Here is a 144,179-nt window from a genome sequence, read left to right as displayed (position 1 = left end):
GTGTGTGAGTCTGTACTAAAACCACCTCAGTGTAAATCTGCTCAAAATGGATGACCCATCTGTCGGCGGGATTATCACACACTATTCTCAACAGATTGCGATACTAAAAAAAGGGGCTATTTCCAATCTACCAAACATTTGAGCTATTTGCCGGGACACTGACCAGATTTAGATCTTCCCAAGGCTGTTCCCGTATGTTATCTTTCATTGATTTTAAAGCCAAATTATACACTTTCCTACAAGCTTTTATCAATTCATGATACCTCTGTTTATTTTTTAATGCAGCAATGAGCGCTTTATGGGTTTTAGAGCAATCTGCATCAAACCATTTTTCCTCCTTTACGGCTCCTGATCTTCCTTGCCCCGTGAGATTTTTTGCAATCCGCTATGACAGCTTATCGAATGTTTCTCTTACCGCATCGGGCTCAGTGTGAGTATCAATGCACTTGTTAATGATTACGTTGTCCTCTGAATACGATTAGTTTAAAAAATCCTCCGGGATGATCTACGCCCACCTAACTTTACGAGACCGATCTGTTTGGTAAAATTCCCTATTTGCAAGGCTCTTTGGCTCCACTCCACGGCATCCCATCAGTTCCTTAGATTCAACACTAATTGGTTTATGATCACTGCTATCGGTCCACGATGAGCTCACTTTCATTATATTTAGAAGCAAAGTGGGGATGGGCTAAACAAGTTCCTTATAGTACAAGACACATCCTTGACCCGGGCGCGCCCACGCACATCCCACCCTGTGGGAGAAAGCAGCCAAAGGAAAGGTGTCAGGAGGGTGATGTCACCTATCCCCGCAAGGCCTGCTGGGGCTCCAAGTCCCACCCCAGCGAGAGACAATGTGCCAAGATGCCCAGGGCCTCGGATGGCCCGTAAATGCCCTTTCGGTGGCTGATGCCTGATGCAGGAGCTGAAGGTGTTGTTGGGGCTCAGAAGCACGTTGTGGAATCAAGGCAGTCACAATAGGGCGCATTTCCAAGGAATTTCCACCTCACAGCTTCATAGATGGGTATCTCTCTCCGATGGACCAAAGGGTGGTGTTTCCAGGGCTTGTGATTATAGTAGTATTTCCTGCAGCACTCCTGAGAATACCGCCAGGTTTCTCAGGCCAAAAAAAACAACAAGGAATAGGTTGTGAGGTGCAGGTGGTAAACTGGAGAGCAGGGAACAGAAGTAAATAGTCAAAAGAGCCAAACACGTGAGGCAGAGAGTGGCCAAAAGGTCACCTCCACCGGTTCCCCTCCAGCGTGATGCCAACAGTTCTCTCGTGTTGGCCCTCAGAGACTCCTCTGCCCCCGCCCCTCAGCCTTCAGTCCTCCCGACACAACTGAGGACTTTTGATAAACATGCAAGGCTGGGCGGCAGTGAGGGAGGTCACGTACAGCAGAGAAATGGTAGGGGGTAGCAGGGGCAGCCAAGGACAGCCGGGGGCAGGCCAGGGAAGAAGCCGGAATCCAGTCCTGCACTCTGTAACTCCTCCGTAACTCTGCCGCAGCGCCACAGATGCAGATAGGTCTATTCAGCCTAGTGCTGACTGACCCAGACTCCTGGAGCCACCCCAACCCCTGTCACTCTCAACCCAAACAGTCAATCCACAAATTACATCATTGTCACATAACCTTTTCAACTTACTCTTGAGTGCATTTCGCAGCAAAGCTGTGGCTGCGGCTGTGGAGGCAGCCACAGCTTTACTGCGAAATGCACTCAAGAGTAAGTTGAAAAGGTTATGTGACAATGATGTAATTTGTGGATTGACTGTTTGGGTTGAGAGTGACAGGGGTTGGGGTGGCTCCAGGAGTCTGGGTCAGTCAGCACTAGGCTGAATAGACCTATCTGCATTTGGAGTGGTGGGAGAAGTAGCACCTGGGCCTGAAAAGGGCTGTGCCTGCCTTCCACAGTGCTGGCTTCACCTCCTGTGGTGCGTCTGATTACCCTGGCATATATTGACAACGGAAAAAGTTGTACACTGGCAGAGTGCACCCACAATTGGTTTTAAATAGGCCCAGAACCCCTCACACATAGAGAACAAAGACTTTTGGAGTATATATATGAAAGATGCAACCCCTGAAAGTTAGACTACTTCGTGATCAAAAGGAATCCCTGCCAAAGAAGATCAGCTGTAGAGACTGATGAGAAGTACTGTCCTTGCTGTGTGTCTGGGGTTGGCCTGCAGTTTGCTGTTTATACTGAGGAGAGAAGTAAAGGACTTTGCTGTGTGCTGTGCCCCCTGCTTGAAGTAGGACTTTGCTGTGTGCTGTGTCCCTCTGAAGAAAAGTCTCCAAGGGTCTGAAAAGTGCATGGCATCCTGTTTCTGAAGTCCCAGGCACAATAGGACTTCTACCCCAGCTTCCCTGAACTTCCTTGCTGAGAGTTCCAATCTGCCAGGAGGGTCTGCAACTGTGTGTGAGGCATTTTTGCTGAAGGGAGCTGGAAGCGCGACGCAACGAGAGAAGTGTGACGCCGCCGCATCAGCCTCTGTCACATCATCGAGGTAGCGTGTCACCGCTGCCGCTGTTCGCATCACCAGAGAAGTGTGCAGTCGCACAGAGGGTGCCATCGCATCACTGGAGAAGTGTGTTGCAGGGCCGTTGCATCACTGAGGAAGTGCGTTGCTGCTGATAGTCACAGCAACACCGGAGTAGTGTGTCGCCAACACCGAGGGTGTCGTCGCATCACCGGAGAGGCATGTCTCAGGGCTTGTTGCGGTTCTGGAAACCACCGGGTTCGCTGCACAGCCGTCGGGCGTGCATGCATAGCCTCCAAGTTGTCACATCGCAGCAGATTGTCGCTACACATCGAGGCGCCATCTTGTTGCATGGGTACCGGAGCGCAGGAAGAATTGACTCATCGCCTACTCTGCGACTCCTTTTTTTGTCTTGCATTACGCATCCCTGATACTTTGTGAGTAAAGTGTCACATTACTTCACCTACAAGTTTATCCTTGCTACTACCTTTCAACATTCAACTGAGTTTTTGTATGTTGGATTTTTTTTGTTTTGGTCTTGTTGAGTTTAGATAAAGATATTTTATTTTACTAAACTGGTGCGGTTTCAATTTGTGGTGTTTTCACTTTGTTACTGTGAGTGTTGGTACATATACTTTGCACATTACCTTTGGGATAAGCCTGTCTGCTCGTGCAAGGCTACCAAGAGGGTGAGCAGGGGTTATCTAAAGTGTGTGTCCCCCTTACCCTGACTAAAAGCAAGGGTTCCTATTTGGACAAAGGTACCTACCTCTGCCAAATAGAGACCCTATTTCTAACAAAGTATATGCCATTTGGTTTGGCATCAGCCGCTGCTGTCTTCCAGAGAGTGATGCACACCATACCGGGGGCATGAAGAATGTCTTAGTATATCTAGACAATATCTTAGTGTGGGGCAAGAATAGGTCGAACAGCAAAACACACAAGATGATGGTCGGAATGTTGCACATTGGCAAAACATTCACCCCCAGTCACAGATCTGGGTTTAATCCATCGTTATTTTGCTCACCACGCCACCCCAGTTCAGACATGGCCATATGCAAATCAGACTTGACCCTGTGCCTCATGGGAACAGTCCAGCCTGAACAGCCAAGCCATGTCTTCCCTGATCCGGAATCAAGCATCCTAGGACTGGTTTCTGGCTATCAGCCGTCATCAGCCAGGATAGCTTGACTCCAGTGGCGTAGTGAGTGCGGGACCTACGTCTGTGCGTACCCTTCACACATAGTGCGAACAGCAAAACACACACGATGATGGACAGAATATTGCACATTGGTAAAACATTCACCCCCAGTCACAGATCGGGGTTTAATCCATCGTTATTTTACACACCACCCCACCCAGTTCAGACATGGCCATATGCAAATCAGTCTTGACCCTGTGCCTCATGGGAACAGTCCATCCCGTACATTGATCTGTGACTGAAGGTGAATGTTTTGCCAGTGTACACCAATCCGTCCATCACCTTGTGTGTTTTGAGATCTGTGACTGGGGCTGAATGTTTTGCCAATGTGCAACATTCCGTCCATCACCTTGTGTGTTTTGAGATATGTGACTGGGGGTGAATGTTTTGCCAATGTGCAACATTCCGTGCATAACCTTGTGTGTTTTGCAAGGATAGGTCTCAACATAACGAAATTCTAAGAGAAGATTTGACAAAATTGGAGAATGCGGGTGTTACAATTGGATTAGAGAAATGCAAATTTGGTCAAAAGGAGGTTGAATACTTGGGACGGTTTAACATTTAGTGGGGTTATGCTGAAACATACTTTGATGATAGCAATTGCGATGTCTCCTGCTCCTCATGATAAGGACCAACTGCGGTAATTTCTTGGGCTGGTAGAATATTACGCAATATTCGTACATCATTATGCAGTAAAGGTATACGTATTACGAAACATAATGAAGTAGGGTGCTACATATGTTTGGGCAGAAGAATGGCAAAATACTTTTGACGCTATAAAGAAAGAGATAGCCAGAGCTGTAACGCTTAAACCATTTTGCCCAGAACAAAAACTATTGTTGTTGCTAATGCTATTGGATATGGCTTAGGTGCTGTTTTAATGCAAAGAGATCATGGTAGGGAAAGAGCATTAAAAGGGGCAGAGAAATCTTACTCTGTTATAGACAAAGAAGCCCTGGCATGTAGGTGGGGGTACAATATTTCTGAATTTTTGCATGGGGCACTCAGTTTGTATTACAAACTTCTGTTTGATCACAAACCTTTGGTTGATGTATTTTCCACATTCGGTGCAGGTAGGGCCATGCCATGTATTGCAAGGTGGTTACACTCCTCACAAGAATACAAATTTTCTATGGAGTATGTTCTGGGAATTTGGAACATAAATGCAGGTTGCATGTCTAGGCTGTTCCTAGAAGACGTGAGGGAGGGAGAGAACTAGTATTATAAATGGAGGAGGAGAGGGGAAGTGACGGTCACGAGGGAGGGGTATGTGCTCAAGTGGACAAACACCCCTGGGTATCCAATTTGTTGGATATAGTGGCCTCACACACCCTTGCGAGTGTCATGCTTCATCATCGGCGTTGCTCCTCGTCGGGCAGGCGGTGCAATGCCCAACGGGCTCACCTCAAGGAGGGGCTCTTTATCGGAGATCTTTTATCCAACTGCCTTATGGTGAAGTGCGGGTGAGGGGCCAGTAATAAGTAGAATGTGCGGGTGAGAGTAAAAAGTAGCTCAGGGTACCGGTGACAATTTTATTCTGGTGGTCCCCTGCCACTAGTAAAATCAGGGATAGCCGGTATTGATGGGAACAAAAGTTTCCCAGAGTGAACCAAGGCTAAAGGTGCAAAAATTGTGGTCAACATGTTTCTTGCATCTAGTTTATTAACTGCGATTCTTCAGGACCTATATATAGCAGTACCCGGCGGATCTGGCATCGGGCATGAAGCCAATGTATTTGGGTTCTAGATGCCTGTGCCGTAGCCTTCAGCGCCTACCCTTCACGCCGGCGTGAAGGGTAGGCGCTGAAGGCTACGGCACAGGCATCTAGAACCCAAATACATTGGCTTCATGCCCGATGCCAGATCCGCCGGGTACTGTTGACACCCCTTAATCCTAACCCCTAGGTAGGAACAGTGTCAGACAGGTAGTACAACAGATGTGTCTTGTTTAAACTGATACTTTTGATTAGATCATGTTTTAGTAGATTGTAGGTTTCTTTATATATAGGTCCTGAAGAATCGCAGTTAATAAACTAGATGCGAGAAACATGTTGACCACAATTTTTGCACCTTTAGCGTTGGTTCACTCTGGGAAACTTTTGTTCCCATGAATACCGGCTATCCCTGATTTTACTAGTGGCAGGGGACCACCAGAATAAAATTGTCTCCGGTACCCTGAGCTACTTTTTACTCTCACCCGCACATTCTACTTATTACTGGCCCCTCACCTGCACTTCACCATAAGGCAGTTGGATAAAAGATCTCCGATAAAGAGCCCCTCCTTGAGGTGAGCCCGTTGGGCATTGCACCGCCTGCCCGACGAGGAGCAACGCCGATGATGAAGCATGACACTCGCAAGGGTGTGTGAGGCCACTATATCCAACAAATTGGATACCCAGGGGTGTTTGTCCACTTGAGCACATACCCCTCCCTCGTGACCGTCACTTCCCCTCTCCTCCTCCATTTATAATACTAGTTCTCTCCCTCCCTCACGTCTTCTAGGAACAGCCCAGTCACCTCCTTGTTGTCTCCACTTTTGGGGCTGAGACTGTGGCGGGACCTTCCATTCCTTCCCTTGTGAATGGTAATTTCAGCCCGACTGGATCGCAATTGGTCCCATCCTTTCCCCTACTTGTTGCTATACTGCCTGTCTAGGCTACCTCGTGAAGATGGACCGTGTGAAAAGATGATGAGGGGATGGTTGATGTGATATCAGATTTGTATCACGCATTAGAGGAAAAAGAATGGAAAGAAGGAGTTATAGCTGATCCAGTGCTAGTTAAGGTGATGGAAAAGGTAATCTAATTTGATGGAGGGAAGCAGGATGAGGATTTAGCTTCTTGCAAAAATCTGTTGTAAGAGTTATCAGTAATGAATGGCATTGTGAGAAGTTGTGACAAGTTATTAGTACCAGAGGCCCTACATCATAGATTGATTGTGATGATGCACAAAGGGCATGAGGGAATGTCAGCGATGTAGAGAAAGATAAGGATAGATTTCTGGTGGCCAGGAATGAACAGGCAGATAGAGAGATATGTGAGAGATTATGTTGAATGCACACGCAGTGACACATCACATTTCTTCCAAGAGACTACAATTAATATGGTAGAATGGCCTAAGAGAGCTTCGGAAAAGCTTGCCATGGAAATTTGTGGACCCTTTGAGTGTTTGGGATCGAATGTGAATTTGCCATTGTGTTGATGGACTATTACTCAAAATGGCTGGAAGTAGCTTTCATATAAGAGGTGAAAACCTCGAATGTCATTGTATTTTGATAGGATATTTTTTACAAGGATGGTTGTCCAGCAGAGATATTGACCAATAATGGTCCGCAGTTTGTATCAGAAGAATTTAATGCTTTTCTCAAGAGAATGGGATGTCAAACAAACCAGAACTCCTGTTTATCACCCGAATGGTAATGGTCTTATGGGGTGCTTTAACTGAGTGTTGGGGGGAAGGGTGCAATTAGCCATTTCTAGTTATATTTGTTGGAGAAAGCAGAAAAAGGAAATGTTGTGGTACTATAGGACAACTCCACATACTGTGACGGGTGGGACGCGTTTCTGCTTGTTGAAGGGATGAGTGCCTTATACTGTTACTGTTCCTGCATGGATGGGAAGACATGGAAGGATACAATTAAAAGAGAATATTTTGCATGGAAAAGTAGAATGTTATCAGTCACAGTACAAAGAAAGACATAATGATAAAATAATCAGGATGGACAAGAAATGTTCTGAAGGTATGTTGGTACAAGTCACAGTAAGCAAGGCGGTTAAGAAAGGGTTTTCCAAATTCTCTGAAACCAAGAGAGGAATGAAAGCAAAGGGTAATTCCTTATTGTTCTCAAATGGTAAATGGTGGAATGCCAGAAGAGCATTGAAGTGTTCCAAGATGGAGGAATGCGAACCGCTGAGAAGGAGGGTGAACCACAATAATGATTACCATGGTGGTGGTAACAGTAGAGTGAGTGAGAGGTTAAGATGTAAACCAGAGTGGCATAAAGATTATGTCTAATGTTTCAGTACATAAGTTTATTTGTCATATAGGCACTAATAAACATATGATTTATTCATGTAAGTTATTTTTTCCTTATTATAAAAAGGGTGAAGTGTTATATTTTACATTGTAATGACCAGGTTGTATCCTGGTAAGTAATAATCATGTGTGTCCCTGGAAACTGTTACCAGGTGCTGATGTAATTGATGAGATGCCTAGAAGATATAATATGGCTTTCCAGCATTGGTTGCAGATGAACTCATGGAGCTACCAGGGACTGCTTCTCATTACTAAATAAATTGGATTAAACCAAGATTTATTGTATCTGTGATTTTTTGTTATCACAAAATATACCATCACTGGTGCTATAAACAGTACAGCTCAACTTGAACAAAAGGTTGCAATCAATTGGTTAGCAGAAGGGCTAAGACTCGACAAACAAGCATTTGGAATGCAATAGGTCTTACATTAACAAGAGTTGGCAATGCAATAGTGTAAACTGTCAAAAATGTGAGAATTATTGCATTGCAAATATTTGTGTTTTTTTTTACTTGCGCCCATGCGGCTCTTTTACATTCATGAAGGGCGTATCCAACAGTAAAGTGAAACCGCAGATTGGGGGCTTTCACAAAAAAATCATCTGTTTGTCAAGTTGATAAACAGATTTTTTGGGGGGGTAAAAGCGCCCAAGCCACGCTTTCACTCTAATGTCGGCCGCGTACCTTTCTTTAGACATGGTCTGTGTAAAGAAAGGGACGCCACCTTTATGAACGTGTAAGCACCGCATGGGTGTCAGTGAACAAATTAAATAAATAAATAAGAACGGCCGCTAAATGCGGAACGCGGTGCTAAAATAAATAAGCAACCGCGGTCGCTAAATGCGTACTCCACTACTTAAATAAATAAATAAGCACAGCCGCTATAGTAAAAGTAGACTGCCATTAGTAAACATTCAAATAAAAGCGGGTAGCGAACTGCGAGGTAGTGGGTGGAATAGAGTAAGAGCATTAAATAAAATAGTGCTCACCAACTTATAAAGCAGACCATGTAACAACACCAGTAAAAGGTCTAGTCGTTATGGGAGGTAAATAATGCAGACAAGGCGGCACCAAGGAGGGACTAACAAGCCAAATACCGACTCGGAAGCCAGCGTTTAAGAAGGACAATGACACGAGCCAATTACAAATATGGGTGGAGAGTGGGCGGGGCGTATATTTCGTACTCCACTACTGCATGCGCTGCCCAGGCTCGACCTAAAAGAGGATCTCCCACATGCTGCAGCCTCTCTGAAATAAGGGTGCCATCAGACCTAATGCTGTAATTGCAAACACAACAGTGATGGACAGAATGTGGATCAATGTCACACATTCACCCCAGTCCAAAGATCTGGGCCCAAATCCATCGTTTTTCCACTCCACACCACCCTGGGTTAGACAATGGCGATATGCAAATCAGCGCTGACCCTGTGCCCCATAGGAACAGTCCAGTCCGAACTACAAAAGCCATGTCCTTCCCAGAACGGAAACAAGCATCCGAGGACCGGCCCGGTTTTGAGGTAACACCTCTCATCAGCCCGGCTAGCTTGATTCCAGTGGTGTGGAGTGCCTGGGACTCACGTCTGAGCATCCCCAGTACACTTAGAGCGGTAATTGCAAACACAACAGTGATGGACAGAATGTGGATCAATGTCACACATTCACCCCAGTCCAAAGATCTGGGCCCAAATCCATCGTTTTTCCACTCCACACCACCCTGGGTTAGACAATGGCGATATGCAAATCAGCGCTGACCCTGTGCCCCATGGGAACAGTCCAGTCCGAACTACAAAAGCCATGTCCTTCCCAGAACGGAAACAAGCATCCGAGGACCGGCCCGGTTTCGAGGTAACACCTCTCATCAGCCCGGCTAGCTTGATTCCAGTGGTGTGGAGTGCCTGGGACTCACGTCTGAGCATCCCCAGTACACTTAGAGCGGTAATTGCAAACACAACAGTGATGGACAGAATGTGGATCAATGTCACACATTCACCCCAGTCCAAAGATCTGGGCCCAAATCCATCGTTTTTCCACTCCACACCACCCTGGGTTAGACAATGGCGATATGCAAATCAGCGCTGACCCTGTGCCCCATGAGAACAGTCCAGTCCGAACTACAAAAGCCATGTCCTTCCCAGAACGGAAACAAGCATCCGAGGACCGGCCCGGTTTCGAGGTAACACCTCTCATCAGCCCGGCTAGCTTGATTCCAGTGGTGTGGAGTGCCTGGGACTCACGTCTGAGGATCCCCAGTACACTTAGAGCGGTAATTGCAAACACAACAGTAATGGACAGAATGTGGATCAATGTCACACATTCACCCCAGTCCAAAGATCTGGACCCAAATCCATCGTTTTTCCACTCCACACCACCCTGGGTTAGACAATGGCGATTTGCAAATCAGCGCTGACCCTGTGCCCCATGGGAACAGTCCAGTCCGAACTACAAAAGCCATGTCCTTCCCAGAATGGAAACAAGCATCCGAGGACCGGCCCGGTTTCGAGGTAACACCTCTCATCAGCCCGGCTAGCTTGTTCCAGTGGTGTGGAGTGCCTGGGACTCACGTCTGAGCATCCCCAGTACACTTAGAGCGGTAATTGCAAACACAACAGTGATGGACAGAATGTGGATCAATGTCACACATTCACCCCAGTCCAAAGATCTGGGCCCAAATCCATCGTTTTTCCACTCCACACCACCCTGGGTTAGACAATGGCGATTTGCAAATCAGCGCTGACCCTGTGCCCCATGGGAACAGTCCAGTCCGAACTACAAAAGCCATGTCCTTCCCAGAACGGAAACAAGCATCCGAGGACCGGCCCGGTTTCGAGGTAACACCTCTCATCAGCCCGGCTAGCTTGATTCCAGTGGTGTGGAGTGCCTGGGACTCACGTCTGAGCATCCCCAGTACACTTAGAGCGGTAATTGCAAACACAACAGTGATGGACAGAATGTGGATCAATGTCACACATTCACCCCAGTCCAAAGATCTGGGCCCAAATCCATCATTTTTCCACTCCACACCACCCTGGGTTAGACAATGGCGATATGCAAATCAGCGCTGACCCTGTGCCCCATGGGAACAGTCCAGTCCGAACTACAAAAGCCATGTCCTTCCCAGAACGGAAACAAGCATCCGAGGACCGGCCCGGTTTCGAGGTAACACCTCTCATCAGCCCGGCTAGCTTGATTCCAGTGGTGTGGAGTGCCTGGGACTCACGTCTGAGCATCCCCAGTACACTTAGAGCGGTAATTGCAAACACAACAGTGATGGACAGAATGTGGATCAATGTCACACATTCACCCCAGTCCAAAGATCTGGGCCCAAATCCATCGTTTTTCCACTCCACACCACCCTGGGTTAGACAATGGCGATATGCAAATCAGCGCTGACCCTGTGCCCCATGGGAACAGTCCAGTCCGAACTACAAAAGCCATGTCCTTCCCAGAACGGAAACAAGCATCCGAGGACCGGCCCGGTTTCGAGGTAACACCTCTCATCTGCCCGGCTAGCTTGATTCCAGTGGTGTGGAGTGCCTGGGACTCACGTCTGAGCATCCCCAGTACACTTAGAGCGGTAATTGCAAACACAACAGTGATGGACAGAATGTGGATCAATGTCACACATTCACCCCAGTCCAAAGATCTGGGCCCAAATCCATCGTTTTTCCACTCCACACCACCCTGGGTTAGACAATGGCGATATGCAAATCAGCGCTGACCCTGTGCCCCATGGGAACAGTCCAGTCCGAACTACAAAAGCCATGTCCTTCCCAGAACGGAAACAAGCATCCGAGGACCGGCCCGGTTTCGAGGTAACACCTCTCATCAGCCCGGCTAGCTTGATTCCAGTGGTGTGGAGTGCCTGGGACTCACGTCTGAGCATCCCCAGTACACTTAGAGCGGTAATTGCAAACACAACAGTGATGGACAGAATGTGGATCAATGTCACACATTCACCCCAGTCCAAAGATCTGGGCCCAAATCCATCGTTTTTCCACTCCACACCACCCTGGGTTAGACAATGGTGATATGCAAATCAGCGCTGACCCTGTGCCCCATGGGAACAGTCCAGTCCGAACTACAAAAGCCATGTCTTTCCCAGAACGGAAACAAGCATCCGAGGACCGGCCCAGTTTCGAGGTAACACCTCTCATCAGCCCGGCTAGCTTGATTCCAGTGGTGTGGAGTGCCTGGGACTCACGTCTGAGCATCCCCAGTACACTTAGAGCGGTAATTGCAAACACAACAGTGATGGACAGAATGTGGATCAATGTCACACATTCACCCCAGTCCAAAGATCTGGGCCCAAATCCATCGTTTTTCCACTCCACACCACCCTGGGTTAGACAATGGCGATATGCAAATCAGCGCTGACCCTGTGCCCCATGGGAACAGTCCAGTCCGAACTACAAAAGCCATGTCCTTCCCAGAACGGAAACAAGCATCCGAGGACCGGCCCGGTTTCGAGGTAACACCTCTCATCAGCCCGGCTAGCTTGATTCCAGTGGTGTGGAGTGCCTGGGACTCACGTCTGAGCATCCCCAGTACACTTAGAGCGGTAATTGCAAACACAACAGTGATGGACAGAATGTGGATCAATGTCACACATTCACCCCAGTCCAAAGATCTGGGCCCAAATCCATCGTTTTTCCACTCCACACCACCCTGGGTTAGACAATGGCGATATGCAAATCAGCGCTGACCCTGTGCCCCATGGGAACAGTCCAGTCCGAACTACAATCAGACCTAATGCTAGCATAAGAAAACGACCCTTCATACATCTTTTGTAAAATAAGAAAGTCAAAATAGTGGTGCAGTGGGTCATTCACACTTTTGTGCCACAGCACTTGCTACACTAATGGAAACGTGTCCTATTACTGCACTAATTAAATTGTTTACACTAGGTACAGTCTCATTACCCATTACTAAAAGGCATTCTTTGAAAGCATAGTTTAAATACTTCTGCCATAAAGGGTGCTGTAGAGCTGCTCAATGCTACCAGGTTTCTGAAACCAGTGCACCCATCTCTTACACTTTTTCATCTTACGCTCTGCTAAATGCTGTGTCCCACAACATGATGACCGCACCTCGGTGGCCCCCTCACCCACGCACGACATGGGAACACTTGCCACACAGCATCACAACATAGACAAGACACTTCCAACCACACACCACAGATGGTGTAGCGTGCTACCCATGATATTGGCAAGTGCTTCGGAACCCCACATGCGGGTAGTAAGCCCTATATGAAGATTGTGATACAATACACTTATATACAGTGCAAGACATGAGCACCACAAGGAAATAACCAGTCAGTAGGTTGGAGACAGTCGGCTGCTGTAGTCCAGGCACAGAGACGGCGATAGCCGCTACACACTTTCAGGCACAATAGTGATGAATAACACAAGCAAGCAGATGGATAAGCGCAGCAGGTAACTGGTGGTTTCTGTTGGCCCCCTCAAGCACTACTCCCTGGCGCCTCTTCTTGTGACCCCCGCCCTCCTCCCAAGGCCCATCAACTCTCACTACCAACTAGAAGCTATCAGGTCAACAGACCTACTGGGAGAACATGGCGGCTGCATGCTGAGCAGCCGCTGCACTTGAGATTTTTGTCCAGAACCTCCATGGTATGCTGAACTGAATAATGGAGTGCTATGATAGAATGTGAGGTAACCTACTCTGTTGGGGCTCCACGGAGGGGTTCTCTGAGTGTACACGGGTCTTTCTACTTCCCCTGCATACAGTATGGCGGGCCGGCAGGCATATGTGTAACGGCAGTGAGGCACGGTCAGAGGTCTGAGGTCTGAAAAAAGAAAGTAGAAAGGAGCCGGTTTGGGGCTTGGGCTCGGGTGCTGGAGCCGGAATCTTTTCCTTTTGGCAGAGCGGTGAGCGATGGCGGTGAGCGATGGCGGCGGCGGCCATGAGCGGCTGTGAGCGAGACTGAGGCAGTGCTCACCTGTGGGCTCGGGCGCTGGAGTCGTAGCCGGTAACATTTTCACCTTGGGGAAGAGTGGCAGAGCGGTGGTGCAATGGCCAGACCCCCCAGGATATAGCGGCATGGATTAGCAAATTTAGCGGCACAAAAAACGAAATTTAGCGGCACAAATATGGAAATTTAGCGGCAATTTTGCGGCATTTTTTTGGGCCATTTTTCCTACAACAAACACAGATATCTTTGTTTTTGAGTTATTTAGCAACATGAAGCTATGAGACTCTATTGCTGCTGCTTTCTGTCCCGAAGGGAGACAAGAGAAGGCACGAGCGTACAGGAGATGTGCACGTGTACGGACAGGAGATGTGCATATCATATGCATGTACATCTTCTGTCCCCGGAGGCTGGCAGCGCCTTCAAACTCTTTTATGCAACAAGACTTCATTTTACAACACAAAATGAACCCCTTCTTCTCAGGTGTAAAAAGTGATGTGTGCAGGTTACAAAAGCGTACGAAGTACAAATAGAGGTATAATACTGCAATAAATGAAGGACACTCAAACACAAGAACAAACGTTACATAGGCAATGGTGGCACTTGTGCAAGTATCAAAAGCAAACAACATGTAAGAGGTAGCAAACAGTGTGTTACAAAAGAAAAGTGACATGTGCATAGTACAGAAGAGTACCAAACACAGGTAAAAGGGTAATTTTGCAATAAATGGCAGACTCTCAAACCACAAGAACACACTGGGAAGGCACTTCCATAGTCATGGAGGATAGAAATGTACTATCTCTAGGGTTGTCCACTCTGGGTCCGGAGGATGAAACAAGGCTTGATCCTGCGTCCTCGCTAAATACGAATCTTGTTAATGCTGAGAGTGGCCGTAGGGTTAGGTGAAGATGGCTACCCCACCACGGCCTGTGGTGTGTAGCCCAGCATTTATTCTTACACATCCACCTGAGTGCTAGGCTGATGTTGGTTCTTTAAAAGACCAGCCAGGGTCCTCCCACCCCTAGTTGGCGTAGCCAGCCGAGCAAGCAGCACAATGATGCCTGCTTTGCGGGTGTTGGGTGTATAAGTGAGAGCAGTGTGCAGCACAGCCCGAGGGATGCTGATAAGCTGCCTGATAAGCTGTGCTGTTGCTTACATGTCTTCTGTTTTCGGAAGCTACTGCTTTGCTAGTTCTAGCATCAACCTGACACTGCCGGCCCCAGCACCCCACCTGCAGGGCCGCACAAGTGACAGATGCCGTGTCTGCATCACTCCCGCTTCAGGACACAACTCCCCAGGGTCGCGCCCTTTAAAGCAAGGACTCGCTGCTGACACACACTGGAAATACTGTTTGATATGGAAACAAAGAGGCATACCCAGGCACTGAGTCAGGGATCAAGGGAGCTGGAGCGAGGCAGAGCAGGGAGTAAGGGGCGTGGTTTCAAGGCTAACGGTTATTGGTTATAATTGGTGCGTGCATTTGCCACTATTATTTATGGCATGTGCAAAACAGTGGCAGGCTCAAAGAGCTTCAGCCACCCTCCCTCCCCCGGAGTGTTTGTCAGCCCGGGCTGAGACAGCCCCGGGCTGGCGGCCGTCTTGTCTTAAGGCAGCTGCAGGGGGGGGGGGAGGAAGTTCCTACAGCAATAGGCAGAGTGGAGGGGCAGGGGGCTCGAAGGGGTGAAAACCGAAACAATGCCTAGTTAACAAGTGAATGGTCTTTTAAAGACCTGTTAAGTACTCGGGTGGAACTGCCTTAAGACAAGACGGCCGCCAGCCCGGCGCTGTCTCAGCCCGGGCTGACAAACACTCCGGGGGAGGGAGGGGGGCTGAAGCCCTTTGAGCCTGCCACTGTGGGTAAAACATTCATGCCTTCAGTGTTTTAGGCGCATTTTCTAAATTTAGCGGGCAGTTTTGTAAAAATCGCTGCATTTTTACAAAACTGCCGATTTCGCGATTTTTTTGCAAATCGCGAAATCCTGGAGGGTCTGAATGGCGGCGGGCAATGGCGGTGGCGGCCGTGAGCAGCTGTGAGTGAGTCTGTGAGTAAGTCTGAGGTTGTGCTCCCCTGTGGCTGGATTTTGTGCTTGGGGTTCCTCGAGATAAGTACCGGTTCTCAGTCTGCATAGCAGCTGCAACTAGAAAAACAACATGGATACTTTGCATTAAACATTGGCATTGGCTGACATGATAAACTTTTCACTGCATGAGGCTTTTTCAATTTTTTTCTTGGTTTTCTTTGTTGACGTGAACATTTCATATTAATATGCATCCTTAGGAGTAGTTTAAACACAGATTAGTGGGAAAAGATTTTACTCCACCACAGTCACCCATACCAGAGGAAATTTCCCCTCCAGACTTAACCTGCCCGTCTCTATTTGACCACTCAACTGAAAAACTGGATTATTTTGATATACCAGGGATTTCTCAGTCTAGATTTGGCTTCCTTTCCTGGTACCCTGTTTATTTTTTGTTTTTGTTTTCTTTTTCAGCTAGACTCTTCTCACATAGATGTGCATTGGAAAGGACGAGGGAGTAAGGCTAGCTACCCCAGACTCCCTGGGGTGGACTCTGGGTTTTGTACCCCTGTCTCCTGCTTTGGCTCCATGTGCTGGGAGACTACGGCGCTGGCCCATGGGCTCCTCAGGGGAGGGAATAAAGGAGTAGCGGCAGTAGGCAACCTGGAGCGAGTCAGGGAGGCGAAGCCTCTGGAGCTACGAAATTCCAGTGAAAAGGAACTGGGGTTAGGAGAAACGCAGGTTCAGGTCAACCAGATTACCCGGCCCCAGGGCAGTACTTTCTTTCCTAATTCTGCCACAGTTTTCTTTACTCCCTCTCCCTTGAGCAATAGCAAGAGACACGGTAGGGATAGGAACCGCAGGTCTAAGCCCTTGAACAAAACAGCTGACCAGTTGCAAGGGAGTAAGTCAAGGGGGAGTACAGATCCTTGTTCAGATACTAATAACCTCACCAACAATCTTACCCCTGGGAATATTTTGAGTGGTAAGGTCTGTGAGGATCCAGGGTGTGGCAGTAGCAGTAGTGTGGAGGGTAGAGAAGGTCCTGGTTGGAAGGTGAAGGCCAAGACCCGAAAAAGTGGGAAGGTAGTTAAAAAGTGCATCTCCACCTTACTATCAGGGGAGGCTAAAAAGAAGTACCCCAAGCTTTCTAAAGCCAAGGCAAAAGGTCTCTTATTGGATTTTAAACCTAGGATTACCCCCTCCCCCAGGTACTACTTTAAGGTTTTACCAGAAGTATTGTCTCTTGGGGGAAGCGGGTGGCACAATAGGAGTGGTCGAATTTCCGTCAGAACTGGATTCAAGTAAGTTGGTAGGGGAACGTGCTATCGCAAAGTCTACAGTAGATATAGATATAGATAGTTCTGGCCCGGCGGCGAGGGGTGACGGGATGGAGGTAGTGAAAGAGGGGGGAGAGGAATCTGCAGGGGGAAAGGATTCCGCAGGTCAGATTTCACCTGAAGCTACCTCAGGAATCCTTCAAGATGTAAACAAGGGTCATAGCCCTGTTGCTACCGCTGTGGGAGAATGCACAGATGGAGGAATAATGACCAAAGCTTTATAGGTGTGTTTTCCGACTCCAGTTCTGCTTCCGGCCCGACTTCGGCCCTGGTTCAAGCTTCTGTTCTTGCTACGGAGGTACATCCAATCTCCTCCCTAGAACTTCTCACAGCCTCACTGGCGATGGACAGTTAGAAGGGCTTTGAGGTTTCAGCTACAAATCAAGAGGAGATAAGAAATGTTTGCAAGTCATTAGCTAAACAAGCATTTGCAATGCAATAGGTCTAGCATTAGGAAAGTTTGAGCTATTGGTATTGTAAATGACAAATTTTGTATTTATGTGTTGGTTTTGAAAATAGCTAAATTAATAGCTTTGTCAATTACAATTACAATAGTTTTAACTTATGCAAATGTGACACCTATATCATTTGTAATGCAATATGTGTTGTATTTACGTGACTTAGATGTATTGATATTACAAATAGCAATGGCTTTTATTTTTTTTAATAATTAATACTTCAGTAAAAGTTATTGTAATTTATAATGGCAATAGCTTAAACTTTTGTAAATAACTTTGCGAAGATTATGTTCAGTGTTTTTTATTGTGACGAAAATCCAAGAACAGAAGTGAAATATTAACATCTTTTTGTGACATTTGTAATCAAGCTTGAAACATTGAGAGAACATATTTGAACCAGTTGTTGTTGAATGGTTGCACAGATTTATGCTGTAGTGGCGCTGAGTGATGTTGTGGTGGCGATGAGTGATGCTGTGGCATTCAGTGATGCTGTGGTAGCGCATAGTGATGCTGTGGTAGCGCATAGTGATGTTTTGGTGCCCCTGAGTGATGTTGTGGTGCCCCTGAGTGATGTTGTGGTGCCCCTGAATGATGTTGTGGTGCCCCTGAGTGATGTTGTGGTGCCCCTGAGTGATGCGATAGAGGGAGTGCGATAGATAGATGGAGTGATGGCAATGGAGTGAGGGCGATGGAGTGATGGCGATGGAGATAGGGCGACGGAGTGAGGGCGATGGAGTGTGGGTGATGGAGTGAGAGCGATAGATGGAGTGAGGGCGAAAGATGGAGTGAGGGCAATAGATGGAGTGAGGGCGATAGATGAAGTGAGGGAGATAGATAGAGTGAGGGCGATAGATAGATAGATATATAGATAGAGAGAGAGACGGGTGTAGAGAGATGGGAGAGACTTGTGTAGAGAGACGGGAGAGACTGGTGTAGAGAGAGGGGTGTAGAGTGAGGGGTGTAGAGAGGGGCATGTAGGGAAAGGGGTGTAGAGGGAGGGGTGTAGAGAGAGGGGTGTAGAGAGAGGGGTGTAAGAGAAAGGGGTGTAGAGAGGGGGGTGTAGAGAGAGGGGGGTATAGAGAGAGGGGGGTGTAGAGAGACGGGGATGTAGAGAGAGGGGGATGTAGAGAGAGAAGGGTGTAGAGAGAGGGGTGTAGAGAGAGAGGGGTGTAGAGAGAGAGAGGGGTGTAGAGAGAGGGGGTGTAGAGAGAGGGGGTGTAGAGAGAGAGGGGTGTAGAGAGAGAGGGGTATAGAGAGAGAGAGATCTGTGTAGAGAGAGGGGGTGTAGAGAGTGGGGGTGTAGAGAGAGAGGGGTGTAGAGATAGAGATCTGTGTAGAGAGAGTGGGGTGTAGAGAGAGAGGGGTGTAGAGAGAGGGGTGTAGAGAGAGAGGTGTGGAGAGAGAGGGGGTGTAGAGAGAGGGGAGTAGAGAGAGGAGTGCAGAGAGAGGGGTGTAGAGAGAGGGGTGTAGAGAGAGGGGGTGTAGAGAGAGGGGGATGTAGAGAGAGGGGGTGTAGAGAGAGAGGGGTGTAGAGAGAGGGGTTTAGAGATAGGGGTGTAGAGAGAGAGAGGGGTGTAGAGAGAGGAGGTTGTAGAGAGAGGGGATGCAGAGAGAGGGGTGTAGAGAGAGAGGGGTGTAGAGAGAGAGGGGGTGTAGAGAGAGGGGATGTAGAGAGAGGGGGATGTAGAGGGAGAGGGGTGTAGAGAGAGAGGGGTGTAGAGAGAGAGGGGTGTAGAGAGAGAGAGGTGTGTAGAGAGAGGGGGTGTAGAGAGAGGGGGTGTAGAGAGAGAGGGGTGTAGAGAGAGGGGGGTGTAGAGAGAGAGATCTGTGTAGAGAGAGGGGGGTATAGAGAGAGGGGGTGTAGAGAGAGAGGGGTGTAGAGAGAGAGGGGTGTAGAGAGAGAGAGGTGTGTAGAGAGAGGGGGTGTAGAGAGAGGGGGTGTAGAGAGAGAGGGGTGTAGAGAGAGGGGTTGTAGAGAGAGAGATCTGTGTAGAGAGAGGGGGGTATAGAGAGAGGGGGTGTAGAGAGAGAGGGGTGTAGAGAGAGAAGGGTGTAGAGAGAGAGGGTGTAGAGAGAGAGGGGTGTAGAGAGAGAGGGGGTGTAGAGAGAGGGGAGTAGAGAGAGGAATGTAGAGAGAGGGGTGTAGAGAGAGGGGTGTAGAGAGAGGGGTGTAGAGAGCGAGGGGGTGTAAAGAGAGTGGGCTAGAGAGCAAGGGGGGTGTAGAGCGAGGGGGGTGTAGAGAGAGAAGGGGTGTAGAGAGAGAGGGGGTGTAGAGAGAGGGGTAGTAGGATTGATGCATGAAACACTGCAATAGAAAATAAGCCAGCCATGAATAGAAACAGGTGGACGTGCAATTGTAAAAGATCAGTTACCTTTATGTTCGCTGCTGACATCACGTGTGATGGTATAGTTTCAGCATGTGATTGTAACATCAACTCACCCTGCTATACTTACGCAGTCGGTACATGACATGGCATGGCATTCATTTTTAATTCGTAAGGGTAGAGGTTACAACTATAAAGCAGCCGGTAGGGTTGAGCCCATGTACACTATAACACTAAAATAAGGATGTTTCGTTTTGTGCAGATACATGTGCAATTTCAAACTGCAGCGAGTTTCACGCTAGCTGCTGACATCAAGTGTGGTCGTATATTTATGGCACTTAATTCTGACATCAGCTCACCCTGTGATTCTTATGCAGTTGGTACATGGCAAGCCATTAGTAGGGAATTGGTAAGGCCAGTGGTTACAGCTATGAAACAGACTGAAGTGCTAAGCCCATGTTCACTATAACATGAGCATTACTTATAAGAAGATTGTTTTGTTTTATGCAGGTGGACGTGCAATTGTAAAAAATCAGCAAGTAGCACGATCGCTGCTGACATTTGATGTGATAGTATATTTACCGCACTTAATCAAGACATCAACTCACCCTGCTATTGAGGTACTGGGTTTTTCAGAACCGGTACCGAACCGGTAACCCAGCGGTGTCAGGGTACACCCTAAGACCTCGGGTACTCTGCTGATTCAGACACAGAAACACAGAGTCTTCTAGGAGAAGTCAAAGATCGAATTTATTGGCTGCAACCAAGTAACAGGTATCCTAGAAGTACAACACGGTGTATATTCTCAGGAGACTGCTCAATCTTACAAAGCCAGCCTTCTCTTTTTATACAAAATATTACGCTTCAGGCAAACATTCTTAGGTTTACAGTTGACCATTCACATATTTTCACTACAAAGAAAAAGCAGAGTCATGATGACAAGCCCATATTTCAGTTCGTCCAGCCCACAACAAATTACCCGGCAAGGCCCAACATTTTCATCAGATATCGGTGGACCCCCAATAAAAACAGGCACCTCCTCCTTGTAAAGCAAGTCATAAAGTAGGAAACAGGGACAGGTGTGTGCAAGATTAGGCGTGGTTTGTGTGTGATGAAAGGTTTATGGCATGTTGTGCCTTGATGCTATCTCGTTCGGCCACTGGGAGAGGGACTGACGAACAGGTTTGGCCTTCGGCAGTGGAGTCAGCTTGCCCAGGTCAAAGAGAAGTCAAAGAAGGTGTACGTGTCCTTCAGGAACAGTGTTTGGCCTTAGTTCATTGGCCTATGTGAGGGCAACTCACAAAATGGCTGCCGTACACAAAATGGAACCCAAGGGTTCAGGACGAAAACTACGATTTCAAGGTGAAATCGTCACTTGAATATGACGAAAATGCTTGTACATGGTGTACTAGTCATTCTCGGTCTTTTGATACCAAAATCGTCATACTACGACAAAGTTTATTACACGAGTCCAGATTTTTCAGAACCACACTATCCTTAAGCAGTCGCTACATGGTGTGCCAGTTGTTGGGAATTCATAAAGGCAGAGGTTACAACTATAAAACAGCCTGAAGGGGGATTCCCTGGCTAATTTGGCTATACTCCCGGCAATATGTGTTGGCTTGAGCTTAGCCTTAGCTATTTGGGGCTCCCACTGCATATCTTCAGACAAGGTTACACCCAGATATTCAAAAACAGACACCCTTTCCAGGCATGAGCCATTCAATCGTGGGTTAGTGCGTGTTGTCTTTGGGGGGTTGACAATCATAAATTTAGTTTTTGTGGTGTTAATCGTCAGGCCCCTGGTGTTACAGAATAAGGCAAAGCTATCCAACAACCTCTGGATGCCCATCGGTGTTTTTGATAAAAGAAGTGTATCGTCAGCAAACATCAACGCTGCCACCTTTGAGTTTGCTTACTTTGGGGCATCGTTGTTTGGTAGCTCTGCCAGTAGTGGAATCAGTGCGTTGACAAAGAGGCAGAACAGGGTCGGTGTGAGCACACGGCCCTGTTTCACGCCTTTGTCAACGGGGAACCTGTTAGTCAACTCTCCTCCCCTTCCACACCTAACTTTGGCATAGTTGTTCTCATGCAATTTGATCAATAAATCAAGTAGGTATGGAGGTATCCCCAAATCCCTTAATACCTCCCACAGTTTGGATCTGGGAACAAGATCAAAGGCAGTTTTCAGGTCCACGAATATCAAATAGAGGCTGCCACCCTCCACTGATACTGTCTTCCAAGTGATTAACTGAAATCAACACACTTGGTCCAGAGTAGAGGTATTCTTCCTGAATCCTGATTGGTAGGGGCTGATGATGTCATTTTCTTCCAACCAACACTGGATTCGATCCAGTAACACCCGTGCAAACAGTTTTTGGGTGACATCGATCAAACTGATCGGTCTGTAGTTTGCTGGGTGGAGTGGAGAACCCTTTTTGAATATTGGAACAATTTCAGCCCCGGCCCAGCTGTCCGGGATGGGCACTCCGTTCATGATGGCATTCAACAAAACTAAGAGATAGGGGCCCCAGATTGAGGGTTCATCCCGGAACATGACGCCGGGAAGTTTGTCCAACCCCGGTGCTTTTCCAGCAGGGAGTCTTTCTATCGCAGAGATGACCTCTCGAATGGTGATCCTATTAAGACTAACATTTGTCTCTGTTCTCAACGCTCACCATTGGACTCCTGCACTTGCGTTGTTCAGGGAGTGCGTACCCCTAGGGTCCCTTTCAGAATCTTTTGCGTACAGGGTCGAAAAATGCGCAATCCATACTTCAGGGGGAAGATTAGGTTCACAAGCGGTGGTGCCCACCTTGGACTATGTCCTAATTAATGACCAGAAATTTTTCATATCTCTAGTCACAAGGGCTGAAGTGATATTTAGCCATTTATTTTCCTCCCAGGCTAATTTTGCGCCTAGGACAGCTTCCTTATAGTCAGCACGTCTACTTTTTACCAATGATTTTTCATCCCCTTTAATAGCCTCCAGCAATGCCGTTTTTGCTTTGCGACATTTGTCATCATACCAAGAGTAAAGTCGTTCATTAGTTCTCTTGGTTTGGCTGATCGGATTTAATATATTAGCTAGGGCAACGACAAGCTGATTATGAAGTGATACAGCCGAGTGTTGGTGGGGAGAATTGTTCCCATCAACATCAAGCGAGGATAATTCCTGAAGGGTGGGAATAATCATTCAATAAAGTTATGATAATTTCTCCGGGGACTGTTTCACTGCCCCCCATTTTATCCTCCTTCTGTTGTTAGACAGAGTAAGTCTTTCGTCTACTGGGGTCCCAATAGGGGTTGCTATGCCTGATTCTGGAATCCCAAAGGATAAGGACAGGGCGTTATGATCACTGTCCGTTCGTACAATGACCTCAAAGTCCTTCACCCGGTGCCAGGACCTGCACTCGACCAGAATATAATCTATAAGGGAGGCCTGGCCAGTTCTTTTAAATGTCCGCCTGCTCGGTCTATCTGAAGAAGTGCGCCCATTGCAAGCCCTCAACGAGTGGGTTAGTGTAATGGCTTTGATTTGTAGGACCAGTGGTGACCACGCTTTGGGGGGGTACGTTTGGGGGTCGGGAATGGCCCACTGTAAGTCCTCTTTGTTAGTTGTAGGTACTACTGTACTAATCAGTGGTTCAGAGTGGCAGTTTAAGTCTCCACCAACTATCAGGACCGAGCTCGTGGCACCCTTGGGATGAGGAGGTTAAGTTCCTCCAGAATTTTAGATTCCTGGGCGAATGATACAGGGCGGGAGTAGATATTGATAATAGCAAGCTTCAAATTAGAAGGAAAGGTAAGGATTACAGCTTGGATATCTGGAGAGTAGGTATTCAATAGGGTGGCGTTACAGCCCACATGAGATGCCACCTACAGTGATAATCCACCCGACGGCCTTCCTCTCCCCCCTGTACTGGCGGGGACATTAAAGATGGCAAAGCCCACCCGTGCAAAATCCTGTTTCGCCCATGTCTCCTGGAACAGGCAGACATCATATTGATCGACAAACACACCCCATTCGGGGGAAGATAATTTAGCCTTGATGCCTCCCAGGTTCCAGATTGACCCTTAGAAATGTCCTTGGTTACAATCTCCCTAATTGTTGTTGGTGACGACTTGCAAGCCCCCTCCCGCACTTCAGAGGTAGTGAGTGATGGCCTGCGCGCCTCGTAGGATGGTTGAAAGTTCCCAGTGGATTGTCAATCGACCTGGTCTAGGACGCTGAACCTGTTACTGGTTGGAAAAATAGCTGGTAATACAGAGTCATAGAATCCAGGCCCGTTTAGGGAACTTCCTACCTGTGCTAACGGATCTCGACCTGCCCAATTTTCCCATTGCCCTCTCCTTTCCTCACCAGGGTGTTCTAAGGAGGGTGGGGGATAGAAGTAGAGCAACGGGAGTGAGTGGATTCTAGACCCTGACCCCAATTGGAGTAAAATGACAAATATGCTCGACCACCCTTCTATCCCTGTAGTTGATCAGAATACAATCACCCTCGATATTCTTTTGTCTTCATTCCACCCAGTTGACTGTACGGGCATATAAAATTTCACTTTGAAACTGCGTGGGCAATGGCCTATTTGTGTTCAACCAATGTATACATTTGTTTTTAAGTTCAAAAAGGTCTCCTCCCTTTCTTGATCCAAGGGAGGGGCCCCAGCAAGCACAACAACATACGGAGACGATGCGGGTGTTAAGTCTAAGTTTTGTAGTTGCACTTTCTTGCTTCCCTGTTTCATTGAGCTCTTATGAATTTGAGTTACAGCTCTATCGTTGGATGCAATTACTGTCCCGGCCGCACGACCAGTAGCAGTCATACCAACCATGTTCACAGTGTCATTTACCACCACGTGTGGCATACAGGCTGATTCATTACTCGTCCTAGTCCCTGAGCCGCCGTCTGGGCACCAATGGTTGGGTAGACTTCTTGCGGTATAACGTTGAGAGATGGCAATTTATGAGCGTAGGGGTAACAGAGCTCAAAGAATGGGTACCAAAATGTGGGCCCCTACAGGATGTGGATTAACGATTCCAAGGGAGCAATGGAATCCGATCAGGGATAAGCAAGACAGGTGCCTGCTCACTTATGACCATTTCCCCCTTTTATTCCTTTTTTCTTACTCGCTTTTTAGATTTTTCTTTCTTTTCAATTAGTTTTTCTATGCCCAAATTACAAGATAATACTGTTATGAAACAAGGGGAGGTAGGAGGGTGGGACACATGGAAGTTTTTATTGTATTTAGCTTATGAACTGTATGTGGAAAGGAAGTAAGATATATATCTAATAAAAATCTTTAAAATAAAAAAAGGAAATAAAATTAAAAACCTTACAATATCACTAAAAGAACTAAAGGTTACAAGGATGTTATAGTTAGGTAATAGAATTTATAAAACCATAGAAATTCACTGAAAAAAAGCCAAAGGTTACAGGAATGTTACAGTTAGGAAATATATGTAAAAACCCTAGAAAATACACTGAGAAATATAAGGTTACAGGGACGTAATAGTTAGGCTCAGATTTTACTCGTATAAAACCAGTGAAATTGAGTAATTATTGTTACCCGAGCTAACTATAACTTATGCCCCGCAAGGCACTGCTTATGACCTCACATATAACATCACTCATGACATGGTCAGTGACATCAATGATCAATCAATCAATTAGGGAAGTGTTAGTGAGCTACTCACACATGAGGTTGGCAAAGCGCGGAGGGGGGGAGGGGGTCCGCAGATCTGTTTAGCTGAAGAGCCAGGTCTTGAGTGTCTTCCTGAAGGTGTTTAGGGAGAGGGCGCGTCTGATGTCTGGCGGTAGCTCGTTCCAGGTCTTGGCTGCTATGTGAGAGTAGGTTCTTCCGCCTGCTCTGGCTCTGTGGATGAGCAGGGTTTCGGCCAGTGCGAGGTTGGAGGATTCTTTTAGGTATGTGGAAGTTGATTCTTTTGTTGAGGTTTTGGGTCTGTTGTTGTGTAGGCATTTGTAGACATGAGTGAGGATTTCAAAATTGACTCTTTTCTCCACAGGGAGCTAGTGGTGTTAACTAATGTGTTCATGTCAGGGGATGCCGAGGACGAGTCTGGCGGCAGTGTTCTGTATTGTCTGGAGTTTGCGGAGTAGGGACTTGTTGATGCCAGCGTAGTGTGCACTTCCATAGTCCAGTCTGCTGGTGATGAGTGCGTGGGTGACTATCTTTCTTGACTGAGGGGGACCCACTTGAAGGTCTTGCGGAGGATGTAGAGGGTGTTGTAGCAGCTGGAGGCGACGGGGCTGATCTGTTGGTTCATGGTGAGTGATGAGTCGAGCACGATGTCAAAATTCTTAGTGTGGTCTAAGGGGGTAGGTGGGCTTCCGAGGGTGGTCGGCCACCACGTGCGGTCCCATGCAGAAGGGGTGGTACAAAGGACGAAGACTTTTGTCTTCTCGGCGTTGAGCTGCAGGCAGCTGTTGGTCATTCAGACTGCAACGTCTTGCATTCCTTTTTCTGGAAGTTGTGTTTGGCATTGATGGGGTCTTAGGTGAGGAAGGGGATGAGCTGAGTGTCGTCGGCATAGGATACGCTGTTGAGGCTGTGTTGTCCGACGATGGCCGAGTGGGGGGCCATGTAGATGTTGAAGATGGTGGGGCTCAGGGATGAATCCTGTGGGACTCTGCAGCCGATTTTCGTAAGGTCAGAGAGGAAGGCTGGGAGTCTGGTCCTTTGGCTGCTTCCAGTGAGGAATGAGCGGATCCAGTCCAGGGCCAGCGTCGTGTAGTCTTGCGACTAGTATACGGTGGGAGACTGATGACATCTCAAATGACATCACTGATGATATCATTCACAGAACCACTCACACACCCATTCACACCCCCATGCAACCTCTCAAAAAACACCCACTGACACAACCACTCACATGCGCATTCACAGACCCAGACAAGTACTTACATAACCACTCATTTATTCATAGTCACTCACAGACCCACTGACTCACTAATAGAGCCTGATCATATAACCAGTCACTTACCCATACACCTACTCACACAGCCATACACACTTACCTATACAGCTACTGACACACCCAGTAATTCACCTATACAGCCACTCAGAAACCCACTCCCTCACAACAGTGCCACTCACTCACCCATACAACCCTTCACACACCCACTCACACACCCACACAACCCATTACATAACCATTCAGACATCCATATGAATACTCTCACACCAACTCACTTAACCAAACATCCCCTCAACTGCCACTCACTTACCTATACACCCACGCACTCACTAAGCATGGGCGTAAAATCCGTTCCGCTCGCGGAATTTGCGAATTTTTAACAAATTTGCGTTCCGCGAATCGCGCAAATTTGTCAAAAAATTTGCAATTCGCAAACTTGCGGATTTTTTTGATTGGTCGCGAGACTTTTTGTCTGTGAGCACGCAAAAACGGACGCGAACACGCATTGCACAACGCGAGCATGCAACTAGCCCATGTACGACCGCATGGGTAACCTCGCGGTAGCCGCGCTGACAAAATCCTGCGAACACACAAAAAGCCCCGCGAACACGCAAAAAGCCCCACGAACACGCAAAAAAAAATTATTTGCAAATTTGCGGATTTCGCGACCGCCCATACTTAGCACTCACCCATAGTTGCTCATAAACCCACCCACTCACACAGCCACACCCTCACCCATATAGCCGGGTGACACATCCACTCACACACCCACACAGCTACTCACACAGCCACTCACTCATCCACACAGATACTCACACATCCACTAATATACCCATACAGCCACTCGCATCCATACTGCCACTCCCACACCCACAAAACCACTCATGCACTCAATAACACACCCATACAGCTACTCTCACAGACACTCACCCACACAGATACTCACACACCCCTTTATAAACCCATACAGCCACTCCCACCAATACTGCTGCTCACACAAAGCCACTAATGCACCCATACAACAACTCAGACACCCACTCACACACCCATACAACTACTCACACAACCACACAGCTAGTAAAAAAATCACTCACTCGCTCACCCATACAGCCACTCATCAATCAATCAGGATTCATAAAGCATGGCTAATCACCCGATAGTGTATCCAGGGGCTTTCAGGCCTGGAGGATTATTTGACCAAACAGGTCTTGAGGGCCATTTGGAATTCCGGAAGTGAAGTGACAGTCCTGAGGTGCATCGGGAGTCTGTTCCAGGTCTCTGCTGCGCTGTGGGAGAAGTAACATCTTCTACTTCTGCTTCAGTAGGTGCGGGGAGTATGGACAAGTGAACAGTACAGAGGCAGAGAGTAGGCTTCTCGATGGTCGGTGGAAGTTTAGGTGGTGGTTAATGTAGGTGGGTCCTTGATTATGTAGAGCCTTGTGTGCGTGGGTCAGCAGGTTAAATTGCCATCTCTTCTGTACAGAGAGCCAGTGGAGTTTCCTGAGGTGAGGTGTGATGTGTGTTGTTCGGGGAAGTCTGAGGATGAGCTTGGCTGCAACGTTATGTATCTTCAGAAGTCTCTAGAGGAGGTGTGCAGAGATTCCTATGTAGAGGGTATTGCCATTGTACAGCTGGCTGGTGATGTAGCCTTGTGTCAAGATTTGTATTATGGGTATGGGTAGCCACTTGTAGATCTTAAGCAGCATGAGCAGAGTGAGGTAGCAGGCGGAGGAGACAGTGTTGATCTGTGATTTCATTGTGAGCTTGGTGTCAATGATGGTTTTGAGAAATCTGTTGTGGTTGGAAGGAGTGGGTGCAGGTCCTGGATGGCAACCAGGAATCGTTCCATGTGTTGCTGCTGTTGCCAAAGATTATTACTACCATCTTGCCTATGTTCAGCTGCAGACAGTTGTTCTTCATTGCAGTCGGCGATGTTTGTCACATATCTTTGCTAGTTGGTTCTGTTGGTGGTCGGGTAGTCGGTGAGTTAGAGTATGAGTTTGGTGTCGTCTGCGTATGAAATTATGTTGAGACCATGGGATCTGACGATGTTGGCCTGTGGGATCATATATGCGTTGAAGAGTGTGGGGCTGAGGGATGTGCCCTGGGCGACACCCCAGGTGATCTCCTTGTGTTCAGAGATGAAATGTGGGAGGGGGATCCTCTGAGTTCTTCAGGAGAGGAAGGAGGTGTTCCATCTGAGCTTGTCCCCTTGGATGTCGATATGGCGGAGTCCTTCGATCAGAGTGTGGTGGGATACAGTGTTAAAGGCTGCCGAGAGATCGAGGAGGATCAAAGCTGCTGGTTCTGCACAGTCGAGGAGGGTTCAGATGTCATTGATGACTGCGATCAGTGCGGTTTCTATGCTGTGATTGCTGTGGAAGTCGGTTTCGGAGGCGTTGAGTAGGTGGTTATGCTGCAGGTGTGTTTTGAGTTGATTGTTGATGATCTTTTCCAAAATCTTTGCTGGGAATAGGAGCAGGGAGATTGGGCAGTAGTATTTGTGTTTGCTGGGGTAGGCAGAAGTTTTTTACAGTAATGGTCTGACTTCAGTGTGTTTCCAGGCTTTGGGAAATGGTGCAGTGGTGTTAGAGGTATTGAGTAGGGTGGTGAGTTTCTGGCAGATCCTCTGGTTTCCTAGGTTGAAGATGTGTTGCAGGCAAAAAAACACATGTTTCCCTGCATTGCATTTACCATTGAGAATGTACGCATCCGTAGCAGCTAAACACCCAGTGAGATTTTCACAAAATTTGCCAGGTTTATAGATTATGATGTGCGGAGGCTCCTCCTGTGGCCCCCAAAAGGTGCCATGTTGTGGATAGCATGACTGGGACACCTGAAAAAAAAATTATTGGTGATTTTGTGAAAAAGCCAATAGGTATGCTTTATATATGTTGATGTGCTGACCCCTTGATAAAGCCAATATGATTCGCCAGTTTATACTTTGTTATTTTGAGCCTTTGACTAAGCCTTAGCCCCTGCCCCCGGACTCTAATTGGCACGCTTCACGGCACTTTTTGGTTCTTTCAGTGATGAAAGGTGCCCGATACCCGCCCCTGTATCAGGAGGACCGGAGCAGTTGAGGTATTTTACCTCTCTTTGTGGCAATCTGAATTCCGCATTTAGCCCCTGCACATTGGACTTCCTGCATTGGGGGCTGTGACGGTACGAGGGGACCCGAGGAGAGGCTTGAGGATTTCGGGACAGTTTGGTGTGTAATCGTGTCCTGCTTCATTTGGGCTACACAGCAGTTACTTTGAACATTAACTCTCCCCCCATTTTTACCAACCCGAATTGCAGTCACTACAAGGCATCCTGGGAGTTGCAGTTCGGAGAACACGAACCATCTGCAACAGGTGAGCAGTATTGCACGGGGGAGGACGGACCCACGTCAGCTATTTCAGAGGCAGCAGGGAAGAACCTACCGTGATTACTATTCTGGTGTTGGGCGCTGAGGAAGGCGAAAGCCGAAATGCATTCGCCGCCACTGGAGCTGTACTGAGAAATTAAAGCCTTTCCGACCTGTTTACCACAGGGCTTTTGCTTCTTCTTTTGGAGGTGTGCCTTACTAAAAATTACACAGTTTATATTGCTACGTGACCTAGGGCCAGATGTAGGTAGCCAAATACCGGTCGGTAACGGCCGAATTCGGCCGTTACCGACCGGTATTTGGCTATTGAGATGTAGGGGCACGGAAACAGGGCAAATCGGTAATTTTACCGATTCGGTAAATATACCGGTCGGTAAATTTACCGACCGGTATATTTACCGATTCGGTAAAATTGATATGTAGGTGGGACTCTTATGAGTCCCACAAGGCCTACAAAATCGGTATTTTACCATCAAATACAATTTGATGGTAAAATACCGATTCAGGTGTGCAGGCACACCTGTGCCATATGACAGGCAGACCTGCCCTTAGGGCAGGTATGCCTGCCACATGGCCCCCGAACCTTTTTTGGGGGTGCTAGAGGGTGTCAAAGTGACACCCCCTGCACCCTTGTCAAAATCGGTATTTACCGAATCGGTAAATACCGACCGGTAATGCCCCATTCATTCCTATGGGCTTCAAAGCCCATAGGAATGAATGGAGCATTACCGGTCGGTATTTACCGATTCGGTAAATACAGATATTTACCGAATCGGTAAAAAACACATCTGGATGGACCTACATGTCCACCCTTCATATTTACCGATTCTTAATTACCGAATCGGTAAAATTCGGTAATTAAGAATCGGTAAATATTTTTTACCTACATCTGGCCCATAGTCAATTGTGCGTGCCCATGTGGAGTTGGGGGCAGGTCTGGCCGCTACCCAAGTGTGTAGAGTCATGAAGTAGTAAACCCAGCACAAAGTTTGGGACCGTATGTGGTTTGTTTGTATGGTTTGTAAATGCACACTTACTTGTGAGCTTGTGGCCATTCCTTGTTGACAGCTACCCACCGTGGACATTGTCAGAGATTTACTCAAGAAAAAGGCTGTAGTAACTCCTCAACCAGAATAGCAAGGATAATAGATCACAGGCTAAACTGGTGTAGGCAAATGCTTTTCCTAAGAGAATTTTTTTTTGCCTTTGATAAAAAAGGGAAAAAAAACATGCTAAAAGTTGAAATCGTATTTTCAATGACAAATTGTTCTGCACATGTACCTCGAAAAGTGAGGCACATATAATTAATTAAGTTATGTATTTATTTAGGCACGCCCCTGACGAAGGGACGCTCAGTCCCGAAATGCATTGGGCTTAATCCAACACATTGTTATCGTTGTGTAAAAAGTAACATTGTAAACACAATGAGTTTTGAATGTACTTTGAAATGTATTAATAAAAATGTATTGTTGGTTTGACACAAATAATACAATGATAAATAGATTACCGTAAAGACGTAGTGGTTAAAGATGAGTTAATTTTCGGTCAACCAGAATACATAGTTAGTATTTAGCCCTCAAATCAGTGCATGTTTGAGATCAGGACGCCTTACAGGGGCCTGACCACTTTCTAGTCTTAGCAAATGCCAGACAGGTGCAGTCAAGCGTAGCACGCAATATAATTTATAGTTTAGGTATACATTAAAGTTTAGGAGAAAAAGTAAGGAGTGCACATATCCATCCTTTCACAGAAACTGACTTAGCGATACTTTTAATGGCAGGGGGATTATACAGCTGAGGTAACGGGGCATATTAACAAGGAAAAGTGATAAATATCGCATTTCCCGCTATGCGCGATTCTGTATCAAGCCGCTATCGCTGGATTTAATCGCTGTGGAGATATGCCTTGATAATATTGCGATATCTCGGTGAGTAAATCCGGAGGGAACGCGGCGAACACAGAATTGTGCAAAGTGGGAATCGCGATATTTAACGCGTTTCCTTGTTAATATTCCCCTTGAAGAACTGGAACAGCGCTATTTTACCACCTTAATCAGTGGTAAATGGTTGTTGCCATAGACTGCCTTTGCCGAAAATATAGCAGCATTTGTAGACTTATATAGAGTAAACTGAATATAACACAAAAATGTACATAAACAAACAAAAAATGCCACATCACAACAAAATAATTAAAATGGAACGTAGCACAACAACCACAATATAACAAAACAGAATAACATTGATTTAATACAGCTAAAAAACAGAGCAGCACAAACCAACACCAATGTAAATGTGTGCCGCGATGCAGAATAGAACAGTACTACCTTTACATAATGCAGCCTCACACAACAAATGTGTACAAACATTCTTGTGACACAGTACCACCTCCAGAACCAAGGGGCATATCATCAAACCGTATACCACCGCTTTAGCGGCCTTTTTCAGCCGAAAAGCTGCGATTTTGTTAACAGTCAATCTTCAAGGGCACCTTGAGTAAGCAGCTCTTTAAACGCCAGTAATGAAATGCAAAGTAGGCGTTTCCTTACATTTCTTCGAGGGAATCAGTGCAGACACAGCAGCGCTATATTTACAATGCACGTGGAAACCCACGTTGAAGTAAAATAAACGGCGCTAACCGCGGTTATCGCGGATTTGCTATGCCTGCATTTTAACTGACTTAGACTTACTTATTATGGCAGGTGTATTGTGCGACTGAATTCTTAGGGGCATATCATCTAGAAAACGCAATAAATATCGCATTTCCCGCTTTCAGCGATTCTGTTTCACGCCGCTATTGCAGGAATAAATTGCCGTGGAGATATACCTTGGTAATAGCGCAATATCTCGGCGATTAAAACCAGCGTTCCGCGGCGTTAAACAGAATCGCGGAAAGCAGGAAATGCGATATGTATCGCATTTCCTAGATGATATGCCCCCAAGTTTTCATAATGCAGCCCTAAAACGTGTTTGGAGCAAGCACTGATTAAACTAACCACCAAGGGCATGAAATATCACTATGCAAAAATATTTTATGATCTGACTCCTTATCTACTGGCACAAAGTGCAGGAGGAATGACTGGCAGTTCTGAGGTTTACAATTACTCATGAATTACTTTTTATGCTATCACTTTACCAATGAAAACGGAGGTACCTGGTACCAACAACACTCACAAATTATTTTGCAATTATATTTGCGATGACATAGTTCATAACAAGTTTCTAGACCAGAGTCATCACGCTCTCACCCACTTGTATGCCCAATCAATAAATTCCTTCATTCACATCAGTCCTTCCTTGATAGACGCAGATGGTTGCTATCCTACGAAGCATACAGAACAAACAGTGACTGTTTAAGTCTATTTATTTGATACCAAATCCAACTGGGGCTGCATTACAGAAAGGTGGCATTGTCCCCATCTCCACCGAGCTCACATTCATATTGGGTTCAATGACACAATATTCTGGTGAACAACAGAGTTGATAAAAATATTGTGTTAAAAATCTGGTTTGCCACAATATAGAGTTCTTATAATGATAACCAATATCTTTCAAAAACATTTTAAAAAATACAGTTTTTGTAATATATACAATTTAATGCAGTAATTGTTAAATAGTATTATACATAGAGTCATGTAATATAAAGTAAATACAATCCGCAGTTTATTTAATATACATTTATATTTTATGCCGTAAATAATGACACCACTAAAGTACCACCTTAAAACATGTCCCACGTCTGCCATTTGAACCTGATTGCCGTTTTAAACTGCCATGGTTACTTGGCATTAAAACCCCCTTGGCAACACAAAATAGAGCCCCGGGGTCAAGAGTGAAAAAGGAGTGCGGGGAGATCCCTTTTAAAGGACGGTTTCCCTCATCCACCCGTAGGTGGCGTGTATCATCATTGGGTAAACTCTGCACACTGCAAACCTAGTCGCAGTGAGGGCTACAACCACCTCACTGAGAGGAAGGAGCTCAGGGATGTTTTATGATGTGGTCAAGAGGTATTCTAAAACCTTGGAGCATATTATCAAATGGGGCGATAGGGAATTATCGCCGCTTTAGCTGCCGCTTTAGCTGCCGTTTTCGGCAGCTAAGCAGCGATATTTCTATCGCCCTATTAGCAAGCTGTCGCTAACAGCAGTTAGCGACAGCTTGTAGGCGATAGCGAGCGGTTTGGGGCCCGCTTTGCATGTCAGCGATATTTATCGCTAATGACATGCAAAGTGAGCGCACCCAACCTGTTAGCGACTGAAAGCAGTCGCTAACATCGCTATCGCCTATTACTAACACAGGCGTAGCGATGGAAATATTCACGCTAAGCGTGAATATCTCCAAAAACTAACGCCTGCTCATAACAGTTCTTAGCCATTATATCCAATGGGAGGTGGATATAATGGCTAAGACCCTGTTAGCGACAATGCGTGAATATCGCTGTATTCTCTGCAATATTCACGCATTTTGCCGCTATCGCCGGGAATTTTATCGCTTTTGAGATAAACGTTGCTAATAGCACGTTATCTAAGCGATGAAATCCGGTGATGCGCGGCGATTAAAAATTGCCGCTATGCATACTTAGCAATAAATATTCACTATTTGTTGGTAATATGCCCCTTTCAGAGGCATATTCTTAAGGACTTATCGCCGAGTTATCGGCACTTTATCGCAGCCAAATTGGTGATAAATTTATCGCACCATTCGCAAGCTGGTGCTTACTGCCCATATCACCAGTATACCTGCCATAGCAGCCTCAAAAAATATCACCACAGATTACACTGCGAACTATCGCTAATGAGATGCAGAGTAGGCGTTCCCGTGCAAAAAACAGCAAACACACCACTTCGCAACATTGTCAACGACCAGCAAGATTGGTAATAAGTACACAATACAGGTGATAAGGCGTATTAGCAGCTGGAATTTAACACCTGCTCTGACCTGGTGTAAAGTCGGACAACAACCTGCACCATGAAAGGGTGCCCAACCCAGAGCCACACCTGAAGAACAACAGATGCCATGGAGCCAATGATCACGCAGCTCGACACACCCAAGTGGGCCACAACACCCACCCCCACCCCCCCCAGGTCCGCAACCCCCCTGGACCCTCCGACAAAGATATGTGACATCGACTTTACGAAACCATGAACAAACAAATCGGCAGATGTCGCACAAGTACAACACTCAACATGCATGTGAGGTCGGAAAAGGAGAATTACTCTGTCATCTATGAATTACCAAATAAAACTTTTTATACAAATTCAAATCAAAATAACTATTTAGAAAAGCCATGGCGGGTCATCTCTGGACAATCTGTAAGTCACAGCCTGCAGGACAAAATTTAAGATAAGAAGGTGCATCATGCGCTCATCAAAGGACAGAGAGAGTGAACGAGAGAGAGAGTATGAGAGAGAGAAAGAAAGAGGTAGAAAGAGTGAGAGGGAAAGAGAGAGTGAGAGAGAAAGAGAGGGAGAGAGAGGGAGAGAGAGAGGGAGAGTGAGAGATAAAGAGAGAGAGGGAGAGTGAGAGAGAAAGAGAAAGAGAGGGAGAGAGAGTGAGAGAGTGAGAGAGAAAGAGAGTGAGAGAGAAAGAGAGAGAGGGAGAGGGAGAGAGAAAGAGAGGGAGAGAGAGGGAGAGAGAAAGGAAGAGAGGGAGAGGGAGAGAGGGAGAGAGAGGGCCGACACTGCAGACCGAGGCCTCACTACTCACCTGCTGCCACCGGTATGTCTCCAACTACGTGCCGGTGCACACTGCAGTCCACCAGGTCCCATATCTGAAACAGAGTCCAGATTTAGGAATGGCAGCGTACATACAATTGCACATGCCAACATCGCAGGCCTGCGCATACATGCTGCTGCACCCTAGCTCTTCCCGCGGCCCAGCATTGACTGCCCACTCCTGCACACCAAGGCCTCACTGCTCGCCTTCCGTCGCTGGTGTATCTCCAAGAGGGCCCACCACACGCCGGTACAAGCTCCAAACCCGGGGCCAGGGACCTTGGTAGCCCCCATATCATGCAGCCCTGAACCACTGGCCACTAGTTCACACACTTGATTCTGGGTCTTGATATCGCAATGGCCGAGAACATATCAGTGCACAGGGCATCATCACAGGCTGCACACCCGCTCAGCCCTTTAGGTGCCACTAACTCTGTGTACCGCAAGGCAATGCCATGTGGCGGTAGGCCCGCGCTGCCCGCTGGCTCAGGCCTACACTGCGGTCCAGCAGGTCACAAAAATCCTTAGCAATCCGGACCGCCAGGACGGGGCATCAACACAGGCTGCACACCTGCTCAGTACTTAAGGTGGCCCTACCTCAGTGCACTAAAAGTCACCGTCCCATGGCGGTGTGCCTGTGCCGGCTGCAGTGTGTACGGTGCCACTAAGTCTGTGACTCGCATGTCATGGACCCTCTATGATTGGGTATCGTGATACCCATGTAACCACCGGCCTGGGGAATGTGCTATGGTACGGCCTTAGGCCCTCATGCATAAATAATAAGCACGCAGACACACCCAGATAGAGAGTGAAAATGGCGTCCAGCACGTGCGCCCGGGCCTTTTTATTAGCAGGGTTACATGTCCTGTGACGTATGTGCTGGATGGGTGTGGCATGCCACAGCCGTGAGGCAGTGGCTGTGGCATGCTGACAATTAGACCTGTGATCAGCATATCACTACAAGGGAGACCTGGGACATGTAGCGTTGTAGCCCCCATGTAAGCATTAGTGGTGTGGGCTGGCCTGGCGTATGCCAGTCCAGCGTAAGGGTGTTATCAATGACCCCGGGGCTTTGGACGGGGTTCCATCCCGGGCTGGACAAGGAAGTAACTGATGCATGTGTCCCTGTTGTGGTGCCGGCACCACCCTGTGACCCAAGTACCACAACATCAGCAACATAAACGTAAGTGGGAGTAACATTCATCCATACTTCCACACTTGAAAGATCAAAGACATGAAACATCTTTGTGAATATGAAAGTTTAATGCACATTCAGTGGAATGTTGTAGTTGGAGCAGTACAGGACCTTGCAAACCCCACTTTACATTGTTGCCTCGTGGAGGGCAACAATGAGTCCTACACGGAATGAAAAGTGCTACGGAAGTGGAAGAGCTCAGTCTGCCGTCTGAATGCTGTGTCATTGGTGATGTATAAGAACAAGGCAGTCCATGTCGATGTTCAAGGTGAGTGTTGCAGAGTGTATCGGGGGACAGTGGAAGGTGATGATGCAGAGGGTAGAACCAAGCAGAAACCATCCATATGGCGGAGATGAATGCTACAGTTTTCTTTTTACCAGGAAGTCAGATACTTCCGCATCTTCGTCCTATGTTGTTTTATGTGCCTCACGTGTGGGCGGTGGTCTGCTGTCTCCAGCACTCTGTGGCAGTGACACATAAGGGGCCGGAGGTGGAATGTCTGCCACACTGTGTGGCACTGACATTTCAGGGGGCGGAGATGTGAATGTAATATATACATTTACAGCTACATTCAAAACTTGAGTCTAGATAGGAGCCCCCATATTTGGCAAATATTCATACATATAAACCTGGACCACATCTGATTCTGCTGCTTTCCAGTTTACACTTTACTCAAAAGCCCTTATAACTTTTTCTAGAGTCACGGTCCTTGGCTTACTTTTGCTATAAATTGGACACATTTGAGTTGGATTCTTATATAAATGGGCTAATTTCGGCAATACACTAAAAATGCTAGAGAAGTGGTCAACCCACACTTGCAGCAATACATTAAAGTCTATATCAGGAACTGTGTTTTCTTTCTGAAAAGGTAAACTGGTTGTCTGCCAGAATAAAAGTAACAGTTCACTGTAGCAGCATCTTCTAGCTTGCACCAAGCCTCCTCCTATAGCATCTTTGTACTGGCAGACAATGCTTCCTTTTACTGTTTTCTGAGAATTGTGCCCATAGTTTGGTCTCTAGGGGATGCATTTAACATAGCTTTTTTGATGCTAATGAGAATGGCTGGTCAAACCAGCCCAACTGGCTCAACATGTTACACCTAGGTCTCAGTGAAAGTAGGGTGTTAATAGAGTTTGTGTTGTTCCAAAAAGCTATTTGTAAAGCCCAATGATTAGCTGTCTTAGCTAAACATGACTCAAAGTACTATTTGTAACTATCTATTAGTCCTTGATCCTTGTTCCAGCTACCCTTCACTGCTTAAAGCTCCCCCACTTCCAACCTTGTTGTTCCTTTCCACCCTTGTCAGATTCATCATACACATGGGGCTTGCTTAGCAGCTCCTGTCTACCCGCTGTAACATTGTATTATTGATTTGGGCACCTTTGGGTAACTTTGTAACATTGTTTGGGCTCCTTTGGGTAACTAAGTAACACTGAAATTGTACTGCTGATTGCAGTTAACTATTGTACCACTTATCCTGCACTTCTTTGGTTCTGTACCTGCTGGCCTCAATTTTCCTATCGTTTATCTGCCTCTCTGTCCTCCCACTTCTCGTAAGCTCCGCCCAATCTCACTGCTCCCTTTCCATGCAAAAGTCCTCAAGAAGGCGATCGACCATCAGTTCACTGAACACTTAGAAAGAAACATCCAAATGCACGCCTCCCAGTCCAGCTTCCGCTCGAACCACAACACCAAGACCGTCTTGATTGCTGCCACTGATGACAATAGCCCCTTCTCGAGGGGGTGGAAACAGTGGTCCTGATTGTCCTAGAACTTTACGCTGAGTTGGATACCGTATCTCACCACAACCTCATCAAGAAGCTCCACCACATCAGGATCCAGAGAGACGCCATCAAATGAATCACATCCTACCTCACCGGACACACCCAGAAAATCCAGCTACCATCCTACATAACGGAGCCCATGAGCTTCATCTGCAGCATCCCTCACAGTTCATCCCTCAGCCCGACGTTGTTCAACACCTACTAGACACCCCTGGCCAGAACTCATGGCCTCAGCATCATAACCTATGCATATGACACCCAGCGCATCCTCTCAGTCATGGAAGACATCTCCACCACTAGAAGCAATTTACACAACACCATGATGAATGTCACCGACTGGATGAAGACCAATTGCCTGAAGCACAACATGGACAAGACAGGAGTTCTGATCTTTGGGAACAACACATACTCATAGGATGATACCTGGTGGCCTGCCGATCTCGGACCTACATCCTCATCAACAACCTCGTCATCATCGTGCACAGGACACTCACCATCAACACTCACATCCACCTGATACCACAACCTCCACATACCACAACCTCCGCTGGTTTCGAAAGTTATTCAGATGGATCCCAGTCAACACCAGAAGTACCATCCATCAAGCCCCTGTCACCAGCAGGCTGGACCATGGAATTGATAGAGCAAGATTTCGCATCGCGACTTGCTCGAGTCAAGAACCTCGAATCTGTTATAACCCAGTAATAAAATTTGTTCTTTTTACTAATTTTATGTATTTTTGAATGTGCGTGTGTATCTTAGTGATGCTTGCCTATGATTTTTATTAATACGAATAACCCCTGTATATAAAATGGCCGCTGCTTGAATTTTGCTTCTGCGCATGCGTTAGACACACTCACGTGATATGACGTAGTTGCAGTTCTGGAGGGAAAGGGTGTGCATGCGTAATAGCCATAAAATGGCCGCTTATGTGATAACGTGGTGAAGCTTGCACCGCTGCTCTTGTGTTATTGTCTGTTCCACTTACCCTTAATTGCATAAAATATTTCATAAGTAAGAAATATAAAGTAGTTATTCATGATGATATGGTACATTCATTTATTTCCATGTTTTAATTTGTTTTCGCTTACTTTTCATGTATCGCGGGAAATGGGGGTCTGAATGTACTGAGAGCCATCTTGAAGGTCCCTTCTACGCATGCTCACGCAGCCCGGGAGAGATGTAGCCTTGAGCAGTGGAACTCAGCCAGCTGGCAGCCACAGTCAAGATGCTCCTGAGAAAATGACCTGCGACCCAGCAGGACGGAATTGGCTGTACCCAAGTTGAAACAATTGTTAATATTTCATTTTATTCCAAAGATTTGTCTCATGAGAACCCCAATCTTGTTAGGCGGTACCCTAGAATGTAAATTAGGTCTTAGAAAAGTCTATGCTGATTGGTGTGTTAACCCATCCTACCTTAGGACCAATTGAAATTGGGGGGTGGTACGCTGACCCGAAAACAGTATAACTAGCCTAGGTTCACCTAGGGAATTTGTCCGACTTGTCTGAATAGCTGACCTGTCACTGACCCAACGCACTCAATAGGTGACTGAATTTACAGAGCGCTGCGGAGCACTCTGTCCGAATTTGACCATAGACTGTGATGTATTCCTATAGGTTCTGAATCGATCCCCCTATTCCTGACCCTATTCTGGTTAAACAAACCAACAAGTTAACTAACAGTCAGCCCATGAGCCAGAAAACCCCCATGATGCAGATACCGTTATCTGACGCAGTCACACTACGGCACAGGAACGTGTTATCTGATTAGGTCATAACGCTTGCGATCTAATTAGACAAGCGATATTCCTCCAGCCCCTGATAAGGCATACGGAGTTCTCATAACAAATCAAACCTATGACAACCTGGGCAAAACCCTGCGGCCATTGTTTTGATTTCACCGAGAACTTCAGCAAAAGAATGTGCTAACGAGCAAGTCGTATGACATCCTTATTGACGTATCTATGTCCATCCTTACGTCAATCTCGGCACCTTAAAGGTATAAATATTACCGATATTGCCCTATGCAAACACACGCCGTGGTGACGAGACGGAGCAGCCATACTTGCCGAAGCCCAGAGCAGGGCAGACCCCGCTGGCACAGCCCCGCCTTCCTGACGCGCTGAGAACGAGACGCGCTGATTTCTCCTGCCGAGAGATCCAGCACCGGCGCTTCCGGGTAGCCCTCGCAGGCAGCCTGGAATATCGAGACCAGAGAGAGAGATACCATCCCTCATTCAACCTAGATTCCAGGTACAGAACTGAATAACCCCTCACAGAGAATTCTTTAGTTATTTACTTGGCAAAAACAAACTTAACTTAAACTGTAACTTTCTATTCCCGCCCACGTATTAGGCTTAGGTCAGGTACACGGGGTAGGCGTTTTTAGAAACACCAGTTGAGTACGTTTAGTCAAATGTATATGTGTATGTAATATATTTTATTCATTTTAAAACATCTTATGGCTTAGAAACCATATCAATGTTTTTACAGTATTATTTTATACTATTGCTTTTAATGTATGCACTTTACTTAGCTATAAGTATTGCAATAATATCGATCCACTTCTCTTGTATGAGAAAAGAGACTGATCAATAAATAACACCTTTTTATTGAACACGCCCGTCTCTTCCTTTTCTCTACAATCTGATGAGACTAAGAATGCACGTACTGACTGAGTAAAATAAATTGCCTTTTGTTCACACGACTCTCGAGATATACTCTTGATTAGGGGAGAGCAAAGTTGTCATGTTCTATGGTTGTCAGAAACTAAATCCCTTCTTGTCTAATCAGGGAAGTTAAGTCCTTCCTGAACATTCGAGAAAGTTTCTAGTGAACTCTGAGCTAGCTGGCAAAACCCAAAACGTTAAGTCTAGTATCGACAGTAGTAGACCTAGTTAACGTCTGGCCTAGGCCTTTACTGCTGTAGGTATTATTCCAATGCGCAGAGCCTATTGGGATGATAGGAACTACACTACATGGCGCCCAACGCGTTTGGAAAGGGCGATAAAACTAACGTAAGACATTTAGAGTAACTCAGTCGTGCTTTCTCACTCAGACCCCTTTTCCCATAATACTCCAAAGACGTCTGGAGTGGGTGAAAGGTTATATCCGCCAGACCTCGCAGGAGGGAACTCCTATGTATGGTTCTTGGTATAAGTCAACGTTGAAGGATACACTGTTCCAAAATATTGTGCATCTAATCTTTGTTTCCATAAGAAACCTGATCTGCAAACAAACAAAAAAATAACCATCCTGTCAGTAAAATGGTAGACAGTGATGAAGAAAGAGAGGCAGTTAGATTAGCAACTGAACTCGCGGCAGTTGATGCTACCATGCAAGACGCAGACCCGGATATAATACTCATCCCGGTCATCAAAAGGAAATCTATAACCTTAAAACTTATAGAAAATGGACTGACACCTAGAGGTGGTACAGTCATATTCGTAATTGAGGCACACGAATATCGGCAGACAGAGGTATACTATTCATGGATAAATTTTCCAGCAGCAAATCCTGTAACAAAGTACTTCCACTATTACAAAATAGAGGAACCTCCTGAGAATTACACTCCTTTCGAGGAGGTGGAAGTACCACTCAAATTTCAAGAGCATTTGCTCTTATTTGATGGCGCCCTAAAACATAATAATCACATCACCAGGCTCGGTCCTTTAGGTAGACCAGGAGCAACGTGGCCGGTCCTAGCCGGATACACACCAGATCCAGACATCGACGGGATGTCTGCAGCTAACTTGCTAACACAGCTAAAACAATTAATAAAAATACATAGACAATTAGTCCAGTATGTGATGCGGACTTCAACAATTCAGCCAGCGATTAAACTCCCACAGCTGACCCCTCACCAGGGGAACACAAATAAAATTACACCACAGAACATCCAGTCCTGCCTAGGTAAAGTACCGGCTAAACGGGAACAAATACCATTCTGGCTAGCGCAGAAAATAACCCAAATAGAGGCGGTGTTTCCAGACACTACCCCGCTAGAAAAGCACAGGATTCTGACCATCTGTCTTCCAATGGGAATCGCACCACACATTGAGGACTGTGACACTTGGGGTACAGTCTTTGCTTCCATCTACACAAAAACGCACGGTGTTCCATCCATTTCGGTAATACCAGATGTGCTAAAACAAATTCAAGATGAATATGGTCCAGAACCCGCTTTAACTCTTGGTATGAAATTACTAAAAGACTTCAAGCAGGTCTCAGCTATATTATTAGCCAACATAAAGGGAGAAGCAGCAAACGTGGCGATCCGCCAGAGGTTAAAAGAGACAGATATAGCAGACCAACCAGCTGAAATTGCCAGAATCATAGAAAAATCCTATGAGGAACTAGGTAGAGATAGTTTAGGTGGAATACCAGTAAAACCACAACTAATTGAAAGTCCTGAAAAAATATTTTTTAATAATAATTCTACATCACCAAAAAAGAACTGGGATGGAAACAAACAATCCAATCCTAAAGAAAAGAAATTCCAGTCCAGAGGCAGGTCTCCAAGGCGAAGAGAAAAATCTCCGAACCAAAGACACAGGTCACCCCAGAGTGACCCCTCTGGGAAAAGATATAACCTTAGAAACAGGGATAATATAAAAAAGCCTGATAGATATCAAGACATTGATACACGTCCCTCTCAATCTTTTCAGACTTCCTCGCAGAAATCGGAAAGAAGAGGACGATCAGAACAAAGAGAAGAGCACGCCAAGTCCAAAGACAAGGAACCTGCTCAGCTAAAAAAGAAATTACAATTTCCAAAAAAGAAGGTAGCCAGCATTAAAATAGTTAACAATGCCGAGAATACTGAGGACACAACTGAAAAACGGAGAATGGGCTCAGACAATGCTAGACAGCGCAGCAGAAGTGAGCATAGCTCGCAAAGTCCTTATGAATCATCTGGAGACAGTGGACACGAATGAATATCTTCAAGTGGAAACTGCGGACACCAGAGTTAGCAAACCTCACAAAATATACGAAATAACATTGCGTATAGAGGGGGATAAGACTAGAAAAATAAGGGGACTATTTTGGGATAATCTCTCCAAGGGCTATGATATCCTTCTAGCTGAAAAAGACTGGCCACCAGAGTTTGTCAGGGAGTGCCCTCATGGCGAAGAAATAATTATGCCTGCCTTCTCAAATCAAATTCCTATTCATAAAAAATACACACTTGCTAGAAAGTGGGCAGTGGCTCTAGCTGCTGCTTTATATAAAAATCACGCGGGATGGGATGAGGACTCCCCTCCTCACAAAATCCAGTTAAAATCACAACCAACTGCACAAAGGCAGTACCCAATTAAGCAAGAAGCTAAAAAACAGGTAAATGAAATACTAGATCAGCTAGAATACCAGGGGGTGATTGAAACTTGCACCTCACAAATGAACAACCCTTTGTTTCCGGTCTCCAAACCAGACAATTCATACCGTCTAGTTTTGGATTACCGACACCTTAACACATGTTGCAAAATTTTTGCAGTGCAAAATTCGCATAGTGCTGCACTAATGAATAACATAGTGCGCAAAAAATACAAAACAACCTTAGACATCTCTAATGGATTCTTTTGTCAAAACATAGCACCAGAGAGCAGATATTTGTCTGCGTTCTCAATAAATGGCACTCAAAAACTATTCTGTCGGTTAGCCCAGGGGTACAAGAACAGCCCGGGGGTATTCTCAGCGAGAGTAACAGAATTACTACAACTATATGATGATGAAGCATTATCTTATGTCGATGACATATACTTAACAGATGATGACTTGGAGACTCACTTGAAAAGAGTGAACACCATAATACTTGGGTTCGCAGCAGAGGGTTACAAATTCAACTTTAAAAAATCCAGAATTGCCCATCTGACAGTCCTGTTCTTAGGATATGAATTATCAAGCGAAGGCAAAAGCCTGGCTGACAATTTCCTAGAGAAATGTGCCGTACTCCAAGCACCGAGAACACTAAAAAACTTACAGTCAATCCTAGGCTTCCTAAATTTCGGAAGAACATACATTGCAAATTACGCAGAAAGGGTCAAACCTCTTTAGGATCTGATAAAACCCGATTTTAAAAGATCCAATTGGACTCAAATACACACAGAAATTTTGAGATCCCTACAAACAGACATGCTAATTAAAACAAAATTAGAAACACGTGATAACACGCACAATCTTGTGATTCGAGTCATCCCAGGGAGATGCGGATTCACATACCTGACCTCTAATGAGGGAGAAAAGGTACCAATTGCATTCAAATCACACTTGTACACAGAAGCTGAACAAAATTTCAGCAACAAAGAAAAAATTGTTCATGCAGTTCAAACCGCAATAGCTAGAGAAAAAGATCAAGCTGACGGTAGACATATCACAGTCAGAACAGCTGAATCAGCCTTTGAGGCACTAACAACACCGTGTAATTTACCAACAACAACATTGAATCCGGAATGGATACAATGGGTGAATTCAATCACAACGGACAAAGTATACTATTACTTTGATCCAGAACTAGAAGAATTAAAAAATCTAGAATATGAAAGAACATTCCCTCTGCCAATCGACATTCTGCCTTTACGACATTACGCCTGTGTAATTTATACAGACGGACATGCTCAACCCCCCGTTTGGGGAGGACAGGCATACAACCCCACATGTGGGATTACAAAAGAAGTGTGGCGCGGAGGTAAACTAAAACCTCTATTAACAAAAGCACACTCAGTAGAAACTAATTCAGAACAACAAACTGAAATACTAGCATTGAAAATGGCGCTAGATAATGCGGATCGCGAATTCCCGACACTTATAGTGTCAGATTCCTATTACTGCGTCAAATCATATAACAATGATTTGCAGACATGGATTCAAAACGACTACAAAGATGACACAGATGCACCAATAAAGCAGAAACTGCTCTGGGAACAAATAGCTCTTTTACAAAAAGAGCTACCAAAGACTCACGTGACACACTCACTGAGTCATCAGCGTGATGGCGTTCACGTTGCAGGGAATTCATTGGCTGAGACAGCCACAGCGGCAGCCACTAAATCGGCTCCCGTAGTTCGAAAAAAGCGTACATTAAAATACATTGACGGTGAAACAGTACTGGCAGTGAAAACGTCATCAAAAGGCGACTGCTCAGCGTTACCGATCAACTATCCACTCAATTATACATACATAATCGATGCAAACTCCGTCCCTTTTGCTCGAATCCCTGGAGTGGGGGATAGAGTGATTCCAAACAGGGACAGGAGAAACTTGTTAATCGCAGACGCACATATGGGCGAGGGTCTCAGACACCTAACACTAAAAAATTCTCTGGAAGAATTACAAACACGGTACTGGTGGCCAGGCATGAGCCTGCGTCACACCATGTTTGTAAGAAACTGCCCAAACTGCAACAGAGATCGCAGTGGGGAGAGAAACAGTTTAATACCTCGTCGGTTTACTCCAGAAAAGATCAAGAGTAAAAAAGAAGGCTTGCGATTAACATATACAGGCTAGTTTACACTTATAATGTAGATCACCAGCACTCGGCTGACGTCTGGACTGTTATACAAAGATTTGCGAGTCTAAATGGCATATACGCTAAGAGCATGCTACGTTTGACCATTGTTTTCACTCTAGCCCTCCAGCCTGATGGGAAACATGGCCAAATGAGCATAGCACAGCGGGAATCTTCTCACTTCCTTCCTGAGGGATACGGGATGGTGTAAAGAAAAAACCAAGGCATAAAGCAATCTATAACGGAAAGGATATTAGGTTCGGGAGCTGGGTGGGTCAAACATCTAATAAGTGTCCAACGTAGTCTAAATAACTTGCCAAGAAATTCTCTGAAGGGATTCAGTGCGTACGAATTATTATTTGGAACTAGGATGTTGATCTCTGACATTGATAGTCAGACTTCAGTGGTGAAAGAAAAAAGCTTTGATATCAAAGACCGTTTGGCTATTTTGCAGGACTTAAACAAAACAAGAAAAGACCTGAGCAACATAAAATTGAAACAACAGCCAACAACCACTGAAGAACCACCACCTGTCCCAGCAAGACCTGTCTGGATTCCAAAAGTCGGGGATCTAGTCAGGGAAAAGATCGCGGTAAAGAAGGAATTTGGGCCTTCTTACAGAAAAGCAGTTCCTGTCTTGTCTGTCAACGGGACAAGATCAGTTGTACTACCGCCACTTGCTGGAAAAAAGGAGAACCGAGTTGTATCCATCGACCTGGTAAAACCACAACATGTGGCCGATAACAAACAGTAGGCCAAGTGGACTCCCAATAAGTAGCAGAACACCAAGGTTTGCTACCAGTACTGAGGTCCTAACGAAGAGGCTCATCACATTCGAAACGCCTACAGAAAAACAACAAGGACTATGCAACAATGCAATAGAACTCAGACCTCTGAAAACCCAAATGAAAACATTTAGCAGAGACACACCAATCTATAATGAAGTACCAAGTGAAAATGCAAGAAACAGAAATCCTGAACCAATTGGAACAATTGACAGAACTGCATCCGGCTACTTCATAAACTTCGATGATTCCTCTGAAGGGTTCAGTGAATCAAAGACACAGCCATCATCAAAAACCTTTAAAGATAAAGCTAAAGAACTTTTGAAACAATTGAAAGAAACATATCTGATTTCTCCATGGATTGAATTTTGGGTGGGTTTTGGTGCATTTATCCTCATACTTTGGCTCATCATGATACTAACTTTGGGACGCTTCATTGAGGGAAAATATGCAAAAATGGACACAGCAAGTCAGAAAATCAACTTGATCCTCAAACCACACACATCTTCACACATCGAGAAAAGAGAACTTTCTTCAGTCAACTTCACAGCCAATCCGATACCTGGTGGGGTAGCCTGGGACAACACTGACTATGAAATTTATGGTCCGGTCGAAATCCTGAAATATCCACACCAAATTAAGATCTCATTGAGTGACTTTGCAAAACCAAGCTCATTTGCTGATGATTGGGACTTCGAAAGCATTAATAATATGATGTCTGACTTAGTAATGTCTGCTAAATTTACCAAACATGATTATTTGCAGGGTTCTACAAATTATGATAGTATGTACTGTTATAACCACTATGGTAACCATTTTTTACATAGATCTGCACAACCTAGAAATGTTTTAAATTATAATCAATGGGAACATTGTGCAACCCCTCCAAAAGGAAGCTCAAGGACCTTCTATGACAAATATTCATACTTTTCAGGTTTTAACACAAGTAATGCTGAAGCATTCTATTTTAAATTGTCAAACAAGACAGGGACAAAGACCATGATAACCAACACAAAATTGATATATTCAGACTCATTCTTTGAAAAAATGAATACTTTTGGTTTTGATTATTGGGACAAGAATGTTGAATTGAAAAGTGTTTGGGGTACAAAAGAATGGCAAGTACAGGGTATAGAATCTTTGTTTAGAGCCTGCATGATCCCAGAACAAATGATATTTTTAAATGACACTGTTCAACAAACTACCTGTCTTGGCCTAGCCAAAATCAAAGACTTAAATAAACCGTCTATTCCAAAGCCAACAATGTTCAGCAATAGCTCTACAGATGAAGAGATAGACGTAAATTATGTATTAAACCAAAACAGAACACATCCTGATTGGAAACAGTGGTTGATCTGGCCCACAGATACAAATAACTGTCAAGATAGATTCCTGAACAAAACACAGGGGTTCAAAATGACCAGGCCAGACCCTAGATATCCCCAAAGACATCACCCAGGGATAATAACCACCTACAGTGTGGGCAAATTATGCCTTCAATGGCTACAAACTTCCACACTGGCAGAAATTAAACAACACCTAACTTTACTTACTGATGGTGCTGACTTGCGTGATTTCATTATGGGACCGCGCAAACAGCGTCAAAAACGTTTCATAGCAGCCTCTGTATATGCAGCATACAATGAGGCCTGGAAGGTTACTCAAATTGAAACAGCAGAGAGAATACGGGAAATTGACCGTATTAATTTGGAAAAATCACTTTCTGTAGTGGACAATGGGTTAATGACTCTGTCCTCCAGAATTTTTTCTTTGGACAGCATTGTGTCTTCAGCAATCGACATATTGTCGCAAGACTTACTGTTATTACAACACGGTCAGTCACAATTGCGCTCTATTGTACAGCTTGGCTGGACGTTACAAAATCTGTGTTCAGGCTATGTGCCTTGGCGTTTAATCAACACAACGTCACTATTCCAAATCTTTAAACTTACTGATAGACAAATCAGTATGACACAAAAGGGTGCTGATTATACAATCATGAGCATTGAAAAACTCGAAAGATTACCAGTGACAATGTCAGAACGACCTGTCAGTGAATGGATAATACATGGGATAATAAATATTCCAATCTCAACCTTCAGGTTTCAATACTGCCAAAAATATATACAGGCTGGCATGTACGAGAAATTGGGAAAGGGGTACATTAAAACATCATGGAACCTGCCCTATTCAGATGCATGTGTCAGTAATAAAGGACAGAAAGTGTTTCTTAGTGGCAATAATTGTGCGATGTCACTAAGCGGCACGCTTCTGTGTAACGGAATTAGTTTGCATGGAGCCTGTGAAGGGAATTCATACAACCTTTCATGTCACCAGCAAGGCGCACCTGCAACAGAAATAGAACCATTCTTTCAAAGACTCTATAATGGGAGTTACATTCTAATTGTAGACTGCAGATGTTGTAGTCTTATGCCCGGGACTCCTTATCTAGTAACTACGACTGCGAATGTCAAGTGCTGTGGACGCTCATTGTTCCCCAGCTCCTTTCCAGACAGGGAGGCAAGGGCATGGCCCAATTTGAAAATTACTTCTATTCGAATAGATACTTTAAGCAGAATGAAAACAGTGCTTCTTCAGACGCCTACAAGGCTCACGTCATCAAAAGAAACGTATGATCTACAAGTCGCAAGGACGACTGCAGAGATACATTCATTGTTATCAACTAATTCCCCCATACATTTCGCAGAAATACTAAACGAAATCTTAAATATTTCTGATACCAATGGGGTCTCAAAGGTATTTAAGACAGTATTTTCGATGGCATTAACACCATTCAAAGCCATACTGGGTATTTTTCCAGATTTCGTCCATTCGATTTTTGGCGGACTTCCCCTGATCTTGGGACTAATTGCAGGAATCCTATTCTTGGTCCTTATTTTTCGGTATGGCAACCCATGTCACAGACAAAACTCTTGCGACAAGGGAAGAAACAATCCTAGCCATTGGATACCGGGACCGGATATCAAAAATCCTGGGACTCTCCCGGCTTAGAGACCTGAACATGACTTGGTTTCTATCATTTCGACCAATGTGGCAAAGATGTGTTTTACCTGTATTAAGGTGTCTGCTATGCGGAGAAGAATGCGTGTTAGACACCTGTCTGACGCTACAATCGGATGCGCCAATGGATGCAGAAACATTGTTGAGCCCGATCAAGGTTCATGCTTTGTGCTGCCCTAAAAGGCTACCAATCCTGATGACGGCATTCGTGGAAGCTTCACCACTACGATTGATGGGTAGTGAAGTTCAAGATGAAAGCAGCATCGATCAGGTACGACCTTCTGTCAGCAATGCAAATCAGAATGTCAATGGAAACAATCATTCGCATGAATGCATGATTACACCTATTTCCGAGTTAGTGGAACTTTCCCAGGGAGCTGTTGACAGTTTTTTCGAAAGCCTAAATGATATGATGTTCTCACCAGAGCAGAAATAGAGACTTTTGAACAAGCTCGCACACGGCGTTCCCTGAATTCGGCCTTCAACTTTAAAAATAAAGTCACATGAACAATTTTCCCTCCAGTTCACGGACAGCAATTTTTCAGCAGCCCCAAAATATTTTTTCATATTTTTCGGGACACTATCTTCTGCTTAAAGTAAGAACTATTCTTAAAGAACTAAGGTTTCTAAATTTTAGATAGCTTATAGACATAGCTTATAGACATTAACTGCCCGCTGGTATGTTCATAAATATTTTAAATATTTTATTCTGTGATGGAATGGTCTCGAACTTTTTTCTGTATTAAGAGCCATTTCATGTGTATATTCTCATATACCAAATAAGCAATAATGTATACAAATGCGTGATTACCTTAGCATTATTATACAGCTTGAGTGCATACAATACATATGATTGCAACTATTCAGTATATTTGAAAATTTCAAAATGCATTTATGTATTTTGGGGTGGTAAGGTATACACAATACTCTATAGTATGTTGTACTATGTTTTACTATGCATAGATTAGTAAATATGACCATAGTTAGCGTGGAGTGGGTGTGATGTATTCCTATAGGTTCTGAATCGATCCCCCTATTCCTGACCCTATTCTGGTTAAACAAACCAACAAGTTAACTAACAGTCAGCCCATGAGGCAGAAAACCCCCATGATGCAGATACCGTTATCTGACGCAGTCACACTACGGCACAGGAACGTGTTATCTGATTAGGTCATAACGCTTGCGATCTAATTAGACAAGCGATATTCCTCCAGCCCCTGATAAGGCATACGGAGTTCTCATAACAAATCAAACCTATGACAACCTGGGCAAAACCCTGCGGCCATTGTTTTTATTTCACCGAGAACTTCAGCAAAAGAATGTGCTAACGAGCAAGTCGTATGACATCCTTATTGACGTATCTATGTCCATCCTTACGTCAATCTCGGCACCTTAAAGGTATAAATATTACCGATATTGCCCTATGCAAACACACGCGGTGGTGACGAGACGGAGCAGCCATACTTGCCGAAGCCCAGAGCAGGGCAGACCCCGCTGGCACAGCCCCGCCTTCCTGACGCGCTGAGAACGAGACGCGCTGATTTCTCCTGCCGAGAGATCCAGCACCGGCGCTTCCGGGTAGCCCTCGCAGGCAGCCTGGAATATCGAGACCAGAGAGAGAGATACCATCCCTCATTCAACCTAGATTCCAGGTACAGAACTGAATAACCCCTCACAGAGAATTCTTTAGTTATTTACTTGGCAAAAACAAACTTAACTTAAACTGTAACTTTCTATTCCCGCCCACGTATTAGGCTTAGGTCAGGTACACGGGGTAGGCGTATTTAGAAACACCAGTTGAGTACGTTTAGTCAAATGTATATGTGTATGTAATATATTTTATTCATTTTAAAACATCTTATGGCTTAGAAACCATATCAATGTTTTTACAGTATTATTTTATACTATTGCTTTTAATGTATGCACTTTACTTAGCTATAAGTATTGCAATAATATCGATCCATTTCTCTTGTATGAGAAAAGAGACTGATCAATAAATAACACCTTTTTATTGAACACGCCCGTCTCTTCCTTTTCTCTACAATCTGATGAGACTAAGAATGCACGTACTGACTGAGTAAAATAAATTGCCTTTTGTTCACACGACTCTCGAGATATACTCTTGATTAGGGGAGAGCAAAGTTGTCATGTTCTATGGTTGTCAGAAACTAAATCCCTTCTTGTCTAATCAGGGAAGTTAAGTCCTTCCTGAACATTCGAGAAAGTTTCTAGTGAACTCTGAGCTAGCTGGCAAAACCCAAAACTTTAAGTCTAGTATCGACAGTAGTAGACCTAGTTAACGTCTGGCCTAGGCCTTTACTGCTGTAGGTATTATTCCAATGCGCAGAGCCTATTGGGATGATAGGAACTACACTACAAGACTCAAAGGTTTTACTAAACCTTAAGTGCTGGTGGAGCACTTTGCTAGGGAGTTCGCTAACCCAATCGGGGTTCTGACTGATAACTGCAGAGAGGGTGGAGCGCAGGCGTTGCTTCCAAACTGCGGGTGCTGGTCGTGCCTTGGTGGTCCTGTCCTGATCCTAATCTGGTTTTCCTGTCCTGTCCTGGGGTGTCCATTCTGCACCTGCTGTCCCGTTGATGACTGTCCTTCCTTGGGGTATTTCCTGTCCTTAACTGACCCGTGGCCAGGGTTGGTTTTCACACCAGTCTAGGTAAATATCTTGCTGAAACTCAAACCCGCATCTTTCTATTTTTCTGTCTTTGCTTCAATAAAGACATACCTTTGCATACGTTAAATTTTCCATGCTTTCCGCAGTTTACTATATGAAAGTCATTGCATTATTTTCCCATAGCATGTTCCTATGTTACCCTACCTTTTAGAGGATATTCTTTCCACACTGCCTATGAATTATAAATGTGATTTACAAGTTTTCTTCTGCGCTCTGAATTGAAGTAACGTTCCTAGAATTATAGCGTGTTCCCTGTCTCACTATTTTTAGAAACCTAAATGATTGCCCTTACATTATTCCTTTATGGTTATGTGATTTTCATTATCTTGATTATTGATTGTCTTTTAACTGTAAACCTCATGATTTCCGAAACTGATTTCTAGATAAAATTCTTAAAACTTCCCAGTTGTCCGTGGTCATTGGATAAATATCAAAGTTATTTAAAGTTGGGTTTGTATTTTTCCTGCCTTTCCTTTTACAGCTAGCTCCCTGACCCATCGTGGTCATAGGTACCCGTAACGGTGGATGGTAAGTCGGGTACACTAGAAACATTCGAAAGGACTCATGGTATTGGTAGTAGATTGTAAGGTCATCTGATCAATGTATATAGTGAAGTAAAGTATATGGGCCCAAAACCTAAGTGGTGAAATTATTGGTCGGGTGACCTGCGATCTCTATCAGTAATTTACTGGTAGCACAGAGGATGGTTAGGGAATAGTTAAAGGTTAGGTAGGACTAGTTAAACTAGCTAAATTGGATGCTGCTAAAGTAACAAACCTTAGTGCTGCTACGAGGGCGGGCAGTTCAGGTGAATTGATCACTCACTTGGAATGTTTGTTTTGAAATATTATGAAATGTTTTAAATTTGTTATTCTTGTTATTATATTGATATATGTACTAATCCATTCGTTCGTAAAACGTCTTATGTGTTGTTGGAAATCCCCGGGGAATTGAATAGCGAGTGGTGAAGAGAATCCACTTGCTTTGAGGTCACTGGCTTTTAGGAAAGTTGGTGCAGGTTAGGCAGAACTGGAAGCACTAACTAGGTTTTTTTTTTCTGAATATATGTTTGAGTAAATGATAGCAACGAGGTTCATTGGCAAAATTCCTATTGTGGCATAACCTAGTAAGGGTCACACCGGAAAAGTAGCAGGTTCATCGGAGCTTGGGTGAAAGCAAAGGGGCTCACTGGTGAAACTTTAGACTTGGATATATCCCGGAAAGGTGGATGAGTCTAGGGAAGTAGCAGGTTCTCCAATGCTTGTGTGAAGGGTAGGCAGAAGAGATCTATCCGTAGTGTGTGAAAAGTAAATGGAAGTAGTTTACTTGCAGTGAAACAAAATTCTTTCCTATCTAGACACTTGAGCACAGTGGCGAATGTGTATTTGTTGTTAAATAACCAAGCACTAGCACTTTAGAAAGAAAGAAAGTTTCCGTTACCTTGTGAAGGAGGGAGTCAGTCGCGAAGCTGCTCTGACGTCACTCTGTGCCGCTCTGGGATTGGTAGACGCAGCGGGTGGGTAGCGGAGCTGGAATTGTAAAGGAGGGGGGAGTGCCAAGGCGTGAGAACTGTCTCGCGAAAGGGCCGCGCACCCATTGGTCGAGAATATTTGAATCCGTGCGCTTCATTGGTCGCACGAAAATAAAAGACGCACTTGGATTGGAAGTGATTTTGTAAACAAAGTTACTCGTAAAAATCGTATGTGGCATTCGTATAGACCGCATATCAGACCTGATCCTCGGTATATGGGATTTGAGAATGATCAGTCGAAAGGTGTTAAAAACGACATTATGTACTGAAACAAAAGAAAATTGTCTCTTGTAAATAAGGTAAAGAATTACTTCAAAAAGGACAAGCCGATTAAAACTAGAGGAGGTGTTGTCATACCGCCACCCAACACTCCCGCATCTTTCATGATGTTCAATAAAGGGTACAACACATGTGTATGGTTGGAAAACTGGGCGGAATACACGAAAGATGACGGAGTATTGGCTTTTCCGTTAGACGGAACATTTAACAGCAGGATTCTATTCAATTTGAGAACCCGAATGAATGATTTACATCCCAGACCTAGATTAACGCAGTACGAAGCGCTAGAGGAATGGGAGATTGAGGCTTTTGAAAGGGATAAGCCCCGAATGGATAAAGGGTTAACTAAATTTTATCCAAAGTTGAAGCAGGAAACCCAAGCTAAAAAGATGAAACAGTGGAGACAGAATATGATTGTAGAAGGGCTGTTTCCAATGATGCCAGTGGGTGATCCTCCTGGGGGGGAAAAGAAGACAGAGAAGTGCAAACATTGGGTGCCTATTGGAGAATCGATGATGAATTATTAGACGATATGTTTATGAGAAGTCCGCCTCCTTACAATGAAAGAAATAGACCTTGCAGTGAAGGGGATAATTCTCGAAGACTTCATCTCCAGGATGAGGCCAGATCTATCAGTGTAGGAGGGGGTTGTCTCATACCTCCCTATACCGAAAGTTTAGGACCCGTAGATACAAGAGATCTTTATCCAAGATTACCAGCTAGTGGGGATGCAAGATACTCCCGTGAAAGCAACTTTTTTCCGAGACCTCCCTACGAAGGTGAGGCAAGACCATCAGGTTCAGGAATGCCAGTCTTACAACCTCTATATGAAAAGGAACCAAGATCCCTAGGTACAGGAAGTTTGTTCCCAAGACCTAATTATGGTGAAGGACCAAGTGAGACACATCCCACTGCCCCGAGTTATGCTCCCACTCTAACCCCGCAGGTGTTACATGACAAATCCTTAGAGAGATTATTGGAAGAAAAAGAGCGAGAAGCTCTAGCAAAACAAAGAGCAGAAATAGTTCAGAAAATCTCCCAGTTAAATACAAGCCCTGAAGCCTTGACAATCCCAGTAACTATTGGACCAGTGGTTCCGTTGTATGGAGACCGACAAGGAAGTCCAAAAACTCCAGTCATTACCCCAGTCATAGCACAACCCAGACCAGAACCCTTAATCGTACATGAACAGACGAGCGAGTGCGAGTCTGAAGTCTCACTATTGGATCTGCCCATTAGGAATACAGGGAAAAGGATGCAGAAAAGACATAATCCTTTCAATACGAGGGAGATTCAAATGGAATCGGCTTCGGGTACTAAGAGTGTCACGCCGATGACTCCGGAGGAAATCGAAAGATGGAGTCAAGAATTAGAAAAACAACTTCCGCAGACGAAACCTTTAGATCTCTACAAATTGAGAGTAGAACTAGAAGAATTAATGGCAGGAAATGTAGGATTAGACAGACTAAATACCTACTCTGAGGAAGAACTGTTGTTTATTTGCAAAAGTCTTACCCGCAATGCCCGAGTACTCCATGAGAAATTGACAGACACTGCTGCTAGCATGGGAATAGATATTTCAAAATCGAAACCCTTTGCAGAAACTGTACAGAGCAGATTTTTCAGACAAAGATTTGGAAAACCTGAATGTGTCAGGAAAGAAGGCGCAGGTCAAAGAATTATTGACAGTGTTGCAGAAATGGGGAGATGTAGAAAGATGGAAAGCCAGGTGGGCCAAGAAGAAAGATGAGGCTAGATCTAGACAGGCGATCCCAGAATTCGTTCTAAAAGAAGCTGACAAGCCAGAGCAGTAATATCCTATGCGTGAAGTGCCAGGTGGAAAATACGTGCACGTTCCATGGTCCAGACAGGATATTGTGTCCTTTACAAATGATTTCCCAAAGTTGCGAGAAAAACCCGTGGACTGGTACAGGCAGGTGGAAAGATTTGTAAAGGTGCAAAAATGCCTATGGAAGGACCTGGATGGGTTCTTTGACATTGTGGTCCCGGTAGATTTGTGGACCGAGTGTAAAATAGCCATAGCTTGGCCTAGTGAGGAATACCCGAGGGACTCTAGAACAGGAGAACCCTCTAAGGAAGTGATGAAAAAATATGATCAGGTAATTCAGCATCTGAAGCAAAAAGTGCCCGCAAAGGAAACTGATTGGACCAAGATAGATAGAACCACGCAGGAAAGGGATGAGACTGTACACTCCTTTTATGAAAGACTGTTGCAGGTGTTCAAAACATACAGTGGTATAGATAACATCGAGATGAAGGACATGACCCATTTTATTTACAGGTTTGTAAATGGTTTACGACCCGAAATTTGTCAGTGGATAAAAGATAACAAAATTTGTTGGCAGTACAAGAAAATGGATGAGGTCCTACGGTACGCAAAGTACTGTGAGGACGAAATGGCAGAAAAGCGAAAGGCTTTGAAGGAGAAAGTGATGTGGGCACAAGTAAAGCTCGCAGAACAGCAGGAAAAGCAATTGAATAAGTTAAGTAAGAATACCCAAAATCAAAGCCCTGGGAGTGGGGGAAAGCCCAAGGTAAAGATGAGCAGAGAGGAAGCAGCTAAAAAGAAATTTCCCTGCCACCAGTGCGGAGAAATTGGACATTGGCGAGACGAGTGTCCGTATTTACAGCATGATAATACCTAAACTCCTGATTTAATTCCACAGACGCAGAATGAAAAACCAAGAAAGACCCAGCAGCAGGTAAAATTGCCCCGAGCGCCAAAACCTAATTTTAAGGGAAAATCACCGCAGGGTGACGACGTAGAGATCTGGGGAGGCAATGAGAACAGAAATGCAGCAACTTCGCAGTATTTGTTAAATGACACCTTTTTCTGTGACGACCAGTACTGACGGGGCCTGAGAGGGGAGGACAAGGAGTGTGTACTTGGCGCCTCCTTGCCGGTAGACCAGTCAGGGCCATACATTGAAGGAAAGGTTGATGGAAATGATGTCACCTTTCTGTTGGACACTGGTGCTACCCGTTCTACTGTGAGAACAGCAGACGTTCCAAACCTACCCCTCTCGGGAGACGCAATCCAGGTAGTAGGTGTGTCTAATCAATTGATTAGTACCCCAGTTACTGAGCCCATGGAGATTTCAATAGGGAACTTTAAAGAAATGCACAGATTTGTCGTCTGTGACACCAGCCCAGTGAACTTACTGGGACGTGATTTGCTGTGCAAAATGAACTGTACCATCTTTTGCACACCAAAAGGCGTCGAAATTCAGACACCAGATGAAGATGGCATCTACAAATTAATGTTAATCAGACCTGACTCAGAAATTAAACGAATGACTATACAAGACTTACCCGAAGAACTTCAACAGACGGTGAAGCCAGAAGTATGGGACTTTACTGGAAAGGATGTAGGATTAATGGCAAATGTAGATCCCATACAAATAGCCATGAAAGAAAATGCAGTTTACCCCAATACAAAGCCTTACAGGATGAGTGCCGAAGTAAGAGCAGGAGTTGCCATTGAAATACAGAAATTGCTAGAAGCAAACATCATACAAGAAGTGATGAGCAGCCCGTGTAATTCCCCCATAATTGGAATCAAGAAACCTATTGGCAAGTACAGAGTAGTGCAGGACCTGAGAAAGGTAAACAAGATTGTGGTTCCTTGCTGTCCTATTGTCCCGAACCCCGCAGTGATCCTGTATCAGATTCCCTGGGATGCTGAGTGGTTCACTGTGATAGACCCATGTCACGCATTCTTTTCGATCCCATTGCATCCAGACAGCAAATTTCTTTTCTCATTTGCTTTCAACAGTCACGTGTATGTTTGGAATCGTGTCCCCCAGGGGTACACAGAAAGCCCCTCTATCTTTAATCAGATCTTGAAAAAATGCCTTGAATCTTTAGTTTTACCTGGGAAGTCTGTGCTGGTACAATATATTGACGACCTCTTGGTGGCGTCCAAAAGTCATAGGGATTACGTGATTGACACCATTGCCCTACTGAATCACCTAGGTGAGAAAGGACATAAAGTGGCCCCCGAAAAATTGCATTTCTGTTCTAAGTCGGGGAAATATCTGGGGCACCAGATAGAAAAAGGCATCAGAAAAGTCACCTCAGAGAGAGTCAGAATAATTAAAAAGATGCAGTTACCCCGTACTCAGAAAGAAGTCAGAATGTTCCTTGAAGTTGTAGGTTACTGCAGGCAATGGATTGTGGGATTCGCAGTCCTAGCCAAGCCTTTGATAAAGATGACAAAGAAAGGCGCAGAGGACCCAGTGGAATGGGATGATGAAAGCTTAACAGCATTCACTAAATTACGAGATTGTCTGTGTACAGCCCCTGCCTTAGGGATGCCTGACTATTCTAAAGAGTTTGCCCTATTCTGTGACACACGAGACAATTGTGCATTGTCGGTCTTAACTCAAGAGCATGGGTTGACTAGACGTCCAGTGGCATATTTCTCTGCCACTTTGGATCCAGTGGCTGCTGGATTACCTGGGTGTCTGAAAGCAGTAGCTGCAACCTGCACAAGTTTAGAATAGAGTGAATCCATTGTTATGGGACATCCTGTAACTGTGTATGTTCCACATGCAGTTGTGATCTTACTGACCCGAACTAAGACTCAGTATCTCACCCCTAGTCGGCTGACTAAATACGAGAGGATTCTCGTGGGTGCTGCAAATGTAGCCATTACTCGGTGTAATATCTTGAACCCAGCCACCCTACTCCCTGACTCAATGATTATGGAAGATGGGGGAGAAAACGAGCATGACTGCATTAACCTGACAGAGTTCAGTACTAAACCCCGCCCAGACATTAAAGAAACACCCTTGCCTGAACATGATAAGGAATGGTTTGTGGATGGTTCATGCATGAGACACGAACTTGTAGGCCTAAGTGCTGCATACGCTGTGGTCACTTTAGACAAAATTGAAGAAGCATCCTGTTTATTTGGAATAAAGTCTGCACAAGTAGCCAAATTGATTGCCCTGATAAGAGCTTGCAAATTGGGAAAAGACAAAAGAATAACAGTGTATACTGACAGCCAGTACTGTTATGGGGTTGTGCATGACTTTGGCCAGTTATGGCTACAAAGAGAATTCCTGACTTCATCAGGTACCCCCATTCGAAATGGAAAGGTTGTACAAGACCTTTTAGAGGCAATCCAATTACCAAAAGAATTGGCAGTGGTCAAATGTGTTGCTCATAAAAAAGTCTTTGACCCTGTATCTTTGGGAAATGATTTTTCTGATCAAGTAGCAAAACAATGCGCTAGGGATCGCATGTCAATAAATATCAAGCTGGGAGGGATTGGAAACAGCTGCCAACTTATGGTGTTTGAAGAAGTGCCTACCTGGGATGAAGTGAGAGAGTGGCAGCATGCTGTACCATCAAAAGAGCAAGAGAAGTGGAGGAAACTTGGTTGTCGACCAAGACGTGAGGATGGTGTCATTGTGGGCCCAAATGGTATGCCTGTGTTACCTAGGCATCTACTTGCCACTATGGCCAGACTGATACATGGAGATTCACACACTGGTAGGGATGCCATGGTTCTGGTGTTTCAACAGACCTGGTATAACCCGAAGTTCAGGAAGGTAGCGGAATCACTCTGCCAGAGGTGCCTGACATGCCAGAAATTCAACCCTGGGAAAAGAACAGTAGTTGAATTAGGAAAAGTTGGGAAATCAGGGGGTCCCTTTGTGAGAGTACAGATTGACTTCATCACCATGCCTCGTTGTGAGGGAAAAAGATATGTCCTTGTCATTGTCTTCCTATTTTCAAAATGGGTGGAAGCTTACCCTGCCAATCAGAATGACGCCATAACCGTAGCCAAATTGTTACTACGAGAATTGATACCTAGGTTCGGGGTTCCAGTCACTATTGAATCAGATAGAGGCAAACATTTTCCGAATGAGGTAATTGATCAGCTCTGTAAAGCATTTGGAATCACACAAAAGCTGCACTGTGCATATCGTCCAGAGGCTTCTGGAGTAGTAGAGCAAATAAATGGCACTATAAAATCGAGGTTGGCAAAGATGTGTGACTCAACTGGAATGAATTGGATTACTGCCTTGCCTCTTGTTCTGATGGGACTCGGAAGTATTCCAGACCGGAAAACAGGCCTGAGCCCCCATGAGATCCTAATGGGAAGAGTGATGAGACAAGCATGGGTACCAGGATACAAACTGTTAAGCATTACTGATGATTTGGTACTTGAGTACTGCAGGCAACTGGGTGACCAAGTGCGTTCTATCTCTCGCCAGATTGGGGAAGACGCCGTCGCCAACCCGACAACTCCAGTTCACAAGTTGGTTCCTGGTGACTGGGTTAGAATCAAGAAGCATACTCGTTCAAGTTGCCTTGCACCGAGGTGGGGAGAAAAGCGCCAGATAATACTGGTGACCACGACAGCAGTGAAGTGTGCAGGCGTTCCCAAGTGGTTCCATGCCAGCCATACACAAAAGGTAATTCCAGACAAGGAGCCTGGAGCTGAAGGTTGTCCAGCTGAGGGGTCTGCAGACGTCGGTCCTGAAGTAGCTGATGACGAACAGCCGAGCACCAGCCAAGATGATTGGATACCTGTAATCGATCTCACTGAAGACCCAATCAGAACAAGAGAGCGAAACTACGAAGATAGCGAGTGGAATAGAGAGGACGAGATAGGCACAGGCGAAGACCCTCAGATTATTGAGATTCACGTCAAGTCTGAGGACGAAGAAGAAGGTCAGACAGGGACAGAACGAGTGATCGACACACCTCCGCTAACTCCTGAAATTGAAAAGGGACAGTCTAGAACTAGTATAAAAGTTCGAGCAGAAGAAAATCAAGGGATCGAAGTGCTTGAACAGGATCAGATAGAACTAGAAGAACGTGTTCAGGACATAGAAACAGAGACATTCGAAAGCCAAAACCAAAATTCACCAGAACCAGGCCAGCTTAGTAACCAGGCAGAAGAAATAGATACAAGACCTGGGACTAGTCAGACAGGAAGGGAAGAAACAGAAGCCGAAGTGCCACAAACAAACGAAAATAAAAGAGCATTAGAAGAAAGCCAAATCACAGTGCCAGCCAAAAGACTAAAGAAAAGGAAAAATATCGAGCCAAGATATATTAAGAGACTAAGACTGAGAATAAAAACAGTAGAAGAGAAACTTGCAGACAGAAGGAAAAGTCCACGAATTACAGAGAAAGCTGGAGAAAGCTCCAAAAGAAGGAGTGATCGAATAAAAAGACTAAACGAAAAATACCAGGATCCTGAATGGACATACTTAGTTTTGGAAGAATTTGAGGATCTTGATATCTCTGACGAAAGCGACGGAGAACAGATTGCCGATCTATCTGCCGAAGAAGACGAACTAACCTGAGAAGTTGCTCAGAGTAAGCTACCTGTGCAAAGTTGCAGAGAGGGGTTGAAAACTCCTTCTGAGCAAAATGTCTGATTCAAGAGTGAATGGAAGGCCTAGGCGCAGTTGTTGCAAAACATGCTGCAAAGTATATATATGTAGTATAACTATAGTGAAAATAGTTTGGATAGGACTAACAGTTTTCATTCCTTTTATGGTAAGCAAAAATACTAATATTGACCCTACTCAGACTACCGACACTGAAGAACTGACAACACGAAGTGTAGAAAGACGTGAAAAAGCACTCAGACAAACAAAACGAGACTTAGAAGCATCAGATGAGGGAGGACTACATTATCATGGAGTTAAGAACCAGACTCATTTAAATGTTTTCGCAAACCTATTAGTACATTATGTAGAAACTATGGAGATAGAAGATTGCTATGTCTGCATGAAGCTACCTACTTCTGTAGCTGAAGGCATGACTTATCACCACCTACCTTTGACTTACGGAATTTCCTGTAGTATTTTAGCAAGCTTATTTTACAAAAGAGGACCGTTACAGTACTACTACTCAAACTCAGACGTAATATTTTCTGAACTTCCTATACGTGGAAATCTGAATCCTGTACATACTAAAAGTGACGTTACACGTTATATGGGAGAATACTTTCTGACTATAGGTACCATAGACCTAAATGACGCACACAGGGACAACTTGACCTGTTCATTACATGAACAAGAGAAAATGTTTCTAAACATGGCAGAGAAAAGAAGGGAGAGTTTCCAAAGAAAGGCAAATGATAAGGGACAGAAAACTCCTAAATGGGCAGAGAACATGCAGAGCACCTCAGATGGTGGGAGTGGTCCTGCTCTGTTGCTGGATTTCGAAAGGAAAGGGAAACTTTGTCTTCATCGCGAGAAGACTAGTTATTATAATAACATTTTCATTGGTTCCAGTCAATGTGAACACAATTACAAGGTAATTGGAGGTTGGGGATTCAAAAATGGGTCAGAACCTGTGTTTTCCGGAATTTATTATATATGTGGAAACAAGGCTTATTTCAAATTGCCGGATCACTGGTATGGAAGCTGCTACTTTGGCATTGTCTTCCCGAAAATATACCATGTGAATGAAATTGCTGGAAGCAATGAAAACACTAATGGCTTAGTGCGTAGTAAAAGAGAAAGCGTAGGCGAAATAATGGGTAGTATTTTTAGTGCACTGATACCTGGAGTGGGAGTGGTTCTGAACACTTACCGAATTTGCAAATTATCCACAATAGTGGATGTGTTGTCTACTGACACAGCTCATGGATTTCTGTTGGTCAATACCGAAATGGTTGCGATCAGATCAATGGTTTTGCAGAACAGACTTGCGCTTGATACCTTATTAGCAAAAGAGGGCGGAGTCTGCCGGATGTTGAAGGCGCAACATTGTTGCATTTACATTCCGGACAAAAGTGTACAGCTCAAAAGATATGTGAAAAACATTACTAATTTGGAAAAGGAACTCAAACCACTGGAGGTTGACAGTGCCTGGAAGAGACTGGTCGATGGTCTCTCCAATGTAGGTCATTGGCTTGCTAGCTTAGGTAAAAGCTTATTGTTTAAGGTACTGATGCCAATTGGAGTGATAGGTTTTATCCTATTTCTCATATTCGTCTGTTGCAAATGTCGCAAACACACAAAGAAGTACCAAGTGAATGCGAGAGGTGTGAAAAGAAGTGTGGATGAACTTGAATTGGAAGAAATGAATAATCAGATTTACAAAAGGGTGAAAAATTCTCACCCTACTAAAAATGAGAAAGAAAAACTGAATCGCCTGTTGGAAGAGATAGAATTGTACAAAGTGTGAAAGAAAAGTTGGCATCTGGTTCCGTTATTTTGTGATGATAGTAAATATCATCAAAGAGGGGATTGATAGAGCAAGATTTCGCATCGCGACTTGCTCGAGTCAAGAACCTCAAATCTGTTATAACCCAGTAATAAAATGTGTTCGTTTTACTAATTTTATGTATTTTTGAATGTGCGTGTGTATCTTAGTGATGCTTGCCTATGTGTTTTATTAATACGAATAACCCTTGTATATAAAATGGCCGCTGCTCGAATTTTGCTTCTGCTTCTGCGTTAGACACACTCACGTGATATGACGTAGTTGCAGTTCTGGAGGGAAAGGGTGCGCATGCATAATAGCCATAAAATGGCCGCTTATGTGATAACGTGGTGAAGCTTGCACCGCTGTTCTTGTGTTATTGTCTGTTGCACTCACCTTTAATTGCATAGAATATTTCATAAGTAAGAAATATAAAGTAGTTATTCATGATGATATGGTACATTCATTTATTTCCATGTTTTAATTTGTTTTCGCTTACTTTTCATGTATCGCGGGAAATGGGGGTCTGAATGTACTGAGAGCCATCTTGAAGGTCCCTTCTACGCATGCTCACGCAGCCCGGGAGAGATGTAGCCTTGAGCAGTGGAACTCAGCCAGCTGGCAGCCACAGTCAAGATGCTCCTGAGAAAATGACCTGCGACCCAGCAGGACGGAGTTGGCTGTACCCAAGTTGAAACAATTGTTAATATTTCATTGTATTCCAAAGATTTGTCTCATGAGAACCCCAATCTTGTTAGGCGGTACCCTAGAATGTAAATTAGGTCTTAGAAAAGTCTATGCTGATTGGTGTGTTAACCCATCCTACCTTAGGACCAATTGAAATTGGGGATTCTGACACTTTGCAACATTGGGGGGTGGTACACTGACCCGAAAACAGTATAACTAGCCTAGGTTCACCTAGGGAATTTGTCCGACTTGTCTGAATAGCTGACCTGTCACTAACCCAACGCACTCAATAGGTGACTGAATTTACAGAGCGCTACGGAGCACTCTGTCCGAATTTGACCATAGACTCAAAGGTTTTACTAAACCTTAAGTGCTGGCGGAGCACTTTGCTGGGGAGTTCGCTAACCCAATCGGGGTTCTGACTGATAACTGCAGAGAGGGTGGAGCGCAGGCGTTGCTTCCAAACTGCGGGTGCTGGTCGTGCCTTGGTGGTCCTGTCCTGATCCTAATCTGGTTTTCCTGTCCTGTCCTGGGGTGTCCATTCTGCACCTGCTGTCCCGTTGATGACTGTCCTTCCTTGGGGTATTTCCTGTCCTTAACTGACCCGTGGCCAGGGTTGGTTTTCACACCAGTCTAGGTAAATATATTGCTGAAACTCAAACCCGCATCTTTCTATTTTTCTGTCTTTGCTTCAATAAAGACATACCTTTGCATACGTTAAATTTTCCATGCTTTCCGCAGTTTATTATATGAAAGTCATTGCATTATTTTCCCATAGCATGTTCCTATGTTACCCTACCTTTTAGAGGATATTCTTTCCACACTGCCTATGAATTATAAAAGTGATTTACAAGTTTTCTTTTGCGCTCTGATTTGAAGTAACGTTCCTAGAATTATAGCGTGTTCCCTATCTCACTATTTTTAGAAACCTAAATGATTGCCCTTACATTATTCCTTTATGGTTATGTGATTTTCAATATCTTGATTATTGATTGTATTTTAACTGTAAACCTCATGATTTCCGAAACTGATTTCTAGATAAAATTCTTAAAACTTCCCAGTTGTCTGTGGTCATATGATAAATATCAAAGTTATTTAAAGTTGGGTTTGTATTTTTCCTGCCTTTCCTTTTACAGCTAGCTCCCTGACCCATCGTGGTCATAGGTACCCGTAACGGTGGATGGTAAGTCGGGTACACTAGAAACATTCGAAAGGACTCATGGTTATTGGTAGTAGATTGTAAGGTCATCTGATCAATGTATATAGTGAAGTAAAGTATATGGGCCCAAAACCTAAGTGGTGAAATTATTGGTCGGGTGACCTGCGATCTCTATCAGAAACACGCTCTACTACGGGACCACCACTCAACTCCTAAAGAGATTCCAAATGATTCAGGAATCAGCACCAAACTCATTCTTGACTTCCCCAAGTGGACCCACATCACAACCCCCACCTCAGGAACCTCCACTGGCTCCCTGTCCAGAAAAGATGTCAATTCAAGATGCTGACACACATCTCCACAGCCCTCCATATACAAGGACCAGCGTACATAAACCACCGCCTGTACTTCCACTAACCTACAAGACACCTAAGCACCTTTCCCTTGGCCCTCGCACACACTCCCAACATCCACCAAACACCATAGTGGAGGCCGTTCCTTCTCCTACCTTGCCAAAGTCTGGAAGGCCTTCCCCTTCTAACATCACCATCTCTAATGGAGTTTAGAAAGAGATTAAAGACTTGGCTTTTCAGCTGAGGTCAGGTAGATCTCAGCACCTGGATACCCCCAGAGGTGAACAACTGCAAACTAAAAATACAGATTGATTGATTGATTAATTAGTCCTTTAATAAACTGACAAGGTTCAATACCAGTCAATTTAAGGTATAGACCATTTAATCTTACCAATATTACTTGTGAACGAACAGGTTATGGTCACTGACGGAGTTAGATTCAATCACTAAATTAGTCAAATTAGAAATACTGTTTGTTGATAATATCACATGATCTATGGTAATTTTTGCTCCCCTACCTATAAATGTAAAATGTTGTCCAAAGCTAGTGTTACTCTTATCTTCCAAGAGTGTTAAATTATATTTTAATAATGTACTATTCAAGGTGTTTCCACATGTGTTATGCAGGAAGTGTAACTGGCCAACCCCAAATGCATCTGTGACACTGCACACTTCCTTAGGCGGCAGTGACAGAGTGCATTTCTGTGGGGTGACAGGGGAGGCAGTGAGGGCTGAAGAGGGGAGTTGATGCAGCAAGGAGGAGGGACACAGATAATAATAAGGGTGGTAGGAAGGAGTATGCGAGCACATATTGCCACAGTAATCACATACATTTTGTGATCATACAGTATTAGTGCTGCCAGAGGGGAGGATTGGCTGCCGAGTACTACTTAATGAGAAATAGGCGTCCCAAACAGTTCAGTAATACTCCCTCAAGCACTCTTCTTCTTCAGTCATCCGACTTGCAAAGTGCCAGTCTCAATGGATATTTTAAAAAGTCATCTTTATTTTTTTTCCTATTTTAGCCAACAAGTGTTTGGCTATTACAACTACATCAGAATTCGAAGACCAAATAATATATTACATTACTACATAGATTACAATTCGCATGTACCATCTCCAAAGTGTTCATGAAATAGTGTTACATGTAAATAATACACATTTCAGTGAGGGACTCATATTATCAATCTTAATTCGTAGTACCTGTACTACAAATAGAGTTACACCGTGGACATTATGAGGCATTCCTAACAAGTTCTTTTCCAGATAGCGGAGAGGTAAAATGTACGATCCCCACTCCCGTGAGTGCAACAGTAGGGAAAGCGCTGGATAGCGAAAGGGTAAAAAATACTATTCCCACTCCAATGAGTGCTACAGTAGGGAAAGCGCTGGATAGCGGAGGGGTAAAATGTACCATTTCCACTCCAGTGAGTTCTACAGTAGGGAAAGCGCTGGATAACGTAGGGGTAAAATATACTGTACCCACTCCAGTGAGTGCAACAGTAGGGAAAGGGCTGTATAGAGGAGGGGTAAAAATTACTATTCCCACTCCAGTGAGTGCAACAGTAGGGAAAGCGCTGGATCACTAAACAATAAAAAACAAAACCATCAACATTTTTATTAAATCTAATTTCCAATATTAACATAATTAATATATACATTTAAATATATTATTATTAACAAAGATAATAAAACATAATTAATCACACATTCTTTAATACTATAACATCCACAACACACACCTCAAATTAGTTACACAATTACATATGATAATTACTAATTAATTAATACAAATTAATGTATTATTATTTATTATTTAATCAATAAAAAAATATTACTTACCACCTTTCACACCATTTACACATATACACACCACAATACACACCTAAAATTCATTACACAATTGCAATTAATAATTACTAATTAATTAATGGTAATTAATGTAAAAATATGTAATTATTAATCAATTAAAATGTAATTACTTACCACCCTTCACATCATTAACACAACTAAACACCACAACACACACCTAAAATAGGTAAACAGTTAAGATAATTAATTAATAATTGACTTATTGAAATTAATTAACAACTAATTATTAAACTATTATTAAATAATCAATCAACACATTCATTATTCAACAACTTTTATATAATTAAATTACTTCCCACCCTATTCCCCTATAAACCCACAACCCGCGAGGGTACTAAAAATGCAATATTCTAATTTAAAAAAACAAAGTTAACTACTATAAATTATTATTTAAATATATATAATTAAATTATTTCCCACCCTATTCCCCTATAAACCCACAACTGGCATACGAACTAAAAATGCAGAATTCAACTTAAAATAAATTAATAACTAGTGAAATTCTAAAACATCTAATAAAATGACAAACAATTCTTATTAAAAAGACTAAAATACATAACATTATTAATAAATTGATATTTTTGTAAACTATATTTTTGTAAACGATATTTATTACTAAGATATTTTTGTAATCGATATTACTTACCTGTCAGTCGATATTCTTGCCAACAATCTTTGTGTTGTCTATATTCCTTCCCCACAATATTTATGCAGCGATATTTAGGTGCCACGATATTTCATCGGCGATATTCCTGCTCTGCACTAGTCTGCTTATATACAACTATAACTCATGAATGGGGATAGTATGCATTAGGATACATCGCCACCATCCCCAATGCCATCACTGTCCCCACACCACAATTTACGCCTGAGCAGAGGGAAATAGCCTGCAGCAGTAGCGGAAATAAAGGTAGGAAAAGATCAGTTAACTATGGGGAAACATCTAGCTCCCATGAGCTACCACCTGTATTCTACACCACATACTAAATACACCTAACTCCAAAGATACTAACAATATCTATGGAGGCTTATGATAACAGTGGCTTACCTTAGACAACTATAGAGTCAATCGCCATGGTACTGCTGCAGCTGCACGGAGATCCCCTAGGTGTGAAGTTATATCAACAACTGTTGCTACTAAGTAATGGATATTATTAATTATATATTGTGGAAAATAATAGTAAAAATGCTGTTGCAGTACATACAGAAAATAGTGCACCATGAGCAGAGAGGTTTCACACCCAGACGAAATGTGCATATTCACCTAAGATGGCTGCATGAGGCCCCGAGAAAGTGACCAATTCCAACAGCAACCCGACTGGATATAGACAATGTGTTTAATATGCTTTTCTGGCACAACCTCTTTGAAGGCCCCAGTTTTGGGAATGAGAGCTGGCTTATTAACATGGCTAAAATCCAACACTGCCAACCATTAGCCAGAGCCCATACTCAGCCTGTGCACTACTGGCAGAGGCTCAAGACCGTGTTGGCCGCTGTAGCCAGTCCTATTCACTCTCACCACAGAGTCACTTACATGTATACTAATAAATAGGGGAATTAAATTGGGTGTTTATACTTCCCACAGCGAAGCATATTGTATTCTTATATGCAGATGATGCTCTACTGTGCCTATAAGACCCGACACAGTTTACTTGATGCAATGAACATACTCACTAAATTAGAACACATGAAGATTCAGGGTTAACTGGAAGAAATCATGTCTCTTTCCCATGCACAGTCGAAAGAAATTGAACAGCTACAGTGGACTGGGACTGCACTTGGATAGTAGGAAGAGACATTTAAATATATGTGATGTAGATATGTCATGGTGATTGCAAATTGATCGGTGGCAACTTAGGTAAAGTAATAGCAATGATCAGGCAGGTGATCACGTTGTGGTGCAGATTGCCTCTTGCACCTGTTGGCATCAGATTGGCATACTCCTCTATTAACTTGTGGCACTGCACACAATAATTCTTAAGGGATGTTGTGATATTCCTTAATAGAATAAGGAACGTCAGTGTCCTGAAATTCCTACGGTCTGAGGGGCATATTACCAAGGGCCTTATCTCCGCTTTAGCGGGAATTTTTCCCGCTAAAGAGGCGATAATTTTAGCGCCCTATTACCTAGCTGTCTCTAACACCAGTTAGCGACAGCTAGTAGGAGATAGCGTTCATCTTGGGGCCCACTTTGCATGTCAGCGATATTTATCGCTAATGACATGCAAAGTGGGCGTGCCAAGATGTTAGCGACTGGAAACAGTCACTAACACCGCTATCTCCTATTACCTACTTTTGGAAATAATCGCGCTAAGCGCAATTATCTCCAAAAGCTAACGCCTGCCGAGAGCAGTTCTTAGCCATGTTATCCAATGGTAGGTGGATAACATGGCTAAGAGCATTAGCTCGGTAATGCATGAATATCGCTGACTTTACAGCGATATTCATGCATTTCGGCCGATTTTTATCGCTTAGGAGATAAACCTTGATAATTGCAAGGTTTCTAAGCGATAAAAATAGGCGATAAAATTATTGCCTCTAACCAAGCTTAGCGATAATTATCGCTTATTCTTGGTAATATGCCCCTGAGAATGTTGGGTTTCAAAAGTTGGAGGTTGGAGCAGAGAGGATTCAAGTGGATGGGGTTATATATCTTGGTCGCAAAAAAATTATTGGATGACAACTTGCCATCTATGTGTCTCCTGTTCTTTACACTGGTAACGAGCAGAGAACAAACAACCCACTGGAAGCACGAGGCAGAGGACTACGGGTAGCATATTGGTTACCGGCATTGTGGACTCTTGTTTTGTGCTATCCATGAGTCTATTTAGATGCCTGTAATCAAGTTTCTCCTTCTACATATTAAGTTGGGATGACAAGATGAATAATGTTATCGAGCTGTCTTTTTTTCCTATCCTGGATATCCTCCAATACAATGGCATAACAGGAAAAAATGTAATCACCATGCAAGAGTTTGTCCACTACATAGAATGCTAAATGCAAAATGTATTTATAAATGCATTATTTTGGCCCAGAAGGTCAATATGTATTTGAGCATCTCACTGATATTTCACTGGATTATGTGGCAAGTCTCAATGAATTTAACATGTGTTTACAAAAGTCAGATTTATATCATCTTCCTAAAGGGAGCACAGTACTGGCACGGTATCACTTTGTTAAGAGAGTGCACAGTTCAGAAGAGAGTCTGTTGAACATTATATTACAGAATTTTGATAGTTAGCTTGCACGTTTTATTTTTTAGCTTTACTGGCAGACCATTTACATGACCAATTTACGCTGGGGTACATTTAAGAGAAAGCTTGACAAACAATGTAGCAAAAGGATAAGCCTCTTTTGCAGGACAATGGCTCAGTTTTATTGCTATGGCTAAAATGTTTGAACATTTTAAAGCTTGTGTAGATGTACGTAGAGACAAAGTCAAGTTTGCGAAAGTAACAAAGAGAGAGTGCAATTTATAAAAAGTACAATAACTATGAGACAGACAAGATACTAAATATGAAAAAGAAAATGTCACGGTAATTGTTTTAGATCTGGCTACTCTGGTCACATGACCTACCAGGGTGAAAACCATCTTATAAAGCTATTCGAAAGAAAGGTTACTTCACAAGTTGTTGTAAAGCTGAGTGTGCAAAAAAGTAAGAGAAGTTGTTACATGGCCCATGGGGACATTGTCTTTTTCTCTAAGTTAGCATGGATATGCTGCAGCTTACCTGCTGCTCTGCGCATGTCACTACACGATATTATTTTTCAATAATTTCGATGGCTGTATTCACATGAGTACTTATCGCTGTGTTCACTCTTTGCATGTTCCAGGCATTTTGACTGAACATTGTTAGCTAGGTCGAACAATAATGACCCTTGTTATTTTGTTCTGGCCAGGCCTTAGCATCTAGGCAAATAAAAATACTGTTGCAGCTGTTGTTTGGGATAACTCACTTTGGTCTTATTGGGCGACACAAATAGGTAGCACACACTTGGAGAGGGACCTTTCCAGGGAGAAGAGCGAAACACTACCTATGTTGTAAATCTACCATCTATAGGCTAAGGTATGTGGTCTGCTGCCAAGCTCCGAGATCTTCCAATATATGATAATACTGCTTATTAGCAAGGGAAGGGAGGATAGCCTCTATTGTCTACCCATGATGAGAACTCCCTTTACGGTTTATGGACTAGCTGCTATGCTGACTATATTTGTACTGTATATTTTCCTGCTTGTTGTGGCATGAACACTGCATGTTAGGGCACGGTAGCTAAAATAAATATTTTAAACTGTTTTGTGTCTCTATCAGATCTTATTGTGGACAAGTAGAAGAGTGCGAGTGAAAGGGTGTGTCTTTTTACCGCGATTCCTGAGATATCTGGGAGTGTTGTATTGTAGGGTGTCTAATCATTTGTTTCTCTGTGAGTGAGTAGGAGAGCAAGTGAGACACTATAGCTAGTCGGTCCTGGGCTCATGGGTACTAAGGTGGTAGAATGATTCAGTCCATATACACCAAGGTTGTATAATCCTGCGCATGGTTCTGTTTTTGTGCAAAATCCCTGCAATAAGCTGAATTATACCTCTGAAGAAAATTAAAATGAAAAGGTGATTTTGCAAGTGAAAAAAAAAGAAAAGAGGGTCTGTAGGAAGTTGTGCGTATCATTGGGCTACCTATGGAGATGTTATTTGACTCTGGACAAAACCAACATTGATTCCCAGATTTAAACTCAACATAAAACTAATAGGTTATGGAGATGAACCACTTAAGCTCTTGAGAAACTATTGGTCTACAATTGAATTCGTAAGGAGGATAATCCCTGGCTAAATGTATGCATCCATTAAAGGGAATACTTTGATAAGAAGGTTTCATCAAAAGGATTTATCAGTTTATCCTGATTTCAATGAGACACCCTAAGTCAGGTTAAAGGAAAGAAGCAGTGCGTGTGTTTCCAAAGTTAAACATGTTACCATGTAAAACCTGTAGGATATGGAGAACAGTTCTAGAGGTTTTCAGAAAGGAATTAGGATGTTTTAAAAATTATCTTCATTTCATCAAGATAAAACCTGGCTCTTAACCCAAAGTAGGGAAGGTAAGCATTGTTCCCATTATGGTGAAAGACACTGTGAAACAGGAGTTAGAACATTTGAAAGAGAATGGGATAATTCAGGAAGTGGAGGTCACTGAGTGGTGTGGCAAGTCTCAAGGAAGTTAACATTTGTTTATCAAAATAAGATTTCTATTATCTTCGTTAAGTGAGCACAGTGCTGGAACTGTATCACTTTGTTAAGAGAATGCAAAGCCAGTGGGGAAGCATGATAATATATCGACCTGAGGAACTTAATAGATATGTGGTTGTAAATAATTATTCCTTACCCAAAATCACATAGATGCTTTGGTTCTTAGATGGTGTCATACACTTTTCTTCTTCATATCTTACATCTGCGTACCACAAGGTAATGTCTCATCCCCACTTCCAAGAGCTGACTACTTTCATTATGCTGCAGACAGTTATAGAGTAATGAAGTGAGGGTTTGAAGAAAAAGGATGAAAGTCTGAAGAGGTCGATTGTTATTGGAATGTAAAAGAAGAAGAAGGTAGTAAGCGTGTTCCTCTGTGCAAGTTGAAGGAAAGGTTAACGGGTGATGCCCATGAGAGTCAACCGGGCATTTCTAGGAAAAGATAAGAGAAGGGTATTGGTGGCCTGGGATGGACAAGAAGGTAGAGAGAGCAGTGAGGAAGTTTTATGAGTGTGTCAACGGTGATACGGTTGTAAAATGTAGGACTCAACCCTTGGTGGTATGTGATCTTGTTTCGGGACCATGGGTTGAAATTGGTTTAGATATAGGTGGTCCACTTAGTAGTTTTTCAGTGGCCAAGCACTTCATAACCTTCATGAATATGTACTCCCATTAGCCAGTAGTGAAGGTTGTGAATTCAGTAGAATCTAGGGTCTTTGACAATTTTATTGAAGATCTATTTTGTAGGGAATGATTGCCTTCCATCGTATTGGTTGATAACAGGGTGCAATTAACATCTAAGGTAATGGGAGAGCTTTTGAATGAAAGTGGAATAAAACATAAGAGACCAGCGTTGTACCATCCTGAATCAAATAGTATGATAGAGCACTACCATAGTGGTGAAAGAGCCAATACAATATTTCATAGCGTGTGGTTTTAACTGGTAGATGAATTAATGAGAAAAGTGTGGTTGTATAGGTTAACTCCACATTCCACCACTGGTGCAACACCATTCATGTTGTGTCAGAAGAGGACAGCAAACTGTATCATGTATTGCAAGTGGGTGAATGAAAACGTTTGTGTAAGGTGGAAGGGGAGTTCTGTGATGACAGTTGGAAGGGAAAGGAAAGGAAATGGAGAAGGTGTTAAAGAACAAAAGACATTTTGATAAATATAAAGCTGCCATGGTTGCTGATGTAAGACTAGGTGACTGGGTAGAGATCAAGAATCTACGAAAAATGGGAACCGTTTCTAAATTTAGTCGGCCTATGAAAGTGATAAAGTAGTTCAAAAATGCTGTTAAAATAGATGATCTTTGAATTTGGAACCTTGGCAGAGTTTCAAAATAAAATCCAGTAGAGCCTGCATTTGTGTCAGATAGGAGACAGATGAGAAAGGCCAATTTAACATTACTTGATGATTTGTGTGTTTCAGATCATATACAAGCTAACCAGAAGGGCCAACATGTTTGTAAAAAGTACCTCTTCATTTGCAAGAGTATGGTCAAAGGGGCAATTATCAGCTGTTATCAGATTTAACAACAGTAATGATGTGAGGGGGTCTCACAGAAATCATTCACATACAAACATAAATTCCACTGACTAAAGCGGCCTTCCAATCCATCAAATGTATGTACTACCCAGGGAATAGGTAGGCTGTAACACATTATTTATTTATTTATTTATTTTAAGGTTTTATAGAGCGCGTAGTAACCCTAGAGCATCCCAGCGCTAGAACCAGAACTCAGGAGAGGTCAGAATCGAAGGGGGGGGATTTAAGGAAAGAGAAAGGTTTTCAAGGCCTTCCTGAATTGGAGAAGATTAGGTTCAGTTCTCAGTCTCCGAGGAAGGTTGTTCCAGTGTTTGGCCGTGTGGACCGAGAAGCGGCGTCCTCCGGACCGGGCCTTTTTGACTCTGGGAACAGTGATGAAGTTCTCTCCGCCTGAGCGGAGGACCCTACTTGCATTGTAAGGGATGATGAAATCCTTGAGGATGGGTGGGCCTTTGTCATGGAGGGTCTTATGGGCCAGACACAGGGCCTTGAAAGCCACCCTTTCTCTGACTGGGAGCCAATGCAGGAGCTTCAAGGCTGGCTTTGCCGAGGATCTGGCGGGGGTGTCGGTAAGTAGGCGGTTATAAAACCGGCTGGCAGTGTACAGGGGAAATTGCAGAATGATGCAAAAGTGTAGCCTGTCAAACTCTGAGTGTAGCATAGACTCCAAGGTGTATTGTCTTGAAATCACTAACACTGTAAAAGATCAAGAAGGAAAAAATATATTACTGCCACTTTGTGAGAAGGTCCTTGTTGCAGTTGGCATGAAGAGTTCAAGGCTGAGCACAATCAGTGCCTGTGCAGCTCTGCTAGCCTTTTGTCTTTCAATGAGCTAGACTCCACGAGAATACAAATGTCTACTAACCACATGATGTGATCGTCCGTTGGCATCATCTCAGGAGGCTTCAATGATCCTATCACAGGAGCATGGATCTGAAAAGTAATTTGTTTTGGCTTTCTTCTAATTTGTTTTGGACAATAATGAGATCATTCACTGGGTAATTCAGAACTAGTCAACCAGCTCTTCTGAGTGGAAGGTCGCTCATTAACGTTAAACTCGCTTGACAGACTGGGACAACATTTGTTTTTAGCATTGCTGAGCTGTAATAGACCATGACATTCTAAACGTTACTTAATCTTAAATGGGTGAAGACCATTTCAGACAACCTGTGTTTCAGAACACAGATGTTCAAAGATTCATTACTTTGTCAGAGTCCACAACTTCAAATATATTACAGAATGTTTGTAGAGTCTATAAATGCACATTCTGAAGCAGATCGTGTAACAAATCTCTAAAGTACAACCCTCATTAGCTGACTGAGCAGCCAATGGACCATTAGCAGTGTAAATTGATTATGATCTATAAGCATCTATAAAAACTAAAAAAGTTACACTGAGATAAAACAGTTTGGACATCCATGTGCTACATTAAAATTACAAAATATTGTGGTTGCATTTTGTGCAATAAAGCATTTGCTAATAAGTGGAGTCTTGTTTATAGCAAAACTAGGAGTGTGCAACGTTTTTCCAGCAACATGGCAAAGTATTTATTTCAATGTTTCCAATGCTCATCAGTGTCACCAACCTTGTATAATTTTAAGAAACAAATAGCAGCAGAAATTGTGAAATATATGTAGCTGTGCAGGAGAATAAGGTCTGGGCACCACCACGTTTAACGAGTAAATTCCTGCGAAAAATGTTTTGTAAGACCATTCCTATGCAAAAAGAATTTTCTTTTCAGAAATGTATCTTAAACAAGCTGGGAGCCTCAGCAGCCTGCAAACTACACAAAGTGTGATAAGTGAAAAATATTTGCCTTCGAGGGCAACGTTTGAATCTTTGCACACCCCTAAACAAAGATGTTCTCACAAAATATAAATCTGCCGTAGTTATACTGAAAAGCAATGAACGAATGAGCGTGGAAAGCTGAGTTAACCTTCTAAACCCAAGAATCGTCTGAGAGGCCACAGTAGTCACCCAACAGCAGAGGCGTATGTACACCCATGCCCAACAAATACCTTTAATAGAACAACTATGCATTGTATGTATGTGGTAACTCGTAGGGCACTTTGTAGGATATTCCCTTGGTTCGTCCCAAAATCATAAAATAGTGACGTTAAAGAAACAATGTAATAATTTAAGAATTTAATCATTTAAGTCGGTGTGAATTTATGAGATGGCCAGTCCTTCAAATAACTATCTTTCTCTGGTTAGTATCAGCCTCTTGCACTTACGTTAAAATAACAGCCTAATTGTTCACTTGGGCTAAGAAATCGTCTCCAATCTCTATCACTCCGAACCCATGTTCGCATTGACTTGAGACATGAATGCGAGTCTGCCAGAGCCCCGCCCACTTCCACTTGGTCAGCTAAAGGTCAGCGCTGGCTGACAGTAGCTCGCTGTGTTCTCTGACCCCTGCCCTGACACCGCTGACCCCAAAAATGTTCCTGACCATGGCACACGCTAAAGGGCAGCCCTCCTAGGTCGAGTGCTCTGCGAATCCCTGACCGAAATATCTCCGTTTCTTGATGGCAACTAGAACCTGCAATTACTCGCCAATTAAAGCCCTCTCTGAGGCAAGCTGATAATGTGAAAGGAAAATGAGTGTATGTGTGTGAACTCCGAGACACGAGGGAAATACACGACGCGTCGAATGCATTCTACATTATGAAACAGCGGTCAGAGTGCAAACAGATGATCACACAAAGTGAGTTTAGTGAAATTAGGTTGTACGGAGCACCTGTTATAGAGAAAACAGATGCAGGAAAAACAAAAAATGCAAGGACAGATTTACTTCTCCCTGGAGAAATTTGTGTCTTTTAGTCTATTGACAAACCTTCTCAGTACTGCACAAGGTGCAGATTTCCAGGAGTACTACTGCAAACGCCATGTGGTTTTCCCACTATGATAAATTATTCATAGGCCCCACTTACCATCACGTGTATTAAATACCACCTGTCCTTTTTTTATTTCCACGTTTCCCCCTGCTAAATCTAGTAGGCCTACTTCAACTGCTGGTATCTATCAAGGGAAAACTCTCTGTATGATAATTATCAAACAGTTCGAAATTCTGATTCCTGTCCAAACTCTTGTTTGCAGTTTATCTCTGAACTTGTAATGAGGGCCATAGATAAGAATTCAGGCGAGGGGAAATAAACCCCTCTTTTCATTTCCTCAAGATGGAAACGTTTTTTTTCTTCTAATAAATCCCCAGAAAACTGGGATCACTCCTGGAAAGCTGCATAAGCCAAGGCTTCCAGGCACAAGTGAAATCTCTTTCGGGGTTAAAGCAGGGCAGTTAACTTGCCGATATATACCTGTGGGAATTATACATTTATACAATTGCAGCCTTTCCACAAACATCTGTTTGTTTAGGGGCACTGATAATCAGTGCTTTAGCGCTGGTGGCGCCCAGTGTGACAACACCTGTTGATTTCATGAATTCCCTCACTGCCACCCTTCATCAGTGACCCTCAAGCCCCCATAACCACTCTCTCATGTGCTTTTGTTTTGTTTTATAGAGCTACTCCTACTAGTGTAGGGCATCAGAGCATTTTACATCACGCACACGTTACACAGAGACAATTATTCACACGTATGTAAGTTAGTGTATAGGAATTGTTACATAAGAAAGAGGACTACAAATTATAGTAGGGCTAGATGTATGATGCGCAAAATCGAGGCTTTTGCGACTCACAATTTGCAAGGCGCTATTTTCCATGTACTACAGTGTTTTGACCACTGTTTGCGATTCCCTATGGGGTTGCAAAGTGTGGGCCTCATTAATATTAATGAGCCTCTAGCAACTTGCCGGGCTATTGGAAATGACAGGCCCTCCCAGGTATGGTCATTGATAACAATGGGGTAGACCCAAAAGATCAATAGGACCTGGGTAACTGTATATATATATGAAAAAAGTGGTCCTAGATACACAATTTAAACGCAATTAATGATATGAATATTATTTCTTCACAGTCAAAAAAACAACAAAATCAGACTAAATCTGAACATACAAACACAAGGAGATGTATTATTGGCTTAATTCAAAAAACAGAAGAACCCAACACAACAATGTATACGACAATTTCTACTGCAATTTATTTACAAATTCATAAAATTTCAGCAAGGAAAAAAGGAAAGGAAACAAAGTTGGTGCTCAAGTGAAGGAAAAAGAATTACAAAGTAATTTAGTGCAACAGAGAATTTATATGTACATTGCACATGCACACGTTTCGACCCTGGCGCAATAAGGGAAGGTCACGACCTTCCCTTATTGCGCCAGGGTCGAAACGTCGACGATCCCCCCAGTTACCCCCTTAAGCCTACACCTGCCCCTTCCTGTCCCCTTGTATATTATTGTATATAGATTGTAAATGGGTAGGCTTTACATGTGCAATGTACATATAAATTCTCTGTTGCACTAAATTACTTTGTAATTCTTTTTCCTTCACTTGAGCACCAACTTTGTTTCCTTTCCTTTTTTCCTTGCTGAAATTTTATGAATTTGTAAATAAATTGCAGTAGAAATTGTCGTATACATTGTTGTGTTGGGTTCTTCTGTTTTTTGAATTAAGCCAATAATACATCTCCTTGTGTTTGTATGTTCAGATTTAGTCTGATTTTGTTGTTTTTTTGACTGTGAAGAAATAATATTCATATCATTAATTGCGTTTAAATTGTGTATCTAGGACCACTTTTTTCTCCCAGGTATGGTGGCCTGCCGGGCTCAGCAGACCACCATGTCAGGGACTACTTTTAAATAAAGCATTTTTTTTTTAAATGCAACTCGTTTTTCTTAAAGGAAAACGGGATCCATTTAAATTTAAAAAATGAAACGTATTTGTTAAAAATTTTTAAAGGCAGGTAGTGGTCCCTGGGACCCCTGCTTGTCCTTAAAAAAATTGGAGACAGTCGCAAAGGACCCCTTCCAAATTGCAACTGCAAACAACCCTCTTGAAGAGGGTGGTAATTTGCGAGTGTTTTGTGACCGCAATTGCAGTCACAAAACATTTGTACATTGATTTGCGGCTTCAATTAGGGAGGGAACGCCCATTCCTAATTGCGAATTGCAATTCCTAAATAGCAAGTCACAAATAAATTGCGACTCGCTGTTTAGGAATTGTACATGGCCCTATAGGTTTTTGCTTGTGCAAATGGGTCACAAATCCGTTTGCGCAAGCACAAATGGGTCCTAGATCTGGCCCGTAGTCAGATGTAATACATACTGGAAGGCAGTATAGTTTAAGAGTGCATGATCTGTAGAAGCACAATCTCAGAATTTAAAATGTAAAACTAAGGTTGGGGGTATCTTTACTAATAATTGATTTCTACCAAAATGAACCTATTTTGTAACAGGATGATGAAACACTGGGGAAAAATCATAGCGCTCTTACCTATACCTTGCAGTTTCCACGCACCACTTTGATGACACTACATAGCTTGCTGTTTTATATTAGGATTTTAGTGCAAGTAAGAATAGGTTCTCTCCAGCAATAGCCATAACCAACGTAACTATTTACATTACATGCACTTCAGTGATCTGCATGGAATACATGCTTTGCAGCAGGCACACTGCCCCTCTGGAGTACTTTAAGATGAGTCGAAACTTCCACTAGACTACCTCCATCGCTTCCCAGCAGGTCTATTAATCACCAGAGTTATCTTGGTATTTCTATTGTTACTTGAAAATTGCTGGGCGCAAGGAACAGCAGCAGGTGCTTTTAAATTCACTATATATTTAGCAACACAGTGACCCCAGAAGTCAGCACCCAGTGTGGTGGCACCGATCGCACCGACCTCTAGCCAGCCAGCCCTGCTCATAATCAAACCTTTTCGAGCGAGAATATGAAAATCCCGAATTGAGAACGACTTAAGAAAGTGTCAAATAAAAAAAATAATATTACTAACTTTTTCAGTTTCATAGAATGTCTTACAACTAGTATTTATTATTAAGTGTATGCTAGTTTAACAATTATATATATATATATATATATATGTACTTTTTATATATATATATATATATATATATATATATATATATATATATATATATATATATATATATATATTACCTACTGGCGGTCCCCAGTAAGTAATTATAGTTAGGATCGTTTTCCATAGGAAATCCGCAACATTCTATTGGGAATAACTTTGGCGCCGAATGAGGGATCTGCCTGTAATTTTCTTTAACTTTGCCTCGCTGCGCTCCGCTCCTTCCCTGAAAGTTTCGGGGGGATCCGTCAAGCGGGGGCCGAGATAAAAGGGGGGTCCCAAAACGTGTTTTCCCCATGTTAATTTCCATAGGGCGATTGGACTCACTTTTAGCCCGAACGGCTAATTGGATTTCCACCAAACTTGGCAAAATTGTAGGGACTGGTACCCCGATGTGCCTTTGCTATGTCTCAAGATATATGCTCCAGTGGTTTTTATGAAAATTAACTTTGAAAAATATATATTGGGCTACATTGGGCTATATATATGTTAGAGCCCAAATGTAGCCCAATGTAGCCCAATGTAGCCCAAAGATGGCCACCAGAGACAAAAAAAACAAATGTAGCCCAAATATAAGCCAGATGTAGCCCAACTATAGCCAAATGACAGAATGTCCCAGAGTGTTCTAAAGAACAACTAGAGCGCTAACAGTCTTACTTATGACAAAAGTATGGCACACCTGAAGTCATCTTGATTGGAATAAAGTGTTAACACTTAAAACATTTAATTTGCAAAGCAACAAAATTAGGGGGTTCATTTTGCCATAGAAATTATGATTAGTGCTGAAGAAAGAAAAATTAGGGCACATTTTGAGTGACTTCTCAAATCCTCTTATATTTCATTAAAAAAATTCTGATATGCCGTCTCCCAAGATGGCCACCAGAGACAAAAGAGCCCAAATGTAGCCCAAATATCAGCCAGATGTAGCCCAACTATAGCCAAATGACAGAATGTCCCAGAGTGTTCTAAAGAACAACTAGAACGCTAACAGTCTTACTTATGACAAAAGTATGGCACACCTGAAGTCATCTTGATTGGAATAAAGTGGTAACACTTAATACATTTAATTTGAAAAGGAACAAAATGAGGGGTTTCATTTTGCCATAGAAATTTATATATATATATATATATATATATATATATATATATATATATATATATATATATATATATATATATATATATATATATATTCACTGAAAAAACCATAGGTTTCACACCAGTTATAGTTAGGAATAGGCATTTAAAAAAACCTATTAAATTCACTGAAAAAACCATAGGTTTCACACCAGTTATAGTTAGCTGGAAATTTTACTCGCATAAAACCATTGAAATTCCCACGTTATAGTTAGTTGGACTCACTATAACTTGCGCGTGCAATGCACTACTGATGACGTCACATATTACATCACTCATGACATGGTCAGTGACATCAGTCATGACATCACTGATGAATTGAATTTGCATTCAAGCGGTATTTAAAGATTGTTCAGATTTATTAATTTAATTACTATTAAAAAAGTGCTCACCTATGAAGAAGTGGATACCAACACTCTCAATGGCTGTGACTGTGGAATAGGAAAAGTTCTAGAAGGTTGGCAGCTTATAAATGCTTTGCAGAAGGTTGATTGGTTGAGTATGATGTCACTGGGTGTGAGAGCTGTGATAGGGCATGTTTTAATTGAGCATGTACAAATAAAATCAGATACGTTAGGGGTACATAGCCAGACGGTGGGACGTATTGTGCACATGCCTAACATTAACACGCATGCGCAGTGCTAAATTTGTGCCGATGCTTTCCGGTGCTTCGTACCGGCACTTATTTCTCAGGGCTCGTTCTACCCTCAATATTGACTCATTTACGTTCACACGAGTCTTCCCGGTAAAAGCCGTCAAATATTTCAAATGGGATGCTGCACGGACGTATGCCTTATTATGAGCACATTCCGCCTCTCGGGGGAGGATCTGCTGAGAGCACACAGGGCAGGGAGCAGTGCCTGCCCATGCTCCTGCCTAAGGCAACATATATCCTTCTCTCCTCCTGTAATCACGTCCTGTCCCTCCTGCCTAAAAGAAGCAGCGCAGCCGCCAGGAAAGTACAGCCTTCTCGAAACTGCACCTCCCCCCACTCTCTAAATTCCGCCCGCCTCTCCGCTTCCGTTTCCTACCCTTGTTATGACTTCACCTGAATAACGGCAAACTGCGTATATTTTCCTTTATGGGGGGAACATTTTAAAATATTAAAAATACAGTGGCTCTGGCCTGCTCCTGCCACAGTGCCACGGGACTGCCTCTACAGCCCATGGAGCAACCACTTTAATAAGCAAAGGGTTGAGGCAGAGCGCTCGTGCTTCTCTGGGTTGCTGAGGGGCCCCTGGGCTCCGCGTGTCTCGTCACTGAGAGCAGCATGGCCCCACCATGCTGTACTCCGACCTGTGGGCCCTTTCCCTGTCATCGAATCGCACAATGAAGACTCGAGCATTACAAAAAAGTGGAGATAACAGCCTCAGAGAGCATCAAAGAGCAGGACGAGCTGGATGTGTCCGCCCCCTCCACGTCTCCACACACGTCCCCAGCATGTGTGCTAACCTGATTATACCCCCGTACTACCCGTAGTTAGTAGAAATTATAATTGTTTTATGAAAATGCCTATTTATTTAATAATAACTCCCTCCCATTGCCGTCTCAGGCCTCCCTCTGCATTTTTAAGCACTTGCAACTGTGGAGCTTCTCCTATTAGGGGTCGGGTTTAACAGTGTCTTGTTTCTTCTGCTATTCATAAGAAGTCGTACTGCTGTGGATGAGTATTTTTGAGGTGGCACGTGTGGGCCTGCGAGTGTCCCCACTTAACTACTGTCTGTCTCGGCCCGCAGACACTGGATAATGCTCCTGGGATCTGTTGCCTGACGTAGCAGTCATGAGTGACCTAATCATCAAAGCTACATGCCAGGATTTACTGTTCTGGAGGCTTGACTCGACTTCAGTGACGACAGCTGGTGCAGCAGGCACCATTAGCTTGAGGGACAGTCCGTCCCCCAAAGAGCCACATTCGTGGCTGAGGTATTACCAAAGAACCAGCCATTTAAACCAGTTTAAAAGCTCAGCAATATAGTGAGTAATTCTGTATTAACTACAGTACACATCTCATTACAAATGCAACATCAGTTATTGGCCTTTTAGTACAGAGAATTTGCAGCACTTTCTAGGTCGTTTGCATACTTTCTCACTGCTCAGAAGTGGATAGTTATTGATATTTCTCTTTACATGGACTTATTTCCTTGGTCACATTTATGAGAAACTGTTACTGAAGGTGTCACACATTTTGAACTACAATGCCGCTCAAATGCAATTAATCTTTGGAAATGCCACATATAAACAATCTGAAAAGTTGGCAGTTGGGTGTAATGTCTAATATTTATATGCTTCCCTCTTCTTTATTGTTCGATTTTGCTTGCGAGAGAGTGTCACTCATAGTCGTTGAATGTCACTCATAATTACACAGAAATTCTGAAAATGTCACACATAACCAATCTGAAACCTTGGCAGCTATGTCCACATCACTCATTGGTGGCACCCTCTGTTACTGATTGCTCCCGCTGCTCTTCCTGGCACTGGGGCACTGGAGGGCCTCAGAGCTGAACATCCCCAAGCCAGGTGCTGCTTCCTTTCCCTGCGGCCTGTGGTACGAGAATCAGCTTGACGCTGGAGGCCATTGAGGGCTGATACCAATGGTGAATGCTGAGGTTTCAGGGCGGGGGGGGGGGGGCACGGCGAGGTGACAGAAAGCAGAGCATGTCTGTACTATGAAGCAGGAGCGATTGGTTCGTCAAACTGATTCCTCATAGATTTCATTATATTTTTTCATACTGCTAACTTACAGAACACTGTTCTACTTCGTTGTACATTAGATCTGCTCTCTGGGTGGCTTTGAAAATTATTATTCTAATCTTGTTGTTCTGAAAAGTGTAAATTTATGGCTTCTGAATTGGAGCTGTCTAGAGAAAAAAATAACAACATAGACTATTTTTTCTAAACGCAAAAGCTGAGGTAGGTAAATGACGGCACAATTCTAGGTATGCTAATTTAATGATATTTTTTAAAGACACACTCTTTCTCTGCTTTCTGCTGGCGCCCATTCCCCAACATGCTGACCATACACTAAGTTATTTGAGATGACCATCTCTCCCATGTCCATAACCTGTGTTTCCAGGAGAGCAGAACTGGTGTCTAGTGTCTGGGGGAGCTTCTACATTTTAATAGCTTCCAACTGTTTGCCTTAAACTGTGTGAAACTTTGACATCTTTCTTGGAACCCATCCTCTTGATTGCACCAGCACCCTTTCCTTCTGTGGCGGTCTTCTTCTCTTGAGTTCTGTATTCTCTCTGGCAGCATACCACTGGGGTTGACATGGGCGGACTAGCCGTCCCAACATTACTATGATTGAGCACTTTGCTGTATGGGCATCGAATATATTCATGTATGCCTATTGATCTTGCTATAGTACCTGTCGAACTGAGGGCTGCTGCACATGATCCCATAGTATCACCTTTTTGAGTCTGAGCATGAAGCGTTCTGCCGTCCTATTGACTGAAGGCCATCATGGAGGTATCCTTTTCTGCTGATTTCTATGCCATGTAAAAGTCATCAAATTTGTGACCTCTGAAAGACAATTGTTAAATTGCATAGTGCTTTGAATTCCTCATGCTAAGATAATGGCATCTGGAATGGAAATATTTCACTGCTCTGGTCGGTATTTTTGCTGTGATGATTGATATTTGTCTCTAATGCCCAAAAGGCAAAGGAGGGATTGTAGTTATTTCCAATGGACCTCTTCATTACTAACATCTGCAGTGGGTCTAGTTTGGAGTCACCTCTTTTACACTGACAGGGCGGACATTCTCCAAGCCTCTCCTCTTTCAGGTCCTCTGGATGTGGGACCCACATCTTTCATAATGTCTCTAGTTGACACCACGGCGAGAGCAGCCTAATTAAGCATGCCTGTATTATGTAGCTAGCTAGAGGTTGTTCACTTCTAGGTTTGAGTATAAGTCTTGATTTTGTGTTCCCACAAATAGTGAAAAATGCTTGTACGTCTCTCTTGAGCCGGAATCTAAGAACATTTGCCCATGGAGGTAAACTGCGGTATTCCAGTGCTGAGAGTGTCCTTTTTGTTTGTTAAACTCATGCCAGCACATGAGATAGCCTCCTGAGGGTAAGCTGTGCCCCCATAGTGTGGAGCTGAGATGACCACTGGTCCCTGTAGGCTACTGTTCTTCATAATCTTTACGTTTCCACCTTAATGTAGCTCACAAGGTGGCTGCCAATTTGAAGAAATGTCCTTTGTCAACTGACCTCTTAAGTCTGCTGTTCTTTGATCCTGGGTATGACACACTCGGTTCATGGTCTTTCCATGTGAGGCTGATTTCTTGTAGTCCCTTCATGCTTTTCAGAGGTTTTCATCATGTTTTTCGCAAGTGTTGCACAAAAATGTTTTTCATCAGTGAACTCTTTAATTATAAGACGAAATACACATTGAATTGTCTCTTCAGTCATTTGTCGGCAATTGCTTATATCAAAAATACCCCATGTGTCATTAATGTAAGTAAGTATGGATTATGTTCAAGCAGCTGTAGTTGACCATATCACTTTTAGTTATGGAGCATTGATAAGACTGAAGAAGTATTGATGTTGTTGATGTTTAGCTTTTTGGTGATCTTATATTTTATGTTTTTTTTAATTGCTGTCAACATTTTAAGGATATTAGGTCTCATTTGTTCATTCAGTTCGACTTTCTGTCTCATATACAGGTAAAACATCAGTTTCCGGTCACTCTGTATCTTATAAAGAATCGACTATTTTATCTGAAGCTATTCTTTAAAAAAAACTACCTTTTTTTCAAGACCATGGCATAAACTTGTGAATTAACCTGCATGCCAAGATGCTGCTATCTAACCCATAGATAATGTGTACTAATCCAATTTTCTCAAATATAACTTAAGCCGGTATCTCGCATTTCAGAGCATGTATGAGTACTGTTGTCCAAACATACTAGTATTGTACCACTTTCTTAAGGCGAACAATGCACTTTAACGGCATAGCAGCTGCAAAGGGTTTAGATTAAGGATGATTTTGTTGGTGAATTAAACATAGTCAGCGTCAGCATGTTACCAATGATCTGCGTCTGAACTCTTAAAGGATGGAACACAGATGAGTAAGAAAGGCATTGCCGAAATGTGACATTAGCTGCTCACACTATGTATGCTGTAAAAGGCACTGTGCATAGGCCTAGGAGAATAGAGGGCCTCTGGATTTGGGACCCACATCTTTCATAATGTCTTCTTTTAAAACACTTCTCCTAATGAAGGCACCGTTACACCCCTTGGCTCAGCTGACCCATGAGGGTTTGTCACTTACCATGGCAGCATGTTTGATACTTTCCTGCTCCACGTCTCTTGTTGTTTGAGGTGATATTACCTAATTATTGTGTCCAGTGGGCACTGGACAATAGCACCACATTTTTCATCTGTAGGTGTTTAAACTATGGTGTCAGCCAGACATGCTGTACAGATGCTGAACAAGTTCATAGAGTAGACAGCCAGGGAGTAGTAGAGATTAAAAACAACAGATCGAGTTGGTATGAGACAAACACAGAACATCTTGGGTATCTTAGGAAAATGTCAAAATGTATGTAAGATCTGTGTGGTGTTGGAATGGGCTGGTAACTCCTGGGCGATACTTATTGCAGAGCATGTCTGGCTTCCTAGTTGAATTTTCCTCTCTGTCCTCACCACCCTACAAGGCTGCTTGTTTATATGTTTTATTTACTTAATTGTTTAACACAGTTTAAACATTAGACCTGAACAGGTAACGGTGCCCTCTGCTCCATTTCCGACCTTTGACACTACTAGCTGACTTTGAAACAGGTATTCTTAAAATATTGCATGTGCCATCTAAATATGAGTCTGCCTTGAGAAACCACTTCAACTTTTCAGACAAGGTCAGGCGGTACAGAATCTTTCTCGATGTTAATCCTGTCAGCAGAAATGTTTAAAAGCTTAATATTTGCAGAAGCTCATGCAGCAAACATATCTTTAATTACCCTAAAACGTTAGCTCTGCATTTTTGCATCGATTGGCCTTCGGATTGCAATGCGTGGCTGGCCTAAAATTTGCACTCAAAAACAGGAATTAATGTTATGATAGGAAACACACAAGAAACTTACCAAATGAAACCTGGCAAGCTTTAAGGAACGTTTTGTTTGTGACATGGTCTTTGCACAAGTGCATCTCTAACTCGATGCTAGAAAGGGCCAGTGTCCCATCTATGTCTAATAGTGGCCGAGAGGCATTTTTCATCCGCTAATGTTTTTGTTGTGTAGTTCTGATACATATTATGGAATTTGTCATATAGGATGTGTGCCTTTGTTATGGCCTAACACCACTGTCCAGTGTGGTATTTGCAGAATTGGCCTGCCTGGGGATTCAGTCGCTTCTTATATGATGGAGAGGGACGAGTGCACCTGAGAAGGGCTCTGGGACATCCAGTCAGAAGCTGGGAAGAGCTTGAGACCAAAACGGTGAATGCATTGTAATGTACACTGTGGTAGGTCTGGGGGACAGAAGGGAGCATTGCTGATTCCATGTCAAGGGAAGAGGATGTGACATAATAGTCACATCTGCCCACTTTGGAATGTGGGATCCAGGTCCAGCTTTGAGTCTCTGGGTCGGCTCAACATCCTGTGATTCTGGGCAAATCACGTCATCCGCCCATGCCTATCAAGCAATTGAATGTGTCCTAGTGTAACACAACTTGTGCTCATGTAAACCATTATAATAATCTGCAAACAAAAAAGGGTGAATAGGAGATGGAGAGTAAAGGTGCAGTGAGTAGCCTGGGCCTCCCAGGCCATAATCCAGAGAAGAAAATTACCTCCCAAGTAGGCAGCAGTGCCAGTTGAGGGGGTGGGTGGCGCAACTTGGGTGGCGCAACTAGAGTAAGTGGGTGGAGCCACTGGTGGAAGTGGGTGGAGCCTATGGAAGTGGGTGTGGCCTCCTAAAAAGTATTTGAGCACCTGCCCTTCATATTTTACAAATTAAGCACTGCGCATGCGCTACCTCAAACATGCATGCGCAAAGTGAAGGCAACTCCTACGGGGTACATACATAGATGGACTACGGATATCCCCGTGGTCTTGAAGTGGCCTCAGGAGGGGGGCTTTGCAGCCCTCATCAATAAAATAATAATGTATAATTAGCCATGCCCCAGAATTAGACACAGGAGGGGGGCCACGCGCACACTTTCCATAAAAAAATTGAATACGTATACTCCGTTTATTGTCATCGTACCATAAGCGCACCCTTCCGATCACGCGCTGAAGGCTAATTGGCTGTCAAGTGGTTGTTAGCATTCGAAACTAGAAACTGTTGGCAGCCATTTTATGTCTCGGTACAAGGGAGGCTGAAGAAGCGTGTGAAATGTGTGTTTAAAACGTGAAAAGGGGGAGGATAGACAAACCCTGATCCTCTAGATCTTCTCAGGGGGTCCCACAAGGTCTCCCAAGGCCCCTATTTTTTTTCTTCTTTTTTTGGGAAAAATCGGGGGATGCGCGTATGATCCGCGCATTCTAGCGATAGTTTTTTTTAAAAAAAAGACGTGGGCTACCGCGCGTCTTTGGTAATTTGCATTCTTTCAACTGTTTAGAGAAGATGCAGCAGTGCTGTATCCAGCATCCACCACTGAGTAAGAAATGGTAACGATAACACTATTTACCTGCTAAGTGAATTTCTACCCATAGGATAACAGTGCGCAACTCCATAAAAAAAGAAAAAAGAAATAAAAATAATTTAAGTATATTATGAACAATATATAATAATGGAAAACAAATATTTTTATGTAAAAATAATTAATAAAAAAGAGGTGTAATGTAATTTAAAAAATAACATCTAAAAATGAAAAGTTTAAAAAATGTAGTTAGAAAATAATAAAAAAAATATATATTTACAAATTAGCATTTAAAAAATCTATGAAATTCATTGAAAAACCATAGGTTTCAGACGTGTTATACTCAGGAATTAGCATTTAAAAAACCTTTGAAATTCACTGAAAAAACCATAGGTTTCAGACATGTTATAGTTAGGAATTAGCATTTAAAAAACCTTTGAGATTTACTGAAAAAAATATAGGTTTCAGATAAGGTATAGTTAGGAATTAGCATTTAAAAAACCTTAGAAATTCACTGGAAAAAAACATAGGTTTCAGATAAGTTATAGTTAGGAATTAGCATTTAAAAAACCGTAAAAATTCACTGAAAAAAACATACGTTTTCAGGGGTGTTATAGTTAGCTGGACATTTGACTCGTATAAAACCATTGAAATTCCCCCGTTATAGTTAGTTGTACTAACTATAACTCACGCGCCCGCAATCCACTGCTGATGATGACACATATTACAACATTCATGACATGGTCAGTGACATCACTGATGACATCACTGATGACATCTCAAATGACATCACTGATGACATCATTGAATGTGGTTTGGCTCGTTATTTAAATATGTATTATATATATATAGAGCAATCTGCCTTGAAGAGTGATTGGATGTAAAAGGGTATGAATGGAGGATTGAGTACCAATGTGATTGACTGTCTAAGTGAGGAATTTTAAGTGAAACTGAAAGCAGTCGCTAACACAGCTATCACCTATTGTCATGTTAAGTCCCCACGTTTTGTGTAGGAAAAGGATAGACAAATAGATGGATCAGTAGACAGATAGATAGATAGATAGATAGATAGATAGATAGATAGATAGATAGATAGATAGATAGATAGATAGATAGATAGATAGATAGATAGATAGATTGAAAAGATGGATCGATAGATAGATACCTCTTCTAATTACTGAGGATGCCTCTCTTGTTTTTGGATGGGTGAATTACATTTAGCACGAGTAATATAATGCAGAAGCCAATGCATAACCTGTTCCCTATATGCATCGCATACCTGTATGCAGATAGAAATTAATTTGAAAAGTAATTTTTAATTGCAATGTTATTTTCTAGTTAATTGCATTTTTGGAGGACAACTATGTGATGTAGAAACATCAGAGTTCAGTGCATGGTATTAAGGATACATGGTGCTGAGTTACGTTTTATGTCTATGCCTAAGGGAAGGAACTACAAGTGTTTGATAGAAGTTATTAGTTTCTTTGCATGTACTTGAACAAGAATGTTTGTGTTTTTCCCTTTTGGAGTTAACAAACTGAGATATGTTATTGTTGATTAACTGCAATAGTGGGGGTGTAATATTACTATTTACATGAAGGAGTGGGGGTTGCAATACCATTGTATGCATGTAGGAGTGGAGTGTGTGGTATTCTTGATTATATGCAGCAGTGGGGTAGAACTCTCATTGCTCTCATTGCCTATTGTGAGGTAAGAGCGTTCTATGGGGCATGGGGATGCAGGATTGTAAGTGTGACAGTTGCTTGTGGAGTCAGGTATGACAAGACCTCTACTGTTGCAGAGACAAGGAAAAAATGTATAAGAAATTGGGTTGGTGGTTGACTAGGTTTCAAGCTCTGGTCAAGCAGCAACCACAATTCTTGTTCACCTAAGGCACAAGCAAACCCCAAATTAATCTGTACTCATCCAATTAGTAGCTCGGCACAGACCAATCAGGCTTCACTTAGAAGCAATTTGTAAAGTATTTGTGTAACACTTCAAACAGTAAAACAGTGAAAACACACCACAAAAGGAGCCCACAACAGATTTTAGAAAATAGTCATTTCTAATAAATACATCAAGACCAAAACAACAAAAATCTTATTAGTAGAACTGGAGATATTACATTTTAAAGTTTATAGAGAAAAAAGCACCGAAAAGTATAACGGGCCAAGTGGGAATTGCAAGTTTAGGCCGATCACAATCAAGCATGAGCAGGCTACAGGTAACCAGTTAGGCCCACTGAACAGAATACCTTAACTCCTGATTGCCGAGTGTTGCGTGGAGTCGTGTCGAAGATGAGCAACAAAAGCTGAAGCAGTGCTTGAGTTCCGAAAAGCAGCAAGGCTGCGGTGCAAGGTATTGTTGCGTCATTGTTGAGGATCCCATCGACGGGGCTTGTGATGTGAAATCTGGTGTCGAGGATGCAGCTTGCTGCTGGCAATGCACAAGTTCAGAGAAGCTGAAAGGCTCCAATGAAGAGTCATTAAAGCTGCCGTTAGCAAGACATATGAGGACCTGAGTTGTGACTGTGCCACGCCAGGGTGATGCGTCGGTTCTGAGTACTGCAGTGGGTGATGCGGGTCTTTCTAACAGGTACAAACCATGAGGCAGATGCGATGCATCTGTTCTGCTCAGGGATGTGTTGCTCTGAGGATATGGGTCGGTTCTGCTCGGATGAGTTGCCCAGGAGAGAAGATGCGTCAGGTTTGCTGGCAAGCACATTTAGCCCACTTCAAAGGGTCCAGGACTGGGATGGCACCACTTGGCAGTGTACACTTACAGAGTCCAGGTGCATGTGCAAGGTTATTGGAAGCCTGTTATGCCCCTGACAGGCCAGCCAACTATTCCTTGGAGTCACTCTGGGTTCTGGGATCAAGAGATGCAGGTCCAGTCCTTCTCACCCAGGCAAGAGACAGCAGGCTGCATGTCAGCACAGCAAAGCAGGAGTCTAGCAGAGTGCCAGAATGCCAGATAGTTAGGTACAGCCGAGTCCCCCTCCTCCCTTAACTCCAGCCCTTGGGGTGGTGGGCCCGTTTCCCAATGCCAAAGCTGCTCACCTCCTATATTCCCCCAAGACAAACAACTTTATCAATACCAATTTTTGGACTAAGGGTAATAAACCCTGGCCATATTTATTACATAACTATAGTCATACATTAATATATTTGCATTATGTACACAATACGCAGAAAGTCCGGTCCATTACATTGGTTTGTACAGTATGTTATTTGGCTAACCTGTATGTGTTTCTAATACATAGCCATTACTATCCTAAACTAATCATTTAACAACATAACCGTATCTTTCTGCGTATCACTGTTTGAGCCTACGGCAAGGTCAATGACTGGCCCCAGATCCAGATCAAGCTGTGGCCCAAACTCCTACCGGGGTGACCTCGTGCAGGGGGCCCCCGAAGGATACCTCACACCCCAGGAACCCCCTATGACCTCTACATTATCTCCATGAAGGGTCAGTGCAGTTAAGCACAGCTTACTTGCGTCCTTGATCTTGTGCGGGGTGGCCTACCAGCCTACCGGAAGCGTAGGTAACATGCCATGGTAACACTAAGGATACCCAGGGATTCACCAAGCATGGTGAAACGTACCCAGGGGCCTCAGCATCCAATCACAGCAAGCTGCCTGCAGTCAGGTAATGGGGCATGAAGCAGGTACTGTACAATGTTATTAGGTCTTCTACGCTCCATGAAGGAGCTCTTTACTCTGCAGCCATTATAAAATTGCATTTGAAGTAACAAAATTGAAGAACAGTAAATTGTTTTTGAAACAAATTCTATGCCTGAGAACCTTTTGGAACCAAGTACAATTCCCCTTACCCAGCCTTCGCCCCATTGACACATAGACTCTTAGAAGTCTTACATAGCCCCCTACACCATGGCATACAGCATCAGAAAGCTAAAAATAAAGAAGTACTAATAAAACAAATAAAATAAGCAAAATAGTTGAGGGGTCTAAACGGGATATCCTAAACTAATGACTTGGAGAGAACAATGCAAAGGTACATGTAGAAGCTGAAAACATGAAAGTAGTAAAGTAACTTATAGAAGATGGAAAAATGATGGACAAAAAAGAGGGATACGACATGTAGAATCCCAGAGACGCTTTATTTTCATAGTGCTAGATGATGCTAGCTCTCCCAACCACCCACTTGCTTTCTTTTCTCCACACCGGTTTCGCAATGATGTGATGCAGATGGGCAATAGGACGCTAAACCCACTGGACAGCCTGTGACACCGGACACTACTTTTGGCCAGGAGAGCGGGCAGAAACTGGTCACTCCACTTAATGTGGGGATACAAGGCGAGAAGACGTGCTTGTCCTAGCTGTGTGCTGCCCATGAATAAAGAAGTTTGTGCAAGTACTTACCAGCCAACTCGTGTCATCCTAATAGAGCCTAGATCTGGCAACAAAGCTGGTTAGCAGTGTAATGTTGGAGTGCAGTCTAGTAGCTGGGTGTGGGCGGAGCTAGGGGGTTAGAGGAAGAGGAGGAGTGGACACAGGAAGAGGACAGTTAGAGTAGGGACAGGGACAGAAGCAGAAGTAGGTAATAAAGCTCTTCAAAGAATATAAGTGTCTGTCCTCATTTCATTAGGGACATGACAACTGGCGACGAGGGTGGGATGCAGCAAGCTCACTAGTTGCAGAACCCCACGAAGAGACCCCTGTCCCAAGCGACCTCGAGGTGAGGAGAACGCTGGCGAGTAAAACGGAGCTGCCGCCTGAGTATAGAGGCGAGCAGCAGGTGACCCTACCCCTCCCAAGACTGAAAGGGAGCCAAGAGGGAGCCGAAACATCGAGCGCCAAACCGCTCGAAGGAAGAGACGCTGTTCGCGCTAAAACGCGACTCACGTGGGAAGCGTGCAAACCTGGTGAGCGCTGCGTGCACAGAGGTCGGTAGCCCACTCCGACCCTGCCAAGCCCCCAGAGTGAAAGAAAAAGTGCCCCAGTGTGGAAGACACTGCTTCCTGAAGATCTCCTGGCAAGCGCTGCTGAGCGCGATGAAGTCGGGGCTCGAGTGCCATCCGACATCGGGAAACCTCACGCCTGATGCGTGAGCTTTGGCACGTCTTCGCAGGAGAAGCGCGGGACCCTGCAAAGTAAGGCGGGAGCCCACCCCAACCTCACCTGACCGTGGAGAACGTTGTGGAGAACTGAACCAGAGGTGTGCAGCCCCTGGGATCGCCTGCCGGTGAGTCCCGAGTGAGGGAACTGGGGTCGAGTAGACAGAGAAGAAGTAGTGCATGCCAGCAACTACGGCGGCCATCTTGGAGTCAGGCAGTTTTGGGACACCTTCTATGTACAAACTGCAGGCGGCCATTTTAAAGTCAGGCATGATAACTAGTAGAAAACAGACTGGCAGATAGGATAAAAACAGCACTGGCGACTGTAAAAGTAACAAGCATTGGTAGATGGAAGCGAACAAACACTGACAAATACAAAATTGTAGCAATCCAACAAGCATTAGCAAATGCAAGAGACAGGTAAAGTCAATAGTGAATCCACAACAGTGCAACAAGCACAAGCAAGCGCAAGGGCCACAAAAGCAAGCGCAAGGGCCACAATAAATAATCATGAGCAGGTAGAAAGAGAAAATAAGCACGAGCCAATGCAAGAAGCTGAACAAAGGAATAAGCACGAGTAAACGCAAGAAGTGCAACATGAAGACGAGCACACGCAGATGCTGGCAAACACTAATGAAACAAGCACTAGCACGGGAAATGAAACGAGCAGTGATACCGCGAGTGAACAATAAGGGACCAGCCTTGGCAAGTTAGAGGAACAAGCACTGGCAAATCCAAATGAACAGATATTGGCAAACGTGAAGGAGCAAACATTGATACACTTAAGCGAACAAGCTGTGGCAAAAGTAATAAAAGGACAAACAATCAAAAGCAAAGGGTGCTAAGGAAATAAATGATCCAGAGGCACGAGTGGAGGAACGTCAAGGAAGCCCCTTCCAATCAACGAAGTGATTGGATAACCTACACTAATACAGAAAAGACACATGAGTGAACGGGATCCCAAATGTACCAGACACCATCGTGGAAGAGTCACCAACCACCTGCAGCTGCCATGCAACTCTAAAGAAAGCGAGCCACGAGTCACGCATAGTGTAGCTGAGTGGGGGCCATTCGGATCTCAGGAAGTCCAAGTTTCATCAACTGGTACCTATCAAGATAATTGCAAAACTTACCAACATCAGAGGAAACAACCAGACGAAAGATCTCGGCAGAAGGTGGTCAGCAAATAAGACAGGAAGCAAAGTGAACAATCCGGCGACGGTAGCAGACGAAAACTTTCCTCCCTCATGGCGGTGGGTACAGCAACCCGTCAGTTTAATCCCTGCATTGAAGTACCGCCCCCAGTGACACAGACTGACAGTCAGAGTTTGGGCACCAGATGGAACCGGTGGCTGGAATCATTGGACGATTTTCTCGATGCAATCGGTGAACGAAGAGATAGAAAATGTCTGACACTACTCCTCCAGCTGGTAGGCCATGAGGGTCGACGTTTAGTCAGAACATTCCCTGAAAAGGACACAGAGACCTATGAGAGACTCCAAAAGAAGCTACGTACCCATTTCCATGCACCGGTAAACGTGGATCATGCTCGCATCGCCTTCACCACAGCACGGCAGGAACCAGGAGAACCACTGCCAAAATTCATCGCCCGATTGCAAAGCTTAGTACCCGGCTGCTACTTCAATACCTTTACAAATGAAGAAGCCGTTCGACTTTGGATAATTGAAGGCTGTTCAAATGCAGACACGAAGCGCAAGATCCTCCAGGGGCAGTGGTTGCTAAGGAGAATTATCAGAGGGGCCGAGGTCGGAGTGCGGGTCGAAGTAAGAGACAAATTAAACAAAACCAAAAAAAGGGAAGGTGAAGGCAGATCAGAGCCAAGACAAAAGAAGAGACAAAGCGTCATGAGTTCAGATTGCGATAGCGACACTGATATAACCTCAAGGAGTTATTCAATCTCCAGGAGTCAGTCAACAGATGGTGCCAACGGCTCTGAAACAGAGAAGGGTCAAGTGGTTCAGACCGCACCAATGGACCAAATGACAGTCTGTCCAACAAACGCGCAAGAAAGGCAAAACACAGAAGACTGAACCAATCAAGTCAACACTGGAAATCGGTACACAACCACCCACAGTATCTCACTGGTCGAGAGACGAGTCCGAGGAGACGCCAAACAGGAAAACACACCACACCGGTAACACCGATGTCAGTACACCAAACAAGGGTGAAGAGGAAGTGAACCGCATAAGATGGACTGATTCATCCAGACAACGAAAGGAGGAAGACAAACGCGTGCATGACACTCAAACTAATGAAGAAACGGAGAGGAGGTCATTATCATCATGCATGAGAGACAGACCTGAAATACCCTGGGATCAAACTCAAGACATGAGTACGTGGTTATCAAACAACCTCTCCAGTGAATTGATAACAAAGACACCGCGAGAAAGATACCTGGAGAAACACCCCAAAGACAACTCTGGCGTGCAAAGCAGCTCGTCACGGACTACCCAGTTCCGAAGACCACCCGTTAAGACATTCTCAAAGGAACATTCACAGAGGGAACTGACAGAGAACCCCTCTGATTCAGAAAGCACGTTGGTCCGATCCTTTGAGTCGACAGAGTCTTGGTCCCGACAACGGCCACGCGCAACCTTCTCAAAGGAACATCCTCAGAGGGAAGTGACAGAGAACTCCTCTGATTCAGATAGCATTTCGGTCCGATCCTTTGAGTCGACGGAGTCGTGGTCCCGACAACGGCCCTGGCACCAAGCACCCGAACACATCAGAGAAACAAGGGACACCCTTCCCGTCAAGAGCGACACGTCTCACACCAACGTCAATGCACACTCGATCACTCCACCAGACAACCTGTCATATCAATCACCGGTGCATCACGACACAAATACTACACCGTCACCCTGGACAGGGGCAGCGAGGTTGACTCAAAGGTCCTATAAAAGGAAAACAGATATCGTGGCCATTAGCACCCAGATAAAAACGGACCAACCAGTCGATCTGCAAAGGAAGCCGGACATGTCAGGAGAGACAAGTCATCATCGGATGAGAACGAAACACACAAATACCCAGCCGGTTCCAGGGTTCACCTGTTCTAGGCGCGAGCAGGAGTGGGAGAGACAACCAGAGACAGCAAATCAGTCTCCAAGCCATACCAAGATGATCTCCACAGTTCTTACCCCACCGGCTGGTATCTCGGACTCGAAACAGGAAGACAGTGTTGTTCTTGACCTGACAAGGCAAAAGGAAGTAAAAATACATGCAGGCACTCGGAAGGGAACCAGAACAACATCCCCTCAGAAAAGAGGCCGAGAGTCACGTGAGCAAGAGTCACAAAGGAGGACAGACTGCCGATATCAAACTGAGCTCTCCATAGGCACCTCAGACACTGAAGGTGAGTGGATCACTCAGAAGTTGAGTAAAAACCATCATGAATCTGAACATATGCACATCACACGAGAAGTCGCGCAAGTGCAAAGATATACTCTCGTAATAAGAGATGCTCTCGTCGAGGAGGCAGAAGGCCACACAACGTCCATATATCTCAAGCGAACAGCCCGCGGACTCGCATGGCTGACCCAGGAACTCTAAATATGTTAGACGCTAAGTTAATTTCGTTAACAAGGGGGGAGATGTAATGTTGGAGTGCAGTCTAGTAGCTGGGTGTGGGCGGAGCTAGGGGGCTAGAGGAAGAGGAGGAGTGGACACAGGAAGAGGACAGTTAGAGTAGGGACAGGGACAGAAGCAGAAGTAGGTAATAAAGCTCTTCAAAGAATATAAGTGTCTGTCCTCATTTCATTAGGGACATGACAAGCAGGACCGAAAACAACAACACCTTTAGATCCGTTGGACATGTTTGCCAGTGACTTGGTGCCCGGAGCCTACCCTGGTCATGCCGTGGCCCACGACGGTGCCAGTGCAACATCGTGAGCCAACCCTGAATAATTAGGACCCCACTTTTCTGAGCTTATAGTGATGTCATCAGCCCGCCCCAGTTGCGCGCCACAAATAGCTAATACACAGATTTGGGGGCCCATTCTGATCGCTGGGCTACGGACAGCATTAGTCTCAGGAACCCACCCTGACCACGCAGGACTAAAGAGACTGAAGATTGCCACTACGCTGTAAGCGCCCTGTTAAGGTCTCCCATGCCAATCTCTCTGCTGATAAAAAGATCTTAGGAGACCTTGGTGGCTATTCTGTAGTCAGGGATATGAGCCTATGAGCCTTAGGGAGTTGAAGCCATTTTAAAGTGAGGCACCCCATTGAAACAATACTGAAGCTGCTTCTAGCAATGTTTAAAACTGTTATACAGCTGCTCATGGCGTGTAAATTACTTGTTCTGGTCTCTACTAAGATTGCACATGTACTTTGTACCAGTGAGATTCCCCATACACTGCCACAAGAGCTTGCAACTTATTTAATACAGGCGTGACTAACCCGTGAAATGAGAGTGCAAACAGCACAAATCAAGTTCAATTTACCAACCCTTTCTGCCCTTTGACTTTTTGGACTCTCAAACGAACGGTGCTTGGTGGGAAAATGGATGAGGTGTTCTGAGCACTATTTATGCGCCACGTGCAAAAGTCACAGGGGCGATTGGGGATGATTTAGAAGATCTGGTTATAACTGTCTCGCCTGAATCAATTACTACCTACAAGGATCTAAAAAGTGTCTGACAGACAGTTTTGACCCCCAGCTGAACAACGACCTCAAACGATACACATTCAACACGGCGTGCCAACAAGCGGGTAAGTCCCTCGTGGACTTTACAACCTGGCTCCTCAAAGTAGTGACTAACTTTGACAGACTTTAGAAGGAGGGAGCAATAAGGCTGTGCATTATTCAAGGATGCCAATTATTAAGGTTTTGCACGAAAAAATATTGAAATAAACATACATGCTAGAGAGAATACTAGCCATGGTATGCTCAGAAGCCAGGGACACTGCACATGCTGTCCATATGGAAAATGAGAGACCGCAAACAATAGAACAGGTCCACCGCATGACCAGGACGGCAGCAGGCATGACAAGTCCATGCTGCCACTAAACAAGCCTGAGAGAGCATGCTTTCACTGCAGACTGGACTACCTACACAGTGGCGCCTGCCCAGCTATGGGACAGAAATGCCAGAATGCAACAGAGACAATCACTTTGCGAGCGTCTGCAATATTGGACAAATAAGGCCGCAGAGAGAGCAGACTGCCATGCCACGAATTACCTCAGGTCAGCAGGCACCCAACATGAATGAATACAATCGCTGCCCAACCCCTGAATGCCTATACCTCATGACTGATGCCCAGACACCATAGCAACTCTCAAACATATCCAGCTGGTTAAGGAAAGGCAAATTTAGAAGAGGGGCATAGTGGATCTCCAAGTCGGCGATCACGCAACACGATTTGTACTGGACAGCGGAGCTGTGTGCAACATCATGTGCATGTCGGAGTATGAAAAAATGAAGCACATACCTCCACTGATGTCCTCCACTGTCAACGTCTTCACGGGAAAATACCTGTGATTAACACAGGGAAATTTGTGGAGACACTAACATACAAAGAGACTTCTGTGCATGAAGTGGTGCACATTTTAAGGGGAGACATCCCAACACCGTGCCTGCTCAGTAAAGTCACGGCTCAAGTCATGCGCCTCCTATCCATGACATCTCACATGTTCGAGCATCACAGCATCTTAAGAGCATACCTGGCACTTTCTAAAGGGCTTGGAAAGATGAAGTACATACAAGTCATCCTTACCATACCAGTGGCTTAGTATCACCACAGGGTTCCTTGCACCTCCAATTACAGGGCGAGGAAGAGCTAAAGAGCCTACTAGCACAAGACATCATTGAGCCTGCTGAAGTACCAACTCATGGGTGTCCCCCATTGTGGAGATGCCAAAGAAAAACGAGCAAAAAATGTGCATCTGTCTTAACATGCGTCTACCCAACAGAGCCATCGAGAGGGAATGACACCCACTGAATATTCCTTTGGACGCCTTCTTTGTCAGTGTCCACAGTTTGTTTTCTGATTACACCCCTCTTCCTCTCATATGCCACCCTACAGATTTGAAGCCAATGCATAGCAAGCTCCTGCCCTGTCATGCACACTGTAGCCACTATTTTTTGTCAGAGGTCACAGGTTTTATTTTTTCTGTTCACCATCTTCTTCATCATCTCATCTTTACCCCCACATACTGCACCCTCAGAATAGGTTGTCCCTGCCTTCTCCTGCACACAAGGACCGCCATGCTGTGATTGCAATTGCAGGTGTTTCTGCATGTGCCCGCTATTTTCCTGGCTCACCCAATCCATCTGGTCACCTCAACAGCGTGCATATGCTTTGCTGCAGACCACAGCTTCCATGTTCCCTCAGTAGTTGCAGGTTCTTTTTTTGTGAGGTCTCCACTACCCTCCACCACCACCCTTACCCACCCTCACTACTGTGCTTCAACTGTCTTAGAAAAACACCACTGGGTACGGACTCCCAAGCAGCAAGGCCAAGTCACAGCCTAACGTAATATAATCAACAAGTTTGCCAATGCTGCCAACGCTATTTTTACCAACACATTAGTTCCTTTCCTCACTTACGACTAGAACATAAAGTGAGCGGCATCTCATTTCCTTGAATCAATCTGGATTATTTATTTTTTCTTTTACTTCATAGCTTTTTTGTTTGTTTAATTTTTTACAAAACAATTTTTGCAATTTACAAATGATACATAACATACAAAATTATTCATTTCTGAAAACATTTTCATCTCTTAAAACACACCCTCTCTCTCATTCATACCAAAATTTGTGAGTGAACCACTTGCATACACTATCATACACTCTAAGTAGACACCAGAAAATTAACTGCTTTTTGAAAAAACTCATGCACTGTCAATACAATGTTGCCATAGATGCCAAGCTAATATATTTTTCAGTTCATTTATGCAGATTTTTCATTTCAAATCTTATGGCATATTATCCATACGGTCTACGCGTTTCGAACTCTGTTTATTTTGGAGTTCTCATCAGGACCAAACTGTAAGATATAAAGGGGGAAGCCTTAATTAGGATTCAATTCGCTGTCATTACAAAAACTATTCGGTAGCTCAACATCCACCGTAAGCAGCTTACCTCGTTTTTTAGTCACCTTAACTTGTGAGCTATATATGAAAGAGACGACGCTGGACAACCTAAATGACACCAAAGATACTCCTTTAGTTTCCCCACAACACATTTAATTGATCACAGATGTGTTAAGCCTAAATTTTACTCACCACTAATGGTTGGTGACCCTGTAAATAGATAATAAAGGGTTTTGATTTTTGTGATTTAATTATTTGTGCATTCATCTATTTGCAAACTCGGTGGTTTTTTGTTTTCTCACCTTTGCTTTTTTGGCCGGGGATCCCCAATTCTTAAAATTTGCTTTTTTGAAATGATGTCTCTGTGGGGGTAACCATATTTAATTTTTGGGTTATTTTCCTTGAACACATTGTTTCTAAATGAAACACACACGGCGGGTGTTTACCTTATTTAGCGAGACGCCATGCCGGGAGCCAGTTCGAGGACCTGTGAAGGCAGAGCAATGCGTCTGTGTTATAGCGCTACTCTCCGTGTTGCATGAAAAACTGTACTTTGCTTGCTTAAGCGGCCGGGCACACTATTTAGAAGTTTACCTTATAGATCTCCGCAGTGTAGCCTTGTACACTGGCTCCTTGGGGTCCGTGTGTGCACCGGTCGGGTTCCGATCGAGTGCGCATGTGTTCCAGGAAGTGCATGTTGATTATAGGAAACATTCCCACGGGTCCATTGCTCAGACGAGGCGAATTTGAGCGCCATTTTGGAAGGGGGTCGCGTTCACGGTGCTCAATATTTCTTCCTCTGTGATTGCACACAATCATTGCTCTAACATTATCATTTATGGTGCTTTCATTTTTTTGTGGGTTTAGCTCGGGAGTGGTGTATTTTTAGAAGTAGTCTGTTAGAATCAGTTGTGATGAATATTGTCGTCCTGATTATAGCTTGTACATTTCAGATAATTCATTCAATCCCTCCATGGCAGAATTGAACCTCACAATCATCATTGCTTCATATCGAGATAGTTTGGCATCCAAATCTCCGCCTCTCTTGTCATTCTCCACCTTAGTAATGACAGTCCAGCGTAAATCAGTCTCGGTGTGGTTTTTTAACTGCCAATGTTGAACCAGGGGAGCGTTGGGGACTTTCCTTTTAATTCTAGATCTGTGTTGTTGAATTCGGATTTTGATCTCCTGGTTCGTTTTCCCTACATACAGTAGGTCACATGGACATGTTATTCCGTAGATAACATACCGTGACTTACAGTTAGTGAATTTCTCATGTCTCCATGAAATGGTTTTGTACTTGAAAACAATTCCTTCTTCTGTTGTAGCGCAACAATTGCAGCTACCACATTTGTGGTGTCCCTGGATTGGTGGAAGTCCCATCATGTTTCTTAAGTTGGCTTGTTCTTTAGTGGGAATGGCCGCTCTTACCAATTTGTTTGCTATACTGGCCTCTTTTCGGAATGCAAATAGAGGTGCATTGGTGAATTCATCATTCAAATTTTTGATTAGATGCCAATTGGATTTGATCACTTTTTTCAGTTTGTTGGAGTTTGGGCAATATGTACTCACAAGCACCATGCGGTTCATTTTTTGCTTGTTTTTCTTTTCCAAGAGACATTCCCTTGGGGTCCACCATGCCCTTTTTCTGCTTCTTTTCAATAGTTTTTTCGGGTAGCCACGTTCAATCAGATTTGTTATTAATTTGTCAGAGTGTTTCATAAATTCATCTTTTTGGTAGCAATTTCTACGGATTCGTAAAAATTGACCGTAGGGCAAGTTTTCCTTAAGGCTCCGAGGATGATTGCTTTTGAAATGCAATGATTTGTTGCGGTCTGTAGCTTTTTTGTATAAGGTGGTAATTAGTCCTCCTTCCTGAGAGGGATAGACTTCAACGTCCAGAAAAGGCATTGTTGTTTTGGAATGGGTGAGGCTGAATTTTATCTCTTGGGTCCTATTGTTTAACCAATTGTGAAAATTGATTAGTTCTTCCTCTGGTCCAGTCCACACGAAAAAAATGTCATCGATAAAGCGGATCCAATTATTTATCCGCTGAAGAAAAGGATTGTTGTCGTAGACAAATTTCTCTTCATAGGCTGACATAAACAATATTGCCAGCTCTGGGGCAAATGGACACCCCATTGCCACGCCCCCTGTCTGAAAGTAGAAAGTTCCGTCAAAGTTGAAGTAGTTCCGTTTCAATGAAAACGTGGCTAACTTCATGATGAAATCCGTTTGACGGAACTTTCTACTTTCAGACAGGGGGCGTGGCAATGGGGTGTCCATTTGCCCCAGAGCTGGCAATATTGTTTATGTCAGCCTATGAAGAGAAATTTGTCTACGACAACAATCCTTTTCTTCAGTGGAAAAATAATTGGATCCGCTTTATCGATGACATTTTTTTCGTGTGGACTGGACCAGAGGAAGAACTAATCAATTTTCACAATTGGTTAAACAATAGGACCCAAGAGATAAAATTCAGCCTCACCCATTCCAAAACAACAATGCCTTTTCTGGACGTTGAAGTCTATCCCTCTCAGGAAGGAGGACTAATTACCACCTTATACAAAAAAGCTACAGACCGCAACAAATCATTGCATTTCAAAAGCAATCATCCTCGGAGCCTTAAGGAAAACTTGCCCTACGGTCAATTTTTACGAATCCGTAGAAATTGCTACCAAAAAGATGAATTTATGAAACACTCTGACAAATTAATAACAAATCTGATTGAACGTGGCTACCCGAAAAAACTATTGAAAAGAAGCAGAAAAAGGGCATGGTGGACCCCAAGGGAATGTCTCTTGGAAAAGAAAAACAAGCAAAAAATGAACCGCATGGTGCTTGTGAGTACATATTGCCCAAACTCCAACAAACTGAAAAAAGTGATCAAATCCAATTGGCATCTAATCAAAAATTTGAATGATGAATTCACCAATGCACCTCTATTTGCATTCCGAAAAGAGGCCAGTATAGCAAACAAATTGGTAAGAGCGGCCATTCCCACTAAAGAACAAGCTAACTTAAGAAACATGATGGGACTTCCACCAATCCAGGGACACCACAAATGTGGTAGCTGCAATTGTTGCGCTACAACAGAAGAAGGAATTGTTTTCAAGTACAAAACCATTTCATGGAGACATGAGAAATTCACTAACTGTAAGTCACGGTATGTTATCTACGGAATAACATGTCCATGTGACCTACTGTATGTAGGGAAAACGAACCAGGAGATCAAAATCCGAATTCAACAACACAGATCTAGAATTAAAAGGAAAGTCCCCAACGCTCCCCTGGTTCAACATTGGCAGTTAAAAAACCACACCGAGACTGATTTACGCTGGACTGTCATTACTAAGGTGGAGAATGACAAGAGAGGCGGAGATTTGGATGCCAAACTATCTCGATATGAAGCAATGATGATTGTGAGGTTCAATTCTGCCATGGAGGGATTGAATGAATTATCTGAAATGTACAAGCTATAATCAGGACGACAATATTCATCACAACTGATGTGATGGAGCGAGATAGAAAACAAAATTTTGTTTAATCTCGTGAAGTCACATTTCCATAACATGAATAATAATATTAATGATTTGTGATATGTCGTGCTAATACAACTTAGATTAAACTTTACACATGGGGGGACTAACATGTGTGCTCATAAACGTGCATAATTGTTGCATCTTTTTCTGTTCGTGCAAAATAATAAAATAATTTATTGTTTTCGTTTTTGTCATTACTAACTGCTGCAAACTTAAGAGAAGCATGTGCTTGTTTTGCTTTTCCTTGTCTGTGTGATGTCATTTCTACTATTCTAGGTGCATATGAGTCTCAGGGAATAACGGAGACTGGTAGATATAAACGCTGCTTTATTTGTTTGCTTTGGCTAGGTAACATTTTGATTAATCGGGTGGGTTAATTAATTAGTAAATCTTGGGGTGGATACAGAATCTACATTATTTCTTACATTAATACTTTTCTTGTGTTTGTTTTATATTAGAAATCATAAGTTGTCTGCTTTTGGGCCTTGTCTGCCCGAACTACAATATGCTGAATTTTACTTCTGCAAAAGTGCTGAGACGCCCATTCTGAAATAAATTATTCGTCAAAAGCTGCGTTCACAAAGCAAAAACTAACGTGCTATCGTCATTCTGTCGGACATGGCCAAGGTCGAAAAAGAACATTTTGTCAGTCCTTAACTTGGCATCCGCGGAAGTCAATTGAAAGTCAATGGACGCTGCGAGAATGACTTTATACAATTGTTGCAATACAAGGAAGCTCCTGGTTGCACTCGGAAGGGACAATGGTCTCTAAGAAATATGACTTAATGGAAGTTTTGAAAAGTGGGTGACATGTCACTTGTCACTCTCAGCCAATGGGACGTCGAAGATTTCTGAAAACTTTCCTTTGCGTAGTTTAGTTAGCGTAGAAAGGTATAAAAAGTCATGCCCCTAGGGATGGGCTGGCTGCTGCTTTCTGACTTTCCGATGAGGGTGATGTGCTGACGGACTTTGCGTGGAGCACGTAAGAATCCTCAAAGAACTTTTCTTTAATTTCTATCTATTTAGCTCAGTTAGGGAATTAGGTTTTAGAAATGCTAAATTTGAAATATTCATTTTGATTTTGATTCTCTTGCTTAAATTGTATTTTTCTCATATTTCTTTATAATCATGCTTGCTTTATTGCAAATAAAATTCATTTATAAATCTATCAACTTATATACCATAATTTAGTAAATAAAATCTTACTTTTGACAAACAAGCTGGTCTTGGTTATTCAGGAGTATAGGTTACTATTAGCTAGATCACGTCGCCAATGGTGGTCATCTAAATGGTTAAGTTTTATTCTAATGACAATATTCCTTTCGCAGATGTATAAAATGTATATAGTTTGTAGATAATGTGTATATAGATTTAATCTGACCACCTGATTCAGTAGGCCCAAAATATGTCAGGTTTATAAATGGGTCCATATTTAGTATAGAATTTTGTTTATAGGTTATGAAGTTGGGTAGCGTTGTTTATGATATATTTTCTATAGGCCGCTGGATCAATTCTCTGGTAGCAGAAATTGATGGTTGCTAAGAGTAACCAAGGTAATATGGTGGTTGCTAAGGGTTACTAAAACGTTATGGTATGGAAATAGGATCGATGTTTTAACACATGTTGAGTTCGTTTTTCGTGCTATCTGTAAGCTATACCGGTATAGATTGTGTGGCGAGAAATTAGTCACGCAAGCCATCTGTTCTGTTTGTAGTGATATCGCCGAGTATCACAAGAGGTATCGCCGTGTACCATAGTGTTGTCGCCGAGCAGCACAGTTTTAGGGCTAGGTGTGAATCTTGTATAGTGAGGGTTTTCTAAGAAATTAGAGCAGCATGAGAATAGGGACAAAGCGCCTTCCATAAAAGTCACTGTGATAAGAGTATTAGTTATATCCAAGCTTGAGTGAAGGGTAAATTAGCGTCGGTGCATGATTATCTATAAACAGGTTAGAGTCCTGTACGGGTACATGTTTCATATCTATAAACAGGTGAGAGCCCTGTACGGATAACGTCGTTATTTTGCTAACGGTGCATGATCTCTATAAACAGGTGAGAGTCCTGTACGGATTTCATGTGTGTTTGAAATTAGGGAAATTTCAGTGTGAAAGTGCGAGTTTGAATTGTATTTTATGTTCAAGTGGAACTCTTAGAACTTTCACTTCGCGGTGGGTTCAGAGCAAAGCGAGTTCATAATTATACGTGTTAGAAGGGTGGGGTAAGGGTTACTCTACTGACAATTGAATATTATCCTTAGTGTGAATAGCGCCGTCTATTCCGAAGTGTGGATACTTGAATGTATGTAAACTATCCTAAATAGTGAAACGAACAGATGTTGTCTTTATAGTCATTGTTAAGAATTAATTTACACTGAAAAGTGTTCTTAAAATGGCGCTGTGAAAAGATTTTGTGAAGGAGGGGTAAGCACCAGGAGTGAGAAACGAGAAACCGCAGCTGCTGTGTACGTCACAGAGCCGCGCTGGGATTGGGCGACCTACGTCACAAGCTATATTCTGATTGGCTCTTGAGTCTCTGACGACTTGTGAGCTGATTGGTCTTTCGGAAAAACTCCAAATTTATTGGTTGAGCAGAAAAGTGACGTAGCTCAACTGTCATTGGCTTGTTGGTGTGTTTCGCGCACGGATTGGTTGTTTTTCGGAACATCCCGGAAATATTTTACGAACGATTTTGTGAATTAGATTTCACTCTTAAAAATGAGTTATCATTTTAAACATGTTGAGAAAAAGCCAACATTACTTCAGAAGTTTAAGAATTTATTTTCACCTGACAAGAAAATCGAAACGCGAGGTGGTAAACTACTTCATAAGTATAAAACACCTGCAGCGTATATGGAAGGTGAATATGGATATCATACTGTCTTATGGTTCGATAGTTGGAAACGCTATACTAAGAACGATGGTGTTTTAACTTGGCCTGATGATGGTTCATTTAATGTAAAAGTTTTAAGAAATTTACGAGAGAAAATGAATGCTCTTGTTCCGAAACCGAGACCAACTCAATTTGAAGCTTTAGTTGAGTGGGAAGACGAGATGTATCAATTACAAAGAGAAGCTAGTGGAATTAAAAGACCTTCTAAAAATCCACCTTGGAGAAGAGAAACTCATGAAGATAGATTGCGAATGTGGAGACAGGGAAACATGAGTGAAGGATTGTATTTAATTCATGAAATGGTAATGGGTACTCCTACAGGGAAATCTATGGAAAGTGAATCTGAGGATGCAGTAATGGAAGAAATATATACAACTGCTAGAAAGAATCAGCCTTTGAGACCTCCTAGATCATGGTCTACTCCGGTGGTTTCTACTGAATCTTCACCGAGTGCACCTCCAATTAATGAAGCTCCTAAACTTTATCCTAATAATTGTGAAATTATTGAAACTCCTAGAAGACCAGAATTCGAGAATGCTCGAAATGAAGGTAGACATTTTACAATGGCTCCAAGAGCAAGAGAACCTCCAAAAGATTATACAAGAGAGGCAAGAAATGTTGAAGATGTTGATTATAATGAATATTTAAGATCTAAAGAAGAATTAATAAAAAGAATGACAAAAGGCATGGAAGCTGTGACAGTTCCAGTAACAATTGGTCCTGTTCAACCCGTATTTGACCAAAAGGAAACAAACAAAACTGGATTAACTATTCCTTTAAATACAGAAATTCAAAAGGCTGCTGAAAAATTTTATTCGGATTTATCTTAAATAAAGACTTCTAAATCGAGAATGCCTGATTTAACTTTTAATGAGGATTTATCTCCAAAAACACCAATGGGTGCTATATCAGATATAGGGAGTCCTGAAGTCAGGGTAACCACACCAAAACTTGATGTGGCCAAATTAAAAGCGAATATCGAAGAATTAATAATTGGAACAATTGGTCCAGATAGTTTAAATTATTATCGAGATGATGAACTACTGTTCATTTGTAAAAGCATACAGTGGAAAACGAAAAACAAATATGATCAACTAGAGGATCTAGCAGCAGAACTTGAAATTGATGTGAGCAAACAAAAGAATTTTGCAAAGCATTACAGATTAGACTTTTCAGAAAGTGACATTGAGAGTTTGAACTCAATGGGAAGAATAGTTCATATTAAAGATTTGATTGTCTATATCAAAAAGCTAGGAGAACTGAATAAATGGAGAGTAAAATGGACGAAAAAGAAGGAAGATGAAAGATTGGAAAAATTGTCAAAACAATTTCCAATGAGAGAAATTGCAGGTGGAGGATATGTTCATGTCCCTTGGTCGAGACAGGACATTCTATTATTTACAAATGACTTTCCGAAATTGAGGGAGAAACCAGTTGAGTGGTACAGGCAAGTCGATAGATTTATCAAAGTATCAAAAGTTCTGTGGATTGATTTAGATGGATTTTTTGATATTGTCGTTCCATCTGATCTTTGGACAGAATGCAAAATATCGATTAGTTGGCCAAAAACAGAACCTGAGCGAATCAAAGAAACAGGTGCTCCAAATCCACTTGTAATGGATTTCTATGAGAAAGTAATTGTTTGGATGAAAAACAAAATTCCACCCAAAGAAGTCGATTGGGTTAAAATAGAAAGAACAGAACAGGAAACAAAAGAATCAGTTCATTCTTTTTATGAAAGACTACTGTTAATATTTAAACAATACAGTGGTTATGAAAAATTAGATGAAAAAGACATGAGCCATTTTGTCTATAGATTTGTTTATGGACTAAAACCTGAAATTGGAGAAATGATCAGAAATAGTATTGTCGGATGGCAATCACTATCTGTAGATGATATTCTAAGAAAAGCAAAATATTGTAGCGATGAAATAGAAGTAAAACAGAAGAAGCTGAAGGAGAAAGCAATGTGGGCTCAGGTAAAGGTAGCTGAGCAACAGATTGCCAGCATGGGAAATAAGAACACTAATTTTGTTCAAACTGGAAATACAAACCAGATACAAGGAAAGTTTAAAAGTAATAATTTCCCAAAGAAATTTAGCCCAAAAATTGAGGAATTGAAGCAAAGATTACCTTGTTTTAATTGTGGCGAAATTGGACATTGGAGAGACGAGTGTCCTCATCCTCCTAAAAACTTAAAGAATCCCTTATTGAATCCACAGATGCAGAATGGTGTTGACCTGCAGCGACAGCTACAGATGCAACAGGGGTTAAACGAATTTAATATTCAGCGACAGTTACAGCAACAGCAACAACAACAGGTGAATAATCGTCAAGACCAATTGCCACAACCACCTTTTCCGAATTGTGGGGGAGTTCAAAAATATAATCCAAACGTGGGATTTCAGGGAAGTGAACAGGTAATAAAACCACAAAAACAGCAAAAGCAGCAAAGGGTTCAAATGCAAAATGCTTCACAACAATTTTTATTAGCAGAAAGTCAAGACAGCGATTCTGATGATTATTGTTGACGGTGCCCGAGAGAGGAGGAAAAGTGTGTTGTTGGAGCCACTCTTGAGGTTGACCAGTCTGGTCCTTTTGTAAACGGGAAAGTTAATGATGTAGACATCACTTTTCTAGTGGACACTGGTGCTACCCGTTCTACTGTTAGATCAGTGGAAATTGAAAACCTACCTCTCTCTGGGGATACCATCCAAGTTGTCGGAGTAAGTAATCAGCAAATTAAAACTGACTTAACTGATCCAGTACCAGTTGAAATTGGAAATTACAGAGACAAACACAGATTTGTGGTTTGTAATAGTAGTCCAGTAAATCTATTGGGCAGAGACATCCTATGTAAAATGAATTGTAGAATATATTGTTCTCCTGATGGAGTGGAGTTACAAACAATGGAGGAAGATGGTTTATACAGAATGACAATGATGATGATGGAAGCAGAAGAAACAAAATTGTTTCCTGCATTTGAAGAAAAGGATTTACCTGAAGAACTCAAAGAAACAGTGAAATCTGAAATATGGGATTTTACTGGAAATGAGATGGGTCTAATGAAAAACGTAGATCCAGTAAAAATTACATTGAAACAGGGAATAGAATTTCCAAACACTCCACAATATAAAATGAAAACAGAAACAATTGAAGGTATTACACCTATAATTGAAAAATTAATCAAGCAAGGTGTATTAAAGGAAATGGAGAGTAGCTCTTGTAATTCACCAATTATGGGAGTTAAAAAGTCTAACGGAACATTTAGAATCGTACAAGATTTGAGAAAGGTTAATCAAATTGTCGTTCCATGTTGTCCTGTCGTTCCAAATCCAGCGGTAATTCTATTTCAGATTCCACATGATGCTGAATGGTATACAGTCATTGACCTTTGCAATGCATTCTTTACTGTTCCCTTACATCCAGACAGTTATGAAATCTTTGCTTTCAGATTCCAAGATAAGACCCTCGGATGGTCAAGAATCCCTCAGGGCTATACAGAAAGTCCTTCAATTTTTAACGAACTGTTAAAAAGATCATTAGAAGACCTAGACTTACCTGGTAGGTCTACATTAGTGCAGTATATTGATGATTTGTTAATAGCTGCAAAGACAAGAGAAAATTGTGTAACAGACACAATAATTCTGTTAAATCGCCTTGCAGAAGAAGGACATAAAGTGTCCCCAGCAAAACTACAGTTTTGCAAACAAGAAGTAAAATATCTTGGTCACAGAATTGCAAAGGGAAAAAGACAAGTAACAATAGAAAGAATAAAAATGATTCAAGCAATGTTACCACCAAGAACACAAAGACAGGTCAGAATGTTCTTGGGAATGGTTGGTTACTGTCGACAATGGATAAGTGGATTTTCAGTAATTGCAAAACCACTACAAAGACTGACAAAGTCAGATGTAAAAGATCCAATTATTCTCAATGATGCTGAGATGGATTCTTTTGAGAACCTGAAAAAGAGCTTATGCCAAGCTCCTGCTTTAGGTATGCCAAATTATGAGAAAGATTTTGAACTGTATTGCAGTGAGAGAGAAGGATGTGCATTATCTGTGTTAATTCAGAGACATGGAAATTTAAAGAAACCTATTGCATACTTTTCTGCAGTTCTTGATCCAATTGCAAAAGCATTACCAGGTTGTTTGAAAGCAGTTGCAGCTACAAGTATCAGCCTCGAACAAAGTGAGGGGATCATAATGGGATTTCCAGTGAAAGTTTTTGTGCCTCATTCAGTTGAAATATTACTGACAAGAGGTAAGACTCAACATTTAACAAGTAGCAGATTGACAAAGTATGAGAAAATCATACTAGGAGCAGATAATGTTTCGATTTCAAGATGTCTAAATCTAAATCCTTCTACATTACTGCCTGATTCTGAAATTGTTGATGACATTGAAACAGAACATGAATGTTTAGATGTCATGGAATTCTGCACTAAACCAAGAAAAGACATCAAAGACAGACCTTTGTCTGAATCGGATTTTGTCTACTTTGTAGATGGCTCATGCTTAAGATCCGAAGGAGGTGTCTTGAAAGCTTCATATTCAGTTTGTACAGTCGTAGATGTTGAAGAAGCATCATGTCTTGAAGGAGTTCGTTCAGCACAAGTGGCTGAATTGATTGCTTTAATTCGTGCATGTGAAATATCAAAGGATATAAGAGTTACCATCATTACTGATAGTCAATATGGATACGGAGTTGTGCATGATTATGGACAACTCTGGTCACAGAGAGGATACATGACATCAGCAGGATCACCAATTAAAAATGCAGTTTTCATTAGGAGATTAATCGAAGCAATACAATTGCCAAAAGAAATCGCCATTGTTAAGTGTGCAGCGCACACTAGAGGAACTGATTATATTTCCAAGGGAAATGCCTTCGCAGATGAAACAGCTAAATACTGCGCAAGGAAAAATTATTCATACAATCGGGAGAGGAGTAAAGAAACTGATTCAAATTCATTAATGCTAACAACTGTTGTAGAAACATGGCATGAGATTAGAGATTTACAAAATGAAGCAGAAGATGAAGAAAAAGACTTGTGGTTAAGATCAGATTGTAGACCACGTGAAGAAGATGGAGTGTGGGTTTACAAAGATGGCAGAGTAGTCTTACCAAATTGTTTGATTGCTGATATGGCCAGATTATATCATGGTCCAGCACATCTCGGAAGAGATTCTATGGTTAGACTTTTCAGAGAAACATGGTTTAATACCAAGTTTAGAACTATTGCTGAATCTTTTTGTCAAAGGTGTTTGTCATGCCAACAAATGAATCCAAACAGAAAATCAGTGGTGGGGACAGGAATAATTGGTCGAGAAGGTGGTCCCTTTACCAGGTTACAAATGGATTTCATCGAAATGCCATTACACAATTGTTTGAAATATGTGCTTGTAATTGTGTGCTTATTTTCAAGATGGGTAGAGGCTTTCCCTACACGACATTGTGATTCAATTACAGTGGCAAAACTAATGCTCAGAGAAATCATCCCAAGGTACGGTTTTCCAGTCACTATTGAGAGTGATGGAGGAAGCCATTTTGATAACAAACTGATGAAGTTAATTTGCGAAGCTTTGAGTATTGAGCAGAAAATACACTGTGCATACAGACCAGAGGCATCAGGAGTAGTTGAACAAATAAATGGAACAATTAAAAACAGAATTGGAAAAATGTGTCTTGAAACAGGTATAAAATGGACTGATGCTCTTCCACTTGTTTTAATGTCATTAAGAAGTACACCAGATAAAAAGACAGGTTTGAGTCCTCATGAAATTTTAATGGGAAGAGTTATGAGGCAAGCTTTTGTACCTGTAGGTAAACTGTTGAGCATAAATGACAGTGCAATTTTGGATTACTGTAAAAGGTTATCTGATATGGTAACTTCTGTGTCTAATCAGGTGGGAACTGAAGCTCAGTCAGATGAAAAAGTTTTGACACATGATCTGAGACCTGGCGATTGGGTCAGAACGAAAGTACATCGGAGAAGGAATTGTCTAGCTCCTAGATGGCAGAAACCTAGGCAGATAATTTTGATCACTACTAATGCTGTAAAGTGCAGAGGATTGAAACGTTGGATTCATCCTAGTCATACTATTCCAGTACCAACTCCTGAGAGTTCTGACGTTGAAAGTGATACCACAGATGATTCTGATTCTGAAGCAGAAGGCGAAACAGAAGGTGAAATAATTCCAGATTCTGAAGATCGACAAGAAAGTCGACATCTGGAAACTGTGCCAGTGAATGGAAATTTGACAAGAAAAGACTTGGAAATAATTGAAATAGATTCTGAAGGTGAAGAGAATCTGTTAAAAGGAAAGATAACTGAAGATTCGGTTGTCTCCATTGAAGACAAAGAAGCTGAACAAAAAGAAGTTTCAGACCAGGAGAGTTTCGAAAGGCAGAGAACAAACTCTGAAGTAAGGAACAAAAATCCGAAATCTGGGAAGTTGGGGGTAATTGAGGAAGAGGAGGAGAACGAATTACCAAGTACCAGTGATGGAAGACAAAGTGAAGTTCCTGAAGGAGTGAAATTGCCGAATAGAGAAGTTCCTGAGTCAATTGAAATTTCAGACTACGAAACTGAAGAAAGTGACGTGGAAGGTGAAAGTGAAAACAGAAAGAAAAGGACTTGGAAGTCAGAATCAAATAATTCTGAACCAAAGAAGAAGTACGTGAGAAAAGCAGACTACTGGCCAGGTGGAAGATTGAGAGTCAGATTGATTAAAAAGCCAAAAGAACAAGTTGAAGAAATCAGTAGTCAAAAGAGTCCTGGAAAAGAAGTTGGAGTTGGAAGAAAAATTGAAGTGATATCGAGAAAAGGGAAGAGAATAATAAGACCAAACCAAAAATACAAGTCTCCTGAGTGGACTTACTTAGTAATTCCACCTGTTATTGACATATATGATAGTAGTGAAGAAGAAAACGAAATCCAAGAAATTAGTGACAATGATTGAGGTACAAAAATATTAAATTGGCAAAAGGCTGAAGAAAATTTGTTAGTTGACACAAGGTCGAAGAAAAACTGTTTAGTTGAAGAAAACTTATGTATGACATAAGGTCGAAGAAATCTTGTTTAGGGTTTTAAAAAAAAAAAAATATATATATATATATTTTAAAAGGGGGGTGTAAATATAAATTTAGAATTTTAAAATTTATTTTTATTTTTTAAGCTAAAATTAACCAAGAATGCCTTATGTTAAGGAGAGCACTTCAAAGTGTTCTGTTTTTAAAAGATGCTGTAAGATGACTCTGGTGTGTCTGCTCATTTTAGTTCTGCTCTGGTTGGTTCTAGCTGTAATTATCCCTTTGGAGATGAATAGAGAATTACACAAAGTTAACTTAACAAGCAAAGCTCTGGTTAGCCAAACTAAACATAGTGCGTCTGCAAAAGTTATTGATCATCAGCCTAACATTCATCAAGATAAATCAATTGGTGATTTTTCAAGTAATACATTCACAAAGCTATTGAGTGAATATGTTAAGGTAATGGATGCAAAAGACTGCTACGTCTGCGTTAAGTTACCTGCTTCTGTTTCTGAGGGAGTAACATATAATATGCTTCCTCTCACTTATGCTGTAACATGTAGTGTATTAACTAGTTTATTTTATCAAACTGGACGTTTAGAATATTACTATTCAAATTATGATGAAATTTTTGCAAATATTAAGATTGATAATACTTTAAATAAGCATAAGAAAGCAAAACAAATGAGAGAATTTTTCCTTGTTACTAATGAACTCACTTACGAGTATGCTTACAAGAATAATCTAACATGTAAATTAAGTGCTGAAGGAAAGAAATTTTTGAACATGGTTGAGGAGAGAAGAGCAATTTATAAGAGGAATGAATTAGTCAAGCAGACTAAGTCAGGTTTCTGGCAGAAAGAGGATGAGAAATTAAATGGCAAAATGCTTGAAAATATTGCAATTCACATAGACAAACCAGTTAGTGGAAAACTTTGCATTAGAAGAGATAATACACTTTTTGATAATTATTTTGTAGGTGCAAGTAACTGTGAAGATACTTATCAGATTTTGGGAGGTTGGGGATTTAAAGGTGGAAAAGATCCTATATTTCCTGGGATTTATTTTGTTTGTGGTGACAAAGTCTACTACAACCTTCCAGACCACTGGTATGGAACTTGTTATGTGGGAATTGTTTTTCCTAAAGTGTTTCATGTTGACAGAGATTCAGAAGGATTGTTTAAAATTCATAATTATGTAAATAGAGTTAAAAGAGAAACTTTTACTGAAGTTCTGGGAGATATTTTTCAAGCTGTAATACCTTTTGTTGGTATAACCCTAAATGCAGGGAGAATCAGAAAATTGTCCACTATAGTTGATAGATTATCAACTGACACAGCTGATGGGTTTCAATTAGTGAATGTTGAAGTTATTGCAATTAGATCTATGGTAATTCAAGACCGCCTTGCTTTAGACATACTCCTAGCAAAAGAGGGAGGAGTCTGTGGCATTTTACATGTACAACATTGTTGTACATATATACCTGATGAAAGTAAGAATATTGAAATGTATATTAAGAATATTACACAAATGCATTCAGAGATAATTCCTTTAGAAGAAGATGATTTTACAGGGAAACTTTCGAAAAGGTTTCAAGCAATTAAAAACTGGTTTCATAATATCGGAAGTTCAATTCTTGGCAAGATTTTGGCACCTTTGATTATAATAGTATTCATTTTTATTTTGACCAAAATAGGTTGTTTGTTACATAAAAGAAAGAAACACTTGAAAGAAAAGAAAAGAATCTATAAACTCAGAAAAGAAGAAGAAAGAGAAATCGAATTACAGGAGTTACATATGCTAATTCCAAAGATTATGCAGAAACAGACTTTTAGGTTTACTGATACAAATGAATTTGAATCGATTTCTTAGAAAATTAAATTATCAAAATTTTGAATGCTGGTGTGGTGATTTGTTAATCACCAGATGAGGGAGTTGATGGAGCGAGATAGAAAACAAAATTTTGTTTAATCTCGTGAAGTCACATTTCCATAACATGAATAATAATATTAATGATTTGTGATATGTCGTGCTAATACAACTTAGATTAAACTTTACACATGGGGGGACTAACATGTGTGCTCATAAACGTGCATAATTGTTGCATCTTTTTCTGTTCGTGCAAAATAATAAAATAATTTATTGTTTTCGTTTTTGTCATTACTAACTGCTGCAAACTTAAGAGAAGCATGTGCTTGTTTTGCTTTTCCTTGTCTGTGTGATGTCATTTCTACTATTCTAGGTGCATATGAGTCTCAGGGAATAACGGAGACTGGTAGATATAAACGCTGCTTTATTTGTTTGCTTTGGCTAGGTAACATTTTGATTAATCGGGTGGGTTAATTAATTAGTAAATCTTGGGGTGGATACAGAATCTACATTATTTCTTACATTAATACTTTTCTTGTGTTTGTTTTATATTAGAAATCATAAGTTGTCTGCTTTTGGGCCTTGTCTGCCCGAACTACAATATGCTGAATTTTACTTCTGCAAAAGTGCTGAGACGCCCATTCTGAAATAAATTATTCGTCAAAAGCTGCGTTCACAAAGCAAAAACTAACGTGCTATCGTCATTCTGTCGGACATGGCCAAGGTCGAAAAAGAACATTTTGTCAGTCCTTAACTTGGCATCCGCGGAAGTCAATTGAAAGTCAATGGACGCTGCGAGAATGACTTTATACAATTGTTGCAATACAAGGAAGCTCCTGGTTGCACTCGGAAGGGACAATGGTCTCTAAGAAATATGACTTAATGGAAGTTTTGAAAAGTGGGTGACATGTCACTTGTCACTCTCAGCCAATGGGACGTCGAAGATTTCTGAAAACTTTCCTTTGCGTAGTTTAGTTAGCGTAGAAAGGTATAAAAAGTCATGCCCCTAGGGATGGGCTGGCTGCTGCTTTCTGACTTTCCGATGAGGGTGATGTGCTGACGGACTTTGCGTGGAGCACGTAAGAATCCTCAAAGAACTTTTCTTTAATTTCTATCTATTTAGCTCAGTTAGGGAATTAGGTTTTAGAAATGCTAAATTTTAAATATTCATTTTGATTTTGATTCACTTGCTTAAATTGTATTTTTCTCATATTTCTTTATAATCATGCTTGCTTTATTGCAAATAAAATTCATTTATAAATCTATCAACTTATATACCATAATTTAGTAAATAAAATCTTACTTTTGACAAACAAGCTGGTCTTGGTTATTCAGGAGTATAGGTTACTATTAGCTAGATCACGTCGCCAATGGTGGTCATCTAAATGGTTAAGTTTTATTCTAATGACAATATTCCTTTCGCAGATGTATAAAATGTATATAGTTTGTAGATAATGTGTATATAGATTTAATCTGACCACCTGATTCAGTAGGCCCAAAATATGTCAGGTTTATAAATGGGTCCATATTTAGTATAGAATTTTGTTTATAGGTTATGAAGTTGGGTAGCGTTGTTTATGATATATTTTCTATAGGCCGCTGGATCAGATGCTAACAGACTACTTCTAAAAATACACCACTCCCGAGCTAAACCCACAAAAAAATGAAAGCACCATAAATGATAATGTTAGAGCAATGATTGTGTGCAATCACAGAGGAAGAAATATTGAGCACCGTGAACGCGACCCCCTTCCAAAATGGCGCTCAAATTCGCCTCGTCTGAGCAATGGACCCGTGGGAATGTTTCCTATAATCAACATGCACTTCCTGGAACACATGCGCACTCGATCAGAACCCGACCGGTGCACACACGGACCCCAAGGAGCCAGTGTACAAGGCTATACTACGGAGATCTATAAGGTAAACTTCTAAATAGTGTGCCCGGCCGCTTAAGCAAGCAAAGTACAGTTTTTCATGCAACACGGAGAGTAGCGCTATAACACAGACGCATTGCTCTGCCTTCACAGGTCCTCGAACTGGCTCCCGGCATGGCGTCTCGCTAAATAAGGTAAACACCCGCCGTGTGTGTTTCATTTAGAAACAATGTGTTCAAGCAAAATAACCCAAAAATTAAATATGGTTACCCCCACAGAGACATCATTTCAAAAAAGCAAATTTTAAGAATTGGGGATCCCCGGCCAAAAAAGCAAAGGTGAGAAAACAAAAAACCACCGAGTTTGCAAATAGATGAATGCACAAATAATTAAATCACAAAAATCAAAACCCTTTATTATCTATTTACAGGGTCACCAACCATTAGTGGTGAGTAAAATTTAGGCTTAACACATCTGTGATCAATTAAATGTGTTGTGGGGAAACTAAAGGAGTATCTTTGGTGTCATTTAGGTTGTCCAGCGTCGTCTCTTTCATATATAGCTCACAAGTTAAGGTGACTAAAAAACGAGGTAAGCTGCTTACGGTGGATGTTGAGCTACCGAATAGTTTTTGTAATGACAGCGAATTGAATCCTAATTAAGGCTTCCCCCTTTATATCTTACAGTTTGGTCCTGATGAGAACTCCAAAATAAACAGAGTTCGAAACGCGTAGACCGTATGGATAATATGCCATAAGATTTGAAATGAAAAATCTGCATAAATGAACTGAAAAATATATTAGCTTGGCATCTATGGCAACATTGTATTGACAGTGCATGAGTTTTTTCAAAAAGCAGTTAATTTTCTGGTGTCTACTTAGAGTGTATGATAGTGTATGCAAGTGGTTCACTCACAAATTTTGGTATGAATGAGAGAGAGGGTGTGTTTTAAGAGATGAAAATGTTTTCAGAAATGAATAATTTTGTATGTTATGTATCATTTGTAAATTGCAAAAATTGTTTTGTAAAAAATTAAACAAACAAAAAAAGCTATGAAGTAAAAGAAAAAATAAATAATCCAGATTGATTCAAGGAAATGAGATGCCGCTCACTTTATGTTCTAGTCGTAAGTGAGGAAAGGAACTAATGTGTTGGTAAAAGTAGCGTTGGCAGCATTGGCAAACTTGTTGATTATATTACGTTCAACTGTCTTAGGGCCATCTCTGTGTCAGTCTGATTGCCAATATCTGAACTCTGATCTAGGCTGGTGACCTCCATGTATGCAATCTTCTGTTTTGTTGCATCGTTCCATTTCTATCTGGGTGAATGTGAGAAGTTGGCCTGATATATGCTGTCCTCAGTTCTGAGGGCACCTTGTATCAGTCCAAACAATATTTATGGTGTCAGTTTGTAAGTCAACCTTATTAGACAAGCTATCCTAGGGGTAGCATGGACTAAGCAGCCTTAAAGGCTTAACTCAAGAGGTCGTGCTAAGCGAGCTGTTTTACCAATCACAATCCTGTAATATCAAATGAAAGGACACCACACAAGTATATATTATAAAAATATATGTATTTATTACTCAAAGTATTCTTCAGTACTCTTTATGAGTAAAGAGGCACAAGCGTTTAAACAAAAGCACAATATAACATATGAAAGTTGCACAGTTATGGATGAACCCTAAGGGCCACTCGAACCATATATTAAGAAAGTGGTATAAGAGATACCAATCGAACAGTGGTTAGGCCTAGGGCCTAGGGAATCGCTGGGAGCAGTCGGGACAAGCAATGCTGAACCCGGGAAAAGCCCGCGGGATTCGGGTGCAGTGCTTAAAGCACACGCATGCACCAATGTTAAGTCAATGGTGCGTAAAAGTTACACAAATAGAGTTTTAGGATACTTCCGAAGAACCTAGATGGACAAAACTCAAGACACATACACTAGAGGTGTGTACCAGTGTGGGAACACCGGCGTTGCAATGTTACCTCACCCACAGGAAGCAGGTGCATAGGGTCGAAGTTGTGTCGGGTTTCGTCACGCAGGTAGTTGGTGCTTGAAGCTGAAGATGCTGCAGGCGATGGGAAGGAGAAGTGTCCGGTGTGATCCAAGGGTGGATCGGAGTCGTAAAGTACCAGAAAGCAGAGGGGACAGAGTCTGGGTCACTCAGCAGTGACCAGGGTGGAACCAGGAAGGAACCAGGCAATGTCGGGCGCAATCAGGTGGTTGTCGAGGAGCTTCTCTCCGCTGCCACGTGGGCTCTGGGGCATCTGCGACGTCCAGGAGCAGGTCACGATCTGTCCCACGCAGGCTCTCGCTGTTAGCGCAGTTGGCTTCAGGATTGGAGCAAACAACACTTGGCACGAGCAATCCACGCAGGACGGGAAGATTGCTTCTCACTCGGACCAGGAGAGTCAGAGCGGGTGCTCCTTTTCAGGGGAGCAGGTGCAAGTCTGGAGCAACCAGAATCACAAGTCGTATTTAGGTTTTCGTCGGCACAGGGGCCACAAGCCAGCTGGCAAGTGACCGGGCCAACGTGTTGAGCCAAAGAAAGCAGAAGGGCCCCACGCAGCACTCGTCGAGTGTGGAGGGGTGAGCTTCGGTGCAAGAGTGGCTCAGGGTTGGGGCTTCTCAAACCCCGATGTACAGCCTCGAGGGTCACTCTTGGGCTGCACGGTCAGCGTTTCGTGGTCATTTCAAGATGGCGTGCCCCACGCTTCCGGTCGCCTCCACGGGTCTCAGCTCTGCAGGGACTGTGGATCGGGCTGTAAGAGGACAGGCAAGCTTGATCTCGTCGATCTCTGTTGCTCGAGTTCCGGCGGGAACTGCAACAAAGCAGACGTCGAGGGCTGGATGGTGCCTGTTTGCACAGGGTGGTCACTCCTTGACCACAAGGGAGATTCTTCAGTCTTCTACGTCGAGTAGGATGTCGAAGGGTCCAGAGTTTCGTTTCTTATGTTTCATCAGGATAATCTGAAGTGCATTGGCACTGCTCCCACTCTTATTCGAATCTGGGGGGCTGGATTACCTGCTAGGTCCCCTCCTATGGGTGGGACCCAGGAAGGGGGTGGATACACCCCTTTCCTTTGATCCAGGCCGCGCTGGGACAGGGGCTGGTGTGCCCCAGAACCGGTTTGGCCGGATTATGCAAGGGGCAGCCTTGTGCTCCCCAGGCAGTGTCTGGTTTCTTTCAAACCTCCCTGCTACAATCCACTATCTCCTGTCTGGGGTGGTGTGACACCTCCCTGCGACAGGAAAGCCTTTGTCCAGGCCTCCTCTGCTGAGTTTTGGTCAGCAGCAGGAGGTCAGACTCGTGTCTGTGGCAAAAGCATCCATTTTGTGGATCTGAGGCTCTTTTTAAAAATCAACCGCGTTTCAGTAAAGTAACATGTCTTCTCCCTCTAGAGGGGTGGAATGCTATCCCCGTCGACAGGACTTTCGAGGGGATAGTATTCCAAATCGTATGACACCTTACACGACATGTTTTGATAAAGCCAAACCAAAGTTGCTATATAACCGCGAGGATTATAATGCACTTAATAGTATATGGTATGGCATTATCCCGGAACAGCTTAGGGAGTTGTTCCCGACAGCTGCAGACAGTCTCAGCTCATGCTAGAGCTCCATCTCACATTAAACCACGCACTCTGCCTCCAGGATTGATAAGGCCTTCCATAGGAGTGGCTCACAGGTTTATATGTGTCCAGATATAGGTTTAGATATAGGTATACTTTATCTAAGCAAGAGGTGATTACACCAACTTTCCCCAGCTGAGTGATCAGCCAGTTGTGTCAATTTAAGAACCGGCCAGTGGTGGCAAAAGATATGCTGCAGCCCCTGGTAGGCCTTGGTGGCACCTATGCCCTGAGCACCTATAGTGCATGGTACAGGGGCTGACAAGGAGTCCATTTCCAATTGTGGTATGTACCTATAGCACATGTATTATGAATTTAGAGAGAGAACAGCAGGCTGGGGGTCTGATTAGCAGGCCCACAGCCTCAGTAAGTCGAAAACCAATGAAGCAAAAAGCAAAAATTGGGGTGACCATAGGATAGCAGACCCTACTCTCCTACACAACCCCCCCCCCCCAAACGCAGGGACATTAAACTTAACCTTGACCAGATAAGTCTTCATGTTCTAAGTGGAAGTACCTGGAGAGACCATCTGCATTACCATGGTCAGTCCCTGGGCGGTGCTCCACTGTAAAGTCCATCCCCTGTAGGGAAATGGACCACCTGAGCAGTTTGGGATTTTCACCCTTGATCTGATTTAGCCACAAGAGGGGCTTATGGTCTGTCTGAATTAGGAAGTTAGTTCCAAACAAGTATGGCCTCAACTTCTTCAGGGCCCAAACCACAGCAAAGGCCTCCCTCTCAATAGCTGACCAACGTTTCTCCCTGGGGGTCAGCCTTCTGCTAATAAAAGCAATGGGATGGTCTTGACCATCTGAATTCAGTTGTGAAAGCACAGCTCCCACCCCCAACTCAGAAGCATCTGTCTGTACATTGAACAATTTGGAGTAGTCAGGACTCTTCAGGATAGGTGCAGAGCACATGGCCTTCTTCAGGTCATCAAATTACTTTTGACAGCTAACTGTCCACTGAACCTTTTTTGGCATCTTCTTGGATGTCAAGTCATTTAATGGTGTCACAATGGACCCATAGTTTTTCACAAACTTTCTGTAATACCCAGTCAGGCCCAAGAAGGCTCTGACTTGTGTCTGGGTAGTTGGAGGAGCCCAGTCCTGTATGGTCTGGATCTTGCTCTCCAGTGGTTGAACCTGACCTCCACCTACTAGGTGGCCCAGGTACACAACCTGACTCTGCCCTATCTGGCACTTGGTAGCCTTGATAGTCAGGCCTGCCTTTTGCAGGGCCTCCAGAACTTTCTTCAGGTGGATCAGGTGATCCAACCAGGTGGAGCTAAAGACAGCAATATCATCTAGATATGCTGCACAAAAGTCATCCAACCCAGCAAGGACTTGGTTCACCAACCTTTAGAAAGTGGCAGGTGCATTCTTCAAACCAAAGGGCATCATCACAAACTGATGATGCCCACTGGGGGTAGAGAATGCTGTCTTGGCTTTAGACTCTTCCGCTAGCCTGATTTGCCAATAGCCAGCTGTCAAAGCAAATGTGCTCAGAAATTTGGCAGAAGCCAATTTATCTATGAGCTCATCTGCCCTTGGAATGGGATGAGCATCTGTCCTAGTGACAGCATTGAGACCTCTGTATCCACACAAAACCTCATTTCTCTCTTTCCATCTTTGGTATGGGGCTTTGGCACAAGGACTACTGGGCTGGCCCAGGGGCTCTCTGATGGCTCAATCACTCCAAGTTCAAGCATCTTTTGCACCTCAGCCTTTATACAATCCCTGACATGGTCAGGTTGCCTGTAGATCTTATTCTTGACAGGCAGACTGTCACCAGTGTCCACCTCATGGGTGCATCAGTTAGTTTGACTGGGTGTGAGTGAATACATGTGTCTGTGGGCCTGCAACACCTGTCTGCAGTCCACCTGTTGCTGCTCAGTGAGGCTGCCTGCCAAGGCTACTCCATCAACTGAACCATCATCAGGGTTCTGAGAAAGCAGGTCTGGGAGAGGGTCACTCTCTTCCTCCTGTTCCCCATCTGTGGCCATGAGCAAGCTCATGTCCTCCCTGTCAACAAATGCTTTCAAGCGATTTACATGGAGCACCCTGTGGGGGCTCCTAGGGGTTCCAAAGTCAACCACATAGGTGACTTCTCCCTTTCTCTCAATAATAGGGTAGGGTCCAGTCCATTTGTCCTGGAGAGCTGCTGGGGCCACTGGCTCCAACACCCGCACCTTCTGCCCTGGCTGGTACTCAACCAGAACAGCCTTTTGGTCATGCCAAGCTTTCTGAAGTTCTTGACTGGCCTCCAGGTTTTTGTATCCTCTCTCCATGTATTCAGCCATCCTGGAGCGGAGACCAAGTACATAGTCCACCACATCTAGCTTAGGCTTTTTGAGAGGTAACTCCCATCCTTCCTTCACCAAACATAGTGGACCCCTCACAGGGTGGCCAAACAAAAGTTCAAAAGGGCTGTAGCCAACCCCCTTCTGTGGGACCTCTCTGTCAGCAAAGAGCAAGCAGGGTAAAAGGATGTCCCATTTCCGCCTGAGCTTCTCTGGTAAACCTTTTATCATTCCCTTGAGGGTCTTGTTGAATCTTTCCACAAGCCCATTGCACTGTGGGTGATAGGGTGTGGTAAACTTGTAGTTTACTCCACACTCCTTCCACATTGCTTTTAAGTATCCAGACATGAAGTTGGTACCTCTGTCTGAAAGAACCTCCTTTGGAAAACCCACTCTTGAGAAAACTGCAAGAAGGGCCTTTGCCACAACAGGTGCTGTTGTGGTCCTCAGGGGAATTGCTTCTGGATACCTGGTGATCCACTACCACCAGTATAAATCTGTGCCCAGATGCTGTTTGAGGATCCATGGGACCCACAAGGTCTATTCCAACTCTTTCAAAGGGTACCCCCACCACAGGTAGTGGTATCAGGGGGGCCTTTGTTGTGCTACCTGACTTACCACTGGCTTGGCAAGTGACACAGGAGCGACAAAACTCCTTGACATTTTCTGACATATGAGGCCAGTGAAAGTGTGGAACAAGCCTGTCCCAAGTCTTATTCTGGCCTAAGTGTCCTGCAAGGGGAATATCATGGGCCAAGGTTAGAAGGAAGCCCCTGAATTGCAAAGGTATGACCAACCTCCTGGTAGTACCAGGCTTGGGGTCTCTAGCCTCTGAATAAAGGAGCCCATCAGCCCAATACACTCTATGGGTACCTTGAGCATTCCCTGCAGCCACAGCAGCAGCTTGCTGTCTGAGGGGTTCAAGGGAAGGGCACTCTAATTGGGCCTGCCCTAGGTCTGCCCTTGAGGGTCCCCCTGTCCCCAGAAACTCAACCTGATCAGGCTCAAGTTCCTCAGAGGCACTAGCACTAACTAGAAGGAGCCAAGAGGGATTTGGAAAGGTATATGAGGGATCGCCCTCCACTCTAGACAGTCAATCAACAACAAGATCCCTATACCTGGGGCGATTATTACATTTCAGAGACATGAGTACACATCACTCAGGTTGTATTCTTTGTTTACATACCGAGGTAAACCCCTGCTATCTATCGCAGTGCGGTATCACTCCTCTAATGTCTGATTGTCCCCACCCATTTTATTGTTCCAAAAAATTAATTAAATACTGCAGTCTCAATTCAAAAAATGTCCAGCAGTGATGTCCAACAGATGTCTGCCTTCTACACTGAAAGCACATCTATCCACACTTCACCACATGTGTACACACCTTCAAAGGGTTCCTGGGATGAGACACCGCCCTGGTTTCCAACCGTACGATTGCTACTTCAATCGTTTTTAAACAAGTCAAGGCGTGATTTGGCCAGCCGGTATGAGTTGTCCATGCTGGTCAGGGTGTCCAGAAAGGATGTTCAAAATATTGGTGCAGTGACCGAGTGTTCTATACCCTGATGAATCTGCCGAAAATAATGGGGCAGTGAAACATGTCGGTATCAGGTACTGGTAGGCGATACTAAGCTACCAACCTCTGTTTTAATTCTTCAGCTCACACTGAAACGAAGAATAAAGTGATTGAGTGGGTGTGGCTGTTGATTTTATGTCACTCTGTCCTTTTTGAGTTAATGTTGTTACTCTTTATGTTGCACCTTTACACGCATTTCAGTTTATGTGTTGTATCTATTCTGTTTTCTTTTCCGGATTGGAAGGCAACCGATGATGAGAAAGGGGCATTGAGTTGGTAACATCTGCCAACATCCCCGAGGGTGTTCGCCCGTGAGGTGCCTTCCTTTCCACCACACATTTTTTCCTTTGAAGGTGTGTACACATGTGGTGAAGTGTGGATAGATGTGCTTTCAGTGTAGAAGGCAGACATCTGTTGGACATCACTGCTGGACATTTTTTGAATTGAGACTGCAGTATTTAATTAATTTTTTGGAACAATAAAATGGGTGGGGACAATCAGACATTAGAGGAGTGATACCGCACTGCGATAGATAGCAGGGGTTTACCTCGGTATGTAAACAAAGAATACAACCTGAGTGATGTGTACTCATGTCTCTGAAATGTAATAATCGCCCCAGGTATAGGAATCTTGTTGTCAAGTTCCTCAGAGACAGTATCCTCTTGGACTGCAGAATCAGCCTCCTGTGAAGTCTGATCCTCAACCTGGGGCAAGTGGATAGGCACAGCCTTAACCCTTTTGCTCTTCCTCTTGGGTTGTGGTTGGTCTATTGTTTCAAGACCCACCACAGGTTCAGGTAGGCACTTCTTAGCCTGAGCCCTTGTCACTGCAAGGACATGTGCTGAAATCCCTAGCATTTCTGCATGAGTCCTGTACTCCACTTCTGACCAAACGGAGCTTTCAAGATCATTGCCTAACAGACAGTCTACTGGGAGGTCTGCACTCACAACAACTTTTTTTAGGCCATTTACCCCTCCCCAGGAGAAGTTCACAACAGCCACACTATGTGTAGTAGTGGAGTTGCTTGCATTGGTCACTAGGTAATTCTCACCTAGTACAATCTGTCCAGGGTCCACAAAGTCAGGTGTCACCATAGTGACACTGGCACATGTGTCCCTGTAGGCCTGAGCCAGTCTCTCATTTATCAAAGGCGTCTGCCTATATTTGCCCAGGTTACTGGGACTCACTGTAGTGGACAAAGATAAGTCCACATCATATAGGAGAACTGCCTGAGTAGGGACTCTGACTAGGCCAGATTCCATCTCAGTACCCAAGGTTAACCCTACTATACCCTTTGGTTGTGTACCACCACTGCTAACTGTACTAGGGGGTGCAGGTGCTTTAGGAGCTGCAGTGGTGGGGACTGGATTTTTCTTGGTGCATTCACTGCCCCAGTGTGAAACTGATTTGCAGGTATTACACCAAGGTTTCTTTGGGCCATCATTCTTCTTTTTCTTGTTTCCATTTTTGGAACCACCCTCCTTATTACTATTTTGGGGGCCTGAAGACTTCTGGTCCTTTTCTTTATCTTTCTGATTCCCACCCTTCTGGTCTGTTTTCTTCTGGTCACCACCTTGGTTCTGGGGTTTCTGCTTAATCCTTGTTCTGACCCATTTGTCTGCCTTCTTTCCCAATTCTTGGGGAGAGGTCAGATCAGAGTCAATAAGGCATTGATGCAACAGCTGGTTCTGACAGTTATTAAGGATCTGCTCTCTCATTATAAGATTGTACAATCCTGTATAGTCTGAGACTTTACTCCCCTGCAGCCAACCCTCCAGAGCCTTAGTGGCACAATCAACAAAATCAGTCCAGTCCTGGTTCTGTGCTTGTTGGGTGTCTCTGAACAACAACCTGTATTGCTCAGTGGTTAGGCCAAACCCTTCAATAAGAGCACTCTTCAGGACAGAGTAGTTTTTGGCTTCCTCAGGTCTAACTGTGAGGAGCCTACCCCTCCCTTGCTCAGAAAAGGAGTACCATAAAATTGCAGTCCACTGTTCCTGAGGGACCTGCTGTACCATGCAGGCTCTCTCCAGAGCAGTCATCCATTTGTGGATGTCATCCCCTTCCTTGTAGAGGGGCACAATTTTTGTCAGGTTTCTATTGTCATAGGACCTGTCTTTCTCTCTAGGAATTATGCTGCCACCAGTGGAGTCTAATCCACACAACTTTCGTTCTCTTGCCAAAGCAAGTCTAGCTTGAGCCAAGGCTACCTCTTCCCTCTCTATCTGGAGTTGGACAGCCCTCATTCTGGCCCTATGTTCTTTCTTCTGGGATGGAGTCATCCCTCTTTGAGATTCTCTGTAGGCACTAGAAATGTGAGAGTCCCCTGAAGGTGATCTCACTCTCCTATTGCCTGGGAGAATTAGGTTTTGGGATCTGGGGAGGTGCTGGCCCTCTCCATTCCCAAGTAGGTTTAAGTTGGTTTGGTTAAGCCTACCAACAAGTACCTGGTTACCCCTCTGCTCAGGATCTGTATCAGAATCCTCTTCCTCCTCTTCTTCCTCATCTTCCTCATCTACCTGTTGGGAGTCTACATTCTCATGGGGTTTTACTCCATCTCCTGACTCTAGGGAAACTGTCTTGTCTTTCTCCAAATCATCCTGTTCCAGGATGGCTATCAGGGAAGGAATGGTGGGGCTGTGATCCCTTTTTAGCCCTCTTGATATGCACAAGGCACACAAGTCTTTATGGCTAAGTTTGTCATAGCTGGAGGTTGCCTTGGTAAGGTCAACCATCACAGGCTGAGAGCCAGGAGCTTCGCCTGTGCCAGACATGACTGCTAGTGAGGTGTAAGTGGTGCACTTACCTACACTAAGTGTTTTCCTACAGTACCTTGCTAGTGAGTTGTAGTCAGAGTGTGCTAAGCTCTTTTATCTACAACTACTAAGTTCAGTAGAACTTAAATATGCTAAGCTTTTGTTTATCTGTACCTAAGTACTTTTATGTGATCTTTCAATTTGATAAAAAGATTGCAATGGTAAAACAACAGCAAGCTCAAATCCGCACCGCTGCACACCAATGTGAGAAGTTGGCCTGATATATGCTGTCCTCAGTTCTGAGGGCACCTTGTATCAGTCCAAACAATCTTTATGGTGTCAGGTTGTAAGTCAACCTTATTAGACAAGCTACCCCTAGGATAGCTTGTCTAATAAGGTTGACTTACAACCTGACACCATAAAGATTGTTTGGACTGATACAAGGTGCCCTCAGAACTGAGGACAGCATATATCAGGCCAACTTCTCACAGTGAAGTAAAATGATTGTGATGGTTCTAGCTACCTGTGTATTCCTCAGTCACCTATCACTCTCCCATGCTTGTGCTCACCCGTGTCATTCTCTGCATTCTTTCCCTACCTGTATTTTCCCACAATTTCTCTTAAATGTGCTTCTTTTTTTTCACACTGTCTTTTTTTCTCTCCCACAGCCTTATTTCTCTATAACTAGAAATTCTCACAGTTAAAGCCAGAAAACAAGAGAAGACATATCCATGCACATTTACTCTTGAAAAAAACCTAACTTTTTGAAGGCTCCAAGCAGAATGGTATTTTGAAATTCTTACCTTGGCTCATCAGCTGCTTGACTTTCTCCCACCACCCATATGTAAATGCATGGGTATTTAGCCCCTTCTCAGGGGCTTAGTATGTGTAATGGCCAAAGATCTAGAGAAATGAGATTTGTGGTGTGTTGGACCAATATCCATAGGGCACAAAAATATTAATGTCAATGGGGCCACTGAAAGTAGAAAAGGTGTGATTGTGCTCCAAGATGTTAGAGATTTACCATAGTCCGAAAATAGCATCTCCTTTGTTCGAAGTATATGGCCGATGGCTTTTTGTCACACTAACCCATGGAGCAGTAGGAATAATGTGCTGTGCATAGGGACAAATAGGGGGAAATACCCCTTTTAGAGTCCTAAAATTCATACTGCAGTCAGCAATTAGTTGGAAAAGTTTTTGAGTCCTTATGGCAGGGTAAGAAATTATGTAGAGAGAATACAAATGGCAAACTTGAAGGTGAGGGTTGATATCCAGCTATCTATAGTTACTATGTAATAGGTGCTTAAGGCTTAATTACTATTAGTTTGTCTAAACATTCTTGCAGATCTGTATACTTCTGAATTACTCATATGGGTGCCCATGATTTGGAGGGTTTGTAAATGTACTTGGATGTAGAAGATAAAAAAGGGAGATGGTTTTACCAGGCTACTATAAACCTATCAATTATGTTTGGATGCTTGTCTTTGGTCCGTAGGAGCAGTGGTTGACGGATACTGTCCAGGCAAGTCTTGAACGAGAGGTTAACACCATTGATCAGGTCTTCAGAAAGCAGATGCTCATTAGGAAATACGATAAACAGTTGTGCTCCCCAATAAATATGGCACCTATGAACTTAAAAACTCCATGAATTGAACCTAATGAAACCCATTTAGAGGATTAATTTGAGGATCTAAGGATGAGTGTGGGTATGATTAAATATATATATATATATATATCATAATACTCATGTTTGTCAAGCCCAATTGGTAAACGAGCTGGCAGGCACTCATTTATACTTAGGTACATCTATGCTGTGTTGTGGCACTTGACTCTTCTTCTTCCTAATGATGTAATGTAATCTTATTATAAAGTTGTACAAAGTGCATTAGCATCCTAGAGAAACAAATGAGATTTAAAATAAACTAACAAGAAATTAGCTAAGAAATTAAATGAATGTAGTGCATAATTTGTAAGTTTTGGCCTAGAGAGTGAGTGTTATGAAGTGACTGTAAGCTGCAGTACCACAATGGGGTCTAGATGGATTCTAAGTACCTTTTTTTAGAACTTTAGTTATTCTTTTTTGCAAACTTAAAATTATAACGATTTGATAGACACATTTCTGCAGTACATCTGTCCAACATATTCAATCTCAGTATGCTATGAAAATATGTATAGCATGCCAATCACCCACGGGGGTATCAAGACGGTCTCCAAGGAGAATTTATTTGAATAGCTATGTTTTTAGCATCTTGCAGAACTCAAGAATCAATGAGGAGGCTCTCATGTGCTGTGGGGGTTATTCCACGCTTTAGGGGAGATGTATGAGAAGGTATGAGCTCCTGCTCTTTGTTTCTGTATGCTAGATACACAAGAGTATGGCTGAGAGGTGCCTTGCAGGTTAGTGGAAGTGTGTGCGGCCTATGGCTACCAGAGAACCTAGCGGTAGTGATTTGTATGTATTTGTGAGGGTTCTGTACTAACATATCGGGAGCCAAGGAAGTCCCTTGAGGTATGAAGTGATGTGCATATAGTGGGGTAGGTTGAGAACGTGTGTTTTGCTGTAGTATTTTTGATTGGTTTGGAGCCTGTTCGGAGCTGTTTGGTAAGCTTGTGTGACTATTTTCCTAGTGTTCTCTGGTAGCAATTTGGCGGGTCAGAACTTACTCAGGCTGGGCCCAGGTGCAGGTTCAAGATGATTGGAGCCTTTTCTGTCCCTGAGTCTCTGATCAGAAGGGCAGCTAACTAATCTTTGGAGTAACTCAGGAAGTCCTGTGATCGTGATAAAATCTAGGGCTCAAGCAGCAGAGCAAACCGCTGGGGTTCAAAGCACGCTTTGGGCAGGAGTGCAGTCCTTGGTGTAGCAAAGCAGTCCTTTGAAGTGCAGAGCAGGCCACAGGAGCAGGCAGTCCTGCAAGTGAACTGAAGAGTATATCTAAGTGTCTTCCTTTTATTCCTTGTGCCTTCTATGAAGTGAGAGAAACTTCTGAAGGCTCTACCCTACTGACGTGTGTGAAATTTTCTGTCTCCCTGCCCTGGCTCCAGTCTGGCTACAGGCACAAACAGCTAGTGTGCATTTCCTTGTATGAGAGCAGGGCTCAGCCTAGTGATGTGAAAGTCGGTCTGTTCCTAGCTGTGCCCCCCCATTCTGATACTGATGGCCCGTTCAGGCACAGCTAGTCTTGCTATTATGTGGCTGTCTGGAAGGAATATACAGACACCACTCACAGTTAATCATGTGACCCGGTTACAGGCTGCAGACACCAAATGGTTAGGGAAAAAACAACTTTGTTAGAATTGTGACTTAAAATCTGACTTTATCATTAAAAAGGATTTTAAATTAAAATTCCTCGGACTCCAAACCTGACTTGCCTACCTGCTCCCAATCTAAAGTTAACAGTTATAAATTATAATAAGGTAACCCAATGTTATCCTATGGAAGAGATAGGCCTCACAGTAGTACAATAATGAAATTGGGAGTATTTCACTACTAAGACATGTAAAAATGAAAAGTACATGTCTAAGTTTTTAATTACGATTCACACTCCTCAATGGACTGTTCCGGGTCTACCTTAGGGGTGCCAGTGGTAGGCCTAAGACATGTTTGAAGGACTACTTAAGTAGGTGGCACAATAAGTGCTGCAGGCCCACTAGTAGCATTTAATTTACAGCCACTGGGTATATGGGACTCCACTTTACTTGGGACTTATGAGTAAATTAAATGCCAATCAGGTCTATGCCATGTTTACCATAATTTAGGGAGTGAGAACAAGCACTTTAGCACTGTTTAGCAATGGTAAAGTGTACAGAGTCTTAAGGTTAACAAAACAATATTAAGAAAAATAAGAGGGCAAAGACAAAATGTTTGGGGAAGACTACCCTAAGGCTGACAGGTCTAGCAATACTGATCTCTACAAGGATAGTAAGGAGCGCCTTCACCTCAGTGAAGGGTGAGCACTGCTCTATCTATCCTGTAACAGTACGAATCTAGAATGCTGAATGGTGTGTTCTGTAGAACATATAATAGTTTCAAGTGTGGGATAATTTTAAGCGATTTGGCTCTTCTCATAAGGTACAGTGGGATTTTTCTCCATCTTTCTACATGGAATTAAATTTGACGTAGAACCACTACACGGAAATTGGCTTTGGTTTATATAAAATCTTTTCCCAGACACCTAAAACAGTCTCTTGACACTTGGATATTGTGGACTGTATCACGTATCCACTCCCAGTTACCCAGTGCGTACAGTGCCCATTTGTTCACGTTAATTCTAGTTCCTGAGTGTCTGTCCAAAGCCTGGATCTGCAGAAGATGAGAGTTCAAATGTCTGGGGTGGGCTGGAGGCCCAAATGCTGAGGGTGCAGCACTGCAAGGCAAGAACATGCGTTTAATGCAGGCACAACTTGGAACAAATTCTACCAACATGGAAGACTTGCGGGACTGCTTGAAGGAGCTCTCTACGGCAGTGGTGGAAGGACATAGACAGACATGTAGCCATAAAAGAGTTATGCATGGTGATCCAGGAGGACCAGGTGTCCCAACGCAGATGGCATCACCAATTCCTAGGGCGCTTAGATGGCTACACTAAAGCCATCAACCGGCTGTGCACCAACAGTGCTCTGCTATCCCGTCGATCTGTGGCCATGCAGGTAGAAATGAGCTGAAGAACCGGGGTTTAACCCAGCGGCGTCAGGGACACGCCTAAGATCTTCGAGTTCACCTGTCTTGGTATTCAAAGACACAGAATACTTCTGGATGGCATCAGAGACCAAGTTTATTAGCTGCAGCTAGTAACAGTGATCCTAGAAATACATCACGGTGTAAATTCTCAGGAGACTGCTCATTTTAATAAGGTGAGACGTCTCCTTTTATACCCAATATTCACATTATAAATGTACACCCACTGCACAAAATTCTAGCCAATAAGATACATTTTCAAACAAAGTATCACAGAGCAAAAACTCAATTTACAGTTTCCCAACCCAAAAGTTAATTATTAGGAATGTCCCAAATTCAATCTCCATAAGCCGGACAAACCTATAATTGAAAGCATAACCCATGTAATGAAGAAACATAAAAAAGAAACAGTAACAGATGCTAAACAAGATAAAGCACGTGCAAGGAAACTAAAAAGTTAACTATGTCCTGCACACTGATTGGCAATCTCAGATAAAGATCGATCAGGGAAATTGGCTTTGCGAGGTCAGTTTCAGGTGAAGAGGTCAGTTTCTTACAGTTCATTTCAGAGTCAAAAAGAAACCTAGTTAATGTATACATGAACTAAGAAGGCCAGGCCACTTCGTTGCCAGGTTACCTTTACAGGCCTACGTGAGGGCAACACAAAATGGTGGCACAGAACAAAATGGAGTCAGACTCGAGAATTACAGAACTACAGCCCCTCCTTTTGCCATTACGTAGTCAATAACCTAAGACTCATGTTAATCTGAATCTAGGTCTATATCAATATTCATTAGGTCATCAAAGTGTTGCTATAGCATCATTTTATTATTCTCTACTTCTCTCGGGACAGATCTACGAACACACATAGTAGCACAAAGACTACAAATGGCGGGACCACACTGGATGCAAAGACAAAAAGAGAAAAGGATGGCTAAAACCATACCAAAGATATGTCAGAATCTTCCATCCCCACTTAGACAGCAGTCCCCAAAACCATCCCGTCAATGACCAGTCTCCTTCGTCTACAGGGATAGACTCAGAGATCTTATGCAACCTAGAGATGGCTTGGTATACTGTAGGGGCATTATCTGGTATGTAAATACCATATCTCGTTCTATGATTGTCTGAAGCAGTAGTGTATGTAGGGGGAAGCAAAAACGCCACATAACATGTTCCTGAAAAATCAGGTGGCAACCATGTGTAGGCTCTGTCATTACAGACAAAATATGTGCCTTTAGCTGGCACAAACGGTGGAGAAGTCCGGGATGAATAGACATAGGTTTGAGCACACACACTCTTACCTAGCTGAGCTTTCGGATTCCGACCAGTACCTTGCAAACAAAAATGGCCTCGGTGGGGTACAATCCAAATAGGGGGAGACCTTTTTCGTCTCTCCTTCTCTGTCAAGCTGGTACTATATCCAGTCACGTTCCAACCAACAGAAGCCTGCACCTCATCCTTAGGGATAGTATTATATGCATCAATATCTCAGATCATAGCTACTAATCCCCTTATTAAGACACTATTGCTGGAGTTATCTTTAAGGGAACGTAAGGGGCGTACCTCATTTGCATAGATAAACATGGTCTGTAAAGCCCACACAGACCCATTAAAAGAAAAGGCAAAACCAAATATGGCATATCTTTCTCTGTCGTATGAGGCAAAAGACCACAACCCCAACAATTAGTGGTATTTACTACTAACTGATGCTGATGCAACAACTGTATGAATGAGTTGTTGACAAATTCTGATCTCCTTGTTTGCTCATGTTCAGGCAACGTATAAAACTGATGCCAAGAAACAGTAGTGAAAGAAAGCATAGGTTGGGAGGTGGGTGCAGAGGTCTGTTGTGTAACATAGACAATCCAACCCACACAAGCTAATGTGATACTTAAAAACATCAAAAAGCACAATATTATAAAACATTTGCTACATATTAATGTACAAAATCTTGTCTTAAGATCTATTCTCTCAACATCTCTTTCAGTTACAACAGACTCCATCCTCTAATGTGCTACTCACTGTAATTTTATTTCTTCACTCAAGTGTGCGTCCAGGCGTCCTAGACATCCCTAGAACCGCAGACCTTTCGTCAATACGCGGGCCACCCCTTAAGTCTTATACCGCGACCCTGCATCTGAATCCGGATGGTGGCTCAAAAAAGAAAAAGAAAAATAGTCTCTTGTCTGAAAGAGTGTAATTCACAAAAAAATTCAAATTTTATTTGTCCTTTTTAGACCTTAAGTTGTATCGTTCTTTACCAGGCACAGTTTGATCCTGAAAGAGTGTCTCTGGATACGTAGTATCAAGTCTCAAACACGGCGGCACAGCTTCTTGCAAGACTTCATTATCTGCACGTTCTGACTGAGTCCATTCCAGATGTGCATCGCTAAAAGGTACAAATCTTGGAACCCTTTCACTCTCGGAATCGGCAACACCTTCCCAGACCTACTTATCATACGGTAAGGGCAAAGGTATCTTCTTGCAATGGGTACCATGTACCCAGTTTTTCTTGCAGAACACCTTAATAGCAGTCTGAGTTGATAAAAGGACTTGGTATGGACCGGTCCATCTTGGTTCCAAGTTCTTTGACCTCTGGAAATTCCTGGTTAAAATGCAGTGACCAGGTTGAATCGTGTGGCCTGCGTCTACAGAAACTGAAGGCAAAGTGTCATGGACCTGTTGGTGAAGAACACGCAATTTAGCAGTCAAATCATGTAAGTAGTTAACCAACACAGGGTACTCGATATCACTGTACTTCTTAGGCCTCGGCACACCCCAGACATTCGCCGGCATCCAAAAACAATCTTGTATGGGCTAAGTCGCACGTGAGAATGTACTGTCGTTCTCGTGGACAAAAGTGCCAATGGTAAGGCATTGGGCCATGTAAGACCAGAGCTCGCTTGCACCTTGGCCAACTTCAGCTTCAGAGTGCCATTATAGCACTCGACCAGGCCTACTGAGTGGGGGTGATTTTCAGCATGAAATTTCTGTTTAATACCCAGACCCACACAAACTTTCTTCATAATCTGACCCGCAAATTCACTTCCATTATCACTTCATACCATCCTCGGCAAGCCATATCTGGGAAAAAATTATTTGAGCAAAACCTTGGCTGTAGACAAGGCAGTATTATCCTTTAGGGGGTAGGCCTCTATCCATCTGGAAAAGGCACAAACAACCACAAGGACATACTTCAAGTTATTGCATCTTTCCATATGAATGTAGTCTATCTGCAGCACCTCGAACGGATACGTTGGAGGAGCAAAATGACCCGCTGGAGTTGGGGTTCCCTTTCCAGGGTTATGCATCAAGCAAATCATGCAGTGTTTAACCAAATTCTCAGCACACTTAGGAATTCCACCATTCTGCCATACCGGAGCCAACAACTTACATATCCCTTTTGAACTAATGTGAGCCAGCCCATGAGCCATAGTAATCACCGGGAACACATATGCATCCGGCAACAACCATCGCCGGTGCTCTGACAACTCAACCCAACAGCCTGTTGAATCCAACATTCCCGTACTCTCTCTCCACATACTCAATTCTTTCTCAGTAGCTTCCGCCTGAATAATCTTCACACTTTCTGTTGTATCTTCACTCATTCCTCCTTCCACAACCCATCTGGCAGGACCTGCAAAATACATCCGACTCGTCACATCTTTCGCTGTTTCTCTCGTTACTTCATCTGCAAAAGCATTCCCTCGACCCACATCATCCGTAACCTTCTTATGCGCACTACACTTTACTATCGCAATTTGGGTCGGCAAAGTAAGTGATTCAAGAAGTTAACTCACTAATTGTCCATGCTGAATTTTCGTACCATGAGAAGTAAGAAATCCTCACTCTTTCCACAAACGACCAAAGCTGTGAGCCACGCCAAATGCATATTGGCTATCAGTAAAAACATTCACTCTCTTTCCTTTTGACAACACAGACGCTCTAGTCAATGCTATCAACTCCGCTGCCTGTGCTGAATTCTGTGCAATATGTGCTGTTTCAACAATCGTATGCAAAGTTGTGACAGCATATGCTGCAGTCGTCTCTCCATTCGGAAGCTTAAAGCATGAACCATCGACCCATAGGGTACCATCAGGATTCGAAAGAGGAGTATCTTTCAGATCAACTCTACCCTTCGTTTCCTCCTCTGTCCAGAGAAAACAGTCATGCTGTTCCTGAGCATCTGTCTCTACAAAAAGTGGCAACAATGTAGCTGTATTCAATGTGTTGCACCGCTTGATGTGCACATGACTAGCCAAAAGCGTCAACCCATAACCTGACAAAGGTGCACTGGTAAGATGTTGAGTCTTTGTTCTGTTCAATAGGGTATCCACAGCTTGTGGAACCATCACAATCAATGTATTATTCAATACCAAACCAGCAGACTGTCGGATAGTAACAGCCGCTGCCGCTGTAGCTCTTAGACAACTAGGCAATGCCCTAGCTACCGGATCTAAAGTGGCTGAAAAATACGCACATGGGCGCTGCTTGTCTCTAAATTGTTGCGTAAACACTGACAATGCACAACCTTCTCTCTCGTGTACATTAAGTGTAAAAGGTTTACTATAGTCGGGGGTACCCAACACCGGAGCAGAACACAATGCATCACGCAATTCAGAAAAACTCTTCTGACATTCGTCAGACCAAGGAAGAGGGTGTGGTGTGTCCTTAAGAGTGAGTGCCACCAAAGGTTTCGCTAACAAAGAAAAATTCGGAATCCACTGTCTACAATACGAGGTGATACCTAAGAAGGCACGCACCTCTCTCTGTGTGCATGGCACAGTCATTTGGGCAATCGGTTGAATACGTTCTGGGGTCAATCGTCTTCCCTCCTTCGACAAGAGATGACCTAAGTAGGTCACTTCTTGTCGGCAATACTGCAACTTCGAAGGTGACACTTTATGATGAAGGTCAGACAGGTGTCGCAACAAAGAAAGAGTAACTTCTTTACAAATCTCTTCACCATCAGCAGCAACCAACAGATCATCAACATACTGGATAAGAGTAGCATCAGAAGGCAATGCAAAAGTATCAAGCTGAGTTTTCAAAGCCTGACTATAAATGGAGGGACTCTCACAATAACCTTGAGGAGCGCGTTTAAACCGGAAACTGCAACCTCCTTAAGAGAAGCCAAAAATATCCCTACTTTCCTCAGCAATCGGAATACTGAAAAAAGCGTTCTTCAGATCAATAACAGAAAACCAAGCAGCTGAGGCAGGAATCATAGTCAATAAAGCAGTAATGTCTGGAACAACAGGAAACTGTGGCACAACAATCTTATTGACCTCTCAAAGGTCAATCACAAACAGATACACAGGTGGCTGAGAAGAGTCAGTACGCTTAAGGACAGGCAGAACAGGACTATTACACACATTGCCTCTAGTTTCTTCAACCACATCTTTCTCAACCAAATCATAGATAATCGCTAAAAGAGCTCTTTCGCTATCACTGGAAATTTTGTACTGATGAATACGTGGTAATTTAGCATTCGACTTAAGGGTAACAACGTAAGGTGGAATCTGCAAGAGACCAACATCATTTGGACCTGTAGCCCAAAGTGTATCAGGGAGAGAACACAGTTCCAGTGGAAGGCGATCCTTAGACAGATACATTGGGGAAATCACTTTCTTACCCACTGTAAGATGTACTCCCAAAGGAGAACAATGTAATATCGCATGCAATCTTTTCAATAAGTCCAAACCTAACAAATTCTCGCCACAGCCAGTCGTTAGAATAAGGGGAGCCTCCAATTCACAAGGACCAAAGGACAAGAAACCGGGTTACGAACTGGGACGCTAGAAAATCCTACCGAAACATTAGTCAAGCCAGACAAGGGTGCGCCAGGGAGTTTAGAGTGCATGATAGAACTCTTTGCTGCACCAGTATCCAAAAGAAAAGGTTCTGCCACACCTGATGTAATCACTTCAACATAAGGTCCACTCTGGTCTACTGGAACTGACACTACTCCCTCCCTTTGTCCATGGCTGTCCTAACTATCATTAAAACCAGCACTCTCACTTCCGACATAATAATCATCAGTGTAGTACTGATCGGACTGAACAGTCGGAACATTCTGTTGGTCAAAATAATTTAGAGAATTCTGAGGGGAAAAGGAACGTTCATTCTGGGGAAACGTACCACGTCCCCTACACCTAGGTACTTGTTGGAAACCACCACGACCTCTCAGACCAGACATACCATTCGCACGCTGTTGCAAGATCGGGCAAGTATTCTTGAAGTGACCTTCCTCTTTACAATAAGCACACTCATTAGGGCCTAGCAGGAGTCGCGAAGCAAAAGACTCAGGCTTCTGCAACAGTTTCTGAAACTGTGGGGGTTGCTGAAACTGACGCTGATTAGGGCGAGGCGGATAAGCCTGCTGCAGAAGAACTTTCATTTTTAATTCTCTAGTCTTCTTCTCTACTTTATCCTTCTCATCTTTATCTCTATTCTCATAGTATTGTGCAGTAGCCAATATCTGGGCCGAAGAAGAAACAGCCCATGAACTCTCAGAATCTTTTAACTTAGTAGAAAGTTCAGGAAGTAAATTAAAAACAAACTTATCTACAAACAACCGCTGACCACCTTCTGTACTCATGCCCTGACCACTATGATCAATGAATGTTTGCTCCAACCTAGTGAAGAAATCAAACACACTCTCAACTTTCTTTTGTTTGCATGCTACTAACTTGTCCCAAATCACCCGCAAAGGAGGCATCATAGTTTTCATTAAATTATTAATCCTACCAGGTAGTTCTGCAACTAAGGGTTCAGGTTTGGCACCCTCTACCTGCCGACCATCTGCAGCAGTAATATTAACCCATGTATCTCCTAACTCTGACGTGTGATCCTCATGACGGATCTTCGCCCACAAGGGTTGAGGAACTACATTACCCATTAACATATCTATGTCAGCTAAATTCATAACACATGCATCAAATGTCTGAGACAACTCCTTGTAATAACTAGTAGGATTTTTACGGGGGTCAGGCAAGGTCTGCTTAAGAGCCAGGACCTCAGCTCTCTTCCAAGGGACATGCACCCACACTCGCTGAAAAGGAGCCGGTGCAGCCGCAATACCATGAGCGGCATCAGCCAAAACTTCTTCTCTCCATACAGGGGGAACCTCTCTCATAGGATACTGCTTCACTTTTCTCCTAACAGAAGGGTCAGGTTCGAACAATAACTGAGGTGGAAGTCTAGACCTAAAAGTGAGTAGTGTCTCTACCGCTTCCTCAACATCGGAACCCACTATCGTTCCTTTAGAAAATTCAGACTGAACATTAATCAATTCCAATGGAGTTGAACTCAACTCATTATCTTCCCACTCCTGACGAAGGAAGGTACACATGACATCAAAAACATACCTTTGTTTTGGTGCCTCCCACTGTAGGAAGGTATCCATAACCACTCATGGACCGTACTTGGAGGCATTCGAAACCCAACTACGAGCAAGGAGATCTAACACTGCCCGCTCTTCGGGACCAGGAAGCTGACTCCGTCTCTCTTATGTTCAGAAACAGGGGTCATATTTAGTGACCCAAAGAGAGGAGACAAAAGACTAGTGACAGTCTCAGTCATTCGTTGCCAAGCAGAAGGAGAAGAAGTTGACATGAGGACAGGAGACAAAGTGTTTTGAGGCAAGAGAGATGTAGGGACAGAAATAAGAGAAGTCAAAGATAAAGGAGTGTAAGGCAAAGGAGTTTGAGGCAAGGCTGGTGACAAAGCTGGCGGCCCTGGAGGGGGCTGCGCCGCGGAAGGAAGTACCACCTGTGAAGCAACAGGTGGCTGAACAACAACAGGGGGTTGAACGACAACAAGGGGTGCAACAACTGGAGGTAACGGAGGTGCAGTAGCACCCTGCACATAAGGGGTGGTAATCTCAGTAAATGTGACATCAAAGGATCCTTTTCAGGGTCTTCAGTCACATTTGAAAGGGGAGGTGGCAAAGCCGGGTAACATTTGTCGATTGCCATGTAATGTTGTCTATCTGACACTTCAATCGCTTCTTCTTCATCTTCCTTAAACTGCCTAGCTGCTTGCATTACCGACATATTCCTTTCCTTCCTATCTCTCTTAGCTTGCTTAATTTCTCGCTGTTTGGCTTCCTTACGCCAAAGGCGGAAAGACTCAAACATCGCCGGCCCGGCTTTCTTCTAAAATAGCGCAACTTCTAGGTTATCTAAGACATCTGATTCAAAACTACCATGTTGGGGCCATCGTAAAACACCATCTTTCCTTGTATAACGGACCCATACTTCATTAAAGGTAATGGGACACACACCATGCTTTGAATAGAGCTCATAGGTTGGAGTTTCTACCGGAGGTATCGGACACGAGTCCCCCAATTGGGAATCCTTATTACAACTACAACAAAACCATTTCCTAATTTTGCCAAAACCAGGCATCTTTAGCTCGCTAGTCTTGCTTCAAACTTCAAGGGGTTATCAAAAATGATACACTCGTAAATATACGAACCCCTCGGCTTCGACTGTTGCAATGGCTGAATCAAAACCTAGAAACAAAACAAAGTCGTGGGAGCGACCCACTTATACTTAACCAAAATGTCTGTCATGCCACCAGAAGACCGTCTAATGTCTCGCCTTACAAATCATCACAAGAGGGTCCAAGACAGGGCGACAGTCAGGGCAGCAGTCCTTCGCAGCCGTCGGAAAGGGGAAGCCTCGCAGAAAAAACCTACGGTCCACGTCGCAATTGCAGGGGTCAATGAAGTGGCGGCCGTCCTCCAGATTTTCCTCACGGGGCTCCTCACAATCTTCGGGCTTGGACCAGTACCGCTGAAGTCGCCCCACGTTGGGCGCCAGTTGAAGAACCGGGGTTTAACCCAGCGGCGTCAGGGACACGCCTAAGATCTTCGAGTTCACCTGTCTTGGTATTCAAAGGCACGGAATACTTCTGGATGGCGTCAGAGACCAAGTTTTTTAGCTGCAGCTAGTAACAGTTATCCTAGAAATACATCACGGTGTAAATTCTCAGGAGACTGCTCATTTTACTGAGGCGAGACGTCTCCTTTTATACCCAATATTTACATTATAAATGTACACCCACTGCACAAAATTCTAGCCAATAAGATACATTTTCAAACAAAGTATCACATAGCAAAAACTCAATTTACAGTTTCCAACCCAAAAGTTAATTATTAGGAATGTCCCAAATTCAATCTCCACAAGCCGAACAAACCTGTAATTGAAAGCATAACCCATATAATGAAGAAACATAAAAAAGAAACAGTAACAGATGATGAACAAGATAAAGCACGTGCAAGGAAACTAAAAAGTTAACCATGTCCAACAGATCGATCAGGAAAATTGGCTTTGCGAGGTCAGTTTCAGGTGAAGAGGTCAGTTTCTTACAGTACATTTCAGAGTCAAAAAGAAACCTAGTTAATGTATACATGAACTAAGAAGGCCAGGCCACTTCGTTCGCCAGGTTACCTTTACAGGCAACACAAAATGGTGGCACAGAACAAAATGGAGTCAGACTCGAGAATTACAGAACCTCAGAGCCCTTGCTGTGGGGATGTGGCCAGGGGACTCATCCAGGTAACCAATGCAGTGGAGTAATTTCAGACGGCTTCTTCTGGGGGCAACAATGTACGTGGTGGAGGGGAGAGTGAGGAGGCATCCAGCCTCAGTAGTCTCTTGGCACCAGTAATCAAATGCACGAGGCGCAATACTAGGAGTACCACAGCATCAGAAGGCTCCTCAAGGGACATGACAGAGTCCACAGAAAGGAGTAGGGGAGTGCGTGACCGCAAAAAGTAGTGTGGTGTTGATACACAAAGTCCAATATGGTGATATAACCATTATCATGCCATTTGTTTTGACTGACATACAAGTTCAATGACAATGTCATGTTGTAATATTTTTACAGTCACATTGCTAGTTAGCACCTGGTATGTGTGCATTAACACTTCCACCTGTTATTCATTAAAAACATCAGCTACAGTTAAACCATGCAGTGTCTTGTCTCAGCATTACCCACCTCAAAAATAATGCTGTGTTCTTGCAGCACGTCTCTGTGTCCCTTCTGCTGAGCTTGTCCCAGCTGCTGCTTATAGTGGTTGCTCAGGCTTGTTGTATTCCTATAGCTCGCTGTCAGACAGTTCCAGGGGTATGCCTCTCCTAGTTGCGATGTAGTGTAACATGGCACAAGTGGCCACAATTCTGCAGCAGGTATCCGGTCAGTACTTCAAGGCCCAACCAGTCTTGTGGAGGCAGAAGTACCTACTTTTTAGTAGGCCAAAGGTGCCCTTTGTAGCATTTCGAGCGGAGATGTGCGCTGCATTGTAACGCTGCTCACATGGGGTACTAGTGTTAAAGTATGGCAACAGGGTGTAAGAGCGCACGGCTGTCACCTACATGGTAGTAAGCAACAGGTTACTCACTTATATGTATCACCATTTGCCCAGAGTATGCAAGACATTGAAACATATGTTTACCAAGCAGGTATTCTTTGCCAAATTCACCCCCAAGAAGACAAGTGTGTATGCCACTGTGTCTGA

This window comes from Lissotriton helveticus, chromosome 3_2 (genome assembly GCF_964261635.1).
Source record: "Lissotriton helveticus chromosome 3_2, aLisHel1.1, whole genome shotgun sequence".
NCBI lineage: Eukaryota > Metazoa > Chordata > Amphibia > Caudata > Salamandridae > Lissotriton > Lissotriton helveticus.
The sequence above is the reverse complement of the archived record's forward strand: the minus strand, read 5'-3'. Positions refer to the sequence as shown.